Here is a 144,179-nt window from a genome sequence, read left to right as displayed (position 1 = left end):
TCCTAAAGATGCCACCAGAAAACTACTAGAGCTAATCAATGAATTTGGTAAAGTATCAGGATACAAAATTAATGTACAGAAATCTCTTGCATTCCTATACACTAATGATGAAAAATCTGAAGGAGAAATTAAGGAAACACTTCCACTTACCATTGCAACAAAAAGAATAAAATACCTAGGAATAAACCTACCTAGGGAGACAAAAGACCTGTATGCAGAAAACTATAAGACACTGATGAAAGAAATTAAAGATGATACCAACAGATGGAGAGATATACCATGTTCTTGGATTGGAAGAATCAATATTGTGAAAATGACTGTACTACCCAAAGCAATCTACAGATTCAATACAATCCCTATCAGATTACCAATGGCACATTTTACAGAACTAGAACAAAAATCTTTAATTTTGTGTGGAGACACAAAAGACCCCAAATAGCCAAAGCAGTCTTGAAGGAAAAAAATGGAGCTGAAGAGTCAGACTCCCTGACTTCAGACTATACTACAGAGCTACAGTAATCAAGACAGTATGGTAGTGGCACAAAAACAGAAATATAGATCAGTGGAATAGGATAGAAAGCCTAGAGATAAACCCATGCACCTGTGGTCAAGTAATCTATGATAAAGGAGGCAAGGATATGCAATGGTGAAAAGACAGTCTTTTCAATAAGTGGTGCTGGGAAAACAGGCCAGGTACATGTAAAAGAATGAAAGTAGAATACTCCCTAACACCATACACAACAATAAACTCAAAATGGATTAGAGACCTAAATTTAAGACCAGACACTATAAAACTCTTAGAGGAAAACATAGGAAGAACACTGTTTGACATAAATCACAGCAAGATCTTTTTTGACCCACCTCCTAGAGTAATGGGAATAAAAACAAAAATAAACAAATGGGACCTAATGAAACTTAAAAACTTTTGTACAGGAAAGGAAACCATAAACAAGATGAAAGACAACCCTCAGAATGGGAGAAAATATTTGCAAATGAGTCAATGGACAAAGGATTAATTTCCAAAATATATAAACAGCTCATGCAGCTCAATATTAAAAAAAACAAACAACTGAATCCCAAAATGGGCAGAAGACCTAAATAGACATTTCTCCAAAGAAGACATATGGATGGGCAAGAAGCACATGAAAAGCTGCTCAACATCACTAATTATTGGAGAAATGCAAATCAGAACTACAATGAGGTATCACCTCACACGAGTTAGAATGGGCTTCTTCAGAAAATCTACAAACAACAAATGCTGGAGAGGGTGTGGAGAAAAGGGAACCCTCTTGCACTGTTGGTGGGAATGTAAACTGATACAGCCACTATGGAGAACAGTATGGAGGTTCTTAAATAACTAAAAATAGAATTACCGTATGATCCAGCAATCCCACTACTGGGCATATACCCTGAGAAAAACGTAATTCAAAATGAGTCATATACCACAATGTTCATTGGAGCACATTTACAATTGCCAGGTCATGGAAGTAACCTAAATGCCCATCGACAGACGAATGGATAAAGAAGATGTGGTACATATATACGATGCAATATTACTCAGCCATAGAAAGGAATAAAATTGGGTTATTTGTAGAGACGTGGATGGATCTAGAGACTGTCATACAGAGTGAATTAAGTCAGAAAGAGAAAAACAAATATCGTATATTAATGCATATATGTGGAACCTAGAAAAATGCTACAGATGAACTGGTGTGCGGGGCAGAAATAGAGACACAGATGTAGAGGAAAAACGTATGGACACCAAGGGGGGAAAGTGGGGGTGGGTGGTGATGGTTGGATGAATTGGGAGATTGGGATTGACACACATACACTAATAAGTATAAAATAGATGACTAATAAGAACCTGCTGTATAAAAAAATAAAATCAAATTCTAAAAAACAAAGAAAGGAGCTGACCTCTGTTATGCAAATTATGAACTTGTTTCTATATTCTGAGAAAACAACAACAAAAAACCTAACAAGTCAGAATCACCTGCTGATGTCTCTCTGTGAGGCATTGCAACTATTTACAATCTTGTCTTCCATGTGTGTGCAGCCAGAGCATTTAGGACTCCTAAAAATACCACTTAGCAGAACTACTCAGCTTCAAGTACTGTGTAATTTGGGGCTTTTTCATTATATTTTCTTCTATTTTTGAAGAGCTATTTTAAGATAACAAGGTCCATTTCTTTCAATTTTGTTTGATTCAATGTAGTCAGTGTACCTGACTACTCCATGTCACACAGATGTGTGTGAAACTGTCCCTAACCTTATGATATAGGTTAATGGGGAATATGACTTCCCGAACAACCATAACATAAGGCAAATTTCCCATGACAGATAAAAGCCCTATATGTGTTTAAAAGAGGGAGAGTGTCTTACACACTTAAAAGCATCAGGGGAATAGTGAATCGAAGAGGAAACATTTGGGGTGAGTTTGAAATTTGGATAGGATTTTGTCAGCCTGGGAATGAAACATTAATAACATAAGGGACATATGGGACAAAAGTCTGGTTTTCCTGGAGTTAAGTGCAATAAAAGGGGAACCATGTGACAAACTTAAAATGTGTTTGAGGTCATAATGCGGAGGTCTTTGGAGGTTGGTATCTGGATAATGCTGGTCTCTGTTTCTTCTAATCTGGGATATTTGTGTATTATAAAGGAACTAAGCCACTGGTCTGCAAGAGACCCCCTTCACCCCTCAAGTTCTGGTCACCACATCCTTGTGCCTCTATTTTTCCTGTATCTGGAGATAATAATTTCTTTTAAATTATATTTTAGTATCCCCTTTAATTCCTTGATACATTTCCAATTAGATTGGCTTAAGAAAGCAAATGGTAGTTTGCACTCAAAAAGTAAGTAAATGATAAAACATTATACAACTATTGCTTTTAGAAAAGTATTCATTTCAGAATTTACTAGTGAATTATATAACGCATAGAGGTTATAAGGAGCATCTTTGCAAAGTTTGAACTAGGCTCGTGATATTCCTTCTAACTCTGTGTCCAGCTTTAGGTTTTGATACATATTTTATATATATATTAAAAATATATACATATAAATATATTTTTAAATACATATATTATATATGTATATATATTATACATATATAAAATAACTTTGAACCACTCCTGAAGCTTTCAGTGAGAAGTTGTTAAAAAGCTTAATTTTGGGCTTCCCTGGTGGCGCAGTGGTTGAGAGTCCGCCTGCCGATGCAGGGGACACGGGTTCGTGCCCCGGTCCGGGAGGATCCCACATGCCGCGGAGCGGCTGGGCCCGTGAGCCGTGATGGCTGCTGAGCCTGCGCGTCCGGAGCCTGTGCTCCACAACGGGAGAGGCCACAACAGTGAGAGGCCCGCGTACCGTAAAAAAAAAAAAAAAAAAAGCTTAATTTTAAGGACTGTGGAGAAAAGTAAGAGAGATGTATGGTTTTCAGTCTGGAGGAAATGTAGCTGGGTGTTCAGTATAGTATCTCATACCAAGACTGAACTGTTTCTGCAGCTTCTAGAGCAGAGATTCAGAATGGCATGGGATTTCTCTAATGTGGCTTTTCTTCACCTTCCTTGAGCAGCAGTTTTCGTGGTCTTTTCTCCAACAGAATGCTGTTATGCTTTATTTATTTTTAGTTTTCAGAACGTTTTTATTTGTTTTTAAATTTTTATTGGCATATAGTTGCTTTACAATGTTGTGTTGGTTTCTGCTGTACAGCAAAGTGAATCAGGTATATGTATCCATATATCCCCTCTTTTTTTGGATTTCCTTCCCATTTAGGTGAGCGTACCATGCTATTATGTTTAAAATGCATCAGAATGGAGCATTGCCGTCTATGCTTTACTAATACTGAAGGAGAAGGAGCATGTGAAAATTTCTTTCAAGTTGTGGAGACTCTTTTAAAGATCATTTAGTGCGGATTTCCATTGTAAAGAAAACGTAGCCAGCCAACATGACATACATACATGCACATGTGGGCATGTTTGTAAGCTTCTCCCCAACTTTGTAGTCCTTTGGGAAACTGCAGCTGGTGCAGAATATAGTGATGGTGGAGTCAGTACCTAGAGGGTGGTAAGAGCTCGCTGGTCGAAAGTGAAAGAAAATGCTCACTCTAGTGCAATGCCAGGAGGGCAATGTACGATACCACTGCTGTACAGGTGGCACCCAAGGAAACATACCAGTGTTCGGTCTCTCCAGGACAGACAGGGATTCAAGTCTCACACCGCTATCCATTTTCATTTGATATTTTTCTTGTTATTTCCTGCAGCTTTTTTATTTAGACACGTTGATGCTACGTGAAGCACAAAGTGATTTATGTCCGATTATTGCAGTGATCGTGCCCTCTCTATTTAATGTGCTTTAACTTTGATTCATCTTCTTTTGCATTATTTTTAATTCATGAGATATAAACATCCAGATCCATACTTCCTTTTTCTTTGCATTTTCTGACATGTCTTTGTATGGCTATAAGCTTGCTTTAGTTGCATTCTTACGTACAGCACGTACTTAATTTTGGTCCAAGATGGAAATTCTTTCCTTTTAGTATGTGAGTTTATCCCATTTCTATCTGTTGATGAACCGATTCACTTGATCCTCAATTCTGTCACTTTATGGTATATTATGATTGCTTTCTGTTATATGTTCTTTATGTTCCAAGTTTTGACACATGATCTGTTCGCTTTGTGTGTGCTCTTTATATAGAAATTTAAGGCTGTGTATTAGGTCTGATAACTGTCTTTATAGTTTAAGTAACATAATAAACCTCAGTATCATGGTTTATCAGCTTCAGACTTTAGACAATATCCATTCATTCTCAACTCTGGGATGACTTCCCGCCCTATTAAGGGGGAGTAGAGGTGGAAAGGTATTGTGGGGTTTTTTTGGGGTTTTTTTTTTACAGGGTAGTCGTTACTATTTATTTCCATTCCAGGTACACATTTTTACAAATTTAAGAAAATATTTTTAGTTTGTGTTAATGGTATATATTAAAGTACCAATTCAAGGGTGATGGTTGGGGAAGATAAAAGTGTGGGGCATGAGGATGAGGGGAAAAAGTGAGGAAAGAAAAGTTGTGAACCAATAGCATGTGATGTTTAATCATGCTAACTCCTGTTTCATGATAAGGCCCCCCAAAGCACAGCACGTCTCTCTCTGTATATGTGTTCATAAGGCATGCAGGATTTATCTGCTAGATCTGCGAGCAGGAACTCCAACTTGAAGGAGTCCATGGAGTGGACAAAGGAGGGGAAGTTTATCTTCCATTTCCCACTGGACTAGTTTCACTCCATGGGGGACATACTATCCTACACTTTTTGGAAGGTGGAGTTAAAAATGCAGTGTCTGCCTCTGGAAGTATAGATCAGTTATTAAGGTCCAGTATGAACTGCCCCCCACCTCCACCAACTTATCCCGTCCCTTTCCCCACCGTTTCCACATTCAGTCTCATCTTCACGGACGTCAGTGTTATTTTTGCAAAAGCTGAATTTATTCTTGAGTCATGGCTTTTGGCTGCCTTGTCTCACCTCCCTCAGGGACCCACTCCTTTCTTCAGTTAATTAAGCATTCAGTACCCTCTCTTTCCTCTGCAACCTTTGTACTCACAGTCATATGACATTGATCTCTTAATTGTGCTCTAATTATTTCATGTGTATGCATTTTATCTCCTGCGCTAGAGCATAAGTGCCCGAAGGTCAGGCACCATGTCTATACACGTAAAAGGGAGACAGGGGCAGCAGATGGGGACTGGGGTTAGTCGTGAGACAAATGCTGTGTGGGGGTCGATTTGTATGCCTTGAGAAAATGCTGCACGGTGTTAAGGGCTCCTGAATTAAGCACAGGCATTTTTTTCACACCTAGGGATCTGACAGTGTCTTTTTGAACTCCTTTAAGGCTTCTAAAGTGGGTAGGTTTTGCCTTTAAATACAGTGACCTCAGCAAGGGATCTTAAATAGTTTCTGGAGCAAGAGTGAATATACAATTTTTTAAGAACCTGCCACAGGTATTGGGCTTATTCAAACAAATCAAAGTGGTTTATCTTTATCATAATTTTTTAAGTGATCATAAAAATAATTTTGGTGACACTTTTTGGAATGAGTATTGCAATGAAAAATAATTTTTCTTTAGCAAAAGGTGAACAATTAGAAAATTATATGAAAAGTATTGTTAGGTTTTTATTGTGTGCCAGTTGATGTATTTGTATAATTTTATGAAATTATGTACCATTATATTCCCCAGAAAATTCTCCCTATGTGGTTCTGTTTTTAAGCTATAGTTATATAATAATGGTCCTAATGACTACTTTGCCTTCTTTCTGGAACTTCCAAGTTATTTTACAACTTCTTTTAGCTTTTACCAGTGTCAGGAGGATGGTGAAGGTCATTAAGCATTTGCAAATGAGAAGGTCCAGTGACACTGATACAGAGCTATAGAAATTGTACTTCTGTAAAGTTTCAAAGTATTTCAGGACAAGGTATTTAGGGCTAACCTAGCGTGACACCCTTGTTTTGCAGATAAGGAGTTGAGGGCTGGAGATCTTATGGAACTTGGCCAAAATAGTGAAGTTAGGGTGTGGCCAAATTGGAAATAAATTCAGTTGTACCAAGTACTAGTCAAGAAGTATTAAAAATTCGTGAAGTTTTTGTGCTCATATATTGCGTGATGACTAAGGTCAGATTTCTTTTTAAAACCAGGCTGGATATCTGCCTCACTTTATAGAACGAATATAAGGAAAAGACAGAAAACACTAGCTTCTGTCTCATTTTAGGTCCTACATGTGCATGCTTGGTTTATGATACGTCACTTCTGAGACGTGTGATTTTTACCTTTCTGCCTATTCCAGGTAGTGATATACAATTCTAGCTAAAATAGATAAGTTGATGGATAGATAGAAAAATAGATGAATATCACATGGCTCAGTGGAAAACAAATGAGGACCCGGAGTTTAGGAGGGGTCTGGGTTCCGTCTCCTCCCACTAGTCCCAGTTGATGGCTGTATGCCCTTGAGTAGATCTTTAATCTCGCTGCCTCTTGTTGTAGGGTTCACCGGAGATCAAGGCTTTGGAGGAATATGCCACCTATACTAAGCAAAGAGGAATCTGCTTATCTGGTTACTTCACAGCCATCTTCATTTATTACCATTCATTTTGCTTTCATTCCATTTATTGTCCAATGCTAGATAACATTTCCCATCACCGTCAGTGAAGTGCTTTTTCTCTGATCCACGCTCATTTTTGTTTTGACCTGGCAAAAGTCAAGCCACAGAAGTAGCGATTCAGGGGGACAAAAATGTAAGGAATGGGCACATTATTTCTCACTTGATGAGGGAGAGTGGTTGGGAGCGGGTGGGAGCGGGTGGATGAAAGAATGGGTTGTCCTGCTACCCCTGAGATGGCTTCGTACTTCCCGACCCGCCCAGCATCCCCCCTGAGAGTCTACACCGCTGAGCACACCAGTGGTTTGGGCTCTTCCGACGGTGCTTCTTTGAGTTGATTCCCACAGGTCTTGGGCCTGCCACGTTATCAGGAAGGATGCATCTGGGGTTAACAGAGCCAGGTTTGAAAAACATTCCTCTCCCAAGCCAGGGGCAAAGAGCCTTTGCCGGCGCCCTTAGAGGTTAGAAGCTAAAGTAACTATTCAGTACATAAAAACATTGGTTATTTTACCTTCCTTAAAGAAACCATGCACCATCACGTCTCTCGTTTAGGATGGACAGTGAAGAAATGGTAGATATTTCAATAATAAACTCACTGAATGAGGGATACCGAAAACATTAACTCTCTAAATCCAGTCTGGTGTCCCTGTGAACTTTTGTAACTGGGTTGACCAAGTGAAAGCAATGGCAGCCCATTCCAAACCTGTCTGCGGTACATTTTTAGCTCCACGCTCCATAGATATTAAGGCAACTGATCTTCATATTCTCTTTGTGAGGACGGACTAGAAGTGTGGAATATTCTGTAATACTCAGTAAAACTACCAGTTATGCCGTTGTCTCATAGGTAGATTTACTCCTTGACAATTGAAGGGAGTAGAAATAATAAATCCTGCACGTTTGGAGCTCAGATCGAGATCGGATGTTCTGCTGAGCTACCACAGACAAGCCTGGTCCAAGTGCTCCTTGCTCTAAGTTCGTCTGCCGTGGATATGCCCATCGTTCAGTCACTGGTTTAGAAGTCAGCATTGCACATAAAATGGACCTGTGCTGCCTGTAGAGAAATCATTGCCTCTGCGGCTTCCTCCAGGACACACCGTTGACTTCACAGCCCCCTGCTCCAAATGTGATAAGCACATGGGCCGATTCTGTTTACTTGGAGGTTGACAGATCATTTCTGTATAAATGCAGACTAATGTCAGTCTCTTCAGCATTGCGCTTCACAGATGCATAGACAACACCCGGTGCCCAGCTTTATGAACATGTGGATCAGCAAACCTCTAATCAAGTCACCCGTGCCTGAGGAGACGTCTTATGGAAGGGGCGAACCAACAACCATCACACTCTGGAACTGTCTCCACAGACAAACATGCTCCCTGTGCTACGTTCTTCACGCATCCTGCCCTCAACCTCAACTCCCCCCTCCCGCCCGCCCCCCTGGGATTTCCCTTTCACTGCACGTGATGTGCAACAAAAAACAATAGGAGAATCAGGAAGAAGCAATTCAGAGCCTGGAGTGCACCCTTAAAGGAGGCTGCTTGGGATGATGAGAAGCTTCTGTGGACAATGTGTCCTGACCTACGCGTCCCTTCAGTTGGTATTGGGTTAGTACAGACCCTTGCTCCTTCTTGAGTGCTCATTGCCTGGGCCTTTCGGGGTGGCCCAGGGGTCTGCCTGGTAGCAGGCTCTGCAGGTGACCCCGGTGTATGCACGGTTGAGAAGTGCTGCTCTGCTGGCTGCTCTGTGAGTCTGGAATGGACACACCCCGCTGGACCCGTGGCGTCTAAGGACTCAGCCCCTCTGTGGGGAGCAAATTCATTGCCTCGTTAAGGATTTCACTTTCATTTCTCTTTCGTCAGATGATGTCACGTGGACAGACATTCTCCTGAAATTGAAGAATGATACAAATAAACAAAAACCCTGCTTAGATATTTTACTGTGTAAATCTGATTTATCTCTCTAAAGAAAAAATAATAGCCAAACTGCATGGCTGGAGCTCTGCCTGACTAAGCTGTCCGTTATCCTACGGACAACAAACAGACTTTTCTCTCTTCCTAGCAACCTCTTGGAGGAAAAAAGGGAAGAAACGCTTAGAGAGGCTCTATAGCAACCTAATGGGGGAATCCCAGTTAGATTCAGCATAGAAACAAATTCATGAATGACCAAATAAATGAGGAATGAATAGGTGCTTGAAAAATCGATTGCTTTATGGGTTTCCCTTTGGGGGCCAGTGAGATACATGTTTCAATCATTGGACTGCTCCTCCAAGTTAAGGTTTCTCAACCTTGGAGGACGTGGCATTTGGGACCCATATTATTGGTGCTGGGGGCTGTCCTGGGCACGGTAGGATGTTTACCAGCATCCCTGGCCTCTCCCCACTGGATGCCAGTAGCAACGTCCATCCCCAGTCCTGAGAACCAAACACGTTTCCAGACATTGCCCAAGGTCCCCTGGGGGGTGCAGAATGACCCCAGGTTGAGAACCGCTACTGGATCCAGTAGCGGGAGGGATCTAGACCTCATGTTGATATTTCTTAAATGCTTCTTCAATTTAATAGGAATGTCGCTTGTTCTCAGTGAGCCTGGCAAATTGACAGTGACAGGGAAAGCCTTCAATAATCTAAATGTAATGGGAGCTGCATACAACAGCTGAGGGCTGACCTCTATGAGCCCATTAGAAAAGTTTTGCTTGCATTTTAAAGAGGAAGCAAAGGCAGGACTCTGCAATCTGGGAGGGCTTTTCCTGCTCACTGGCCCGCAAAGATTCTACATTTACAGACCTTCCTGGGAGACCTGGGAAGGCTGGCAAAGCAGCATTGAGGGTTGGGCGGTCTTAATGCATTGGTTTTGCCGGTTGGTTTAAAGGGATACACTAACTTTAACTGTAGCTAGACCTTTGTTAAGACCATAAACTCAGCCAAGTACGTCTGACATTTGTGGAAGATGACAAAGCCTGTGCTATCCATCATTCCACCTTTCTTTTTAGGGCCTTGTTTTGGCGTTCTTTGTAAGACAGGGATTGTGAAATCAATCCGGTGAGTTAAGTAGAGGCCGAGGGCTCACTGTCGGTTGCGTGGTCTGAAAATACGGCCAGGGTAGTATTCCTGCTACATGGGTGGCCCTTCAGTGAGACTCGGCTATCGCTGCTCTCCGTAAATGAAGGATGGTGTCTGACGTGTGAGTCCTGCACCTGGAAAAGGGCAACAAAAACTGCAGCAGGTGTTAGATACATTCTGCAGAATGTGAGCCTTTGTCTTGAGTCGCAGAAGGACTGGACACACTGCCGCGTAGCAGGGAGTCACCCAGGTCAGGACAGCCATCTGCTCACATTCATTAAAGAGCCTACTGTGTGCGAGGAGTGTTCATCTGTTTCTCCCTCTATGCTTCCGAACCATCCTGGAATGTAGCCCTCTCCACCTGGCAGAAAATGACACTCAAACACGGCTCGCCTGGCTGGTAGTGAGGAGAGTTAGGATTCAAACCCAATTTGCTTCTTGTTAAACTCTGAGATTTTCACAGCGCTCTGCTGCCAGAAATGGGAAGATAGTAGTCTGGTTGCCCGGCATCAAGAGTGTTGTTTTTCTAACTTGAGCTTTTTTTCTTTTTTAATGAGGTAGAATACACGTAAATTAAAAATTGACCGTCTAAATCATTACACAGTGAACAGCTCAGTGGCATCATGTACTAAATTCATGGGATTATGCAATCCTCACCTCTAATTCATGTACTAATTCATGGGATTACGCAATCCTCACCTCTACTTCCAGAGCCTTTTCATCACTTAAAAATGAAACCCTGTCCCCATTAGGCCTTCACTCCGCATCACCTCCCAGCCCAGCCCCTGGTAAGCACTGATCTACCTTCTACCTCAGTAGCTTTACCTGTTGTGGATATTTCGTATAAATGGACTCATACAGCATGTGCATTTTTTGTTACTGGCTTCTTTCACTCACCACAGTGCTTTCGAGGTTCAGTCATGTCATAGCGTATATCAGTGCTTCCTTCCTTCTTATGGCCAACTAATATTCTTTTGTGTGAATGGACCACATTTTGTTTACCTGTTCATCTCTTTGTAAGTCTTTTGGTTGTTTCCATCTATTGTGAATAGTTCTGCAGTGAATATTTGTGTACGAGTATCTGCTGGAGTCACTGTTTTTTAAAAAATTTTTATTGGGGTACAGTTGATTTACAATGTTGTGTTAGTTTCAGGTGTACAGCAAAGTGAATCAGTTATACATATACACAGATCCACTCTGTTTTAGATTCTTTTCCCATATAGGTCATTACACAGTATTAAGTAGAGTTCCCTGTGCTATACAGTAGGTCCTTATTAGTTATTCATTTTATATATAGTAGTGTGTGTATGTCAATCCCAATATCCCAATTTATCCCTCCCCCACTTTTCCCCCAGTAACCGTAAATTTGTTTTCTACATCTGTGAGTGTTTCTGTTTTGTAAATAAGTTCATTTGTACCATTTTTTTAGATTCCACATGTAAGTGATATCATATGATATTTGTCTTTCTCTGTCTGACATACTTCACTAAGTATAATTTTTAGGTCCATCCATGTTGCTGCAAATAGTATTATTTCATTCCTTTTTTTAATGGCTGAGTAATATTGGCATTGTATATATGTACCACATCTTCTTTATCCTTTCCTCTGTCGATGGGCATTTAGGTTGCTTCCATGACCTGGCTATTGTAAACAGTGTTGCAATGAACATTGTGGTGCATGTGTCCTTTCGGATTATGGTTTTCTCTGGATATATGCCCAGGAGTGGGATTGCTGGATCATTTGGTAGTTCTACTTTTAGTTTTTTAAGGAATCTCCATTATGTTCTCTATAGTGATTTTACCAATTTACGTTCCCACCAACGTAGGAGGACTCCCTTTTCTCCACATCCTCTCCAGCATTTATTGTTTGTAGACATTCTGATTATGGCCATTCTGACTGGTGTGAGGCGTTACCTCATAGTAGTTTTGATTTGCATTTCTCTGATAACTAGTGATGTTGAGCATCTTTTCAGGTGCTTTTTGGCCATCTGTATGTCTTCCTTGGAAAGATGTCTGTTTAGATCTTCTGCCCATTTTTTGATTGGGTTGTTTGTTTTTTTTTTTACATAGAGCTACATGAGCAGTTTGTATATTTTGGAGATTAATCCCTTGTCTTTCGCTTCATTTGCACATATTTTCTCCCATTCTGTAGGTTGTCTTTTCGATTTGTTTATAGTTTCCTTTGCTGTGCAGAAGCTTTTAAGTTTAATTAGGTTCCATTTGTTAATTTTTGTTTTTATTTTCATTAGTCTAGAGGGTGGATCAAAAAAGATATTGCTTCAATTAATGTAAAAGAGTGTTCTGCCTATGTTTTCCTCTAGGAGTTTTATATCATCCGGCCTTACATTTAGGTCTTTGATCCATTTCGAGTTTATTTTTGTGTATGGTGTTAGAGAGTGTTCTAATTTCATTCTTTTACATGTAGCTGTCCAGTTTTCCCAGCATCATTTATTGAAGAAACTGTCTTTTCTCCATTATATATTCTTGCCTTCTTTGTTATAGATTAGTTGACCATAGGTACATGAGTTCATTTCTGGGCTTTCCATCCTCTTCCATTTATCTATATTTCTGTTTTTGTGCCAGTGCCTTATTGTTTTGATTACTGTAGCCTTGTAATATAGTCTGAAGTCAGGGAGTCTGATTCTTCCAGCTCCGTTTTTCATTCTCAGGATTGCTTTTGCTATTTGGGGTCTTTTTTGTTTCCATATAAAATTTAGAATTCTTTTGTTCTAGTTCTGTGAAAAATGCTATTGGTAATTTGATAGGGATTGCACTGAATCTGTAGATGGCCTTGGGTAGTATAGTCATTTTGATAATATTGATTCTTCTAATCCAAGAACATGGTATATCCTTCCATCTGTTTCTGTCATCTCTGATTTCTTTCATTAGCATCTTATAGTTTTCAGAGTAGAGGTCTTTTGTCTCCTTAGGTAGGTTTATTCCTAGGTTTTGTTTTTTTTTTGCAGTACGCGGGCCTCTCACCGCTGTGGCCTCTCCCGCCGCGGAGCACAGGCTCTGGACGCGCAGGCCCAGCGGCCATGGCCCACGGGCCCAGCCGCTCCACGGCACGTGGGATCCTCCTGGACTGGGGCACGAACCCGTGTCCCCTGCATCGGCAGGCAGACTCGCAACCACTGTGCCACCAGGGAAGCCCGGTATTTTGTTCTTTTGATGTGGTGGTAAATGGGATTGTTTTCTTGATTTCTCCTTCTGATCTTTTGTTGTTAGTGTATAGAAATGCAAGAGATTTCTGTGTATTAATTTTGTATCCTGCAACTTTACCACATTCACTGAGGAGCTCGAGTAGTTTTCTGGTAGTATCTTTAGGATTTTCTGTATATAGCATCATGTCATCTGTAAACAGTGAGAGTTTTACTTCTTCTTTTCCAATTTGGATTCCTTTTATTTCTTTTTCTTCTCTGATTGCTGTGGCTAGGATTTCCTAAATTATGTTGAATATACGTGGTGACAGTGGACATCCGTGCCTTGTTCACGGAATCACTGTTTTCAGCATTTTTGGGTATACACCTAGGAGCAGAGTTGCTGGGTCACATGGTAACTCTTTGTGGCCCGTGCTTCACTCTTAAATGTCCTTTCTTCCTATTGCCAAGTGCTTTGGGTTTTCACGTACTATTCATGCAGCAGCCACTCAACAGACATTTATAAAGCTCCTACCATGTCCCACTGAGCATTTGTATAACGAATCAAGAAGTTCCACCTGCTGCCCTCCAGCTGCTTACAGTTGAATCAGGGCAACATGAAGCTACCACGTATTTACAGCACAGGTTGCTAAGCACCACAGTTGGGGTGCCTTGGGAACACAGAGAAAAGGGACCTAGCAGTTATGGTAACTAACCTTTATTAAACGCCTACTGTGAGCTAGGCTCTGAGTGAGGGAAAGATGGAACCATGGAATGAATCCTCCAACCACCACATGAAAGGCTGCAGCAGACACTCAGCCCCCTCCTGTATCCCTTCCACCTACTTGTCTAACAGCCAGCTGCCACCATCTGCATCTCCGCGCTCTTTTTCTCTCTCTCTCTCTCTCTCTCCTTTTTTTTTGAACCAGATAGACCGAAGGCCATTCTGGCCATCCTCTAGGTAGGAGGCAATGGGGAATTAACACCTAGAGGAACATCAACCAGTGATTTTCAGGGATTTGCGTTAAATACCTCAGTCTCTCACTCCTGGGGGCAGGTTGGGGGGTGGGGAAGAGGGTGGTACGCTGAGGGGGAAATTGGGGTAATTCTGAAGGAGCTGCTGCACCATTTACCAGAGCTTCCCTGAGGGATTAAGTGTCAGGAGCCCAGGTGGTAGGTGGCTTAATGATACAACTTGTGCTTGCTTTTCCCTTCCGTGTATCTCTTCCCCACCCCCATGGATATCCTCTGGACCTCCCAAGTAACTCTTGCATGTGAATCCTTGTTTTAGGGTCTGCTTCTGAGGAACTCCAAACTAGACAGGTCTATACCCATATTATCCTCTTTCAGGATAATAGTTTGGGAAACTTGCCTAAGGCCAAAAGCCAGTAAGTGGCAGAATGGGTCCACATCAAGGCAGCCTGCTTCCTGTCCGCAGCTCCTGACAGCCAGGCTGCCGTGATGCCGAGACATCGCTTTGATTGCTGCTGTAACAAACTACCACAAACTCAGTGGCTTAAAACCACAGAAACATCTTATCTTACAGTTCTGGGGTCACAAGTCCAGAGTTGGTCTCACTGGGTGTGAAGGTTTGTTTTCTGTGTCAACTTCACTGGCCATGGGGTGTCCGGATGTTACTTCTGGCTGTGCCTGGGAGGGTGTTTCCTAATGAGATTAGTATTTGAACCCGTGAACTCAAAGTCAAGCAGATGGCTTTCCCCAGGGTGGATGGATATCATAAATATGTTGAAGGCCTGAATGGAACAAAAAGTGTAGGAGGGAGGAGTTCATCCCTGTTTTTTCCTGCCTTACTGTGCGAGCTGGGACGTCTCAGCTCATCTTTGCCTCTGCCCTCAGACTGGGATTTACACCAACGGCTCTCCTGGTTCTCAGGCCTTTGGACTCAGACCAAGTTGTAGCACTGGCTCTCCTGGGTCTCCGGTTTGCAGGTTGCAGATCACGGCATTTCCCGGCCTCCAGAATCATGTCAGCCAGTCCCTCATTGTAAATCTCCCACCGGTCCTGTTTCTCTGAGCACCCTCACTGCTGCACTAAGCTAAAATCGAGGTGTCATTGGGGCTGTTTCTTCTGGATCATTCTCTAGTGGAGAATCTGTTTCCTTGCCTTTTCCAGCTTCGAGAGGCCACTTGTATTCCTTGGCTTGTGGCCCCTTCCTCCATCCTCAAAGCCAGCAGTGGCTGGCTGGATCTTTCTCATGCTATATCTCTCTGATACTCCTTTTCTGGAGTCAAATCTCCCTTCTGCCGCCCTCCTATCAGGACCCTTGTGGTGACGTTGGGCCCACCTAGGTGATCCCTGCTCCTCTCCCCATCTCTAGGTTCTCAACTCAGTCACATCTGCAGAGTTCCTTTTGCTGTGTCACATAACATAGCCACAGGATCTGGAGATCATGATATGCATATATTGGAGGTCCCTTATTCAGCCTACCACAGTAACCTCCTCTGAGCCCTGAACAGAATACAGATCCCTACCTTGGAGTAAAACACCCAACCAAACCTCCAGGTGCTTCTGTCTTGGCCAGCTGTAGCTCTGCATTCCACACGAGGTAGTGTTCTCTGAGAGCTTTCTTCATTTCCTCAACGAGCCACCGCTCTTGGCCATCACCTGCTGTAACCCCAGAAAGATGGTGTCTCTCACCCCGATTGTCACGAAGCTGCTCCTGGTCATTTGTATGCACGGAGTTTGGCGACACTGAATCACAGCCCGCTTCTCTTCAGGCAGAATGTACATCGAATGGTGTGCATATCATGTATGAATTGAAAAGAGCTCTTTTATGTTATACAGTCCAGGAAAATAGATTCTTTGTCTCGGAGCACGAAACAGTGGCTCTGGATTACAGGTATTGAGGTGCTTTGCTAAACACGGCATCTCATATTTTGTGGTACCAAATTTGATAAATGTATTTCCAGAGGGATTTCTTTATATGTTAATTCATCAAGGCATACAATGGAAAGGGAAAGCCTCCAGCGTATACCGAGGAATTCCAGATTTGCATTTACTTTGTAACAGCCCTCCTTGAAAGCGATTTAGAAAGTAAAATAGATTTTTTTTTTAAATGGTACTGCATCGCAAAGAAGATGAGATAAGAAATGGATGACAAGCAGTGGGGGAAAGGCACTTTTTGTGTCTGCGGTTAGTTGAAGTAAATGGAGTGTTCAAAATAAAAAGCAAAAACAGCAAGCAAGGCAGGTGTCAAATCTTTGCTTTGATTCTCTCAGGAAAACTTCAGACGGACGAAAATTCGACAGGGAATGTCTTTCACGTGTGTAAAATACAGGGAAGACAATCCTTGGAGAGAATTGAGTTACCAGACACCTGTGGAGAGCGGCAACCGGCGAGTTAACGAAGCAGTAAAAGGGGAAGCCAGACCTTGCACACGAAGAAGGAGGAAATGCGGATGAGGAAGAATGCCTGGTCAGTGTCAGACCGTGAAAAATTAATCACGATCACGAGGGTGTTTGCGTTGCCAGTCCTTCCCTTTTTTCTGCAATTCCTGGATAGCTCAGAGCACGCTGAATCGTGGGCTCGTCGACGGAGCTCTGTGTTCTGAGCACGGGGATTGCAGTCTGTTGGAGACTGTTGGGCTTGGCCACTACATCTTCTTAGCTGCTCTCTGGGGCCCCTGTGGAAGAAAGATAGCAAACTTGGTTGATGAGTAGCTGACGTTTGCATTGAAATGGGGAAAAACCCACCATGCCAGGCCCTGCTCTAGTTCTGCATTACTCAGGCATTCTCTGTCAATACCTGACTCTCTCGGAAGGATAATTAAAACCTCTTGTTCATCTCATGCCCACTGTGGCGTCGCCTCCTTTCAGACACGTCAGGCTCCTGTGTGGCTGTGCCTTCCATCCTGGGCCCGGGCTAGGCCTGTGAGGTGTTCTGTCTGCGCTTCCCACACCCGCCCACGCTGCGCTTTTCCTCACCCCTCGAAACCCCCCTGCTCCCGCCCACCTCACGTTTCCTTTTTGTGCTCACACAAGCGTGCAGTGTCTTTATTTCACTTTGCTATAGCCAGGTTCAGATCTACCCGCCAGCCCCAGCGCTCACTGGGAAAGTCTCAGTGAGTTCAGGAAAGTGCGGGTATCTAACCCCGTTGCCCAGACAGGCGCGGCAGTGTCACTCAGATGCGTCCCGTCCCGTGATTATCCGGTAGGTGCGGGTGCTAGTCGTAACAGAGACCACTCGGGGCGCCTCCTTCAGGCAGGCACAGAGCCCCGGTCCTCCTAGAAATTCCAGTCTTGTTGGTGGAGACGGGCAAACAACCCAACAGTTGAGTAACATACATAACTTAATGCTGGAAGGCAGCGAGGGCTAGGGGGAAAAGGAGCTCCGGGGAGCGCACATTTCATCCTGTGACAGGGAAGGCCTCGCTGACGAGCTGACTTGAGCAAAGACTTGAAAAATTGATTCCATGTGTGGCATCCTGGCATCACAGGACCACTTGAAAAAAAAAATCTTAGGGGTTCCCTGGTGGCGCAGTGGTCGAGAGTCCGCCTGCCGATGCAGGGAATGTGGGTTCGTGCCCTGGTCCGGGAAGATCCCACATGCCGCGGAGCGGATGGGCCCGTGAGCCATGGCCGCTGAGCCTGCGCGTCCGGAGCCTGTGCTCCGCAACGGGAGAGGCCACAGCAGTGAGAGGCCCGCGTACCGCAAAAACAAAAAACAAACAAACAAAAATCTTAGCATGGGTGTCACCAGACCACACAGGATGTCATGATTTGAATTCTCAGCCCGTAAAAGGAGAGACCTTCATTTATTAATCCTCGTGCCAACCCTTTTCCACACCAGAGCCCACAGTGGGTGCCAGAGGGTGCGTGTCTCTGAGTGTACCCACTGCCCCTCCCCACGGGCCCCAGCCCTCCACGGGGCCCTGCATTCTAACTGGATGCCAGCATCTCTCCTGGCTCTGGAGGTGCTCACAGACGCTTACTCAGGACTTTGTTTGCAATGTCCTTGTCATTTTTGAGTCCCTGGGGGATGTCCTGACTGTTTTTGTTTCCCGAAAACTAAACATTGAAAAGAATGTGGGTTATATTTTATGTGACAGTTTTACATGCTCTGTCGTGACAACATCTCAAGTTTAGTTTCCATATTGTCAGAGACAGAAGTTAAGACTTACCTGTGTTGTTGGAAAAAATCGTGGGCTGCACTGCGTAACCTTCGAGGCTGTCCTGACACAAAATTGTGAGCCAGGAGCCTAGACTGTCTCCCCAAGGAGATTCAGTCTCCTGAAAGTATGCCCCTGTACTAGGAGATGCTCTTAATAATTTCGTCTCGTGTGGCCGATTCTCCCTAAATGAATTGGTGAAATTATCTTGTGCTCAAAACTTGCCTTAGAAAATGTGTATTTTTGGATAGAGGCATTTTCATTGCATTTGCTTGCCTGGGTAAGCCAAGCTGTCTGCAAACAGCCGAGTCTAATGATCATATGGTCAAGGTTGTGGTCACACTAAGAAAAAGGAAAGCTTTTTCATTTCAGGCAAATATTTGTTGAAAAGTTATTCAATTTTTGCAGATCTCTGCTGAAGGAAAAGTACCACTTAAACCCTAAAACCCCAATCATCTAATCACAATATAAAGCTTTTAAAGAATGTTCTGCTCTTTGGAATAGACCACTGGGATTAAAATGACCTTAAGGCATAAACTCATTTTAGCAAGAGTGTGCCTTTTATCATTCCACTGAGATGTGGGTGGAGGTTACCGGCAGCTCAGCCAGACTCTCAAATTAACTTTACTTCTAAATTTCATGACAATAAGACAGAAGAAGGGGCCCTCTTTGCTTTTCTGAATGCTGTTTGAATTGAGGATTGTGGGCTCAATTCTGAGCACCAGACACTGTCTCTTTTGAGGAGTTTCTTTCTCCTGGAAGTGAGCCGCTTGCCGCCAAGAACTCCAGCACTCTTTTGGCTTCATGGGAGAAGGAATGCCATTTGCTGCAGAGTTTTTTTGTAACTGCAGGGAACTGAAGAATAAATGTGAGGGCCGAGAAGAGGGGGCCTAGTAAACCTTCGCTTCTGTGATTCATCTTCAATTTTAATTTAAACCAAAGCGGAGTTTCCATCACCGTGTATTTCTCAGTGTTTTGCAGAGAAACATTAAAACGTTAATGAGCACACACGAAGCACGTCCTGTTTTCAGAATAATTGAGGAATCGCGCTCCTCCATTCTTTCTTTGTTCTTATTTCACATGGAAAGGCACCGATCCTCAGAGCACCGCCTCTTGTCACCAGCGTGTCTGGGTTCAGAAGCAAGAATTGGACAGTTATATGAGTGTATAATGCACTGTCCCTCTCGGCCAAAGTTGAGTCTAAGGGCAGATGAATTTGAAGTTATAGTCCTGAACCCCAGCGCCCTCCAACTCTCCCCTCCCCCTCGGGCTTTCTGATACATGTTTTACAACAGAGCAATTGAACATCTAGAACAAAGCCTCAGAGTTTTTCTTTTTAATTAATTAATTTTATTTTTGGCTGCGTTGGGTCTTCGTTGCTGCACACGGGCTTTCTCTAGTTGCAACGAGCAGGGGCTACTCTTGGTTGAGGTGCGCGGGCTTCTCTTTGTTTCAGAGCACAGGCTCTAGACGTGCGGGCTTCAGTAGTTGTAGCGCATGGGCTCAGTAGCTGTGGCTCGCAGGCTCTGGAGTGCAGGCTCAGTAGTTGAGGCACATGGGCTTAGTTGCTCCGCGGCATGTAGGATCCTCCCGGACCAGGACTCAAACCCGTGTCCCCTGCCTTGGCAGGTGGATTCTTAATCACTGCACCACCAGGGAAGCCCCCTCACAGTTGTTTATAATTGTTTTTCATCCCTCAATTGCTAGTTTTTAGACCTGTGCCACACATAGCATTCTCCAGTACCTTAGTTCTCACGGAATTTTAATTCAACCGAGAACATACCTTGCTAGCTACATAGCCATGCAGAGCTTCGAATGAGGAGTTGGTCAGCCAGGATGTAGAGTGGGAATCCAGGCCAGAGAGTGGATGCTCATGGCAGAACCATCTGTGCTGCAGTCACAGCTCTTTCATTTACTGGCGTGGACCTTTCTGTGCCTTGATTTCTTTGTCTTTAAAGTGTAGATAATGAAAGGACCCACTTTATAAGTTTGTTCTGGGGAGCAAATGAATCAATGTCTATAAACTCCCTGGAACAGCCCCTGGCATAAGGCAAGCAATGTATATATTAAATTAAGTGACTCCAAAGGCAAGTTCCATCTCCTTCACTCCAGAGGTTTTGGTTGAGGCAGCTCAGATTGCCTGTGTGTGTGCGTGTGCGTGTGCGTGTGTGTGTGCGTGTGTGTGTGCGCGTGTGTGTGTGCGCGTGTGTGTGTGCGTATGCGTGTGCGTGTGTGTTATACGCTACGTACATCAACCTTTGTTATTATATCTTAGAGAAAAGCAAAAATGAATTGTTTTTCTGATTTCTGAGATTAAATACAAAATTTACTACTACTGAAAAGATAAACTCTTTTGGTGACGTTCGTAATAGTTATTATTACACTAAATGTTACAGAGTACTTATGTTCCAGACACTGTTCAGTGAAATTGGCACATCGTAACATATCTAATTATCAAGCAGATCCTGTGAGGTGGGTTATAGTGACTCTGTTTATTGATGGGGAGGCTGTAATGAGCCATTATGAACTCTTCTTGTAAGTATAGAAATATACAAACCAACTGTCTGTAGCTCGTCATTTATCAATTGGGAATTAGTGATATGAAGGGATTCATTGAAGATATCTCCTGCATTTATAAACAGTTGTCTTTTCGTTTTGTTTTGTTTTTTACCGGTAGATATCACGTGAGGAATCACCAAACTTCACAAATGATTTCTATAAATGCAAAGCTCTGTAGAATTATGTTGTCCGACTGTGGTTCCTACTCCAAATAAATACGCCTTTTAAACTTTCCCTTTGTTGCTTACAGTTGTGGTGTATCGTATTGCCTGCATTGTGTTTTCTTCTGCCGCTTCACTTGGAAGACTGTGCCATAGAAAATCCTGCTTTAGGGTGGTTGTATCGAAGTCCTGGAGGGTGACGGAGGCTCTTAGTTCATCATCATTTTTTTTTGTCCAGGCTTGGATGGGATTGGGCTGGGTGGAGGTGTGAGGGATTTTTAATGTTTTGAAACTGAATTGAAATGGCCTTGGACTCTTTGCAACCCCTTCATCAAGAGGTAGGGCCTCCTTTGCCACCCCTTCAAGTCAGGTAGTTTTCTTTTGACTAGCAGAATGAGACACTGTGAACCTGCCAGCCTAGACCTCCAGACATTCTTCAGCTTCCACTCTTATACTCTTAGAATCCTGAGACCACCCTTTCTGAGGAGGTAGGCATGAGAAACCACATGGAGAGGGAGGCCAGCCATCCCCACCATCCTGGCGTCTCCACAAAAGCTTCAGACGGTTGAGTAAGGCCCTCAGGACATTCAGCTCATAACTGCTGCTGCATGAATGAGCTTGGGCAAGACCAGCAGAAGTACCCAGTCACCCTGCACAGTCAAGTAATATATCATTGTTGCTTTAACACACTGAGATTGGGGACATTTGTTATGCAGCCACAGCTAACTGACCCAGTGGTCTTGGGATATACCCACTTCTGAGGCACAGCTCCTCTAATCTTCTCTGAAAAGGCTCTGCCCTGCCAGAGGTCAGCTCTGCTTGCGAGGTCCTAGCAGCCCTGACGTTCGTAAGAGATTTTAAGACATCGCTCAGAGCTCCAAGAGATTGAAAGGTCACTGCTTCTGAGTTATTTTTGGCCAGATGTATATGCTGAAAGGAATGGGATCTCGAAAAAATGAATCTCAGTAGAATTTCATTCTTTCCATTTAAAAGAAAGCCAAGAGTCATTAAAGAGCAAGTTCTGTATTTCTTTTCCTTTGTAAAAATCTTGTGATACCCTAAAATCACATTTTCAATGATCTTTTAGAATGACCAGTTATTAGATCTTTCCTGTTCTTGCCTTTGTAACTTTTCCACGAAAAAAGAAAAAAACAGGAAATTAGAGGGCTTTCTTCCTGGCTTATTATGTTGGGGGAATTTAGTAAAAAAAAATTATAAGTATATGAATATTACTGAACTTATGCATTAGAGCCAACCGATTACATTTAAGGGTATGAATGAAGGGAATACAAAGTAAATTCAACATGACCTGCCCACTCAAGATTACTGGTTGAGGACACTTCCCTTCACTTTTGAAGAAAATGCTGAAGGAGAAGAAGAGGATTTTTGAAAATTCAAATGCTTTAAACAACGGGAAATAGTTATTCTATGCAGGCTTTGCCTGGGGGGGGCGGTCATGAAAACCAGGCAGCTGTTTTAACTTAAGACTATTTCAATGATATTTGAAAGAAGGCAGGTAGAAACATTCAAACATACTCAAATTATCCAGTTCAGATATTTTTCAATCAACCAACCACCAAATAGAATTTCATTCACCTGTTAGTTGAACATTGATTAGTGGGCATATTTGGTTACCTGTGCTCTTCTGGAAGGATCTAGGGTGTTTAGCTATTTAAGGGTATTAGAAATACTCTCCTGGGTATTTGTGTGGTGTAAGACAGAATTGAATCTCTTAGAAGTGCACCGCCAATTGCATTTTAACGTATAACACAAATATTGCGGGTTCAGATATTGATGGTACTTTCCTTTCTCCCCTGTAACTATGCAATCCATATTTTGCAAACCAAAAGTTGACTTTTTGGAACGTAAAAATCAGGAGTTATTTATAAGATTTCCAGTGTTATAAAAATTAAAATGCATTTCGCTGTACATTTCATAAGCTGCTTTTATGGAAAGGAATAGAATTCTGTTTGTATACAATATATGCATTGAGAAAAGCTTGGCACAAGGCACGTAAAACTGTTACCAGGGAGTGTTATAAAATTAGGTGGGGAGAGAGGAGGATGTTGGCTGCTTCTTCTTCTTTTTTTTTTGGTATTATTATCTTTTTTTCCATGAGCGTACTTTTGCAGTTTGGGGAAAAAAATCTAATAACCATATTTTTAAAGTTATGTGAATCTGAGACCCAGAAAATAATAGTAAAAAGTAAGACGTAGACTTAGAGTCACTCTTCATGTTATGAAGAGAAGCTGGGGGCTCAGTTTTATGTTTTGTTATGATTATAATATTCACCAGGCAGTCTACCTTTCTGCTCGTTTCCTGCCCAGAAATAGACGGGGCTGTGCGGCTTCTCATCTCTGTGGCCCTCTCCTAACTTATCTTTCTTAAGCCCCATTACCGCATTGAATCCCTAGAGTTGTGAATTTTCAAAGTGGTAATTATACATATTTTCCAAAAGTAGGAATCAAAGCAAGACCTGCATTGTTTAAGAAAAATATATAAAGAATATTTACTTAAGTAGATCCCCTCTAGGTGAAGTTACAGTTTGACATCAGGTGAATTAACATTCACTAAATTACATAAATAAGGTTTAGTGTTTTAATCAAATAAAATGTTACCATAGTGCTAACTTGTCCTGTATTTAATATCACATGAACCAATATCGGGTGAAATATCATCAATAATAAATGGTGAAATCAGCTGTGATTTCATGGGTAAGAAGAGACGACCGTCCGACATTCAATGAACATTCCCTATATTACTGGTACTCGAGTACATGGTGAGAGGCACTAAGACCTTCCTCTTCTTTTATCAGAAGAGATCACTTGGAATCAAGAGTATTGTCAGAATTATATTCCTGGGACAAATATGCCTTCTTGGATAAGAGAACAAGCCACGCTTTGGATAGAAAATTAACAAATGGGGGAGGGACGTGAGCATGCTGTCAGTGTTAATCACGGAGGAACTGATCCAGGAGATTGTTGGAGGAGGCCCTGCGTTCTCCTCTGCCCACATTTGGCCACAGCAGAGCCTTGCACGGCCTGCAGAGACCTTGGAGGTACCAACTAAGGCCAAGTTTGAGACACAAAACTGACCCAAAGCTAGGAGTTCCTTTTCATGGAAGAGAGCTGGCAGTTCTCTAGGAGGGCTGAAGGCTTAATCATGCTCAAAAGAGAAAGACTGGGAGGATTGAGGTTATGGAAAGAAGGTGGGAGAGAGAGCGAGTCTCCAAACGGGTCACTCTCAAAATTCGGAAGCTTTGCTTTCCAACCTTGGGCAATGCATTGGGTTCTGCTTATGCAGGTAGAGTCCCAAGCCCCACTCATGTTGCTTGGTGATGCTTACCTAGTGCTTTAGTAAAGACTGCCTAAATCTCCATTGTAATGCAGCTTAGGATAACTGAGGCAGGTTCTAGAATAAAAATGTATTACATTGCTTGAAGAACCTTTTCTAAGTATATGCTACTGTGGGTTCCACTTACATAATACAGTGTTCACAGCATTATCTGGAGTTGTGGGATCTCAGTGGTCCTGTGTCTTCACCTCTTCCCTTCTTCCTGTGGAATACAAACTTCTTATGATGATGCTTCGAACAGTCTAATCTCACACCTCTGACTTCCTTCATACCAACAGCTCTTACTTCCTTTCTGATTCCCATTGCCGTGGCCGTACACTTTCTTCAGACATAAATTGGGATTGCTTAAGGCCGCAAGTAACAAGAAAAGGGCAACTAGCAATAGCTTAAACACAAAAAGTTTTCATTTCCTTCACAAAGCAATAAGTCTAGAAGTAGGATGTTTAAAGCTGAGGCAGTGGCTTAAAGATGCCATCAGGGACCCATGATCCTTTTATCCTTTTGCTGTGCCATTCTTTGCATGTTGATTTCAGTCTCATGGTCAGAACACGGACTCTGTTCCTACAATATCATGTTTACATTCAAGCAGAGGAGGAGGAAGCCAAGATTCTGTGAAGTTTCATCTTTTGATTCACACATGGATTCCCGACTCAGGGACTTGTCCCTGTATCTCATTATCCAGAACTGTGTTGCATCCCACCTTCTCCCGTACCTCCTTCGGCTACAAAGGAGGTTATGACAATGAGTACTGTTAGTTCGAAGTATTGCTGGTCTATGTAAATATGGGATTCTGTCAGTAAGAAAAAAAAAAGGCAAATAGATATTCGGAAAATAATAAGTAGTGCATGCCAGAGCTCCAGACAACGATAAAGAGATGGTTCCCCTTGCAAAAAGGAGTTGCAGAGGTGAACCCCAGTTCACCCCAAGCAGCCAACACCAATATCTTGGAAATGTTCTCTGGCCACAAATTCTTATCATCTCATCTGTCTCCGCAGAGCTTCTCTCACTGCCCCCTTCCCCAGCTTTTCTTCTCTTCGTTAAAATGTTGATGTTTCCCTGTGTTCCGCCTTGGGCCCTCTCCTCTTATTACTGTCGTATGTTCCTCTTGGAAGCTGCTGTACACATTGCACCCCATTAAATACAAAGTTGGGACCGGGGGATGCAGGTCAGAGCTAAGGAGGTCTGTGAGTGTCTCTCCGTGGGGAGAGGTTCAGTTCATGAGCTGAGAAGCAGCTTCGAATAAAATGACCAGTACTTCGCAGTGGAATTGCAAAGAAATGCCAAAATCCAGTCAGGGACATGCAAACATTTCTCCTGGAAGAGAGAGGTGGTAACTGGGATTTGGGGACCATAAGAAGGAGAGAAGGAGGAGGACACTTTCCAAACCAGGTTCACACCTTGCCTGGGGCTTCTTGCATTGCCCTTCTTCTAGGGGATGTGTTAAAACAACTGCTGGATCTTTAATCAAAGTCCGCGTGATGATAGTGTTCAAGTCTATTTTCCATCTCTGGTCCTCTTCTGAGTCCTTTCCCAATTGCCTCTGGTCATATATATCCACCTGGATGTCCCATGTCCTACTCAAGGTCAGTGTGCCCTGAAGATGACATGACCTGTCCCCACCAGGGTCCTCCCCACGTGCATCTCCTCCAGCATTCTGTAGCTCAGTGGGTAGTGACAGTCTCCAGTTGCCTAAATGAGGCGCTTCGGTCTTTGGGCTCCTGCTTCCTGCATTCACGCCTCCCTTTGGTCATCAGGCGCTCAGTTCAGTCTCTAAATCTCTCAGGTCTTCCTGCCTTGTACTCTGCACCGCTCTTGCCTAGACGTTCCTCATTGTTTCGTCCCCCGAGCGGTCTCCGTGCGGTCAGCATCTCCTCGTTCTCATCATCATCATCCGCACTGAGCTATGGGCCGTAAAACACAGATCCCGGTACAGCACTCCATGAGGATACACTCTGGGGGAGTCTTCACGTCCTTGTCCCGCCCTTGGCTTCCCAGCTCCTGCCCTGTATTCTCCTCCATGTGTTGTGTGCTCTACCTGCCTACCTGCGCTGGATTCATCGTGGTGCCCAGGGCACATCCTCAACTCCCATACCTTGTGCCTTAATTATTCTGCTCTTTCAGCCGGGAGTATCCATCCCCATTTTTTTTTTAAACCCAGCGGACTATATGCCCAACTCAAATGTCACTTTGGCTTTAACTTTCTGATATCTTCCTCAGCCTCTGGCGAGGCAAACAAAACTTGTTTTCTTATTCTTCTGTGAGTAGCGTTTATCATGTTTCATTTTAATTGGTTGCTTATGTATCTGTCTTTCCATTAGGCCGTGAGCACTCAGGCAGCAGGGATGCTACTTTATTCTTCTATCTGCAGCAGTTAGCACAGTGCCTTGTGATATTCAGTAATTGTGTTGAGTTGAATTATAGATAATCTTCTGGAGGTTAATGGAGAGCTAACTTGATAAAATGTCACTCATCTAAGGAGACTGCATGCCCTATATTTATACCATGCATTAAAATCTAATGTTTTCACTTAAAAAAATCTTGAACAAACCTTTAGATGAAAATAGTCTGATAGTGCTTTCTCTACAATAATACTTGTAACTCTCCCAACCTCTGTAAGTTTTGCCACAGTAAATATCACTAATATAAATAAATGTTAACTAGCTCTAGCTCCAGGGAATCCCGCTTGTAGACTTCAGCTGGGAGAATAATGTACGGAATTCTCAAGGAGCAGTCTTCAAGCCACCTCTCCCACCGTCTTCCTTGAATCTCTGCTGCAACTGGGTGTAAAACTGGCACAAATGGCATTTGACTTATTGGATATGACTTGTGAACACTTTTTATTTCGACTGCTTGTGAGCACCTGTTCACCATCTCTTTCTTGAGGAATCCTTATCATTTCTTTACTAAAAATGCTATTCACTGCAAGTAGATTCTGTGTGTTCTCTGAAACATTTATGTAGCTTATCTAATAGTGTTATAACTTAAGTGGGTCCAAATGAAGCTTAAGCACCTTTACTTACAGCATTCATTGAATTAGATTCTTGGACGCAGAGGCCCAGGCTCTAGAATCCAACTGGCCTTGATTAAGCAATGTTAATCCAAATCAGGATTGTCAGAAAGCCTTAGGACATGGCTTCTTTTGCTAGGTGGTTAGGGAGTCCACAGTCAGTAACCTCTGGTGTGGTTCGACGTCCTTTAGAAGTTGGATGCCAGGTTTCTCCTTGACTTCTCTCTTATTTAATAGGGTCATCTCTCAGGTGTATGAGAGCTTTTAATAACAAAGATAAGGGGGTTGTTTGATTTCTCTGTGACAGATTTAATGTGCAACTAAATAAAATTGTACATAATTCAAACAGGCAGCATAAGTAGCAAAGTTATATTGAAAATTACAATCCTACTTCCATATTTTGGTCGTGGGTGATTTTATTTCTACATTCTCAATGAGCAACGTAAACTCTAAATTGCACTATTTTCTACACACATGCCACTACTTTATTTACTTATTTGTTTATTTATTTGGTTGCACTGGGTCTTAGTTGCGGCAGGTGGGCTCCTTAGTTGTGGCTCGAGGTCTCCTTAGCTGTGGCATGTGAACTCTTAGATGCAGCATGTATGTGGGATCTAGTTCCCTGACCAGGGATTGAACCCAGGGCCCCTGCATTGGGAGCACGGAGTCTTATCCACTGTGCCACCAGGGAAGTCCCTGCCATTACTTTTTAATCGATATGAGGCATCCAAATTATTATTGTTACAGTGACTCACTAAAGTCCTAATAATTGTAATGTCAGTGTTATTTTTCTGTTTATGAAGTTTTCTTGCATTGAAAATATATGACTTGGGCTTCCCTGGTGGTGCAGTGGTTAAGAATCCACCTGCCAATGCAGGGGACACGGGTTTGAGCCCTGGTCTGGGAAGTTCCCACATGCTGCGGAGCAACTAAGCCCGTGCGCCACAACTACTGAGCCTGCGCTCTAGAGCCCGTGATCCACAACTGCTGAGCCTGTGCGCCTGGAGCCCATGCTCCGCAATGAGAGAAGCCAGTGCAATGAGAAGCCCGCGAGCAGCAACAAAGACCCAATGCAGACAAAAAAAAAAAAAAAGAAAAGAAAAGAAAATATATGTCTTGGTCCTTCTATAAAAGTAGGCTTTTTGTAAAATCAACCACTATAATGTGTAAAGAACACATTTAAAGAAAAACAGTACCCAGTATGGATCCCATTGAGATGGAAAACTGTATTAACACCCAGAGCACAGGTTCCGATGAAGCCAGCAGCCTGTGGAGTGGTGAAGGGCACAGCTCCCCAGGGAGATGGTGGAGGGAAGGCAGGTGAGCTTTGGAAAGGGGATGGTCCTTCACATAAGCCAAATCAAAATGAAAACCCCTCTGTCCACTTATCATTAAGGTGAACGAAATCAGAAGGGTGGACTTCTCCTTGGTTTCAGGGCCAGCGCCAGGGGGAATTTACAGAAGGGAAGCTTGTCTTGGCTGCCTCCCCATTCTCTCTACAGCTCCATGCCCGTCTGAATCCTGCTGATTTCTGATCAGCACCCACCTTGAGGTCCTTCCCACAAGCACTGACCTTTTAAAGGGGAACATTAAAAATTTTTTTTAAATGAAGAATAAAAGGAAATGACTCTACCATGGTGGAAAGACAAGGGGCGAATTCCACCTCTGTAGTCGTCTCCTCAGATCTGGTCTCCGGGATCATCGTGAAGCTTATGTGGCTCAAATATTTGATATTCCTCTAAATGGAGGGGGGAGCTTGACATTTTCACAGTCATCTAGACCGTTACTGAAATTTCCAGCCACATGATTTCTCATTCTCCTCACAGAAAAGCAGTTATTTGATTTCAAGGAATTACAGAATGGGTTTGTCTTATTTGTGTGTTTCTCCTGGGGAAGCAAGCTTTCCTGGGTGCTTAGATCCTCAGTGTGTCACATCGAAGGGCCCTGCCTTGTCCTTTGATTATATATTTTTGAATTTTCTTTCATTTGTACTGACAATATCATACTTTACTCAAGCCCTGAGCCTGAAAAATAGTGATGGTTAAGAAATATCTCGGGGCTTCCCTGGTGGCGCAGTGGTTGAGAGTCTGCCTGCCAATGCAGGGGACACGGGTTTGAGCCCTGGGCTGGGAGGATCCCACATGCCGCGGAGCAACTGGGCCCGTGAGCCACAACTACTGAGCCTGCATGTCTGGAGCCTGTGCTCCGCAACGGGAAAGGCCACAACAGTGAGAGGCCCGCGCACCACGATGAAGAGTGGCCCCCGCTTGCCGCAGCTAGAGAAAGCCCTCGCACAGAAACAAAGACCCAACACAGCCAAAATAAATAAATTAATTAATCAATTGTAAAAAAAATCCACTTAAAAAAAAGAAATATCTCCACTCTGTGTTCTGGAAAATCGCTGATGGTAAGGAAGCAATCCCTGTATTACTCACGTAGGATTCACAAGTGTCCCCCTTGTTCACCTAGGACTCATCGATGGCCCCCCACCCCTGCTTCCCCTGTTTACCTAGGACAAGGCCAGACACAGTCCTTCCAAATTCCCATTCTTTACCTCTCAAATGATTAGCCAAACTGCTTGTCCCCACTGATCAGTTGGGACAAAATGCACATTGGTATGGTCTGAATGTTGGTGTCCCCCTCCCCAAGTTCATGTATAGAAATCCTAACCCCTAAAGGGGTGACATTAGGAGGTGGGGGCCTTTGGGAAGTGATGAGGTCATGAAGGTAGAGCCTTCTTTTTTTTGTGTGTGTGTGTGTGTGTGTTACACGGGCCTCTCACTGCTGTGGCCTCTCCCGTTGTGGAGCACAGGCTCCGGACACCCGGGCTCAGCGGCCATGGCTCACGGGCCCAGCCGCTCCGCAGCACGTGGGATCTTCCCAGACCGGGGCACGAACCCACATCCCCTTCATCGGCAGGCAGACTCTCAACCACTACGCCACCAGGGAAGCCCTGAAGGTAGAGCCTTCTTGAATGGGATTAGTGCTCTTATAAAAGAGACCCCAGAGAGCTGCCTCACCCCTTCCACCCTGTGAGGTTGCCAGCTGTGAACCAGGAAGAGGGCTCCTACCTGACCATGCTGACACCTTGATCTCAGACTTCCCGCCTCCAGAGCTGTGAGAGCTAAATTTCCACTGTTTATGAGCTACCCAAGTCTCTGGTATCTTTTCCCCGCTTTACTGAGATGTAACTGGCATGTAACATTGTGTAAGTTTAAGGTGATGGTTTGATACAGGTATGTATTGTGAAATGATTAAGGTGCCATTTTGTTACAGCTGCCAAAACAGACTAAGACACTTGTGAACCAAACTTGGGTTCAGCTTCTCTCCTTCCTCCAAGTCCCACCCTCAGCCCGAGCCTGCAGGCAGCCCCTCCCGACGGCAGGCTGGCCTCCAGGTAAAACATTCTCTGATGTACTGTCCAGTCAGGCCACCCTTTCATCCACTTCACCACACCTGGTTCTTTCCAGCCCGGCTCCTTCCTTCTTGTAATAGAAACCCCCTTGCTCCCTAACCTTTAGGCGCTGCAGTCCTTAGGGTCAGAGTATTTTCCTTCTTGCAGGAGTCACTCTCCCCGATGGCAACAGTCCCCTTCCTCCCTCCCTTGCAATAATCCTTTCTAAGAAAGTCTCTCCTTCCTAAGTCCAGATTTGTTTATTTGGCAGTATCCTTTAAAAACGACAACACCTGAATCACTATTTGCGGCTTCTTGAATTCATGCCTCACTGTACAGAGGAAAATGGTACCCGACAGGAAGGAGAGATGATGGAAATCTTCATGGTGAAGATGTGATGTGCTCTCACCAGCAGAAAGTTTCCATTCAAATTAGTTCTGAAAGCTTAGGGAAATAGCTGAGAAGAACTGTATAAAAATAAACAGATGAAGCATAGAAAAGTATAAGTGGAATAAAGTACCCCTCTTGTTTCTGTATGATTTAAGAGTTTGAAAAAGACCCACTTAAAACAGTAACATGAATCATGTACCCTCAGATTTCATTGCAATCAAATCTCCCCGTAAGTGAATCTTATGGGGACTGTGGCTTGGGTCTCTCCAGCCTCCTAAACGATGATATAGAACTCTCTCTACGGGACTCGTGAATGCTGTGTTAGGCTTGAATGGAAAGGGGAAAAAGTTCTCATTGACCATACTAAATCCTGTGAACTTTGCCTTTGGGGGTAGGTTTGACTTATTGAGCTTATTCTTTTCTTAAGCCAAAAGAGTTTTCCTGAATATCCACCCCCTGTCATTACCCCTTGTCAGTGGTAGTTATGTCCAGATTAAGCCCTTTGGCATAGAAAATTTCCCCTTTGTTACCTGGGTTTTGCTATGCAGATGGGTTGTGAATGAATGGATGTGGGTGATAATGAAAAATCTCAGGAATCCCCAAGTATCTTGGAAAGGAACCTATTTTTTTTTAATTGAAGTACAGCTGATGTACAACATTATATAAGTTACAGGTGTACAGTAGAGTGATTCACAATTTTTAAAGGTTATACTCCATTTATAGTTATTATAAAATATTGGCTACATTCCCCATGCTGTATAATATATCGTTGTAGCTTATTTTATACGTAATAGTTTGTACCTCTGAATCCCCTACACCTGTATTGCCCCTTCCCCCTCCTGTCTCCCCACTGGTAACCACTAGGTTGTTCTCTGTATCTATGATTCTGCTTCTTTTTTGTTATATTCATTAGTTTGTTGTGATTTTTAGATTCCATATATGCGTCATATCATACAGTATTTGTCTTTTTTTTGTCTGACTTATTATTTCACTTGGCATAATACCCTCCAAGTCCATCCATGTTGCTGCAAATGGCATTATTTGGTTATTTTTTATGGCCAAGTAGTATTCCATTGTGTTTATATACCCCATCTTTTTTATCCGTTCCTCTGTTGATGGACACTTAGGGTGCTTCCGTATCTAGAAGCTATTGTAAATAATGCTGGTATGAACATTGGGGTGCATGTATCTTTTCGAATTAATGTTTTGGTTTTTTTTTTTTGATATATACCCAGGAGCGGAATTGCTGGGTCATAGGGTAGTTCTATTTTTAGTTTTTTGAGAAACCTTCATACTGTTTTCCACAGTGACTGCACCAATTTACATTCCCAGCAGCAGTGTACAAGGGTTCAAAAGGCACCTATTTTTAAGGAAAGACAGTGTGCAGAGCGAAATACGTACGTGTATGTGTGTGTTATACTGTGTATATACACACACATGCACACTTATACCATTCCATGACAAACTCCCACCCCAACTGCACTGGCTCTTCACCATCCTGGCTGCGAAGGCTCCATCAAAAATCCTTTCGGGGCTTCCCTGGTGGCGCAGCGGTTGGGAGTCCGCCTGCCGATGCAGGGGACATGGGTTCATGCCCCGGTCCAGGAAGATCCCATGTGCCGCGGAGCGGCTGGGCCCGTGAGCCATGGCCACTGAGCCTGCGCGTCCGGAGCCTGTGCTCCGCAACGGGAGAGGCCACAGCGGTGAGAGGCCCACGTACCGCAAAAAAAAAAAAAAAAAAAAAAAAAATCCTTTTGATTTGTGATAGCCCTTAGATAGGTTACAGGAGTTTTATCTGGTGATGGACCGGACTGCCTGCTGACCTCCCTCCCTGCCCTGTCCTCCCTCCCTGTCTCCCTCCCTCCCTCCCAGCCCTGTGCCCTGTCCTCCCTCCCCCCTCCCTCCCCCCTCCCTCCCCTGTGCCCCTGTCCTCCCTCCCTCCCTCCTTTCCTCTTTCCCTCCAGAACACCCAGTCATTCAGTCTGCATGGGCTTGTTGTCACTTTCATGGGGGTTATATACCTGTCGTTGGCGATGCCCCATTTGTACCTCAAACTCTGACCTCCTTGGAGCCCTAAACTAATTCATTCCAATATACTGACTTTGCCTCTCTGGTCAGGCTGTTAACAGGCACCTCAGACTTCAGACGGCCAAACGGCCAAAATGAACTCTTGGTTTCTCCTTGAGCCCTGCTCCACGCGCCGTCTGGCCCGTCTCACTCACTGGCGCCTGCGTGCTTCCTGTGGCTCAGGCCCCGGGCTTTGAATCAGCCTTGACTGCTCCTTCCCTCTCATTTCTGACCTCCCGCCCATCAACAAATTCCGTGGGCTCTTCCCTCAAAATGTGTCCCAAACCATCCCACTTGCCATCACCTCCACTTCTCCCAACCTCCTTTAGGTCACTGCTCACATCTAAGTAGTCCTCTTGCTGTCATACTTGGCTCTGTGAAATGGCCAGAGTATCTCTCTCTCTCTCTTTTTTTTTTTTTTTTAACAAAAACCCTTTTTATTTTAGAATAAAAAAGTTTAGAAAAATTGCAGATACCACAGAGAGTTCCCATATATCCTTTGCCCAACTTTCCCTAATGTTAACATCTTTCATGACAGTACATTTGGCAAAACTAAGAAATTCACATGGATACAATACCACGTTAGCAATTTTAGAGACTGTACTTGGACGTCCCAGGTTTTTCCACAAATGAACTTCCTCTGCCCCAGGATCCTATCCAGGATCCCGTATTGCATTTAGTCATCATGTCTCCTACTCTCCCCTGAGCTGTGAGCATTCTGTGTTCTTTCCTTGTCTTTCGTGACAGTTTCGAGGAGAGCTGGTCAGGTATTCTGTGGAAAGACCCTCCATCTGGATTTGTCTGCTGTTTTCTCACAATTAGGTTGGGTTTGGGGACTTGGGCCAGAACATCGAGAGGCGAAGGGCCCTCCACACCGTAACAAGGATACGTGGTGTTCACTCAGCATTCTGTGATGTCGACCTTGACCGGCTTGGCTAAGGGGCTGTCTGTGGATTCCTTCCCTGTCAAGTTCCCCTTTTTCTCTTTGTATATGGAGTGATTCTTTCAGAGCATAAGTTACTTCACGTCCACCCTTTCCTCAACATGTTCTAACAGCTTCCATGTCGTTCCTACGCTGACCTGCAAGGCTTTGCACGGCGGCCCCTGCTTCCACTCTGATTTCCCCTCCCATGATTCCCCCACCCTCCCGTCCCACCTCTCAGCTGCAGTGGCTTCTTGCTGGTCCTGCAGCAGGCTCTGTCTTGGAGCCTCTGTCTGGACACTCTTCCTACTACCCCTGTATCTCCAGGACCCACTGCCCTATTTCTCTTCAGTTCCCCGCACTGCGTCCTCCATCTGTATAAAACCTCTCACCCACTCGGTACTCTCTATCTCCCTTTCTCTGAGCCATTGTGTTTTCTCCACCAACATCCATGCTTTTTGATAGCAGCATATCAGATTCTGCTGCCTGTGCAGTTTACAGCCTTTACTGCTCGGCCGACCACAGAGGAGGCACTCAAACGTTTACAGTCAAATGAATGAATAAGTGATGGAAAGTGGATAGCTAGAAATCTCTGTATTTAGTTTTCCATGCTTGTTGGGAAAATGTGGAATTTTCTGCTCTGGTGGTGTTCAAAAGAGAAATGTTCCAGTTGCAAACTACGAAACCAAAAGGGAGCCCCCCCTTTTAACCAGACTTTCAAGTCTTCATGCCAAAGTTTAGAATTATAGTAAGCTGCATATGATACTTAACCTGGTTTTAAATATCATCATATTGAATCAGTTAGTTATAAAATTGAGAATTTCCCAAGGCACGAAATAAGGCAGTTCTTCAATCAGGTATTTCTGTGCACCAGCACCTCAGAGAATTAACCTTGTATGAGGTTAAGGAATCGGGGGCACATTTATAAGTGGCACTTGTAGTCTTCAAAGGGTTAACTTGTGTCACTCAGGTAAACCCTCAGTATCCCAAGGAGTAGTGTCCTTGTTCTGTGATTAAGCAATGATGAGTCTCTGTCAGTGTTCATTACCCGATAGAACAATGGGAATTCTCGCTGCGGAGCATCTATGTCGAAAGGAAAACTGGTAGGGGCACTTGTGCGCAATATATTTTCATATGCTTATCTCAACTCCTGGGTTTCCCCCAGTCCTGTGGAGCTCTGGCCAGCGAGGTTCACGGCCGCGTCTCCTCAGGATGAATTTGGGTGATCTGGAGGTACTTGCAGAACCAGTTTGTTTTTCTTCTTTCTTTTTATTTATGAACAAATATTTGGAGGAGGACGATGGGACACCAAGCAAACACTGTATCATACGGTGTTGATGGGCTGAAAGAATATTCTGAAGACAGGAAGCAAGAGAAAGGCGGAAGCTACATATGAAATGCTTTAGGACTTGCTTTCCCCATCATTTGTGTTGAGCTGGTTCATATAATGATTGCAGATCATCCCCCAAATGAGATCAGTCCAGGCACTCTGCAAAATCTCTGATAAAGAATTATAGAACTAGCAGTGAATATTTTAATTTATTATCCCAGCGGGGGTAAATAGAAACCTTGTTATTAGAAGTGTCACTCCTGCTAATGATATGTTTGGAAAACATAAATAATAACTATAGACGCTCCTCGTTTCCCCTTGTTACTGCACATTTCAGTTTTATTTTACCAATTTTGAAACTCAGTATTACCATATTTACAATTTCAGGGTCATTTGGGGAGACGGAAGAGAGAAATTTTCTTGCCATCTGTGGTAATAAGAGCTTGCTCAGGTTCAGCAAGGCCATTGCATAATATTCTTTAAACAACAGCGAGCAAACCCCTTACTAGCTAATCCAGGTCTGTTTTTGCTTGTTTTTTCCCTAGCGATTTTCTCTATTTCAGACACTGCAACCCACATTTCTGTTCAAGAGATTTCTATGTTTCTTCTTATGAATAATACAGAACCACTGTTGTTAATAAGACTTCAGATAAAACAGTAGGAAATGCATTCTCAGGTTACTAGACAATTCATTATTTTTTTTTTTTTTTTTTTTTTTTTTTTTGCGGTACGCGGGCCTCTCACTGCTGTGGCCTCTCCCGCCGCGGAGCACAGGCTCCGGACGCGCAGGCTCAGCGGCCATGGCTCACGGGCCCAGCCGCTCCGCGCCATGTGGGATCCCCCCGGACCGGGGCACGAACCCGCGTCCCCTGCATCAGCAGGCGGACTCTCAACCACTGCACCACCAGGGAAGCCCTTCATTATTTTTTAAAAAGACAAACATGAGATTACTTGGGTAGAGCTTGAGGTCACAATTCTTTAGGAAAAACAAGAAATTTTTAATAATATGTGAACACTGTTCATTATGAAGAGTTTGTATTGTCCCTTCGGCAATGCAGATGACGTCGCATTTACTTTTTAGCACCCAGAGTTCCTCCACTAATAAGCAGCAGTGACCGCTCCAGTTTCCCCCAAATCTTTCTGCTGCTGAGTTGAATTATGATTGCCGACAGGACCACAGTCCAGAATCTCATTTATGAAATGGTATCTGAAGGGTGCCCAGCAAAAAGATTTAATGCAATTTTTACATTTTGTCATTTTGCTTTAGAGCATTTTAAAGGAAACCCAGTGTTACAGATATGGTTCTGTAGCCATCATTCCTCCCTTCCCTCCCTCCCAGAGTCGGTCAGTGCCATTTAAACGATCTTTCTGAGATTTTCACAGCATGTGGATTGTTCTGAATTTCTAAAAATTCATACAAATGGTCTATTTTATCAAAGACTTTCCGACTTTTTTTTTTCATTCAACGTAGTGTTGCCAAGTTTACCCGTGTTTACACAAGTAGCTCTGGTTTCTTTGTTTTAATTGCCACGAGCCATTTCACTTTATGAAAGCATCGTAATGTGTCAGTTTCCCTATTGCTAGATCTTAGATTTTGTTGCTTGATTTGTTGTTTGCTGTAATAAGCAATGACAGTAAACATCTATGTCCCTCCCTCTTGGTGGGCGCCTGGGAGAACTGCTCTAGGGCATGTGACTAGAAGAAGAATTGCTGGGTTGTGGATTATACCCATCTTGAACTTTTATTAGATTTTGCAAAATTGCCTCTGAAAGGGTCGTACCAATTCTCCTTTCCACCCAGCAAGCGTTCAGGTTCCCATTTCCTCATATTCTTGCTTTTATCACACTTGTCATGTCTTTGCCAGTCTGATACGTGCGAAATCACACCTCGTTCATTTATTTAGTGACCTATTTAGTAAGCTTGCTTTTTTATCTTGGAAGTTCCAGATCTGGGCGGTTCCAGGCATCTTTCTATTCTGAGTTTCTGTTATAGCTTATGTAAGTGATTTGCTCAGATAGAGAAAATGAGGTGTGGTTGGGTATTTCTCTTCTTGGTATAATTGAATCTTCTCTTCTCGGATGGCACGTACAAGGCAGGATTCAGGGAGGCAGCACGTGCTGTAAATGATGATGACAAGCCTTCCCCAGCAGACTGATAACTCCACATGATAGAGACTTCCCCTTGCCTGGGACAGGGAAGCTGTCCTGGATGAATGGATATATGGTGGGCGTGAGGGTCCTGGATGAACACCATGGTATTGTTATTGGCAGTGACATCCAAAGGCCATTATATAATTCCCTTACTTTTGTCGGTAGCCTCAGAGAGTACACCCCAACTCCCTATTCCGGCTGCTGTTCGTGGAAGGGGTCCTCTCTTCTCCTGTTCAACACTGTCAGTTTACAAGGTTGCTGGCCCAGGGGCTCTGCTACGTCTTGGACTTCATTTCCTATCTCCTCTAAGCCCCAAATTGTACCCCAGCCATGCTGGTCTTCCTCCTACATCTTCATGGTGCCAGGCCATTATTACCACAGGGCCTTTGCACTTGCTACTCCTTCTACTGTCTCTGGAAGACACTGCTTCCTAGGTCTTAACATGACTGACTCTTTTTAAATCATTCAGTTCTCTCAGTTCAAGTGTCACCTCCTTGGAGAATCTGTCCATGACCCTTTGTCTATCTATTGATATCTGTCCCCTTCTTTATCACACTCCCTGGTTTTATTTTCTTCAGGGTACCTATCACTATATGAAATCACCCTTTTCACGTGTTTGTTGTTCGTTCGTTTTGTCTGTCTGCCCTATTAGAATTTAAATTCCAAGTGAGCAGTGCACTGTCTGCACGGCAAGGTCCGCATTGCCTGAACCATAGTTGGTTCTTATTCCGTAGTTATTACGGGAATGAATGCTGTCTATTTTAGTATATAAAATTAATAATATAAATATATTTAATAATTTATATTTATATATTAAATTTTATATATTTAATAAAAAATAATAATATAAATATAAAAAATAATAATATAAAATTATTCCCACTTTATCCAATACACATTTGAGAATCCACCCTGCACTAGGCTCTGAGCAAGGCTTGGAAGATATGAAGATACACAAGACACCTTTCGTGCCTTCAAGAAACTCACAGTCTGAAAATGTAGCATGCTTTGGAACATCAAATAAAACAACAGTCATTGTCTCAACTGTAGGGTAAACCTACTACAGGCTCAGTCCTCAGGGGGAGAAGAGTGATTTACCAAAAGATGATTCCTGCTATCTTGGTTTGCAACTTAGTTTGGACATCCAAAATTAGATAGAAAAAAAAAATGGAGGGAAAACAAACTCAAGTGGGAAATAAAAACCCTAGAGGATAAAATATAGTGAAATGGCTACTCAAAGAATGAGGTAGAAGAAATAACAAACATTGGCGAGGGTGTGGAAAAAGGGGAACCCTTGTGCACTGTTGGTGGGAATGTAAACGGGTGCAGCCACTACGGAAAATAGTATGGAGGTTCCTCAAAAAATGAAAAATAGAGCTACCATATGACCAGCAATCCCACTCCCAGGTATACATCCAAAGAAATTGAAATCAGTATCTTGAAGAATCTGTACCTGCATGTTCATTGCAGCATTATTCACAATAACTAAGCCATGGAAACAACCTAAGTGGCTGCCGTGGGTGAAACGATAAGGAAAGGGTGTGTGTGTGTGTGTGTGTGTGTGTGTGTGTGTGTGTGTGTGTGTGTAAATGTTCAGCCATTAGAAAGAAGGAGATCCTGCCATTTGCAACGGCTTGCGTTACGCTAAGTAAAATAAGCCAGAGAAAGACAAGCACTGTATGATCTCACTTATATGTGGAATCTACAAAGACAAACCCAGAAGAAACAGAGTAGAGTGGTGGCTGCCAGGGGCTGGGGGTGGGAGAAATGGGGAGATGTTGGTCAAAGGATACAAACTTGCAGTTAGAAGATTAACAAGTTTGGGGACCTAATTAATGTACAGCATGGTGATTGTAAGCTAATAATACTGTACCATATACGTGAATGTTGCTAAGAGAATAATAGATCCTGAGTGTTCTCAGAACAAAAAAGAAATGCTAACTATAGGAAGGGCTGGAGATGGTAGCTAATACTATGGCAGCAATCACTTTGCGATTTGTAAATGTATCAAATCAAGACATTGTACATTGTAAACTTACATGGTGTTGTGTGTCCATTATATCTCAGTAACAATAAATACATGCTGAGATTATAGCAAGGGGGTGACAGAGAGCAAAGCTCTGCTACTACCATTTATTTTCTTCATGTGTACATTTATTCACTCAACAAAGATTGAATGGCTGAGAGTGGTTTAAAAAATGAGGCGCAAGACTGGCTGTAATTAGGGGCTTCGAGGCAGGGTCGGGCAGGGTGAGAGGGGAGATCACAGCTGGAGTCTGCCCCTCTCCTCCCAGCACTGGAAGCCCCTCCCCACATGGTGACACATTCTGCCTTTAGTTTCCCCATAAGAATAGGAAAAGGCATCAGTGAGTGTCCAGTGAGATCAAGAACAAGAAGCAGCTTATAGACGACCACAGGATCATCAAGATGAGAACAGAAGGTCACAGCTGCTGAACAAGACCCCAGATTCAAAGCCAGGGAGAGCCCACATTCCTTCAAGTTAGAAATTTGTCCGACCGGATGCTGCAAAAATAGGAAGCGGTGCCTAGAAACACAGGCTGTGTTTTTGGACAAAACCTGGAAATTCCATCTCATTCTTAAAGCTTGTTTTTGTGCGGGAGACGGGTTGGCGGCGGAGCAGGCGTTTTATATGAGTGCCAAGTGAACCTGGGCGATGGGTCATTTACGGTCATTCGTAATCAAGCTTATAGGAAAATAACGAAATAAGATGCCATTTGGGACATTAATAATTACTACGTGTCATTAGCGGCACTGGCTGAACAAAGAAGACTCATGGTGCCTTCCGTGCGGATAGAGAAAGGTATTTACTTCCCTAAAACCAAGGGCCGCACTAACATTGCTGCCCTGTGGAGACGCAAGACGTAATCGCTGGGTTGAAAAGAAACCCTGCAGCTTGGCCACTGGTGGGAGTCTGCACTGCCTTGAGCGTCGTTCAGTAAATGCAAAACAGATTCAAGCCGCGGGGCTGCTGAAGGAGCTGCCTGGTCTCTCAATCACAGAGCCGGCTCTGCACCTTAAGACATCCTCTTCCCATCCTTCCAACCGACACCTGGCTGGAGGTGTGCCTCTGAGCCTCTCGCGGGCCCCAGAAAAACGCCTCATTGCGCAGGGACGTGACCCGAAAGGAGAGGAAGTTGGTGGAGCTGTTGAAGATAAGTACTCATCTAGAAAGCACAGAACCCAAGCGATTGACTTTTAAATAAGGCATGCGACCAATGAGCACTTGAGGTGAAAGCTTTGCATCCTTTGCTTGAGTTGTCACCATTCAGCAGCAACACAATCGCGTGCTGATCGGCCGGGTCCTCGGGTCCGGTTCTTATTACAAAGCGTCGTGTGCGGAAGCTCCTCAGCCCAGATTTGGGGAGGGCTGCTCCCTCCGCAATGCTCGGACAGCCCCTACTACACAGACTGATCCGGCCTGAGTGCCCACGGCGCCAAGGTTTCCAGCCTGCTCAGGCTGAGCAGGAAGATGCCGGCAACGCACTCTCCAACAGCCGGCCTACCACCGTGTGCCACCGTCAGCATGCGGGCAGCACCGAAGAGCGGTTAGCCGCCTGAACTGGTACGAAGTCAACATGGCCACAGTTTCACACGTCGACACTGCAATATAAACCTGACACTGCGTTGCGTGTTGCTGCGCAGAGAACTCACGTCAACATCACCTGCCGCCTGCTCTTTGGGAGTCGGCCGCCAGAGCGTGTTTACAGCTAGTGTGGATATAGGCAAGTTACAAGCGCACGGTCCCAGGGTCGGGAGATGCTTTATTTATCTTCACCGGCAAGGCCTAGGGTACCTGTCCTTCCGGCCAGATCATGTGCACATCTTATCAGGGTTATCAGGGTTCTCCTGTTGATTTTGTCCAGCGCATCTATTTCACCAGCATGGACATGTAACTTTCTGTGCTGATTTCCTCCCAGTAAATGTTGAATGAGGGTCAGGAACCGTGCAACAGATAGGGGATAAAAGAGGCTGTGAGATGGACGGAGCACCTCCCCTTCTGGGGAAAAGGTGATTCTCATTCAGGGTTGGGATGAGGGTCTGCAGACTTCAAGAGCTTTTTTCTGAAGGAGGCATAAAGAGATGGTATTTAGACAGAAACCAGGGTTCCATCTGAGTGATAACTGTGCCACAGGTACACGTAGCCCACAATAGAAAAGCTCTGTAGGAAAGATGACGCATGTGGCTGACTGGGTCTCCTGTCCCAGAATGTCTGGAGGCCCAGCGGTTAGGACGTAAGAAGGGGGCTGCCCACCCAGCAGGGAGCAGGGCGGTGGCACCCCACTTCTGGGCAGCTTCAGCCAAGGCAGCCCCGAGGGAGACTGGGTTCTCAGTGTCGGGTTCGTTAGCAACCTGGAGGTTCCTGAAGTAAAGAACCTGGCAAACCAGCAGTGCTTCATCACTGATGGATTTAATTTTTAAATTGAAGTATAGCTGATTTACAATGTTGTGTTAGCTTCTGGTGTACAGCAAAGTGATTCCGATATATATGTATATAGACACATGTGTCTATATATATATATTCTTTTTCAGATTCTTTTCCCATATAGGTTATTACAAAATATTGAATAGAGTTCCCTGTGCTGTACAGTAGGTCCTTGTTGTTTATGTCTTTTATATATAGTAGTGTGTATATGTTAGTCCCAAACTCCTAATTTATCCCTCCCCCACTCCCTTTCCCCTTTAGTAGGCACAAGTCTGTTTTCTGTGTCTGTGAGTCTGTTTCTGTTTCGTAGATAAGTTCATTTGTGTCATAGTTTAGATTCCACAAATAAGTGACATCATACGGTATTTGTCTTTCTCTTTCTGACTCACTTCACTCAGTATGATCATCTCGAGGTCCACCCATGTTGCCGCAAATGGCATTATTTATCATTGATGCATTTTAAATGTGTAAGAGACCTGACAGTGGGGAGCCCAACCATCTGCTTGGGCACATTTCCAGATTTGAAGCTTAGGGCTGTGCCGGTCTTTTTACCCCTCCAAAGACACTCTGCACTCTTCCCATCTCCTCTCCGCCCCAGGGGCTGACCGCCGTGGACCACTATCGACTGGAAGCATGCCCTTGGGCTTCTGGTTGGGTCCCACCTAAAGTGGCCCAGCAGTGAGCCCTGGCAGGAGACAGAGGGTGGCAGAGAGGAGAGGGAGGTCCGGGTACTTTTCCCCCAAACTCGTCCCCAGGAGATCACCTCCAGATGGCTGTGTTCCTCTACCTAGGGTGCAGCTCACTTGCTGACTGCATTTCTTCACAGAGTTCTTCACGGGTGGGGACTGTGCCCTGCGTCTGGGTTTGAGAACAAACCACTGTCTCTCCCTTGTGGAAGACGGAAGGTTGGAGGCCTGGTTAGAAGGCAGAGAGGTCAGTTTGAGGGGCACTGTGGCACAGAAGGAAGAGATGGGAAGGAACAGCAGGTATTTGTGATGTACTGCAGCAGGCAGACTCCTAAGGATGACCCACAGCCTCAGATAATGCCTTTCCCATTGAGTGGGAGGACATCTGTTATGCGATCACATATCACTTTCTTAATATGTTGCCTTCTTGGCAAAACAGAGATTACTGGGGCGGGGCAGGCTTAATCTAAGCACACAAGCCCTTTAAGAGCAGGGATGTCTTTCCAGCTGGTAGCAGAAGGGGTAGTCAGATTTGCAGCGTAACAGGGACTCAAGGCGCTGTTGGTAGTTTGAAGAATGGAGGGGCCGTGTGAGGGAGAGTATGGGGTGGGGTGGGGGCCTCTGGGAGCAGAGAGTGACCTCTGTTTGACAGCCAGCAAGGAAATGGGAACCTCAGTCCTACAACCAAAGCAACTGAATTGAGGCAGCAACCTGAATGCTCCTGGAAATGGATCCTTTCTGGACACTCCAGATAACATCCCGAACGTTATATAGTTTGTTGTGCGGCAGTAGCGAACAAATACAGACGTGAGGCTAATGGAATCCGGCACAGGGAGATGTGGTGGAACGGGGGAAGGGAAGAGAACTGGGTTTGTGTTCTCTCTCATCTGAGGTCTTCCACACCCGTTCTGCTGTGGTTGACTAGGCAGGCTGGCAAAGTCCCAGCCCCACTTCCCTTTCAGGGTGATCCATGCATTGTCACCACAGAGCTGAGGGTGGGCCCTTCCTAGATGGGTGTGACATGGCTCTCAGCTCGCTCCTGGCGTCACCGGGGCACACTTCATTCATTAAAGTCACTGGCTCCTGGAGAAGGAGGAGACTTGGTTGGGGGTGTATTGGAGTGGAGGTCTGGCTGCCTCCTGCAGTGTCGTCTTGGGCAGATTCATCACCGTGAGCCTCAGTGCACTCATTCATGAACTGGGGCTGCTGATGGGTATTGTTTGTGTTTGCTCAGAGAATATACCGAGTGATGAAGATAGAACCCGTCGTCCCGGGCCAGACGCATAGGAGGCCCTCAGTAAAGGGAGGTTCTGAAGCCCCCCCAAATCCAGTAGTTGACGGGTTAGCTTGCCATAGTAAAGCACCACAGACTGGGTAGTTTAAACAGAAATTTATTTCTCACAGTTCTGGAGGCTGGAAATCTGAGATCAACGTATTGGCACGGTTGGTTCCTCCCGAGGCCTCTCTCCTTGGCACGCAGACAGCCGTCTCCTCCCTGTGTCCTCACATGGTCGTCCATCGTGGCTGTGTCCTAATCTCTTCTTCTTAAAAGGACGCCAGTCTTATTTGATCACGGTCTGCTCTCCTGACCCCATTTTAACTTAATTACCTCTTTAAAGCCCTGTCTCCAAATACATTCTGAGGTCCTGGGGGTTAGGACTTCAGCCTATGAATTTGACAGGGACACAATTCAGCTCATAAAAGTACATGTAAATGTTTTCTTTATTAAAGAAAGGAATATGGAATGGTCAATAAGATAATGATGATAAAAGACCTGCAAAAAGTTTAAGGAACTAAATGAATATAGATGATGATATTTATATAGATCTAAACTGAACATTTTTTTCCCCCTTAATACTTTACTCTTCCCTTTGAAGCCTTGAAACACATTCACAGACCACAAGACACAAAAATCAATTTGCTAATTTTAAAGCCAGGCTAACAATTTCTACTCTTAATTTTTGGTATCTTTGCTATAAATGGATGCAGAGTGGCCCCATTTACCCATTTGTCAATCATAACAGAGTTAAAAACGTGGGACACATCACCTGGTATCTGAAAGCATGCGATAGAGATAGATTTGTAGTGATGTGGAAGAAGCAGTCTAGCGCTCCATTTTGCAATCCTTTCAGTCCTCGGCATGATTCTTACACAATGACCTAGCAGTTGGTCTGACATAAAAGCTACGCTGTGGGGCTTCCCTTGTGGCGCAGTGGATAAGAATCCGCCTGCCAATGCAGGGGACACGGGTTCGAGCCCTGGTCCGGGAAGATCCCACATGCTGCAGGACAAGTAAGCCCGTGAGCCACAAATACTGAGCCTGCACTCTAGAGCCCACGAGCCACAGCTCCTGAGCCTGCGTGCTGCAACTACTGAAGCCTGTGTGCCTAGAGCCTGTGCTCTGCAACATGAGAAACCACCGCAGTGAGAAGCCTGAGCACCTCAACGAAGAGTAGCCCCCACTCGCCACAACTAGAGAAAGCTTGCGCACAGCAACGAAGACCCAACGCAGGCAAAAATAAATTAATTAAAGGTAAAAAAATTTTTTTAAGTAAAAAGAAAAGCTGTATTATGGAAGGATGCCTTCTCACGTTGAAAACCTGATAGATATGTGGCCTTTACGTTCAACCATATTGTGTATTGTGGGGCTGTCGCAGATGGAAAAGGGTCCAATGTGGTTTTTGTTTGTTTTTAAAGCCTTTCCTCGGTGTTGGCAAGAAGGAGAGGAAAACCACACCCATGTCGTTTGTGGCTAGGAGAAGGCACAGTTCTCCCCTCTAACCTTGATAAACTGTTGGCAGTCAGTGCCTCGCTTGCTGGCAGTGGGAGCTGAAGTGTCTGCAATTATGCACTTCCATGGGGACCCTTCCCTTCACGGCTGCCGGTGTGTTCCTCACACCCACGCCCAGGATGAGGATGGTGCTGGTGTGCTCTGCTGTGCCCTGTGGTGCAGGCGTGAGCTGGGCAGCTGGCCCCCGCAGCAGGGTCTCCCAGAGCCCAGCTGGATTCCAGTTCGGGGTGCTCACCTTCTTGTGCTCCTTTCCACAGACAGGACCTCGCGGGATGCACACGGAGCCTCAGCCGGAATGGGTTTTGTTCCAGCAAAACTCAGTAGCGGGGGCTCGCGCCTGGGCCCCTTCTGCTCTGCAAGGCCATCCTTACCACGTCTGACCCCACCTGCAGTGCTCTGCCAGGTCTCCTCTCCATCTAGAAAGTGTGCAGAATCATTTCATTGTCTCTTATTTATTTTTCACAAGGGGATTCCTTTCTTTGGTTGGACATCTGCCATTCATGTTCGCCACGATAGTCAGATAGTCACTTCGTATGCAGTGGTTTGAGGATGGGGCGGGTAATATGCACATTTCTGTAGACTTCAGTAACTTTTCGTAATCCTTTCCGCAATCGTCGTTGAGGTCTCACATTTGAGCAACATTTGGGCGTATGTCCAGTGAAAGCTGCTTCTTCGCTCGTGTACCTTTTGATCTGACCAGTATTGGTTAGATGTAAGTGTCCAGACATACGTAGGTCTGGGCGGTTTCTAGGCAGAATTAAGTAATGCAAAGTCCCTGCCTTCTGGGAGAGGCCACCTGAACAAGCCTGAAACAATTAACAGTTGGGGAACGAGCCAGGTGAAGGGCGTGTTAGCCACATCACATCCCAGGGCCAAGCTCACCTCTCTGAAGAACGTGTGACTCTTCTCACTATACAGATGAGGAAACTGAGGTTCAGAGTTAATAAAGCGATCTCCCTATGACGCCCAGAGGAACAGCAGAGCAGGGACACAAACCCAGGTTCACCTGGCCCTGCACTGCACGTGCTTTCTATTAAAACTGCCCAGGGAGGAGAGAACTTGCAGAAAATAACACGCTTGCTCTCTAGTTATTTAGACCCCTGGGCCACCACCTTGCTTTTTACCCACAGGCTCTCTTTCTTTCCCATCACCACCCACATACTCATTCACCACTCCTTCCAGACATTGCCAGATGCTCCCAGGGCAGAAACACCAGCCCCTTCCCCACCTGAGGAGCACTGGCTTGCGACTGTCGTGGGTCACTAGAGAACTGGAGGAAACACCGCTCCTTGGGGTTTTTCTTCCAAGTGCGGTCTGCAGATCACTTGTGGTAGGCAGAATAATGCCCAGTCTCTCCGCACAAAAGATATCCACACCCTAATCCCGGGAGCCTGCGAATGTACTGCTTTACGGGGCACGAGGGACTTTGCAGATGCGATTAAGCTTAGGGAACTTGAGAGGAGGAGACAATCCTGGATTATCTAGGGTGGGTCCATGTCATCACAAGGATCCGTATAGGAGGAAGGAAGGCGGAAGAGAGATCTGACTACAGAAGAGGAGTGTAAGAGGGGTGCGGGGTGAGAGAGACAGACTTTCCTAGCTGAGGCAGGATATGTATATATCTCCTGTATCTATGGAAGCAAGGTCAGAGAGCCGCAGCGTTGCCTGCTTTGGAGACGGAGGGAGAGAACGATCAGCTAGGGCATACCAGAGCCTCTAAAGTCTAGTTGAAGAGGAACGAAACACATTCTCCCCTGGGGCCTCCAGAAGGGACACTGCCCTGCCCACGCCTGGAACACTGCCCTGCCCACACCTGGAACACTGCCCTGCCCACACCTGGAACACTGCCCTGCCCACACCTGGAATCTAGCCCCGTGAGGGTCTGGTCAGACTTCTGACCTCCAGAACTGTCAAAGGATGAATTCACGTTTTAAACCATCCCCTTTGTGGTAATTGGTGATAGTAAAGCAACACACCAGCTCCATCAGACTTACAAATGCAGATTCCTAGTGCGCAGAACCTTCCGGAGGTGGAGCTCGGGAATCTGCATTTTCAACCAGCACTTAGCAGGTGACTTTTGACATCTTAAAACCTCAGAGCCACTGAGTAAGTGTGTCTAAAAATCATCCTCCACTTCTTAAGGAGAAAAGATTTCTAAACAAAAGCTTTCTAAAAATGGTCAGCAAGTTTCCCCTAAAATTAAAAATTAAGCATAAAGTTTTCGTATGATGTTTGAACCAGAATTGGGTTTGGTGCAGTGGATTTGGCTGTGTTTCAAAAAGAGCTGCCGGAAGTCGTCTGATTACAGGCCGGGTCCAGGGCAGTGTGTCTGATGGGACTTCCAGATTGGATGGTCTTGGTGTTAGTTAAACCCTGCCTCTAAACACATGCAGACGAGTGCGTCGGTCTCCCCAGGGCCCCTGCCATCATGGAGATCTGGACACCAGAGTGGACATCGGAGTAGATGTTTGCGGGAGAAGCGCCGAGTCTCCTGGAAGTGATCTGTGGGTCTTGACGAAGGATCAGACAGGCTGTGCGCTCCCGGCGTCATCATCTCTTTTCAAGACGCATCTCCACACCGACGTGGTTACTAGACAGGGGTGTGCAGATGACATTTCGTTGTGACCCCCGCTTCGAGTAGGAATCGCCGCCTGGGAGATTCTGCACCCGTCTTGCCAGATGATAAATGACTTCCTTCTTATTTGTGAGGCAGAAGCACAGTTATCCCTGATATTCTGTTAGATTTAATGAGGGAGAAAAGCCTTGTAGAGAAGCTCCGGATTGGGGCAGGGCGGAGGTTATTTTAGTGCAGGTGTGGGCTACGAGATCGCAGGAATGGTGGGGTTTAGTCTCTCTCCCATCTTGTCTCTGTGTGTAGGTGTGGCACGGCTTTCATTTTCAAAATAAGGATTTTTTCCCCACACAATTATATCCCTAAAAATAGTAGTATAAAACTGACTCCTTCACCAGAAATAAAGTTTAGCAAGATGTTTCTGAAACTACTTTAGTTTCAAAAGAATGATGATGTATCTGTTGTCACATTACTGCATTGACAACAGTTATGTAATCAGCCAGGTGCCAGGAGTTGGATTATTACCCTCCCCAAGTGCTATGTATTTGTTTTTAAAGCTCTGTAAATGGTTTCACTGGAAGTTCTTGCAGGTTTGGGATCTATTTATTAAAATTACATAATAATGGATATGTTGGTCAAGGGTTTTAACCTTTTATTTTTTGTTGTTGAGTAAAAGAACAAAAGTCACATGGAGATCCTCAAAAACTCAATACAGGATTACCATATGGCCCAGCAATGCTAAGTTCTTATCCCACAGGGTTGAAAACTGGGACTCAGATATTGTATATTAATGATGTTCATGGCAGCATTATTCACAATAACCAAAACATGGATTTAACCCAAATGTCCATCAGTGGACGAATGGATAAGATGTGACACACACACATAATGGAGTGTAGACAGTCTCAGAAGTTCTGACACCTGCTGTAATGTGGGTGAACCTCGAGGACGTTACATTCAGTGAATAAGCCAGACACATGGGGACAACTACCGTGTGACTCCGCTTCTGCGAAGTACTTTGCGTTGTCAGCTTCACGGAGGCAGAAAGTAGAAGGGTGGTAACCAGGGGCTGGGGGAGGAGGGTTGCAGAGTTAGTGTTTAATGGGCACAGAGTTTCAGTTTGGAAAGATGAAAAAGTTCTAGGCGTGGATGGGGGGGATGGTTGAAAAATAGCGTGAATGAATATCGCCACTGAACTGTACGCTTAAGAATGGTTAACGTGGCGCATTTTACATGTATCTTACCACAGTAAACAACACCGGAACCCTGAAAGGGAAGGAGACCGTCCATGGCTTGTCATGAAAGGGCTGTACTTCATCATAGGAGCCTCATCTGTAAAATGGACATAGTTACACTGTCTCCGTGGAGACACGGCAGGTGTAACCCCAGTGTTGCCAGTCTTGGCGTGTGCTAATAAAGCTGCAAAGTCTTGCTGCTGCAGCACCAAAGCACGGAAGGCAGAAGCCTCAGGGGCCGACCGAGGGTGTGGACCAGGTCGTAGGCGCGCCCCCAGTCATTGTGGGGACTCTCCATTGTGCTGTAAATGCTCACCGGTCAGCCTCTGCGGTGCTCTCCCTCTTCCTGTCCCGGGGCTGCCCATTCCTGAACTAGAAACCGGAGGCGCGGGAACCCGCAGATGCAGCCCGGGGAGGTCAGACTCGCAGGGCATAGACAGGGCAGCAAAGAGTAGAAAGTGCAGCTGGGCGCAGACAAAACCCACACAGATAGGCACGTGAAGTGGGTCCAGCCCGTCCTCCTTTCCAGGTGAGCCGTGCGCGCATCCTGAGGCGGTCTGCCTCGGAGCTGGGAGGAGCCCCGCCCCCATGCTGCTCTCCGGCTGCGCTGACTGTACCCACTCACGTCCCCAGCGGCACAACCCCGAGCCCCAGCTCGCCGGCCGCCGTGGGCACCTCCCACTGATCGCGCCTTGGGCCGGAAGCCTTTCCTTTTCCTCTACGTTCCAATGCTCGCTCTTCATCATCTGACTCTAGCGTCTCATCGCCAGTGAGCGTGCGAGATCCCAGTTTCCCACCGCTCTTTTCTCTGCGGAAACCGCCTACGTGTGATAAAATAATCCTCACTGTTCCTCTGCCCTCTTGAGTGTCAAGACCCGAATGGGACGTTTCGTCTGTGTGTGTCCTTCAGAGCCCCTGTCGTTGGACTGAATTGACCTCACTGAACCTCTTTTTTAAAAACATGGCTGTGTTCAGGACATCTGTCTCCCCATCTTGGGCTCCTTAATCAAAAGTACGAGAATTTTTACAAAAGCACCCACTGTAGGGGGTTATGGTGGTGGTGGACTCATCACGTAAGGAGGGAGTTCGTTAGGCACCGAATGCACAGTCTGGTGTCTCTTTGAATTTTTCCATATCCTTTCACTAACGCAGGCAAACACCTTTCTGCTTTGCATCTTACCAAACCAATGGCTTCTTAGGGCCATTGATCATTGGCTCTTTTTCCTGAGTACCTCTGGGTTTTATTCCTGAAATTATTCCCTGCTGGGTTACACTTTATATAACTTCCAGAGCCCTATTAGATGTCTGCGTTTTATGTCCCTTCATATTTTTTACTAACTTAATAAATTAGCATCAGCAAGTTTCACTATCCCTCGACTTACCTTTTCCCTAAGGTCGATTTAGTGAATTCATTGTGCACCATGAGTTTCGGTGCCCCTGTAGGGCGTCGTTGCTGCAGAAACTCTGTGTGCTTCCTTGTCATTTCTAAAGTTGAGTTCTTCCAACTGTTTACCATGAAGGCCTCCATTCTTCCCAGGTGGGCGACCCAGTTTGTGAATCATCTAATTTCCTTCCTTCTATCAGCCTTTCAAAAATTGTTTTCGTGTTTACACTAGTCTATAGAGGAAAGGGCGAAATGAAGGGGAGAAAATGAAAACAGTATCTGGCTGGGACACGGGTGAGGAGAGCCAGGCACTTATCTAAAGCACAAAATTTACCCCCCCCCCCGCCCGCCCCCAAAAAACGCTTTATCATCAAGATATGTCACATTATAATGCGGTATTTTCAGACATCAAGTTGGTAAACTATGGCCCGTGGGCTCGCCACCTGCGTTTTTGTAAATAACATTTTATCACAGAAAGGATTAGGGGATTCTAGCTTACAATTCGAGAGCTTTTGTGTTCATTTAAATTTTTTAAATATTGCATTACAGTATCAATTTTCTTTTTTTTTTTTAATATTTATTTTGGGCTGTGTTGGGTCTTCGTTTCTGTGCGAGGGCTTTCTCTAGCTGCAGCGAGCGGGGGCCACTCTTCATCGTGGTGAGAGGACCTCTCACTGCTGTGGCCTCTCTTGTTGCGGAGCACAGGCTCCAGACGCACAGGCTCAGTTACTGTGGCTTACGGGCCTAGTTGCTCCGCAGCATGTGGGATCCTCCCGGACTGGGGCTGAAACCTGTGTCCCCTGCATCGGCAGGCAGATTCTCAACCGCTGCGCCACCAGGGAAGCCCCACAGTATCAATTTTCTTGATGGCTTTTGTACTAGAGGCCGGTTACTTTCCTCACCTATGGTCCTCACCTTGCAATAAATGTTGCCAGTCAGAAACCGGAAGAAAAAAAAGGTCAATGATGTTCAAAAGGAAAAATAAACAGAGAGCAGCTTTTGAAGGGTTTGTGAAATTTACTTTGACTGGTTATTCACGGAGCTAAACTTGGTGTGAGGGAGTATGGGCCAACTAGGGGGAGTACGGGGTTTATTGCTGGTGGTGAAGTGCTTTCCAGTTGATTGTGACAATGGCTGCACAACTCTGTGAATGTGCTAAAAACCACTGAATTGTACACTTTCAATGAGTGACATATATGGATATGCGAATTATATCTTAATAAAGCTGTCACAGACAGCAAAACAGGAAAAAGTAAAACAAATACATGCAGATAAAATCACGTTGACATTCTTGCAAAGGCTGCTCGATGCACTCTGAATAAATTCTCCATGTGTTTAAAACATTAAATAAACAAACTCAGCACTCTGCCTCCGCTCACCTGGTTTACCTGGTCGGCCCAGGTTGGCAGAACCCTGAGATGGTTTGCTGCTCTAGGCTGCTTTGGGACTTGCAGGAGAAGTGGAGGCGTGGCTGGAAGCCTCTCCCCAGCCCCTTCCCAAGGGCTGTCATACCAGTGACCGGCGATGGAACCTTCCCAAAGCACATTTGGCCTGGAAGGGGCCTTGATGGTGAATTGGGTCCGTTTGCAGACGATGAGACCACAGGTCTAGGAGGCCCAGAGTCACGCAGCCGAGTCAAACAACCTGCCGGTCAGGCTAAAATGGAGTTACATAGTGTTGCACTCCACTTGTTCACATCTACCAAGACAGTAAGGCTGGGGGAAAAGGATCTGAGGGGATCCAACACTTGTTGAGGTCGCGCTCAGTGACAGGACTATTTTAGTACTTTCCTTTTGTTATCCCAGCTTCGTCCTAGGTTAAATCTATAGTAATCCTCTCACACTCGTAAAGAAAGTTTGTCTGAACTGAACTGATTTCAGTAGATGATTAGCAACATTTACGGTGGATTTTAAGATTCCGAAAGATAATTTTTTTGTATGGTGAAAAATGTGGAAATATTTGCTTTTTTATTATTTTTAGCACGGATGATAATCATGCTAGTACTCTAGAAATAGCAGGGTTTCCAGGGGAGCTTCAGAAGATCTTTGGACATTAACATTTTCTTAAGAAATTTTAAGAAAAAAAAATCAGTGATTTATTTTGATTACATATTCACTTCCTTGATTTTAGGATAATACAGAAGTACTCTTTCTGAGGGGTTTACTTGCCTTGAATTTTTGAGTCACTTGAGTAATGTGCTGAGTTTGAATCAATATCCTTTTCTAAGGATGATGATGACGGTGATGATGATGATATAGGTGTTTGTTGAGTATTTTCTGTATGTGGACCAGGGTCTCTCAGCCTTGAAGTCACTTGGGCCTGGATAATTCTTTGTTGGAGGGGCCGTCCTGTGCATTGTAGGGTGTTTAGCAGCGTCCGTGGTCTCTACCCATCAGCTGCTGACAGGACCTCCCTCAGTTGTGACAACTGAAAATATCTCTAGGCGGTGCCAAGGTCCCTGAAGATGGGATTGCCCTGGTTGAGAGCCCCTAGTGTGGGCTCTGGCCTAAATGCCTTAGCACCAACATCTCATTAACTTACGTGAACCATGTGAAAAAAGAACCACGGTCGTCCCTATTTTTAAAAGTAGGTGACAGTGTTAGAGCCTGAAGGGTTTGCTCAAGAAGGTCGCTCAGCCAGTACGTATGCGAGCTTCCCTGGCTGGATGTTACTTCCCAATATGGAAAAATAGTAAGTGCAATGATTAGAAAACCCCTACAGTGGATAAAGGATTGGCAGTTTTGTATAAAGTAAAATGTACCCTTACTATACAACACAGCAGTACCACTCCTTGGTATCTACCCTAGAGAAGCGAAAACTTACATTTCCATAAAATTCTCTGGCCGAATGTTCACAGAAGCTGTATTTGTGTTAGTCAAAAGCTAGAGACAGCCCAAATATCCTTTCACAGGTAAATGGATTTTAAAAAAAAAGCTATTTGGATATGATTGTTTACTACTCAGCGATAAAATGAAACAAACTATTGATATGTGAAACGATTTGGATAAATTTTAAAGACATAATCCTGCATGAGGGAGAAAGCCAGTTTCAAAGAATTACATGCTGTATGATTCCACTCATTTGACATTCTCAAAAAGACAAGCTATAGTGATGGAGAACAGATCAGTGGTTGCCAGGGGTTAGGGAGTGGGGGTGACTGTGGAGGGACAGCAGGACGCAGTTGTCTGTCTTGGGTAGCTACTAAAAAATACAGCCAAACTTAACACTTTGAGTGACTTTTTCTTAGGCTGTGCACATGCATCTTAGTTTATTTTTTTTCACTTCTAGAGCTGCCTCTGTTTTGGATTTATGATGTCCTATTACAGGGGCAGCAAATAACCACAGATGGGCCACATTTGGCCCACCATCTGTTTTTTTGTTTTTGTTTTTGTAATACACTTATTTATTTATTTATGGCCGCATCGTGTCTTTGTCGCTGCATTCGAGCTTTCTTTTAGTTTCAGCGAGTGGGGGCCCTTTTCGTTGCGGTGCGCGGGCTTCTCATCGCGGTGGCCTCTCTTGTTGCGGAGCACGGGCTCTAGGCGCACGGGCTTCAGTAGTTGTGGCACGTGGACTTCAGTAGTTGTGGCTCGCGGGCTCTAGAGCGCAGGCTCAGTAGTTGTGGCGCAGGGGCTTCGTTGCTCCGCGGCATGTGGGATCTTCCCGGACCAGGGCTCGAACCCGTGTCCCCTGCACTGGCAGGCAGATTCTTAACCACGGCGCCACCAGGGAAGCCCCCATCTGTTCTTTTAACTAAAATCTTATTAGAATATGGCCTCACCCATTTACTGACATATCATCTATGGTTGCTTTTATGCTACGAATATTTACTATTAAGCCCTTAAGAGAAGAAGTTTGCCGACCCGCTGTCTATAGTATTACCTAAACTGAAAAATTGGCCTTTGTGTAGTTTCAATGCAATAAAAAATTATACACTTGAATTATCTAACTAAAGGGATACTTTAAAATAACAGTATGATTTTACACCAAGTTCCACACCTTGTACGCTCTGCCCCCGCAAATCATCCGAGGGTCCCCTCTTTCCTTTTCTTCAAGTATGTAATTTTCCTTCACGTGGGCTTTACCTTCTTGATACCACGCGTTTTATCTGCAACAACATAACTTGCAACTATCACTACAGAGAGGTGAGTGAGAGCATACCTCAGTGTAATCTAAATGTGATCTCAGACGTATTTCACCTCTCTTCTAGCTATCCACAAATTGGCAAGAGAATCTTGCGTGTGAAAAGGAACTGCTTTTATTTTATAATTCTCCTGTCCTCTGGTTCCTATTTGGGACAACTTTTCATTATTTGGTGACTGGATCAAAAGCTTGGTAGTAGGAGGAAGAAAAATAGAATATGCCAGTGACACGTGTGATTTATAAACCAGATCATCTCCCTTCAGTACACGCAACTAGAGGTTACTGGTATTTGAGACATCTTTGTTAATATTCTTCTGAAAGGCCAGTGAGAGCAGCGTTATTTACTTGCATTAAGTCTTGGTATCTTTTTTATTTGTCTTCATGGTTCCCAGAGTTATAATACTGTCAGTGTTTATGATGTATTAGTTTGCTTACAAATACCAATTCTTTCTCTATAACCTTTCTTCGTCAGTGTAGTTTAGAAAATTAACAGAGGTCAGCCCTGCCTTGTTTTGATTGACGGCCTTAATGTACTGATAAGAGTATGACCGTGCTGTCTCCCAGGGCCAATTATGAATCACTTTCAAGCCAACTCAAAGCATCTAAGTGGAAGCATTTTTCACTTCTGCTATTTCACATGGAATTGGAGCACTGTGTTTCCTGGGGTCCTTTCCCACGTCCTTTCGTTTCCTCTTTGTCTGAAAAAAAAAGGCAAAAAAAGATGTAAAGCACGTCTCATACATAAAGTGTAGACTTGAAGAATTAGGTACTCTGCCACTTTGTAACCACAGGCTTTAGCAACTAGGAAAGTATCATACATTGAACATCCACCTCCACCTCCGCTAGACTCGGCCACAAGTTCTTCATGTGGACTATCTCCGTCAATACAGCTCTGTAGGTTCAAGAGCTACACTTTAGAGAAGAGATGATGGGCTCAGAGGAGAGCAGTGACCTGTGCAGGGTTGACTGCCCTTTGCCTTTTCACTCTTCCCCCCTCCAGCTGGACCTTAGGGAGGCCAACTCCCGTGGTAGGAAACTTTCTGCTACGTGGCCCTTCGTTACGAAGCAGAAGGAACAAGTCTGAGGGGTGTGAGTTTTAGCACCTGTGGTCTTCTCCAGTGGCCTTTCTGATATAAGATGGTTTCCACCAAAAATACTTGAAGAATGGGCCTCCAGTGACCTTCTGAGTGAGGACCAAGATTGTTGTTATTATTCAACAAAGGTTTATTGACACATGTGAACCCTGTATTGTCTTTGGCACTGACAGGGGTTCAAAAAGGCATAGTCTCGTCGTATAGAAACTTTGTCTAATTTGGGAGGCAAAATTAATCCCTGTGGATCTGTTAAACGAGAGCGTCTCTCTCTAGTTTGCACACTTAAAACCTAGCATCTATTCCACTCCATGCCCTGTGTCTGGAGCTCGGAATACCATGGTGAGCTTGTCTCTATGGGGCTTATATTCTAGCAGAAGGGTAGTCAGTGAACAATCAGACATATAGACAAGAAATCTCAGACTGATAACTGTGTTGAAGGGAATAAACACTGTGACAGAATCGCTAGTGGGGACTGTGCAGTTTAGATGGGATGTCCCAGAAAGGAGGTCTTTCCGAATGTGTCCTTTAAGATGGAATCTTGAGGGAGCTTGTCTTCCACATGACCACCATCAATTTTGCTGTCCGTGTGTATGCATGGCCTCTCCCCGTTAAGAGAAGGTGTCTCGGGCTTCCCTGGTGGCACAGTGGTTGAGGGTCCGCCTGCTGATGCAGGGGACGCAGGTTCGTGCCCCGCTCCGAGAGGATCCCACATGCCGCGGAGCGGCTGGGCCCGTGAGCCATGGCCGCTGAGCCCTGTGCGTCCGGAGTCTGTGCTCCGCAAGGGGAGAGGCCACAACAGTGAGAGGCCCGCATACCACACACACAAAAACGAAACAAAACAAAACGAAAAAACGGTGTCTCTACCCCTGTCCCCTCGAATGTGGGCTGACCTGTGCCCCTTTGATCAGTAGAATACAGCAGAAGGGACATTCAAGGACTTCTGAGACTTGGTTGAAAGACTCTCTGCAGCTTCTACCTGGAGGTCTAGTTTTCCTTCCTCTGTAAGGCACTCGTGTAGGAAGTCTGACTGTTCTGAGGCTAACATGCTATGAAGAAGCCCCAGGTAGCCGCCAGGAGATATATGCATGCTGGTCAGCCCCAGGTATTTCAGTCGTCTCAGTCCAGACACCAGGCACGCAAGTAAAGGAGCCACTGCGGCCCTAACAGATACGACACGGAGAAGCACCGAGAGCCCGCGCCTCTGACCCCAGCGGAAGCCCCAGATACCGCAGAACAGAGACAGGACGTGTCCTCTGACCTCTGCTCGAATTCCCGACACAGAATCATGCATGAAATACAGTAGTTGCTGTTTCAAGCCACTAAGTTTTGGAAGGTTTCTTATACGGCAGTAGCAAACCGGAAGAAATCTGAATGTGAGACAGTGCCCGCCACTGAACGTGTAGTGACACCTTGTACTAGACTTTAGGTATAGACTATGCACGTGACTGTTGCCTCTGAAAAGCTCACGTCCTAATGGTGGAAATACATGGCACACACACAATTACAATAGGGAATAGAGAATAGTACATGGTATGATAGGTAGTTACCAAGGAGAGGCGCCTCATTGAGCTAAAAGAAAGGGGTGCCCTATCTGTGAGCAAAACCTGATACAGAAGAGAACCATGGTGACGACAGAGGGAACTGAAACATGTACAAATGCATGTCGTCAGTCCATGGTACAAATGGGAATTCGCAAGACAGAAATATAAGTATTTGTGATGTGTGTTAGTCCGAGTGTCCTGAGAAGTAGACCTCAAGGCAGCATTAAACCTCAAGGGTCTTATGAGGGAAAAGCCCTGTGTGAAGGGAAGTGAGAAGGGAGCTGGAGAAGGCTGGAAGAGGGCTCTGAGCACAGTAGAGTCTGACCTGAAATGAGGGTTGGCGAGAAGAATCCTGGACAGCCGCGAGCTCTCGGGAAGGTTCAGCTGAGCCAGGGGAGTCCTGCAGCCAACAAAGGAGTCTCATGTCTCCCGGAAACGGCTCTGGGTTAGCGTTTCCATCATGCTTAATCGTTGGCGGGGAGCAGCCCGTGGGACCTCGCGGCGAATGTGGTGGTAGATTCTAGAGCTGAAGCTCTCTGTCCGTCAGTTACACCAAGGCCGTGGGAGGTCCACGAGGGCACGGAGTACCGCTGGCTTCTCCAGGAGGCGGCTGGTGTGGGGAGGGGGCGGTGTGAAGTACTGCCGACAAGATTTCAGCTTTAGAAAGATCAGTTTGCAGCTGTGGGGAAGGTAGATTGGAAGGAGTGAAGTCTGGAGGTCATGGAAATCAACCGAGTGGTTATTTGCAGTCATTTGATGAAGGTGTGAAAAGAATCTTCTTTGTATGTGGCTGAAGTGAATGATTCCACAGACACGTCCAAGGCAAACTTAGGTGACTTGGAATCAGCTTATTGAGAGCAGGGGATGAAGAGAAAGGGTGAACACTGGCGGTTCTTTGTAGCTAATGACAAATAAGGGACTGTGGAGTCTAACAGGGACGCCTGTAGGGGCAGGGGCTGGAGACGTGATTGTTGGGTTTTACGGAGACGCTAAGGAAAGGGGCTTCAGGTGGAGACACCCAGAAGGCTGTTGACATATAGTTTGGGGTTCAGAGGTGATGGAGGTCAAGATCTGGAGGCAGGGACAAACGCAAGCAGAGGAGATGAGCCGGGGACAGCACTCCTGGGCGACAAGCCCCTGCGAGACGCTGCGTGCAGTTGTAACTTGGATTTGAATTGGAAGAAAGCAACAGTACAAGTTGAGCCAAGAGAGGTTTTTCAGACAAGGGCTACTAAAGTCCGTGAGAAAGCTGTAGAGGTGAGATGGATGAGGACTGTACAGAATCCCCTGCATGTAGCAACCAGGAGGTTAGGGGTCACCGACAGAAGCATCTGGTGTTACTCCAACAGCTATCATGTGCAAAAGCAAATTTTGGATAAACAGCAACTTGCCTTAAAATCAGGTGCTTTCAGGACATGGAGGCAGCCTAAGTGTCCATCGAGAGATGAACGGATGAAGAAGATGCGGCACATGTATACAATGGAATAGTACTCAGCCATAAGAAGAAACAAAACTGAGCTATTTGTAGTGAGGTGGATGGACCCAGAGTCTGTCATACAGAGTGAAGTAAGTCAGAAGGACAAAAACAAATATCGTGTGCTAACACATATATATGGAATCTAAAAAAAAAAAAAGGTTGTGAAGAACCTAGGGGCAGGGTGGGAATAAAGACTCAGACGTCATAGAGAATGGACTTGAGGACACGGGGAGGGGTAAGGGTAAGCTGAGACAAAGTGAGAGAGTGGCATGGACATATATACACTACCAAACGTAAAATAGATAGCTAGTGGGAAGCAGCCGCATAGCACAGGGAGACCAGCTCGGTGCTTTGTGACCCCCTAGAGGGGTGGGATAGGGAGGGTGGGAGGGAGGGAGACGCAAGAGGGAGGAGATGTGGGGATATATGTATATGTATAGCTGATTCACTTTGTTATAAAGCAGAAACTAACACACCATTGTAAAGCAATTATACTTCAATTAAGATGTTAAAAAAAAAAAGGTGCTTTATTTCTAGTGTTAGTTTTCCAAAGATGTTTTCATGTATTACGTCTTTAAATTTTTCTCTCTACAACATCCCTGTCACTGGTATTATTATTTCCATTTGATAAATGAGAAGAGGAAGATGCGAGTAGTTGCACGGTGGGCAGAGAGAGGTTTACTAGGGAACCAAGCTGCAAAGCCTCAGGCTCCGATTCCCTTGCTTTTCAAGGAGGGTCATTGCCAAACAGGTCTCGCCTTTCACGCACTGAGAGCCTGCCCTGCTCAGGATGCCTGTGCTCCTTCCCCAGCACCGGAGCTTGAAAAAGGTGTTCAATCTGCACTTAGGTTGTGTTTCTCTGTAACATTTAATGACTTCAAGGTGACTCTATCATGCACCTTGTGTAGATGGGCTCGCTTCTGCCATGCGTGCAGCTGAGATCATTTTGTAGAATTATTTCTTTTTGCCCAAATTGTCCAGAAGTGAAACGGGTCACTGAACTTTGAGAAGCTTCCATCTCTCATTACAGCTATTAAATCAAAGCCTCCCGTGAATGGAGAAGCACAGTGGAAAATTTAAAAATATGCTATTTGCATCTGCTCAGCAGGAAAAACCCACAGTAGCTTAGATCATCTGCTCCTTGTTTGTGCAGACACATTGGATAATTGTGCATTTCGCTGGCCATTTGCACATACTTTTACCCAGTTTGTGCCTGCTCCTGCCTTTTCTCTGGTGCATCAGCGTGTGTCTGTCTGTCTTTGATGCACCTGTATTATAAGCAAATCCACTGGGCTCTTTGAGAAATTTAGCCCAAGGTAGAGTTTCCCCCCCACCCCGCCATGCCTAAAACACGCAGTTATTTGACGTCCACATTATCTTCATGACCATATGGACAGTTAAGGTGGAGTGGATTCTCGGCCTAGTTACAGTGGGTCTGGAAATCCCATTTAGAAGGAAAGAAGAACAAATTTAGTAACTGAAATCAAATACACTCCTGGAGGTCTCCCATTGAAACAAAAGGCCGAAGAATACCCAAAGTTTGCAGAGGTGACCTACCCAGTACAGAGACCACAGCCTATCGACGGGCGGTATCACAGTCAGCGCCCGACGGTAGCTCACTCTCAGGAGGACACGTGTGCAGTGGCTGGTGAGAAGAGACATGGAACGACCTCAAGGCAGTAACCTTCTGAGAATGCTCCTGTCACCTGCAGAGCTGGGCCTGGGAAAAAGTGTGGCAGGAGTCACTTCTCTTTGTTTTGGACCCTTCCATCTGCATTTCTGACCTATTTCTTTGTGATCTCTCTTCCCTTGTAAGAGCCAGTCCTTGCTTGGTCTTCCCCATCTCTCTTTGTCCCAGGAAAACCATCTGATAAACAGCATGTGCAGATAACAGTACATTATCTTTCCCATGACAGTTGGCATCTGGAGACTCCGATGCTCAGTGAAAAATAACTGATTTCTCTCCGTGGAATTTCTGGTTTGCAGTGCTGAAGAATGACCTCAGATGCTGCCCTTGAAGGTAAATAGATCATACTCCCCAGAGGCACTCCTGCTTTGGCAGGGCGAGTCAGTAATCAGAATGCAACGCTCTGTGATTGAATGCCTATTTCAGCCAAGGCAGGAAATGAGTTCAGAATCACAAGGAAGTCTCATTCCCTGCTTTTAAGGAGAACTGGAGGAATAAGGTTTCAATACAGATAGATAAATGTCAAGGAGAAGGTGATAAGTGTCGTTGGGAGGACTTGTAAAGAATCCTGGGGTTGGCATATCAGAGAGGCCTACCTGGAGGAGGCGGCATTAGAGATGGGTGAGGGGGCGGGTAAACTCTTAACACGTAGAAATTGTGTCCTCCACACACAGGGAGCAGCACAGACCTCTGCACAAGGACCCAAAGTGCAAATTCTGGAGTAGAGACAGCAATAGACATCTAAGGGGAGATTAAGGGGGTGGGGGGAGAAGCAGGGCTAGGGAGACCACAACTTTACAGCATTCAGTGGAGAGGGGACATTCACACATCACTGGGTTTGCAAGGTAACAGCCTGTAACTACGGCCAGAAACTCAGCTGCAGATGGCTAAACCCTCAACCAAAGCTATAATATGTTTATGTTAAGGGATTTTAAAAGGTTAGTATTGTTAACGTGGGCACAGGGAATATAGCATGTTGACTACGAATTAAATAACGTTGGTAGTATTGGAAGAGAAAAACACTTAAAAACGTTCAATGCTTATTGCTGTAAAACCCACTCATTTGGAATTTTGAATGCCATCCCTGGCTGGTCTGGAATTTACCTTTCTCCTGCTGAGGAAGATGTGTGTAATGAGCGAATTAATGGTGTTAGCAGAGCTCAGCCTTCTCGAGCATCTTAAACCAGGGTGGGGTAGCTAATATTTGTGGACAAACATTAAGTAGGTGCTAAGGGATTTTTTCTATTCGTGAGCGGAGGTGCTGTTTGGCGGTGGGTATCTCATTGTTTTTGCTGTTATTTTAGTTGAGGGTGACTAGGTAGCCACAAAAGGAAGAGTAAATAGATGGAGATCTAAATTCCCTGACTCTGTGGTATTCAGATGAGCACAGAGAAGGCTGATTGCTTACCGTTCAGGCAAGAAAGTCACATGTTCCGCAGGCTTCAGGGAAACGCCGTACAAGTCAGGCGTGTTTCCAGATGCCTCACAGCAACTGGGCTGCTGCTGACACCCGTGCCCCTGCGTGCGTTTGTGCCCATGGTTCACTTTCTGTGATCAGGGAAGAGAGTCCAAACCAAGTCACAGCCTTTCACTTCATCCCCACTTGTCCTGTCACTGTCCCCAAAGCGAGGGGGCCTCCTATGTTTGGCCAGTGGCTTCGCCAGAGCCGGCTTTTCCCTGTCACCATTCAGGTCCTGTCATGAGCCTGGGGCACCAGCCCAGGTGCTCCCATGCTCAAAAGGTGCCCTCTTCCTGCCAACAGGACCCCCTCACTTTGGCTGGAGGCTCCAAAGAAAAGGACTTTTGGATGTTATCTCTATGATGTTGTGGACTCTTTGGTGTGTGTGCAAACCAGCCAACGGCTCTGATACCAGGGATCATTGGAAAGGTTGCCGTTTGTCAAGGCAGATGGGGGAAGAGAGAAGTTCTGTGTACCCTCCTCCCAGGGCCCGGGGTCCTGCTAGCCTTAGGTTTGCTTAATTAAGCTGTATTCGGTAAAACAAAGATCTGCAGTTCCCACTGAGAGGAAGCCAATGAGAATTGCACTGAGAAAACGCAAATCAGTGTTGCATGAAAGCTTTTACTGTTTTCTTATCTTATTCTCCAACCCCTGATCTCCCTTCCCTGCTGATACCGTCATTGTTTCAACTAGGCTTTGCCCCTTTAGATGGAAACCTCATAATAAAATATTTGAAAGCAACTTCCTTCTGTGGCTTAGATCTCAGAATGCTTGTAGGAACGTTAACACAAATCTGTACTCCTGTGGGTTATTTGATAAGTCACTGCAAATTTAGTACTGAAAAATATCTATTACAATTTATTTTGAGAATCTGTTGTTTTCCTTGAGATATTCGGATGTCTATGTGATGATGCCTTTATTTCCCTCTCACCCACCCTTTTGAAAAAGCAAAGAACCTCAACACACTTGAGTCTGAGGGAGAAAAGAAATTTTCGCCTGGAATTGAGTCTCCGTTTCTCCCTTTTTTATGCCACGCGTCTTTTCAGGTGCTGGTTATGTAAGGACTGTTCTGCATTACACCATCCTCCCTAATGCCTTTTTAAATGACAGTTGCGCTTTGAAGAGTTTTCCAAAGGTTAATTGGTGAAGACCTGAGGGCGTGGGGCAGCTTTCTCCTAGAACTCATTTCAGTTATTGTGTAATGGCCTGGCCTGATGTGTTTGAGGTTAGAGCGATGATCTTGCCTCCTTGAGGTTCCATTTCCTACAGAGGCTCTCTGGGCCCTTCCTGCCCATGAGGAGGCAGATGCTGTGATCAGTTCAAACCTTTCTGCAATCACATCAGACCCCTCCCTCCTGCTCTGAGCCCTGTGCTGCCTTCCTGAGTGGAGGATGTGTGAAGAAAGTCTTCACAGAGTGCTTATGTTTTAAATTCGCTTTTCTGTAATCATGTGTTCAGAGTTCCACTGAGATGAAATGGCCTTTTTCTTAAGTGCTGGTAAATTTCTAATTTGTTCCAGAGCCACGTAATATTCAAAAGGCTAAGACTTTTTTTTAAGCTGGAAGTCTTCTTGGATTTGCGTCACCCTCTGTAGGAAAGTATAGGGGAAAAATCATAAGCAGTCAACCCCGTAGGCTGGGGTAGAACAGCGTGGAAGGCTGAGGGGAGCTAATCCCACCTAGGAGAATGCCGAGGGGTGTGCAGAGAAAGACAACAGCGTCGCCGTGCGCCAAAAAATGACAGTGTCTCAGCGAATCAAATGCTTGTTGTAGAACACACAGTCTCATGGGAATAGCTTTGTGCTTAGACCGTAAATGCTCAGGAATAGCAGGGCTCTTCGGAATGAAGAGAAGCCAGTCGGCTCCAGGAAATACTAATCGGGGGCTAATTATGTGCAAATCTCGAGTCTAGGCACAGCCAACTCAGTTATTCCTAAGGCAGAAGAGGTTCCAGCCCTTAAAAGATTCACATGTTGTTATGAGTGACACGGATAATAAGCAAGCTGTAACAATACCCTCTGGAATGTGCCAGTGGGTGTCTTAGGATCAAGTGGAAGAGAAATTAAGCCAGTGATTGGTAGTTGTGATTGGGAGGAGGGGTTAGGTCTAAACAAGGCAAAAGCCAAGAAATGTGTAATCTGCGATCGGAAAGAGGGACAAGAGGCAGCCAGGTAGAGGGTGTTCTTTAAGAACACCGTCTCCCTGTAGCTTACCACATCATCTTTCTATTTATTTTTATTTTTTATTAAAAAATTTTTCTGGCTGCGTTGGGTCTTCGTTGCTGTGCGTGGGCTTTCTCTAGTTGGGGCGAGCGGGGGCTACTCTTTGTTGCGATGCGCGGGCTTCTCACTGCAGTGGCTTCTCTTGTTGCGGAGCACAGGCTCTAGGAGCTCGGGCTTCAGTAGTCGTGGCACGTGGGCTCAGTAGTTGTGGCTCACGGGCTCTAGAGCGCAGGCTCAGTAGTTGTGGCGCATGGACTTAGTTGCTCTGCGGCATGTGGGATCTTCCTGGACCAGGGCTCGAACCCGTGTCCCCTGCATTGGCAGGCGGATTCTTAACCACTGCGCCACCAGGGAAGCCCAATCGTTTTTACATGTAATTTATTTTTTCTCAATTAATTTTTTTTCCTTTTTAAGTGAAGTATGGTTGGTTTACAATGTTGTTTTAGTTTCAGATGTATAGCAAGATGACTCATTTTTTTAAAAAAATTTATTTTATTTATTTTTAATTTTTGGCTGCATTGGGTCTTTGTTGCTGAGCACAGGCTTTCTCTAGTTGTGGCGAGCGGGGGCTACTCTTTGTTGTGGTGCATGGGCTTCTCATTGCAGTGGCTGTTCTTGTTGTAGAGCACAGGCTCTAGGCGCGTGGGCTTCAGTAGTTGTGGCACACGGGCTCAGTAGTTGTGGCACACGGGCTCAGTAGTTGTGGCACGTGGACTTAGTTGCTCTGTGGCACGTGGGATCTTCCCAGACGAGGGCTCAAACCCGTGTCCCCTGCATTGGCAGGCGGACTCCCAACCACTGCACCACCAGGGAAGCCCAAGGTGACTCATTTATACATACATATATCTGTTCTTTTTCATATTCTTTTCCATTATGCATTATTACAAGATATTGAATATAGCTCCCTGTGCTATACAGTAGGTCCTTGTTGTTTATCTGTTTTGTATTTAGTAGTGTGTATCTGTTAATCCCAAACTCCTAATTTATCCCTCCCCGCTTCCCCTTCAGTAACCATAAGTTTGTTTTCTCTGTCTCTAAGTCTATTTCTATCACATTGTCTTTTAACCTCAACCTATGTGGCAAGTTGTTTTTGTAGAAACCATGACTTCATGATGCCCATTGATGCTGTCAGTCAATTACAAAACTTCTTTCATACCAAAAAAAAAAAAAAGATCCGAATGTTCTTCTTCTGGATCTTATAGATGAATTTCCTTTTCTCCAAAATATATTTTTCAAAATATATTTTCAGGGGCTTCCCTGGTGGTGCAGTGGTTGAGAGTCCGCCTGCCGATGCAGGGGACACGGATTCATGCCCCGGTCCGGGAAGATCCCACATGCCGCAGAGCGGCTGGGCCCGTGAGCCATGGCCACTGAGCCTGTGTGTCCGGAGCCTGTGTTCCGCAACGGGAGAGGCCACAGCAGTGAGAGGCCCGCGTACCACACACAGACACACACACACTATATATATATTTATATATATATTTTTTTATTTCATAGAAGTTATCACTCTTTTCCATTCTTGATTATCACAGAAAGAAAGCAGACATATTCATACTTGGTATTCATCAGCAGATGTGGCTTGTGAATTTCCTGTCACAGTATTCATGGACCCAGGTTCACTTTGACATGTTAGGAGCTTAGGTGAGATTCTCCTCCCAACTCCACTGAAGAGACTGACCACTGCCTGAGGCTATGACTTTTAGCCAACTGTGGGTTTAGAGGGGCTGAAGGACACAGATATAGCCTCAAGACCAATGATTGGACCAAGTCATCCAGTCATTCAGGGACAAGATCTGTTCTAGCTGAATTTCTCTTTCACAAAACAGAGACCCTGAAATGCCATCATTATATGTCATCTGGATAGGGTTTGGGGTGTGTATGTTAGTCATTACACTCCAGAGAAACTTAACCAACAGTTAAAGTTGTGTGTGTGTATATAGAGAGACAGAGAGACAGAGACAGAGATAGAGAGAAAGAGGGAGAGAGAGAGATTTATTATAAGGAGCTGGCTCCCATGATTATGCAGGCTGGCAAGTCCCAAATCCACAGGTAGTCCAGCAGGTGGAGATCCAGAGAAGAGCTGATGTTGGCTTTAAGTCTGAAGGTCGTCTGCTGGCAGAATTCCTCCTTGGTCAAGGGAGGCCAGTCCTTCTGTTCTGTGCAGGCCTTCAACTGATTGGATGAGGCCCACACACATTATGGAGGGCAGTCTGCTTTTTTCAAAGTCCACCAATGAAAACGTTAATCTCATCCTAAAACACCCTCACTAAAACATACAGAGAAGTGTTTGACTAAATGTCTGGGCACCATGCTCCATTCAAGTTGACACATAAAATTAACCATCATAGGGGGATTGAGAGTTCAACCAGCGATGAAATCATTACACACAAGGCATAAGCCTGGAGGGAAAGGGGAGAAAGGGAAACAGGGAAGGAGAAAGGAATAGAAAGGAGAAAATACAGAAATCAACACTGTAAGTGAGCCACAGTCCAAAATCCCAAAACCTGTGTAGAAACCCATTATAAGAATTGGGTACAATCAATAAAGTCAAGACTTAAAAAATTAATTACCTTGAAAAGAGTATTCTAGAACAGTCTGAGTTGAAAATTTATGTATTTAAGATGCTTAAGTGAGTACACAACATCCTTTCTAAAAGGACAGGAAAGTTATCAAGATAGGCAGAAATAAATATAAAAAGTTAGAAATCACAGAAAAATTGAGCAATTATCAGTATTAAAAAAAACCCCAAAATCCTGTGTTGGAGATAAACTCTTACTACACATACTCAAAGAGAAATTGGTAAGTAGATGTTGTTACAACGTTAGAACAAACAGGATAACAGGAAAAATATTTTTTAAAGAAATATAAAAATATAAAAGAGTAGCTGTGAGATTTTTTTTAGTCACCTTTAAAAAAATATATTTATTTATTTGGTTGCACCATGTCTTAATTGCGGCAGGCGGGCTCCTTAGTTGCAGCTCGCTGGCTTCTTAGTTGTAGTACGTGAACTCTTAGTTGCAGCATGCGTGTGGAATCTAGTTTCCTGACCAGGGATTGAACCCGGGCCCCCTGCACTGAGAGTGTGGAATCTTATCCACTGCACCACCAGGGAAGTCCTATAGCTGTGAGATTTGAGGACCAGATTAAGATGCTTTAATATTATTTTATTAGGAGTTTCTTAAGAGACAAATGGCTGGAGAATGGATAGAGTTAGATGAAGTAATATTCAAAATTATTCAGAATTAAAATCTTCACATGAAAAATGCGCTCTGTGAACTGAAAAGGTGAATAAATGTAAGTCTGTTCCATGGCACATAATAGTTAGTTGTAAACCATTGAGAATGAAGAGAAATTCTTAAGGTACCACGGTGAAACCTGCAAGGAAATGACAATTCGGCTAGCAGTGGACTTCTCTTGCACAGTGATCCAGGTTAGAAGGGAAGCACTTGCCGTCTTCACATTCAAAAGTAAGCATCCGGGGACCTCCCTGGTGGCACAGTGGTTAAGAATCCACCTGCCAATGCAGGGGACACGGGTTCAGGCCCTGGTCCGGGAAGATCCCACATGCCGCAGAGCGACTAAGCCCGTGCACCACGACTACTGAGCCTGTGCTCTAGAGCCCGTGAGTCACAACTCCTGAGCCCGCATGCCACAACTACTGAAGCCCGCGTGCCTAGAGCCTGTGCTCCGCAACAAGACAAGCCACCGCAACGAGAGGCCCACGCACCGCAGCGAAGAGTAGCCCCCTCTGGCCGCAACTAGAGAAAGCCCACACGCAGCAACAAAGACCTAATGCAGCCAAAAAAAAGAAAAAAAGAGTAAGCCTCAAAGACAGGCATTTTTTCACAGGCAAACTTTATATGCAAAGACTACAGAGCTACCATTTTAAGAACTATGCAAGGATGTTCTTCAATAAGAAGATAAGTGAGAAGGTAAGAGAGAAGAGTTGGGGTTCAAGAAACAGTGTGTACAGAAATGGATGGAATAATACCAACTAATTTAATTAAATGCTAAATGTAAAAATAGCATTGTGCATTGAAAATAAAAGCTCTGGCAACAGTAAGACGATAGTAATGAAGTGTTTTGATGAAGCATTCAATTACTGAGTAACTTCAGATTTTATTAGACAAATTAGTGTATCGTATATGTAATGAAAATAACCACTATAAATATAAAATGAGATAAATAACCAAAATTGAGAAGAAATAAAAGGAAATGAAGTTAAAATAAAAAAATAAGTAGAAGGAGAGAGAAAAGAAAAGAAAGGAAAAGGATGGCATTATAGAAAATACAATATAAAATGGTGGGAATATGTCTCAGTATATCAGTAATTATCATCAGTATAAATGGATTGACCTACTAAAAATCCAGCTATATAAAGATGACACAGGTAAACAAGATCAAGGAGAATACTAATAAAAAGAAAGTTTAGAAATACTAATATCCCACATTATAGAATTTAATGTAGAGATTGTTTTAGTAAAATTAGGTGGTATATAATAAACACAAAAGGGCAAATCTACCAAAAAGACATAACAATATGAAATTGTATGCACCTTGAGCTCCAGAAAGAAAAGTGACAGAATTACTAAGAGAAACGAACACATCCATCAGCAGTTTAAGATTCTAACATGCTTTTATCAGACACTGATAGATCAAGATAACAGAATATTAGAAAGTAGATAGAAGGTTTAAGTAATGACATTAAGAAGTCTGGTATAATATAAATACAAAAACTTGTACCCCAAATATAGAGAATGACCACAAAGCAATACATTGGAAATCAGTAATAAAAAAATAGTTAGTAAAACCCCATGCACTTGGGAATTTAAAAATGCAGTCCTGAATAACTCGTAGGTTGCAGGAGAAGTAACAATGGCAATTTAAAACATGCTTAGAACCGGGGCTTCCCTGGTGGCGCAGTGGTTGAGAGTCCGCCTGCCATTGCAGGGGACAGGGGTTCGTGCCCTAGTCCGCGAAGATCCCACATGCCGCGGAGCGGCTGGGCCCGTGAGTCATGGCCACTGAGCCTGCGCGTCCGGAGCCTGTGCTCCGCAACGGGAGCGGCCACAGCGGTGAGAGAAGACCGCGAACCGCAAAAAAAAAAAGAAAATGCTTAGAACCATAACAACACTAATGAATCGTAAATCAATCGTATGCTACCAGTATCTTGGAAAAAAAACAAAAAAATCAATCCCTTTCAGTATGCGTCCACCCCACTTCCCTAATAAATTAAGACCATATCCCTTTACAAAACTCTGCTCTAAAGCTTTGTTGGGAGCATTTTAAATTAATGACAGCTATTTGATATTATTGATTCTTTTTATGTACTTATTTATATTTATTTTGATATTATTGATTCTAATCACGGTTCTCATTTCTCCAGCAAATGTGTAAATCACTGCCTGTCCAAGCGTGACACACAGGGAATATTTTTGCACATAACTTTAGAATAAGTCAAGAGTGAAAGTGTAAGATCATTTGGAAGCTGTTGTAGGCAGCTCCAGTGTCGGGGAAGAGTGTTCATGCCAGCCCACAGCGAAAGAGAGTACTTGATAATAAGATGCATCATATCAGAGACGCAGGCAAGGCTCCAAGACAGCCTTACTGAGGTAGCGAGAACATTCCAACCACCACTGGAGGCGGAGCAGTGGAGAGCATGGCGGCCTCTTCCACATGCATTTGTATATTTGTTGCCTGTGACAGCGTTCAGCGAGCAAGCACTTTCTGTAAAGGGCCAGACAGTAAACGTTTTAGGGTTTGTGGGTCAGGTGACCCGAACCTGCCGCCCGCAGTGTGAACGCAGCCATAGACAGTTTACCAGCAAGTGGATGTACTTGTGTTCCAATGAAACTTTATTTACAGAAACAATGGCGGGCCAGATTTGGCTTGAGAGTAGTGGTTGGCTGGCCCCTGAAACAGAGGACCAGAATGGAAAACTTGAATTGGGAGACAGTTGTTTTATCTTGGTTAGTGTTTGTGTTCTCTGGAGAATGCACAAGTTTTGCATTCTTTCTTTACTTGTTTTTGTCCTAAAATATACTTTGTAGAACTACATTACATTTATTTGAATAAAATCTTAACAGCTCTCCGGGTTACTCTTGCATTTACTCTGAGATGATCTATGTGCCACTTTCATCAACTTTGGGTTTCTTTTCTCCTCAGCGGTGCTTATGATACAGTGGAAGTTGTGAAAGTATTTGTATCCGCAGTTATTATTTCTAGAGCTTGATAAATAATTGGCTATAGTTTACCAGTTGTTCTTAACAGGCAGTTTATGGAAAATTATTATATACCAAACCACCACAATAAATGATTGGTGGGTAGATGGATAGACAGATAAATAGATATTTAGGTGGAAAAAATATAAAGTTTTCCCTTAGCCATTTGAATATATACACACCTAATTTCAAGAAAGAGTATTTAAGCTTACTTTTAGTTTTTTTCTGAAATGCATATTTGCATTGTATGTTACCCATATATGTGAAAAACTGCTTCCTCATGAAAAAATGTTATTAATGTCTGAGTTTTAAGTTTGATTATAAGCCACGCAAGTAATTTCTAACAGTAAAATAGAGAGTAGGCCATGAAACCCATCGTTGAATTTCCATAAGCTGCTTCTTCCTTTACATTGCCATCACGCTACCTTGATATCCTAAGCAGTTTCCTTTCCCTGAATCAATGGCTAAATAATGGCAGTGTGGTAACAGGAATATATCACTGTGATAAATACCTAGTTTTTATAGATCATCTATATTGTCCTTGTGTGTGTAAAGGAAAATTCATTTATTTAAATGTCATGAAAGACTGCTTTGATTCATGTTACTAGTGGCTAGGAATGAGATTCTGTTCCCTGAGATAAAAGAAGGACGTGTGACGTTAAACAGTATTCAGTAGAAACTGAAAAGGGGGAAGAACATTTAGTTTTTCTTCTCATTTAGATATTTATGTGTATGGTACCTGTCAGAGTCAAGAGAAAAATAATTTTGCATCTGAAGCAGGGGAAGATAACAACTCATAAATATATCCCACATCATTAAAACATATTTATAAGAATCTGTTATATCATCTGTTAATGAAGAATGTAATTTATAGAAATATTTCAGTCTCATAGTTTTCGCAAGGCAGCTACAGTTAGTAATTTTTTAAGTAGCGAGTTTCTTATGAAACGTCAAGAACAGCCATAGACAACTACGGAAGCAGAAGGGAAGGCTGGAAGAGAGGGGATAATACCCCATAAAAAAACCCACAGAGCTACCTGGGGTGACTGAAGGATGTTGGAAGTGGAGTGACAGGTGGGAGGTTGCTTCATTAAGCTAGAACCAGGGTGCCCAAGGGGCAGTGAGAGAATTGGCAGAAAGAATTAATTTCTGCTCTTACCTCTCTCCCTGATATTGCTGTGTGTGTGTGTGTGTGTGTGTGTGTGTGTGTGTGTGTGTGTGTGGTCCTTGCCTGCCCCATTTGCTGCAAGGAAACTAGCCAGGCCACTGATATTCCTGGGGTGGGTGATCATACCAGGGCAGCACAGCATCCCCACTGTGGTGAAGAATTGATGAAAGGGGTCTCTTTGGGTCTGACCTACCCTGCTTGGGCATCTTCTCTTCAGCCCACACTCCTTCTAAACCCCCAGCAGTGGTGAACCCCTCAACCTCCAGAGACAAGATTTAGACAAGAGCCTTAGAGAGGACCCTGGGCAGAGGATTGTCTGATGCTGTTGAGGGAAAAGAAGTGGCCACAGTGCTTCTAAGCTGCAGGGGCTTTTCTGCCTCAGGACCCAGCCACTCGCCAGCACACGGAGCAGCTGGGATTCCTCGCTCAGAGTTTATCAGCCTCGGCAGTAGCGACATTTGGGGTCAGATTTTTGTTTGTTGTGAGGCTTGGGGGGGGGGGCATCCTGTGCGTTATTGAGCAGCATCCCTGGCCTCTACCCACTAGATGCCAGTAGCATCTCCTTTCACCCAGTTGTAACAACCGGAAGTAGCTGCAGACATTGCCACGTGTCTCCTGGGAGGCGACAGCGCCTCCAAGTGAGAGCCCTGACTTGGAATAGCACACGCTCCTAGACTGAAATGACTAGAGACTCAAAGAGTACAACCTGTAAAGAGAAAGCAAATGGAAAAGCATACCCACTGGAGCCGAATTACAGAGAGAGATGGCCCCAGAATGTAAACATAATAACTCTACTCAGTGACATAATGAAAGAGGGTAGCAATATAAAGCACATCATGAAAAGTCGCACAAATGAACCAAGTAGAAGTACGTAGTATGGAAAACACTATAGTTAAGAATACAGGCATTGGACTGAGTAGCAGGATGAATGCAGCTGCAGAGCACGTGGGTGAGCTGCAAGACACGTTTCAAGACTCTCCCATGAAACATTAGAGGAAATGGCTGGGAAGAGTTTATCTCCCCAAAGAATTGCAATTCCAGGGGAGCAGAAAAGATTGCCGATTTCATTACTTTTCACTATCTGTGCCCCTCCTCGGCAGAGAAAATGACTTGCACGGGTCTCCTTGGGCTGGTGAACTCATCCTGCATGTTGACCAAGAGCGTCGCCTACCTTTCTTTCCTGGAAAATGCATTTTCAGTTTGAACAGCTGGCTCAACCGTTCAAAGAAAGCACCTCCTGGCTTAGCTTAGACAGGGGGTGGCCGAAGCAGAGAACTCCAGGAAAAAGCGATTCTCTCCGCACTGTATGAACAAAAGCTGCAGAGATGAAGAAAGGCCAAGGTTTGGAGGAAGTCCAGGCTTTCTCTGGCTCCTCGAAACGCCTTCACAGTCCTAGGGGAAAACCGTGTATTAATAACACGAGAGCTTGCCAGTGTCCTAAGGTTAAACTCGTATTTTCAAGGGACATTAATTATAGGATCAAACACATGAGCATTCAACTTAGCCATGAAAATTACTTTTCCCTTCCCAGTTGCTTAGAAAGGTCGACTCTGGCCACAGAAATGAAAGGCAGTGAACTGGGAGCACATTTTATAAGGAAACTTCGGAGATGCCCTGAAGGGAGTACTCAGCTGAGAGAATAAAGACCAACTGTCTTTGGAAATAGAATTATCCCCCAACACAGGTCTGAAATGAGGCAAAATTATAAATAAAGCCAGCGCTGGGTATGCTGCCTGCTGTCCTCAGTCTCCCTTTTGTTGCCGTGTCCCTCGAGCCCCCCTTGGGCTTATTGACGGCCTGGATCCTGGTGTGTGGGCTCTCAGCACACCCTGGATGGTGTCTGAACACCCTGTTCCCCAGGACCAACCAAGACCCTCTTCTCAAGGCTTCGGTGGGATCCTCAGGGCCGCAAAACAGAAGGGGCTTTGGATTCATCTGAAAGGAACACTGGAGTTCTGAACATTATTTCCTGTAACGAAAATACCCTGCTGTTAAAACGTTAGCAATCATAGATTATCAGATTGCTTTTTCAGAATATGGAATATCTGGTGTGGTTAACAGAGGATGTTGGTTTAAAACGCTTGCCCTCCATCCAGTGTGAGCTCGTTAGCATCCTTGAAGAAGTCATCCACCGTTGTAAAGCAATTATACCCCAATAAAGATGTTAAAAAAAAAAAAAAAAAGAAGTCATTTAGCAGCTCTGAGGCGCAATGTCCTCATCTTAAAATACCAGCAGTGACACCCACCACTTCTCAAAGATGTAAGACCCTTGGAGGTGGTGTCTCAGGTGGTCAGCAATGGGAATGGTCCCTCCGGGGCGCAGGGCCAAAGCAATGTCTCTAGAAGGGAAGGTTAGGAAGCAGCCTGGAATGCCATGGGCAGGAGTTCCAGAGAGCTAAATGCAATGATGAAACAGACTAAACGTCTGCCTTCTGTCTGTTATCACCATGCACTAGCACTTCTGTACAAGATCAATGATAAACTATTCCACCTCTCAGTGTGGATACCACCCACTCCAAGCCCCCACCCTCACAGTCACTGCTGGAAAGTTGAACGCTCTCTACACACATAAGAGGATTCCTTGTTATTGGGTGCTCGTGGAGAAAGGGTTTAACCTAGTGGGGTGACGAATAAGTAGCTCTTGTAGGAGTTTTCTGATCACTCCACATTCTTGCTGCCCACTCGCATTTTATTTGAGGTCAGCTCACTTCAGTTCTCTGAGGTGATGACCACATAGCAAACTCAACAGTCATCCTTCAAGGCCACTCATTCTTTGCCTGCAAGAAATACTCCATCCTCAACAGTGCGATATAATGGCTTACATAACCATTAACATCAGTTAAAGCCGAATCGTTGCCTTGCAGCATGGATTTGCGTGTTGATTTTTCCGTATAGAAGCTTGCCATCGATCTTTATTTTAGCTCTTGGCTATTTTGTTTGTGTCCTTGGAGATGAAATGACATATTTCCAGTTGAGGGAGGGACCACAATACCCCTGAAGTTTATATGTAATTTGAAAAATAATTTTAATTAACATAGGGAAAAGTTAGCCAGTGAAAGAAAAATCTATAAATTCAAAGGTGTATTTATTTGTAGCAGGAGATACACTGCCGTCAATTTTTGTTTTGGATTTATTTAAGTGGTCTCTTTTGCTGAGAGGATTGGGAGTTTTGATTTATAAAGACCTTATATACAAGCCCTGATGTCCATAACCAAAGATCTTTTTACAGGTCAAATTTGCACATGAACATTCCCACCTATTGATATTCAACGTTTGAGTTTTCAGTAGACATGTTTTGTGTTAAACTTACATTAGGAACCTTCAAAATCATTTGAGTGTCTTGCTACACACATTCTACACTGGGTTTTCTCTACATGTGAGCAGAATAAAACACAGTGGAGAGATCCTAACAGACTCTCCTTTTGTTCCATTTCCAATGAGAACAATTATTCCATAGACTCACAGTTAGAACTGCTCTGACATTATCAGCTGCTCAGCTGGGAGGGCTCCCCCTGCAAGGGCAAGTTGCTTTGATAACAGGAAGAAGGCATCTTATAAGTTTAGAAAGAGAAACAGACACATGTGCCCCGTTACTTAATGGGGGATAATTTGGACGAGGACAACGCTGAGTGCTAAGTGCTGTGTGTGGTGGAGGGCACCTTGGAAGGAAGGATTAAGTAGTTATGTCTCATTAGCGTTAAGTAGTAGGGTAGAATTTTGGACTTGTAAATTATCATTGTAACTCGTGCTGAAGTCATTTAGATTCCTAGAGCAGCGGTTACCCATGGGAGCGGTCCCTCTGGGGCACAGGACCAAACTAATGTCTGTAGAAGGGAAGGAAGAGCAGTGGTGTGGATTTCTGTCCTGCGCTGCGCTGTTGTATGGGGCTTCCATTCTAGAGTTACCTCTGCGCCTAGGGATGTTTACACTGTTTGGGAGGGAGGGAGGGATTTAAAACACTGCCTTCAAGCAACCCGCGTGTGCATGGCCCTGTGTGGACAGACTGGCTGGAACGGCGATGAGAGCCATACGGGTGGGCTGCGAGCAGAGACCCTTCAACCGCGTCCATTTTCAAGGCTGTGGGACTCAAGAGTCTCTTTAGCAGTGAGCAGAGCAGGAAGACAGGCATTCTGGCAGAGTTCATGATTTACGTGAAGATTTGCCTGCGTCTTCTACTGAGGATTCGGACTGTTTTGACCAAGAGTATTTGTCACGTGGAGTTGAATCCAATTAGTTGTAAGCGGTGGGGGCTTTCCTCAGTGAGAGCAGGTCCTGAGGTCTGTGGGTGTCTCGTTTAACCTCATGGAGTGTTGATGGCTCCTTTACAGGGGCCGTCAGAAGGCAGAAGGCGGCCTTGTCGAGCAGGGTGTTTCCCTTGGGTGGGGGTGGGATGTGTGTGCCTGAGTTTGCCAACCTTGGCAATTTAAGGTGGTGTGAGTGGGGTCCACCAGCTGGCGGAAGGTGTTTCTCAGAGGTGGGCATTGTTCAGGAACCCTTCCGGTGGCACTAAACACTTCTGGGGAAAGGAAGGTTGCATGGACATAGAATTGAAGACTCTGATATCTTTAGAAGAGCTTGTTAATCTATTGAAAATCTGCCCAGACTAAGAGTTGGAGGACGGCATTGACGTGTTTTTATATCCACCTGTCTTTCCCCAGCAATGTCCTATAGCCACTTGTCATTCTGTTTCCAAGTAAATCTACTGCCCAGAGCATTTCTGTGACCGTGCTGCTCAGCACAGTTACTACCCAGCAGGTGGCTTTCCTAGAAAATGCCTCCTTGCTCAGCCTTGAGGAGAGGGCTGTGACATAAATAACCCTCTTGAGAGCTTTCATGCCTTCTGACTTGGATGAGTGACACTAAAGGGACCAGCAAAGCTGAGGGAATCAACACCAGAAACAAAACAAAATGATTCTAACGATATCTCCTAGCTCCCTTCATCCCTCTGATTTACACATTTTTATTTTCTGGTTTTCCAACTTCATTTTTATTAGTCATGTTTTATTGAACACACACACATGTACATACTTAAATAAATAAAATAAAATTCCAAAGTAATCTAGAACCACCATTCCCAGCAATTGCTAGCAGCCTTATGAGCGCTTTCTGAAATTATAAATGTGTGACCAGGCAGAAACGAATGTATCTGCATGCCGCTCATGCAAATGGGGCATGTTATACACACCCTGCTGTGAACAGCCTCCGTTTGTGAATGTTCTGGTTGTGTAATGAGGCAGGATGATGCGTGTCCTCTGAGTAATGACCTGAGAGGGAGGGCGATGAGGCTCACTCCCCTTTCCTCCCGTCCATCTCACAAAACTAGCCAACTGTGTCTTCAGCCATGCATATTAATATGTGCCAGTCTGGACTTGTGAAAATAAAGTTCTCTTTTTAAGGGACATTTCTTGAATCGGTATTAGACCATCATTTTATGATTATAAGTCATTGTTGTTTCCTTTACGTGATATGGCTGTTTGTATCCTTTGCTCGTTTCTTTTAATTGAGTTGTTGAGTTTTGAAAATTGATTTGAAATCTTTATATATTAAGGGAATTAGTCTCTTTTCTTTTGTGTGTATTACATATATTTCGTCTCTTTCCTCATTGAGCAGGATACTGACTTTGAGATACACACAGTCACTTTTGACATCTTAGAGGTGGGCACATGTATTTCTTCCTTAAAGAGAGTCTTCATGGTGAATGGATGTTGAATTTCCTCCAATGCCTTTTCAAATTCCTATAAAAAAATGGCCTTTTGTAAAAAATGGTTAATGATTGAGTAGCTCTCCTTAAGCGACTACTTTCTTGGGGATGATGCTTTAGTCAATGAAATTGCTTCTGATTTCTGCTAATATTTTGCTTGTGTTTTTTGCTTGCGTTAATAAGTATGATTGCTTTTTTCTTTATGTTACACATGTGCCAAATTGGTTAGAAGTTTGTATCAGTATTAATTCAGGGGACTTCCCTGGTGGTCCAGTGGTTAAGAATCCACCTTCCATTGCTGGGAACATGGCTTCGATCCCTGGTCAGGGAACTAAGATCCCACATGCCGTGGGGCAGCTAAGCCCGTATGCCGCAACTACTGAGCCTGTGCGCCACGACTAGAGAGGAGCCCTCGATCCACAACAAAGAGCCCGTGTGCCGCAACTAAGACCTGACACAGCCAAAAATAAAATAAATAAATAAATATTTTTTAAAAAAATATCAATTCAGATGTTACAAAGTTAAGAAAATTTTTATCTTGCATTACTGTGTCTCAATTTAATTAGTTTAATAGTCATATTTAAACAGTAGAGTTTCATAGAATAAACTCACAACTTACCTTTAAATGTATTCCTCAGTTTACTAGGTTTGTTCTTTCCCTTCCCCTGGATGAAATGTCTGGCAAGACCAAAAGCTTTTCTCTTTATTCTTGGGTAGTACTAGTAGCAGTACAGTATTTATATTAATTATTAGTGTATGGCTAATACCATTAGTAAAGCAATTATTAATTAGTAAGTTAATATATAGTTTTAAGTAATTAATTAAATAGTATTAATGTTAATATTAAAACTACTACTGTACTCAAATCCCCGTGTATTTCAATTTCAACAATCCTGGGGCTTCTTTATATTCTGTTCTCCTCTCCTCTGTTACACTGTTACAACCTTTCTACCCTGTATTTTTCCATTAATGTCAAGGGTTACATAATCATTCTGCCTTCCCACTACAGAAACAAGAAAACATCTTTGCTATTTTTAATTCTTCCCCTCACCACAAGTCACTTCATATGCTTCACCGTCATTATTTGGAATTTTATATTATGCCTCCTCTATTTTAAGAATACTTTAATAACATTTAGTATACTTCTCAATGGTATTATTATTAATCATTTAATTTTGATTGTAAATTTTCCCAGTTTAATTGTGCACTTCTGTTTCTTCTCCCTCTATTATCAGGTCCATATTCTTTGCATTACAGGTTTTTGCTTGATTTTCTTTTCTCTGGAGAAGACACTTGGTTGGATTGAGTCCTCGGATAATCATAGGATTTCTTTTTTCTTCTCTTTCATCCCCACCAAAAAAAGATAGATTACCCAAGTGGAGAAAGATTTCAGAGTTAGGATGAGACCTTAAAAATCAACCAAATACATAACTATGAAGACTGGCCCTCACAAATCAAATAAACTTCTCTGAGCAACAGAGAGATGCTCCCATCAGCCTGGCTTGAGGAGCACTTTAAAACAAAAACAATCCTTGCTGACAAGACCACGCATTTTCAGACAGTGAGAATTGTTTCAACTTTGTGATATGTTTTAGATGTCATTAAATCTTAAATTTTAGCAAATCATGATAGGGATGATGTAGCTAAACCTTAAACTGGTTCTTCACGCAAATGTAAGAATGTTGGGGCTTCCCTGGTGGCGCAGTGGTTGAGAGTCCGCCTGCCGATGCCGGGGACGCGGGTTCGTGCCCCGGTCCGGGAAGATCCCACATGCCGTGGAGCGGCTGGGCCCAGAGCCTGTGCTCCGCAACGGGAGAGGCCACAACAGTGAGAGGCCCGCATACTGCAAAAAAAATAAATAAATAAATAAAAGAGAAATATAAGAGTGTAACCTTATGACATAATCTTTTCTTTGGATTTCAGTATTTAAAAATTTTTGAGTGGCTTACCAACTTCAAAAAATGAGAATGTTTCACATTTTAAGAACTCCAGATTTTTCAGCTGTTCTTGAAGAACTGGAAAAGCCGGTAATACTGGTCTTGCATACGCACTGAGTATCACCTTGCTGGCGCTAAGTAAACACCCACTGCGATGATCTTTGGATTTCTGCCCAGGTGTTTCTTTTTGCACAGCCAGTAAGCATTGGAACCCATGATGCCTGATTTCTGCGTGGTAGAGGTGGATGCGCCTCATGCAGCTGAGAGGAGAAACGCAAAGTGGAGTGCAAACATCACTCCTTCGTGACTCCTGCTTTGAAAGGCCCTACTGCCTCCCCCACCCAGTTTTCCTCTTTCTTGTTTTCCTTTGTATTGTAAACACATAGCTATTTTAACACTTCTCCAGAGGCACGCTGATTTTTTTTTTATTACCAACACCGCAGTTAATGAACATTTCTTTCTCCCAGTTGTTCAGAGAAAAACCACGGAGTGAGTCAATCTTGACTGGCCTTGTTGACGTTTAAGCAGAGTCGAAGGAACCTGCTGAGGGTACCTGCAGGATGTCGGAAAGAGGGGATAGTTGGGCCGCGCCCTCGGGCAGGGCTTGTGTTGGAGAAATGACAAGGCCTCCAGCGTATGTAGCTGGTCTTGAGTGACGAATAACCTCAAAGCCAAGGAGGTTTGTTGACTGAGTCACACTGTAATGCCAATTTCCTCTAATCATATTTGTTGCATTTCTTTCCATTATTATTTATCTAATACCCCTTAGGGGCCACTTTTCATTGCATTCTAGGACTTCTCTCCAGTAAAAGTCTTCTTCTATGGTGGAAAAAAATAATGTCCTGTCCGGAAGGCATTCATCTCAACATGGTTTTTTTTGTTTTTGTTTTTATTTTCCCCAGTATGAAATTTTCGATGTTCAGTCAGGTCTGGGTGGTGCACAATGGTTGTTCATATTCAGGATACCTTCTTTATCTTTCCCAGTGTGGATTATTCGTATCTTAGATGCTGTGATTAACAAATGGAGCCTTTTCCACATACAGTATATTGACAAGACATTTTCCCCTTTATTTGGATCTGGAAAAAGCAGGAGCTCCTGTCCCTCAGAGGTGTGTGATCTGGGGGAAGAGTCCTAATTTTTCTATGCCTCAGTTTCCCTCATTTGCATTGCAGATAATAGTAGTTGCAACTCAGCGTTGTTTGGGGGATTACCTGAGCTCTAACATACATAAAAATGGTTAGAACAGTAGCTGGCACGTAACAAACTGTACATAAGTGTTTATTGTTGTAATAACAGTTTAATAATAATATTAAATAATATAGTTTAATAATAATAAAATAGCAAACTAAATAATAATAGTTTAATAATAATAAAATAGTAATTAAATATCAATAAAAATTACAACGCGCTCCAGCGGAAGCTACTTCCAGGTGTCGGGCTCCTGGGGTGCTTTCCCCGGGAAGGTGCATTTCTGAGTGTCATGCTGCTCGACTTTTCCCACTTTGTTTCAAAATTGCCCCTATGTTGACAACCTTCTCCGAAATGGAACTTCACAGTACCAAGGATTTGTGTCTTTTCTTTGTCATCCTCTGGAATGTGTCTTTTCATTTATCTTTTAATTAATTAATTAATTAATTAATTAATTTATGGCTGTGTTGGGTGTTTGTTGCTGCGCGCGGGCTTTCTCTAGTTGCGGCGAGCGGGGGCTACTCTTCGTTGCCGTGCGCGGGCTTCTCATTGCGGTGGCTTCTCTTGTTGCAGAGCATGGCCTCTAGGTGCGCGGGCTTCAGTAGTTGTGGTGTGCGAGCTTCACTCGTTTTGGCTCACAGGCTCTAGAGCGCAGGCTCAGTAGTTGTGGCGCAGGGGCTTAGTTGCTCCGCGGCATGTGGGATCTTCCCGGCCCAGGGCTCGAACCCGTGTCCCCTGCATTGGCAGGCGGATTCCTAACCACTGCACCACCAGGGAAACCCTGCAATGTGTCTTTAGGAATGTCTGCCCTGAAGACAATTCTTAGATCTTTGGCCTCATCTAAGTGTGCGCCAGGTCTGTCTTCACTGTTTAGAGCTTCTCCATTTGCCCAGCAAAGCTTGCATTCAGGTTGGAGTAATGAGTCTACATGAATCTCTCAGTCTCTTCGAGCAGGTTCAGCCACTGCACATTTCCTCGAAGAAGTCTGCCCTTGGGGCAAGGGTCTGAAGAACCTCACAGAGCTTTCTTTCTCTTCCTTTGTCTTGGGAGAGGGCTGGGTCCTGGCACCATAGAGGCCTTTGATAAAGCAATGACAATCTGTTCGACCACAGCAAATGCATGGCTCAGGTGCGCCTTGCCCCTGTGTCCCGTAACCAGAAGCAGAGCCCCGCTGTGGTGCTGGACCCCAGGCCAACCAGCTCACTTACTGATCACGCAGTTACAAAGGCAAAATGAAAAGAGCAGAGTCTATGATAAAAGAAGAGAAGATGGTAAACTTTCCCAATCTTTGCTGTCATCCCCTGACTGTGTTTCTACTGCAACCCATCTATAATCTCGTGTGTGATTTTTATTTCTGCAGCGATTTTGTGTTTCTCATTCCTTTCTTTCCAAGCCTCCGAGTGCCCATTCTTCATCTCCGTTTCTGTTCTGGCCTTTCTTATAGCCCTTGCTCCTCTCCCATGCTCCTTTCCTCAGAGAATCCAATTTAATTGCATTTAATTGACTCCATTCAGTTAATTCATTTTTTATTTTCTTGCCGTAGATTTGTGTGGGTTCCATGTGGATGACTGTCTTATTCAAAAAAGGAGGGAATTTCCTTATTTTATGCTGGTTCTCTGGGGAAATGTTACGAGAAAAGGGGAAGGGAGAGCCAGGGCAGGGCAGCTGGGCTTTCGAGTTGATTCCTCAGAGCATTCCTCTCCGACACTCGCCCTGAAGCCTGGCTTCTCGTTTGCAACCCCGAAGTCACAGGCAATGTACTGTCTGTTTGTCTTCAGCCCATCAGGGGCTGTCGAGCTGCTTGTCACTCGTTCTCCTCCACCCTGCCTCACAGCACCTGGCTTCCGACACATGCGGGATGCTTGCATATGTCCTCACTCATCTCTGTGTCCCTTGCGACTCTGTGGTGTACGGCATCTCTTTATAAACGATCTAAAAAGCGTATTCAAATTACTAAAAGGTGAAATAGAGAGGTCAAAACAGTGAGAGGTAAATACACCTTTGAAGCAGCCACCTGAATCGAGGTGTTTAAACAGTCTCATTCTCTTCCCTCAAGCTTTGCCACATGGTTTGATTCAGCTAACTGTTCCTTGGTACTCACACAAAAGGAAAAAAAAAGGACTCTTTCCTTGGTAGGGACACAACTCACCCTGGTAGGTATAGGGGACAACATAAAAAATCACTGCTTTCATTGACCTCTCACTTCAGGTCCCACGTTGACCTGGTTTCAAGGTTGGCTGTTCCTCCCTAGGGTAAGTGCGGCTGCCAGCATGTGACTGAAAATTCTAAAACCTCTCTGTAGCAGGGCCTTGGGTGGCAGACATATTGTTGAGGGTGAACATGGAGAAAAGAGGAGGAAATTGAGGACATATTTGCAGGTAGAAGCAGCAGAACCTTTAAGAAATGTGCCTTTCCTGTTACCAAACTCAGGTGCAGCTGCTCATTGCTCAAGAATCCAATACTGAGAGATGAGTGTTGGGCAAGAGGCAAGATAGCTTTATTGGGGAAGCCAGCAGTCCCGGGGAGAAGACGGACTCCTGTCCTAAAGAGCCAACTCCCCAGGTTTTGCTCGGAGATTTATAGGGAAAAGAGGAGGGCGCTTCGTGCTGGGGAGAGAGCAGTCATCTACTTTCAGAGACGATTGTGTTGGTCATGCAGTTCCAAGCAGCCATCAAGTCTTCCTTGCCGCCAGAACATCAAGTCATAAATCTCTCACAAGCAAGTCCTGAAAAGCAAGAAACAAGGAACAAAAGCAAAGAGCTGAGGGTCCCCAGCTACAGTCTCAGTGCCTCAGTTACAGTCCCTAGAACTGTACAGACTTTGGGAGTTAGAAGCACTCTTGATTGTGGGAAGTGCTTGTTTGGCATGACTCTGGTATAACAGGAAAGACATATTAGAAATGATTTCTCCCCTTATAGTTAAAGCGTAAGAGGGATGCATGAATGGGAAAAGTGGTCCCCAAACTCAGAGTCACCACTGAAGTCATTAGATAAGGCTTCCCCATGTGTCACAATGCTGGGGGTTACTGATACACAGTAAGCTTGACTTAACTGGCATCTCCTGTTTCCCCACAGTGCTAGAAAAAGCAGTGAGATGCAGTGAGACACAAGGTAGTCGCAGAGAGATGGGGAAATGTCAGTGGTCTGGAAAATCCACAAATTTGTAAATAGTCTGTGGATAATTGTGCATTGCCTTGATCTGTGATATGCTTTGGAAGCAATGAAGCAGTATGAAGATGCAGATTATTATTAGCGGCTGCATAGTTAATAACATTTTACTGTTGAAAGTAGGTGGTTCTGAAATGCATCCTTGCTTATGTAGAGAGCTGACCCGTGTCAAAATGACTTGCAGGAACGTGTAATTGTAGCTCTCAATCAATTACACTTATTCTGACAACCCAAGATATTTATAGCCAGCAGACAGCTGGTTGGAATGTTCTGGAGCCCCTCTACACAGGCTCTCTCTCCTTTTCCTGTCATCTGAACTCATAGCTCTGGCCCCACCTTTCACCTGGCTTGTTCCTAGGGTCTCTTAGTTTAAGCCTCACCTGTAAAAGTTACTCTTTTTCCAGGAATAGAGCAGGGAAGAAAAAGGAGAGGAGGGTGAAGCAATTTTGAGGCCAAGGTGAAATGACTTAACACAAAGCATTGCTTCTTTATCTCTCCAACAATGTGCTCAACAGCAAATGAAAGTAAATCTCCAGGGGCTTCCCTGGTGGCCCAGTGGTTAAGAATCTGACTGCCAGTGCAGGGGACATGGGTTCGAGCCCTGGTCCGGGATGATCCCACAAGCCATGGAGCAACTAAGCCCGTGCACCAGAGCTACTGAGCCTGCGCTCTAGAGCCCGCGAGCCACAACTACTGAGCCCATGTTCCACAACCGCTGAAGCCCAGGCGCCTAGAGCCTGTGCTCCGCAACAAGAGAAGCCACCGGCATGAGAAGCCTGCGCACCACAGCGAAGAGTAGCCTCTGATTGCCGCAACTAAGCCTATTACGGAATGAATGATTTTTAAGTAAACTCTTTATTGAATTAAAACACACAGACAAGTACACATGTGATTATACAGCTGACTGAAATTTTCCTGGAATTAACACCTGTCTGTAACCACTACTGATATAAAAAGTAGAAAATTATCGGCACTTGAGAAGCCCCCTGGGAACCTTTCCAATGACTAAACCCTTCTCCCCAAAGGTAACCACTCTGCTGGCTTCAAATGCTATCGTTTACCTTTTTTTTTTTTGCATTTTCTATAAATGGAATGATGTAATAGGAGCCTTTTGGTCTCTGACTTCTTTTGCTCACAGTTAGGTGTGTGGAATATGTGCTGTTCTGTGTAGGTGCACTTTATATATTTTCATTGCTTTATAGCATTACCTTGTGTGACTATAACCTAAGTAACTTCTTCTCCATTCTGCTGTCGACAGGCAGTAGTTGGGTTGACCGCGTATGGACGAGTTGTCTCCAGTTTGAGGCTGTCACAAGGATTGGTGCTGTGACCATTCTTGGATATGATGCCCCCTGGTGTTCAGAGTCACATCCTGTTGCATGCGATCCTAGGCGTGCAGTGGCCGGGTCGTGGGACATGTATGTAGCCAGCTATGACAGACGTTGTGAAATAGTTTTCCGAAGTCTTTGTGCTCTTTCTTCTCCTTCCAGCAGTGTAGGGAGGTTCTATAGGATCCATTTGAAATTGTGTCGGCCGGTGACGGTTTCGTGCAGCTGCTACTCAGGGTTTTCTTAGTGAAACAGTACCCTCATTTCCACCTCCCCAGCCAAACGCACATTTAACAGCATTTAAGTGCAGCCAAGCATCTGGGTTGACAGCTACTGCCTAGGACCCCCTGTGACCTACTTTTCTTTAAGACAGGAGACTTACTGCTGGGAACCCCACACATAAGTCCATGACTCTCAGAACCTCTCTATGTGACAGACTGTTATGAATTTCCCTTATTATCTTATGTTTTATTTCAATTTTGAGATCCAAGCTTTCTATTTTAGTCCTGGTAGAAAATAAAAACTTAACTTTGTATGCTTCCAAATAGTGTATGGACAAGGGCACTAATCATAAAACCCAGAGGTTTTGATCCTTGTTTCATATAGATTTCTCCATAAGGTTTTGTTCCTTTTTACTCAACTATTTTCATTATCACAGTTGTAGCCGGACTCTGAAATCATTTATGGCAACAAGTAATTCTTCATGCGTGGTGCACAGATGTGTACCACTCACATCTGCTAGTAGGCAGAATTCTAGGGCGGTCCCAAGATTTCTGCCCTTTGGTGTATGTACACACCTTGTACGTTCCACACCTTGACGGTGAGGAGAGCTCATGAATGTGATGGGAGACCCCGCCTGTGATTAGGTTACCGGTCGCTGACCTTGAGTCAGTCGAAGGGTGATTATACCCCATGGGCCTGACCTAATCAGGTGAGCCCTTAGAAGGAACTGAGCTTCTCCTGAAGGCAGAGGTATTGGGAGTGTGAAAAGGATCCTGGAGGGGCCTCCTAGCTAAGACCTGTGAGCAGCTTTGAGGAGCTGAGAGCGACTTCCAGCTGACAGCCAGGAAGAAAATCAGGACCTCGGTCCCACAGACACAAGGAAGTGGATTCTTCCAACAGCCAGTAAGCTTGAAAGAGGGGGCCCAGCTTCTGGATGAAGATACTGCTGCTGACACCTTAATTTCAGCCTGTGAAACCGAGTGCAGAGAAAATCACCACCCTTCCCCTTAACGCCTGATGGTGGTCTATGAACTAGTGAAAGGGAGTTGTTTTAAGTTGCTAAGACTATGGGAACTTGTAACACAGCAACAGAACACTAATAGGCCTCTCACAAAAATACTGAGTCGCGGGGTAAGAAACTGTTTTATGCAAAAATGAGGTAGGATTCTGTTGACACTTCCCCCAACATCACATGTTGCATCTAGAAAGTCACTGAAGTAATTTGATTCTGCTGTGGGGCTGCTCTTTGCTCTCAGGGATCTAAACTCAGAGCTCACTCCCCAGTGAGGGAAGCTACCGCGTTCTCTCACTCATGTGTCACAGACACTGCACTTGGTCTTGCTGAAGAGTCTTTCTGAGAACACAGATTCAGACTTCCCTTCCCACAACTTCGGGTGAGTGTGGTGCTTCAGGCAGACCCCTGCTTATCCCGTGGCTTCTCCCACCCTTTGGTGAAGTGCACTTCCCCGGGCGGCGCATCCCTGGACTTAAGTAGCTCGGCTGTGACGGAGGAATGCTGGCCTCGTGGTGCCACAGGTCAGCTGGGTCTGAAGCCACTTGTAAGAATGAGGATGACGGGCGCAAGTGGAGTGACAGTGGAGGCCCTCGAGGGAGCACGGCGACGGAAAACAGGCACCTGCTTGTGTAAACCCCGGTAGTCTGCTTAGAAATGCAGCTGGCGCTTTCTCTATCACAGCCCATGAACATGCTCATGCAAAAAAAAGGCAGAATTAGAGTTGTGGTTATGGTACACAGATACAAGGCAAAGCGCAAATAGATCCTCTGTTTTGCGGATTTGAGATCATGTACATTTTTGTTTAGTTACTGTTGAAACTTAGCTCTGGGACTTTTCGCCTCCGTAAAACGTGAATGTGGTAGGAGATCAAAGTAAAAACACAAGTGGAAATTAGGCCCATTTCTACCACTGGTGAGGAACTCTGAGCCCAAGGGGGCTGCATTTAAAAAAAAAAATGTCCAGCAGTAAATTTTTTTTATTGAATTAGTTGACTTTCTTTTTTTTCCAGCTAAAAGAGTAACATTTTAAGCGTGCTAGCCGCAGTTTGCTGCCGCTGAGTGTGTTTCAGGCCAGCCCGGCCACCTGAGTTCTCTGCCCTGCCTCTCGTCTCGGTGACACCACAGCTGAGCGTCAGGGACTTCTATCGGGGTTGACGCTGTTTCTTTCTCCCACACATGTGGCCGGGTCCCTTGACGTACAGGAGTGGGACGTGTGCTGTAGGCGTTCGGGCAGGGGCGGGGCAGGTAAGCCAGCCCTCATCTGCGGGCACAAGGGGCAAACTGAGGCCCGTCCTCCACCCCCTCCTCTCTGATACCGTTGCCTTTTCCTTCCTTGTATGTCCCCATTTGTCCTTAAGAATAGGTATCCGAGCACTTAAGACCTCCCGACGATGCCCGTTTTTCACGGATTCTGTATCTGTGAATTCGCCGACTTGCTAAACTGTGTTTTTAACCCGAAATCCACACTTGCAGCACTTTCCCTGCAGGTTGTTCAGTAATGTGGGCAGAGCGGAGGTCGGCTCGAGCTGCCTGATGTGCGTGTTCCCAGCCGAGGTGGAACAGGGCGACGCTCTGCCTTCTTGTTTCAGCTCTCACACTGGAAACTAGGGTCCTTTTTGTTGTCTCTTTAGTGCCACAGGTGTTTTGTTTTCTTTTGTTTTGGTTTTTGTTTTGGTAATGTTGCCGTTTCACGTGGCCCCCAAGCCCAGTGCTGAAGTGCTGTCTCATGTTCCCACGTAGGTGCAAGAATACCACCGTGTGCCTTAGGGAGAAAATACAAGTGTGAGACAAGCTTCCTTCAGGCGTGAGCTACAGTGCTGTTGACCCTGAGTTCAGGATCAATGGAGGTTTCCCCCTTAGGAGCACGGTTAGTATTTGCTAATTCAGCGTCTGCTGCAGCGTTACGAAGCACAGCTCTGGTGAGTTCAGGGGTGAGCTGCATCGTGGTGGTTGCCCAGCCTCTCCGTCAGTGGTAGGGTTGGTCCCCATCTGCTCAGACCAGGCGCTCTCGTGTCAGTCTTGACTCCTCTGTCTGTCTCTGTCACACTCCACATTGAGTTGTGATACAGTTCTGTAGGCTCTGCCATTAAAATATATGACGCCTGAATGTAAGTGCTTCTCACCATCTCTGCCGCACCCGCCTGTTCCCGCTGCCTGGATGCTTGCAGAAGCCTCACACCTGACCTGCTTGCTTCTGCCGCCCATCCACAGCTACCCGTATCCTGCTCCTAAAAGATCAAATGGCTCCTCTACTCAGCGTAAAAACAGAAATCCAGAAGAACGTGCCGTCTGACGTCATCCTTGAGTGCTACTTCCTGCTTCTCTCTGTCTATCTCTGTTTCTCTGTCTCTCTCTGCTCCAGCCTCTGGCCTCCTTGCTATTCCCCGAACACACCCCCCGTAAGATTGTGGCGAACAGTTGAACAAACACCATTATCCCCAGCTGGGCTCAGTGAAAGAGCTTAGGGAAGTGTGTGCCCCCCTTGAGGGGAGGGGGGTCTGTCTTCCCCACTCCTTCCTGCCCACCACCCATTCACATGCCTTCCACAGTGCGTGGTGAAGCAGAATGAATACTTGTTTCCACTTGCTGTTGAGTGGCATTTCCAGGAGGAAGACGTGGTTTGAAGGCAGAGAAATAATCAACTTCATTTCCGATGCCTGGGAGGGGCCTGCAGTGTTTTAGGTGAGGGATCTAAAGTTTCTCACTCACCTGCACTTCTCCACCTTTGTGGAGCCCTTATGACGGGATGGGCTCTAAGTGGGGGACATGGTGCAGGTTCCTTTATTTAATCCTAATCGCAGCCTTTTGGGAATGAACTGTACTATCCTCATTTCACATGATCAGATGAGACTTAGAGCCTGTCCACCTTCTGGGACCCAAGGGTATGCCTTCCATTCTTGGAGTTTGTAGCCATGCTGTGCTCTGGTGAAAGTGTTTTCTTATCCTGGGATTTATTTTGGTAGGAATAAAGGACAGATTATAAAATAGTAGGATAAAAACATTGTAGTACACATTATTATTTCTGATTGTTAATCCACATGTCATCTAGTTAATATATGTCCTAAGAAGCTTAATTCTTCTAAGTTACAGCACTTGGATTAATTCAATATGATCTTTGTTGTCATTTCTATAAACATTAAGCAACAGTTGCACGGTTGAGAAGAGAATGCCACATTATGCCTTTTTTCTTATGAGAAACTCACGTTTCACATACAGCACATGTTCTAGGAACATAAATGACATTTATTCCCTCTTTTGGACATTTATTTCAGAGGCAACTAGGAACTTTAAATTAATAAAAGAACATCATTGAAAGCCTGAGAAAACAATTATTTTCTTGGGTTCATTCATTAGCAGAATGGTAACACCTTCTCAAAAACATTCTTAAACTTTTTGTCTAATTACTTTGCCCACATTTTAGGTAGATATAGCCTGTTGCTCTGAAGAAAAGAGGCGCGTGCATAAAAAAGGAACGTCCTGAGCCTTCCTTTGCTTCCTTGTAGCTCTACGAATCCCGTTTACTTCTTTGCACCGTACCGTCAGGACTTGTTTTGGACAAGAACCTTGTCAACAGTGAATCTGCCCTTCTCGATAGTCAGCAAACCACATATTTTCCCGTGAAGGCTTATCTTCACATAGAGACCCTAATTTTCTTTTATTTGGCACCCCAAGTAAATGGGTATGAAGCTGTGCTGCCCTGTGCCCTCACACGGCTCCCATACATTTTCTTGTGGAATAAGCCATCCCCCAGACTTAGCGCCTCACACAACAACACTTTGTTGCTGTGCTCATGACCCTGCACACTGGCTGCTTTGGGAGAGCTGGTCCCACTGCACGTGATGCTGGCTGAGGCTGCACACCTCTCGCGACCTGACTGTGCTGCGCTGTCCACGGTGGCTCTCGCACGTGGCCTCCAGTTGCTGCTGTTGGCCGGGACCTCCGCTTGGGCGGCCGTCGGAGGGCCCCGGGTCTCCTCCACAAGGCCTTTGCGTGCGTCTTGGGCTTCTCGTAGCTTGGTGGCTGGAACGCAGGGAACAGGAAGAACTTAGGCCTGGGCTTGGAATTCCCAGAGCATCACTTGTTCATTATTATTAATTAATAAATGTAATGTTTAGAACAGTTTTAGGTTCGCAGCAAAATTGACTGGAAAGTACAGAGTACAAAGGACCCTGCGCCCTGTACACACACAGCCTCCTCCACCAGCTACGTGTCCCACCAAAGTGGTGCATATGTTACAATCCAGGAACCTACCTGGTCACGTCATTATTGCCCAAAGTCCATAGTTTCCATTAGGGTTCGCTCTTGGTGTGGTCATTCCGTGGATTCTGACGAAGAGCATCACGCGTTTTTTTTGCCAAAGCTATAGTTCAAAGACCAGCCCACAGTCAAGGCAAGGGAAGCAAGGTCCATCGGTGATGTACAGAGCAGATGTACATCCAGGAAGAGGAGATATTTGGGGGCTGTCTTTGGAGCCTCTTTCCCACAGCGACTGAAACAAACAGACCTTGTGCTTGAGCTTGCGTAGCTCAGGTCAGCATTGCTCACAGCTAAGTGTATGTATAGAACACCTGAGGACCTTCCTGAAGCCCAGATCCGTTTAGCGGGTCTGGGAGGGGCTGGGGAGCCTGCGTGTGTGCCGGGCTCCCAGGTGGTACCATGCTGTTAGCCAGTGGAGCGTGCGGCCACAGTGACTGACTCTGAAAGGTCTGCGGCCTTCCTGATTGCCGCGTGACGGGCCTCATTCTCTCCTGACTTACCAGCTTTGTTCTCCTGTTTTCTCAACCCTTTTTTTTTTTAATTTATTTTTTTTCTTTTATTTTTTTGGCTGCATCGGGTCTTAGCTGTGGCACGCGAGGTCTTCATTGAGGCGTGCGGGATCTTTCATTGTGGCGTGGGCTTCTCTCTAGTTGTGGCGTGCAGGTTTTTTCTCTCTCCAGTTGTGGCGCGTGGGCTCCAGGGCGCGTGGGCCATGTAGTTTGCGGCACGCGGGCTCTCTCGTTGAGGCGCGTGACCTCAGTGCTTATGGCGTGTGGGTTTAGTTGCCCCCAGCATGTGGGATCTTAGTTCCCCAACCAGGGAGCGAACCTGCATCCCCTGCATTGGAAGGCAGATTGTTTACCACTGGACCTTTACCACTGGGAAGTCCCTGTTTTCTTTTGACGCTGGTAGGCAAATTTCAGGGTCACCCTCCCGCACAACATTTTGCTGACCACCCAATTCTGTAGTCATTGTCGTATTTCATTTTAACCCACTTGGGGCTTGCAGTGCCCACTCGGCATATATTATAAGACCCTGACATTTTCATTTTATTTTTCCCATGTTTATGTCTCTGGCTAACTGATAAGTCTTCTGTTTGATAGAGATGGTGACACACTTACGTAGATTGTGGCTGGACAGGATTCAGCCCAGCAACCGCAATGATAATTATACCCACCAGACCAGGGATGCTGAGGATGTTCTAGACCTTGCTAAGTTGTTTTGTTTTATTTTTAGTTTTGCACAACGAGGCTTTGTGGTGTTGTGATGATGGAGCAACTTCCTGCAGTGATTATTGCAACCCTTGTGATTATTGTTTCCAAATCACAGAGGAGGAAGCTGAGAAGTTAGCCCTGGGTGGTAAGACCAGCTGGACGGGAAGCCAGGTGTGTCTGACTCATCGACCTGTGTCCTCAGCCACTGTGCTTTCAGGCTTCTGGACATTTCTGGAGCAGATTTGTTGAATCATCCATTGTCTTTTGATCCTTTTCAGGAGTGGTGTATTGGGTAAGTTTCAGGGATAGTTAGGTCCTTGTAAGGGGCACTTAGGTACTTACAGAGTAATATCCAGCCCCTAGTGATGGCTCATCCTTCCGTTGCCATCCCTTCAGCCAATGAGAGTGTTTTTACTTTAAAGGATCTCATACTTTTATGACCAAGTAATGAAAACTGAAGGGAAGCAGCGTGTCCTTCACTTCCCATATGTCAGAGTTTACATTATGGAAATAATATTAGCTAAGCTACAGTAGCAACACCATCAGAAGGAATCCACATCTATGTGTATCGCTTTTCAGATTCCCCACGACAGTTGTTTCCTGACAACACATATTTTATCTGCTACCTTCTTCACCAATTAGTGTCAGTTTCTCAGTGCAGATCTTCTCCAGTTAGCCTCTCGTAAAACCGAAGAAAACTGTTAACAAGACAAGCAAACTCTGCTGAAGATACGTTTCATATAAAATAAATACTGTTGCCTGTAAAAACACAATTTTAATGGGGCTCCTTCTTGGGAGGAAAGAGAGTTATTTTCTAAGTAAGGAAGAAAAATAGCTCCAGTTGTCAGCTCGTGGTCTGATGGATTATTGCGTCTCTTGTTACCTGTTTGGTCAGTATCTGCACACGCTCACGGTTATCCTTGCAGTGAAGAAAGCAAGAACCGCCACCATTATTAAAAGTGAAAATGGCAATCTAGTCCATTTAAATTTAGATGCCGTTTCAGATTATTTGCTGTGCATTCATTTTCACTCTTAGGACAAAAACTCTTATGTCCTGAAGAACAATTTCTGAAAGACTGCCACTTACACTTGGAGTCCTTGACTTTGATGTATTATAGAAGATTTTTATATACAAACACGACTAATGATATTTAAAGTCTGTTTATGGCTAGACTGCAGATCTTCCACTCAGTGGTGCTGCCTCTGGGGTCACTGAGCGTCCCATCCCCACCCGCGGCCGCGTTTTGGATTTCTACGCCATTGCTAACAGTCGTCCAAAATCGTACTTTATTTTAAAGACCGGCTTTATTAGGCTCAAGTGAACGTATGGCAGAATCAGTAGAACCCTAACCATCAGTAATGGGAGCGATTTCTCGCCTTAGAGAGTGAGGCACTGAAGCAGAAGTTGCTTTTAGGGGCTCTTTGCAATAAACGATGTTTAACCCTTTAAGCAAAAGCAGAGAAAGGAGGTGCAGCTTGTCGTGACAGCTGTGTTGACTTCTTCCATGGGGGGAGGGACTTGGGAGGCAGACACTTCCCCACGAGGACTGCAGGAAGTTGCTCTGGCTTCCAGGGGACCTCAGAGACCTCTAGACCTTTCCACTGACCTGCACAGGAAAGCTTCAGGGGCCAGAGCTTTCCTTACGTGAGGACAGAAGCTGTGGGGAGAGGAGCTGGCTGAACAAGTAATTCCTTGAAGAACGTTAGCTTTGATCTGTCAGAGCGATCTTTAGAAAACTTCCTTATTCTCTGCTGTTTTGTTTGGACCAAACCGTTACTGGATTATCTTTAGAAGTGCCCCATAATTCTGCATTTTCTGGCTCCCTAAAATGAGTGTGTGTCCTTTTCTTTTAAAATCTCAAGTCTTTACACACGCTGCTGTGTCATTTTCTTTCTTCTCTGTACTTCAGAGTAAGTCACAGTTATTTCACAAACAGATGAAAAAAAAATGTTCCCCAAACAGTATCATCTCTACCCACACACCTCTTGTCTGGGCTTGTGTTTCAGAAAGGAAATAGGATGGTACATCACTGTGATCAGGCATCCTAGAGAAGAAGACATCTGAACCTTTTTTCTGTTGTTACTCAGCATCTCCAGCATTTTATATCTCAGTGAGCCCGTCTTGCATTCTTACTAGTGTCAGATTGCGATGCTGCGTCCTTGCCCTCGTAACCTTCCCATCTGATGGTTTAGGAGAAGTGCAGCTTGCTTGTGACAGCGCCGTAACCATCAGTGAATATGCTTGGTCACCTCTGAGGGAGGCTGATGGTCTGGTGTAAACTTGCCCCTAATTATAAAAACACCGAGTCTGTGGGAGAGTGTTGCTACAGGCCGCTTAGGCATGTTGGAAAAAAACGTGTGTCATGTGGCGATAGACGGTTCATGCTCTCTGTCTGTGTAGTGGGAGTGTGGATGGGCTGGCATCTCCTTGCAGCAGGCAGAGAGAGCAGCGAATGGCAAACTGTTTCTCTCAAGGGCTACATACCGAATATCCTAGGCTTTGTGGGTTATCTGGTCTCTGTCACATCTGCTCAGTCCTGCCATTTCTATTAAGATAATAGTGACCTTATTTGCTCTAAAAAGATATATTTTTATTATGAAAATAATAAAGCAATGCAAAAAAGTATACATTAAAAAAATCACTCCAATGCCCACCGTCCAGAACTCATTGTGGTCAGCACTTGATCACTGTTAACAGGCATCTCTCTTAAGAAACATTCAGATTGAAAGAGCCATAAATTGTTCCTAAATGATAGATAACTAGGGGAAAAGTACATGAAAAATGGCGTCAAACTTATACATGTTATTTGTAGTAACAAATATTTTATTAAGTTTTACTTAAATTTAACCAAAAACAGTAAGTGGAAATAAAAGTGAAGGAATTGTTAAATGTTAGATGAATATTTCTTTTTCAAAAGGTACTTCATTTCCTAGAAGAGTTATACCCAACTCATAAACCATGATGAAGGAGCATAAAATGTAAAAAGCTGGTTTTGTAAAAAAGATGCTTTTTTAAAAAAAATTATTTTAAAAATTTAAAAATTTATTTTATTTTATTTTAGGCTGCGTTGGGTCTTTGTTGCGGTGCATGGGCTTCTCATTGAAGTGGCTTCTCTTTTTTTTTTTTGATTCCATATATATGTGTTAGCATACGGTATTTGTTTTTCTCTTTCTGACTTACGTCACTCTGTATGACAGTCTCTAACTCCATCTACCTCACTACAAATAACTCAATTTCGTTTCTTTTTATGGCTGAGTAATATTCCACTGTATATATGTGCCACATCTTCTTTTTTTTAAATTTAATTTATTTTTTATACAGCAGGTTCTTATTAGTCATCCACTTTATACACATCAGTTTATCCATGTCAATCCCAATTGCCCAATTCAGCACACTGCCATCCCCCCGCCCCCTGCTTTCTCCCCTTAGTGTCCATACGTTTGTGCTCTACATCTGTGTCTCAGTTTCTGCCCTGCAAACTGGTTTATCTCTACAATTTTCTAGGTTCCACATACATCTCTTAATATATGATACTTGTTTTTCTCTTTTGGACTTACTTGACTCTGTATGACACTCTCTAGTTGCATCCACGTCTCTACAAATGACCCAATTTCATTCCTTTTTATGGCTGAGTAATATTCCATTGTATATATGTACCACATCTTCTTTATCCATTCATCTGTTGATGGGCATTTAGGTTGCTTCCATGACCTGGCTATTGGAAATAGTGCTGCAGTGAACATTGGGGTGCATGTGTCTTTTTGAATTGTGGTTTTCTCTGGGTATATGCCCAGAAGTGGGATTGCTGGGTCGTATGGTAATTCTATTTTTAGTTGTTTAAGTACCTCCATACTGTTCTGCATAGTGGCTGTATCAATTTAGATTCCCACCAACAGTGCAAGAGGGTTCCCTTTTCTCCACACCCTCTCCAGCATTTGTTGGTTGTAGATTTTCTGATGATGCCCATTCTAACCGGTGTGAGGTGATACCTCACTGTAGTTTTGATTTGCATTTCTCTAATAATTAGTGATGTTGAGCAGCTTTTCATGTGCTTCTTGGCCATCTGTGTGTCTTCTTTGGAGAAATGTCTGTTTAGGTCTTCTGCCCATTTTTGGATTGGGTTGTTTGTTTTTTTAATATCGAGCTGCATGAGCTGTTTATATATTCTGGAGATTAATCTTTTGTCTGATGATTCACTTGCAAATATTTTCTCCCATTCTGCGGGTTGTCTTTTCATCTTGTTTATGGTTTCCTTTGCTGTGCAAAAGCTTTGAAGTTTCATTAGGTCCCATTTGTTTATTTTTGTTTTTATTTCCATTACTCTAGGAGGTGGATCAAACAAGATCTTGCTGTGATTTATGTCTAAGAGTATTCTTCCTATGTTTTCCTCTAAGAGTTTTATAGTGTCCGGTCTTACATTTAGGTCTCTAATCCATTTTGAGTTTATTTTTGTGTATGGTGTTAGGGAGTGTTCTAATTTCATTCTTTTACATGTAGCTGTCCAGTTTTCCCAGCACCACTTATTGAAGAGACTGTCTTTCCTCCATTGCATATGCTTGCCTCCTCTGTCATAGATTAGTTGACCATAGGTGTGTGGGTTTACCTCTGGGCTTTCTATCTTGTTCCATTGATCTGTGTTTCTGTTTTTGTGTCACTACCATACTGTCTTGATTACTGTAGCTTTGTAGTAAGTCTGAAGTCAGGGAGTCTGATTCCTCCAGCTCCGTTTTTTTCCCTCAAGACTGCTTTGGGTATTCGGGGTCTTTTGTGTCTCCATACAAATTTTAAGATTTTTTGTTCTAGTTCTGTAAAAAATGTCACTGGGAATTTGCTAGGGATTGCATTGAATCTGTAGATTGCTTTGGGTAGTATAGTCATTTTCACAATATTGATTCTTCCAATCCAAAAACATGGTATATCTCTCCATCTGTTGGTATCATCTTTAATTTCTTTCATCAGTGTCTTATACTTTTCTGCATACAGGTCTTTTGTCTACCTAGGTAGCTTTATTCCTAGGTATTTTATTCTCTTTGTTGCAGTGGTAAATGGGAGTGTTTCCTTAATTTCTCTTTCAGCTTCTTCATCATTAGTGTATAGGAATGCAAGAGATTTCTGTGCATTAACTTTGTATCCTGCAACTTTACCAGATTCATTGATTAGCTCTAGAGTTTTCTGCTGGCATCTTTAGGATTCTCTATGTATAGTATCATGTCATCTGCAAACAGTGACAGTTTTACTTCTTCTTTTCCAATTTGTATTCCTTTTATCTCTTTTTCTTCTCTGATTGCTGTGGCTAGGACTTCCAAAACTGTGCTGAATAATAGTGGTGAGAGTGGACATCCTTGTCTTGTTCCTGATCTTAGAGGAAATGCTTTCAGTTTTCCACCATTGAGAATGATGTTTGCTGTGGGTTTGTCATATATGGCCTTTATTATGTTGAGATAGGTTCCCTCTATGCCACTATCTGGAAAGTTTTTATCATAAATGGGTGTTGAATGGGTGTGAAAAGCTTTTTCTGCATCTATGGAGATAACCATATGGTTTTTATTCTTCAATTTGTTAATATGGTGTATCACATTGATTGATATGCATATACTGAAGAATCCTTGCATCTCTGGGGTAAATCCCTCTTGATCATGGTTTATGATCCTTTTAATGTGTTGTTGGATTCTGTTTGCTAGTAGTTTGTTGAGGATTTTTGCATCTATATTCATCAGTGATATTGGTCTGTAATTTTACTTTTTTGTAGTCTCTTTGTCTGGATTTGGTATCAGGGTGATGGTGGTCTCATAGAATGAGTTTGGGAGTCTTCCTTCCTCTGCAAATTTTTGGAAGAGTTTGAGAAGGATGGGTGTTAGCTCTCTTCTAAATATTTGATAGAATTCACCTGTGAAGCCATCTGGTCCTGGACTTTTGTTGGTTGGAAGATTTTAAATCACAGTTTCAATTTCATTACTTGTGATTGGTCTGTTCATATTTTCTACTTCTTCCGGGCTCAGTCTTGCAAGGTTATACCTTTCTAAGAATTTGTCCATTTCTTCCAGGTTGTCCATTTTATTGGCATAGAGTTGCTTGTAGTAGTCTCTTAGGATGCTTTGTATTTCTGCAGTGTCTGTTGTAACTTCTCCTTTTTCATTTCTAATTTTATTGATTTGAGTCTTCTCCCTCTTTTTCTTGATGAGTCTGGCTAATGGTTTATCAATTTTGTTTATCTTCTCAAAGAACCAGCTTTTAGTTTATTGATCTTTGCTATTGTTTTCTTTGTTTCTATTTCATTTATTTCTGCTCTGATCTTTATCATTTCTTTCCTTGTGCTAGCTTTGGGTTTTGTTTGTTCTTCTTTCTCTAGTTCCTTTAGGTGTAAGTTTAGATTGTTTATTTGAGATTTTTCTTATTTCTTGAGGTAGGCTTGTATAGCTATAAACTTCCCTCTTAGAACTGCTTTTGCTGCTTCCCATAGGTTTTGGATCGTCGTGTTTTCATTGTCATATTTGTCTAGGTATTTTTTGATTTCCTCTTTGATTTCTTCATTGATCTCTTGGTTATTTAGTAATGTATTGTTTAGCCTCCATTTGTTTGTGTTTTTTACGTTTTTTTTTCCCTGTAATTCATTTCTAATCTCATAACGTTGTGGTCAGAAAAGAAGCTTCATATGATTTCAGTTTTCTTAAATTTACTGAGGCCTGATTTTTGACCCAAGATGTGATCTATCCTATAGAATATTCCGTGCGCACTTGAGAAGAAAGTGTAATCTGCTGTTTTTGGATGGAATGTCCTATAAATATCAATAAAATCTATCTGGTCTGTTGTGTCATTTAAAGCTTGTGTTTCCTTATTAATTTTCTGTTTGGATGATCTGTCCATTGGTGTAAGTGAGGTGTTAAACTCCCCCACTATTATTGTGTTACTGTCCATTTCCTCTTTTATAGCTGTTAGCAGGTGTGTTACGTATTGAGGTGCTCCTATGTTGGGTGCATATCTATTTATAATTGTTACGTCTTCTTTTGGATTGATCCCTTGATCATTATGTGGTGTCCTTCCTTGTCTCTTGTAATATTCTTTATTTTAAAGTCTTTTTTATTTGATATGAGTATTGCTACTACAGTTTTCTTTTGATTTCCATTTGCATGGAATATCTTTTTCCATCCCCTCACTTTCAGTCTGTATGTGTCCCTAGGTCTGAAGTGGGTCTTCTGTAGACAGCATATAGATGGGTCTCGTTTGTGTATCCATTCATATGTATGTTCCTATGACCATTTTCTTAATTGTTTTGGGTTTGTTTTTGTAGGTCCTTTTCTTCTCTTGTGTTTCCCACTTAGAAAAGTTCCTTTAGCATGTGTTGTAGAGCTGGTTTGGTGGTGCTGAATTCTCTTAGCTTTTGCTTGTCTGTAAAGCTTTTGATTTCTCCATCGAATCTGAATGAGATCCTTGCCGGGTAGAGTAATCTTGGTCGTAGGTTCTTCCCTTTCATCCCTTTAAATATATCATGCCGCTACCTCTGGCTTGCAGAGTTTCTGCTGAGAAATCAGCTGTTCACCTTATGTGAGTTCCCTTGTGTGTTATTTGTCGTTTTTCCCTTGTTGCTTTCAATACTTTTTCTTTGTCTTTTGCCCATTTGATTACTATGTGTCTCGGCATGTTTCTCCTTGGGTTTATCCTATGTGGGACTGTCTGTGCTTCCTGGACTTGGGTGGCTGTTTCCTTTTCCACGTTAAGGAAGTTTTCGACTATAATCTCTTCAAGTATTTTCTTGGTTCCTTTCTCTCTCTCTTCTCCTTCTGGGACCCCTACAATGGGAATATTGTTGTGTTTAACGTTATCCCAGACCTCTCTTAGGCTGTCTGCATTTCTTTTCATTCTTTTTACTTTATTCTGTTCCATGGCAGTGAATTCCACCATTCTGTCTTCCAGGTCACTTATCCGTTCTTCTGCCTCAGTTATTCTGCTATTGATTCCTTCTAGTGTAGTTTTCATTTCAGTTAATGTATTGTTCATCTCTGTTTGTTTGTTCTTTAATTCTTCTAGGTCTTTGTGAAACATTTCTTGCATCTTCTCAATCTTTGCCTCCATTGTTTTTCCGAGGTCCTGGATCATCTTTACTATCATTATTCTGAATTCTTTTTCTGGAAGGTTTCCTATCCCCACTTCACTTAGTTGTTTTTCTAGGGTTTTAGCTTGTTCCTTCATCTGGTACATAGCCCTCTGCCTTTTCATCTTGTCTGTCTTTCTGTGAATGTGGTTTTTGTTCCACAGGCTGCAGGATTGTAGTTCTTCTTGCTTCTGCTGTCTGCCGTCTGATGGATAAGGCTATCTAGTGGCTTCTCTTGTTGCGGATCATGGGCTCTAGGCACGTGGGGTTCAGTAGTTGTGGCACGGGGGCTCAGTTGTTGTGGCTTGTGGGCTCTAGAATGTAGGCTCAGTAGCTCAGTAGTTGTGGTGCACGGGCTTAGTTGCTCCGCAGCATGTGGGATCTTCCTGGACCAGGGCTCGAACCCGTGTCCCCTGCATTGGCAGGTGGATTCTTAACCACTGTGCCACCAGGGAAGCCCAAAAGGATGCTGTTTTTTGTTTTTGTTTTTGTTTTTGCGGTACGCGGGCCTCTCACTGTTGTGGCGTCTCCCGTTGCAGAGCACAGGCTCCGGACGGGCAGGCTCAGCAGCCATGGCTCACAGGCCCAGCCACTCTGCGGCAAGTGGGATCTTCCCGGACCGGAGCACGAAGCCGTGTCCCCTGCACTGGCAGGTGGACTCTCAACCACTGCGCCACCAGGGAAGCCCCGATGCTGTTTTTTAACTACATGTTTCAACTTTAGCCATTATCTATTCTTGCCTTGTTATGAAAATGAGGCTTTTTTTAAAATACAATTTCCTCTTTGTATCTTTCCCAATGACCTTTGATTTTTTTTTGTATTATAATAATTATTTTCTTTGTATGTAACCATAATTTTATTCCTGAATCTAAAATTATTTGATTCTTCACCTCAGTCTGCTGATCACTGTTTCTCCATTCCTGAGTTATTCTAATTGGTCTTTTCTTGCCTGGAATTTGTCACCCAGGAATGTTTTGAAGACAAGTCTGTGTGTGCTGCACTCTTTCAGCATTTCCATGCTGCAGAATGTCCATCTGTGGCATTTATAATTGAAAGGCAGTGGGGCCAGGTGTGAACTTTGGGGAGGACACTTCCTTACCTTCAGCGTTCTGTAGTCATTGCCTGGTGATCTTCTGGCATCCAGTGTTGCAATTGGGAAATCTAAGATCAAATTGAGGCTTTCCCCTTTTACGTACCTCTACCTTTTCCCACCTGCATTCCCACATGATTCTTTGTTTTTGGAAGTGGTGAAATTCATGATGTCTTCCTGCTGATAATTGCTCAGCACATTCCTTGGGATATGGTGTCATCTTTATCAACGCGTTCAAGTGTTTATTGCAGAATGAAATGTCATTTATTATAACTCTGAATTGATTTGCGTGCATTTGCTGTCTCATCTTGTGCAGGAATGTCAGGTATGCTGCGCTGGACGCCTGTCGTGTGGTGCTCATCAAACCATCTTCTTACTTCTTTCATAGCACTGTTCCCTTCTGTTTGCTGTATTTCATGGACTCACCTCTAGAGCCTGTGCTTCTGAATTTGCTCTCTGTTACAGGCACTTGATCCAGTTGTTCTTTTCACTTATGTTGTGTTTTTTCTTCTTTCCCATTTTTTTCCTAGGCTCCATTGGCTAGGTTTCTTAAATTTTCCTTTTGTTGTGTTATAATTTGATAATAATCTCATATCTCTTCTGTATAATTTATTTGAGACTCTGGAGAAATATTGGTCTGATATCTGTGGTTTTCTCTTTTGGGGAGATAAGTTTGGTCATACATGTACTTGTGTTGTCTGTGATCTCTTCCTCACTCCCTTCCTCTGTGTGCAGAACAGACAGGGCCCTCCTTTCACACTGCTGTACCTTGTTGAACGGGACCTGCTAGTCGCTCCAGACACTGGGAGGAGGCTCCGAGGGTGAGGAGAAACGGAGGCTGTGCGCAGCCTCCGCTTGGAATCCGTGGTCCTGAACACGCTCTTGCCAAAGCGGTTACTTCTGTGCCCTGGGACTATGTCTCCCTTTTCAAAATTCAGGCGGTTTGGTGGTTCCCAGCAAAGCCCTCAGGAGCGTCGTTACTGGTACGGTCACCAGTTCCTCGTGGCCTCCTCTCCGTTTCCCCTGAGCGTCATCTCTGATGGGCTTCCTTGCTGGACAGCTGCATTGCAGACCGTACAAAGTGCCTGTCACGATGGAAGCTTCACTTCATCCTCATCTGGCTGCTAGGCTGGGTCTCCAGAACAGGGTTTTGCGACCTCGGCACTGTAGGTATTTGGGGCTGATCGTTCTCTGTTGTGGTGGGGAGGTGTCCTGGGCGCTGTAGGAGGTTTAGCAGCACCCCTGGCCTCACCCCGCTAACTAGGTGCCAGTAGCACGTCCCCAGCTGGGACAAGCCAAGAACATCTCCACTTACTGCCAGGAGTCCACTGGGTGGGGGATTGCCCCCATTTTCTTCTTGCCCCACCCCCTATCAAATTTGGGTCTCAGGTCTCTAATCAAAGACGTTTGGGGCAGACCTTTCAGGATACTGGCAATTAACGTGGGGAAACACGTATCCTCTTAGGAGTCCAGTGTCACACTCTCTGCCTCGGTCCAGACTTCACAATCCTTGTCAAGTTTGTTCTATTTGTGGTAGTTTCATTGATGAAATATTTCAATTTATTGATTGTTTATATTTTGTTGTTTTTGGTGGGATTCTGAGTCAGGGAAGAGATGGAAAATGGTCTCATTGGATCTCTGTAGCTAGAAGTCTCTTGCTTTTCTTTCAAAACACAACCCTGAACTGCTTCTATTAGTTTTTCTTGTTCGGAGGGACAGAATGAGACATTCAGTTCCAAATTATCATTTTTGCCCACTAGGCAGTTTTTCACACTGAATGAAGAGAGTAAATGGAAGTAAAATGCGTCTGATAAATTGTATTTTAAAACATTGATTATCTCAATAATGGAGTGATCCATTTTTGTTCTGGACAAGACAGGAATGTGGTGCTATAGAATTGAAACATAATTGGTCTATTATGATAGTGTAAAATGCATTTTTAAAAAAACTCATCAACCTCTTTACTCAACCCTAATAACCCTTATTACCGAAGGGTTATTACAGAAGTATGAGGCGTCATCATAGTATTAAATTGATGCTAGACCTGAATCTAAGTGATGGGGTATGATATTCTGCAGATGGAAAAGTTGTCCTTTAATTTGAGGTGTTTTTTCTCTCTCCACTGCAAGCAATAGTTACTAAGCATCTATATGGTTTTAGATTCTATAAGGAATAGTCTTTATTCACAGGGGGCTTAGCAGGGCTTCATCCTATAGATACATTGTAAAAAGATTACAGTTTTCAATTCCGTGGAGCTGAAGATCAACTTCAAATATGGAAAACATATACCTCTACTTTGCCTTCATCTCTGACTATATTTTGTAAAGCCCTTAATGTTAGAATCATGTTTACTGTTATTTTATGCTCTTAGAATAGAAAGTCTACATTGTGTACTCAGTGGGTCCCCGTGACGGGTTTTATGTGTTATTGCGTTGAGCATGCATACCTGCCTCTCAGTTTGTTCGGAAGTTGTGGGAAAATACAGTGGCTATCACCACTGCACTCCACTGGCTTGGAGAGCAGAAACTGCAGAAAAGTTTGATGTCAGCTTAAATACGTTTCTGTATTTGTGGACAGAGCTCTTTTAAAAAGGTTCAGGATGACCAGTTACATGGAGAAATGATTATTTTGCATTTTGGTAGATCTCGGATTTAGTGTTGGGCACTGAATAACCTTCCAAGGTAAATTCAGTCTGGTATTTTCACTTCTCTATGTTCACAGTTAAATCAGTACTTGTGTAGGGTTTATATCCATCCTGACACAGAAATATGATGAGAGGATAAGCACATGTGACTGGAATTTGTTGTGTCAGTAATGTTTCTTATAATAAAATTAAAATATTGGGAATTCCCTGGTGGTCCAGTTAGTTGGACTCTGTGCTTCCACTGCAGGGGGCCCAGGTTCGATCCCTGGTGAGGCAACTAAGATACCACAAGCTGTGCAGCTCGGCCAAAAAAAAAAATTAAGTAGGTCGCTTTTAAATAATTTCATAGTTCTTATTTTGTAGGTAACTAGAGTTAAGTTTGGGTATCAAATAATAATACAAATCCAAGTTAGTGGATTGTACCTAGAGACTTTTTATCATTTCTAATGTCCTCCTAATCACATACGAAAAGCCATTTAAAAAACACCTCAAATTCCATGTTGGCCTGAGTGCCTTCCTTGGTCAGTCTGTGTGAAGCACACTTTTGTCTATGATCTGAGTATACATTTTATATCTTTACCTGATAAACTCTTAGAGACACACACATACATAAGCATAAGTGTGTGAGTGTGTGTGTGTGCCTGTGAGCATACCTCACATATTTTAAATAGAGTCTGGTATGTAGTAGTTGAATAAATGTGAGATGCGTGAATAGAAGTATAAATAAAGAACCGTCAAGTGGCATTTTGTCAACCTCAAGCGTGCTTAGCTCCCAGTTTTCTTCCAGTCCCTTTCACAGGTACTGAATTTTAAAAGGGCTGAGTCTACCATTAGATGCATTATACAACATATCCCAGGGTTTAAAACAATTACATAGTTGCTGAATTCAAGCAGAATTGTTGAAGAGAGGTACAGATTGATTGACCTCAGTTAGGAAGAACTGCCTGAAATAGGTAAATCACATAGAAGTTGAGCTGTAACACAGCGGTCCCAAACCTTTCTGGCACCAAGGACTGATTTGGTGGAAGGCAATTTTTCCATGGACGGGCGGGGAGCGAGATAGTTTCAGGATGATTCAAGCGCATTAAAGTTATTGTGCCCTTTCTTTCATATTATTATTACATTGTAATATATAATGAAAAAATTATACAACTCACCGTAATGCTGACAGGATGCAGAGCTCAGGCGGTAATGCGAGCAATGGGGAGCGGCTGTAAATACGGATGAAGCTTCGCTCGCCCACCGCTCGCCTCCTGCTGCGCCGCCTGGTTCCTGACAGGCCTCTGACTGGTACCAGTCCGTGGCCCAGGGGCTGGGGATCCCTGCTGTAACAGGTAGTGAAGTTTGGGCATCCATTCGAGAAGATTTGAAATAAATATAAATGTTTTTAAAGCTCCCTCTATTTTAAGGCCAGTTACAACCTAACAATATATAGTTTCTAACCTGGGAAATAATCCTCAATCTTCTGATTCTTGTATGTCATAGACAAAATCACTTCAAGTGACTTGTATGCATGGCTCTGTCTTTGCATAAACCTATAAAAGACACCATTTTGAATGCACCAATAGGGCTTGAAGCCTGTAGCCCAGGACATGAATTCTGTGTGTGCTTTGGATACGTGCACACAAGAAGGTGCGTGAGTGGCTGTGTGCAGAGGAACCTAAGAGAACGTTGCAGTGCCTAGCGCCTTCAGTCACAGCTACCTGTGATCTGGTCAGTGGAGCCTCAGCTAAGGAAACTCCCTGTCTGGCGAGGGGGATTCACAGGAAGGGGGCTCTTAGAGTCAGTCCCCACAGAGACAGGTGGGGGGCACACATGCGTTTGCTGAGAAGCCTGGAGGCTCCCAGCACTTGTCAAAGAGAGGTCAGGAGACCAAGAGGTGGAGGAGAGAGAGGGATGGAGGACAGGCTACAGGGAGTGCAAGCAACGGGACGCTGCCCACTCCGGTCCAGTGCGCACTCGCTTGAGGGTTTGGTTCACTTAATGATGGGAGCAAAGGACTGTGGAACTTGGCAGTTGTTCCGTGGTTGAATGGGGATTCTGCAGGCAGTGTCACACTATTGGCCACATCTCAGCATTTAAGCCAGGTTCTGTCACTCACTGTTTTTGTTTGCTTGTTTATTTGTTTTTATTTGTTTTGTTTTAACTGCCTGAACTCCTACTTAGAAAATTTCCTCAGTTTTTTCTCTGTGTATCTACAGCACTTTTCCCCTAAATTAACCTGTGTATTGTAACCAACTCTTTATTGGCTCAGTTCTCCTGCTGGACTCTGAGCTTCTTGTGGGAGCTCTGGCTATATCTTACTCATTTGTGCCTTCCATAATGCCTGGCACACAGCAGACGTAAATCCTTTGACACATCTCTCTTTGAGAAGTGGGGTTTTTGTCTTCTTCCAGTGGTTCTGGGTAGATGTGTGACTGCTTTGACCAATAAAACATCACAGTGGCCCTGTTCCACTCTCCATGCCCAAGTCTTAAGAGACTGGCAGCTTATAGTGATACCTCCCGTCATCTGAAATACTTCCTTTTGGAACCCAGCTACCATGTTCTGAAGAAGCCCAAGAAGCCTCAGTGAAAGGCCCAGGTGGAGACGAATTGAGGCCCCAAGGCAACAGCCCCACCTAAAAAGTTCCCAGTAAATAGCCAACACCAGCTTGCCTGCCCAGGAGAGTGTCTTCCATCCCCTTGTTGAGCTGCCCCAGCTGGTGCTACTGGGAAGGGAGATGAGTCATTGCCACCTAATCCTGCCCAAATAAATGAGTGTTGCTGTTTTAAGCCACTTGATGTTTGGGGATGGTTGTTACGCAGCAATGAAATACTGGAACACTGCTCAATAGATATTTCCTGGGTGAGTGACGAGGGAAATTGACATTGTCAAAACTCTGGAATTAGGACAATAAGATGACTTCGAAGCATTTGAACAAACATTTGGAAAATGGAGAGACACTGGTAAAATGTTTTTTGAAGAAAGGAGAGGAAAAGACTGACAAGAAAAAGATGCACTGGTAACACAGTTAACAGGCCAACAGTTTTGTGAGAGCTGTATAAAGAGCTTTGACTAACTGTAATTTGATGTTTCTAATTTCATCATTAAGACTTTCCCTTTATCATGTTTACCCACATTAGAGAGACAGGCTCATTAGAATGCAAGTTCATCTTGGTTAGGGGTATTTTGCTTTGCTGTTGGCAGCTGTACTCTGAGAATTTGAACAGTGCTGGGCACGTAATAGATACACAATAAATATTTGTTGCATGAATGAACAAATTGCAATTGGCTGCGGTCCCACCTGAGAAAATGTGTGTATTCATCTAGGTTACTTGGGTTTGTTTGGTACATGTGTTTTGAAAAGTCCAGCTACTGAGAGTAGGCAAACTTACGAGTCCCAGGATATAATCCAAGATGTTACCCATTCACTTAAAATTCTTTTTAAACTTTCCATGAGGAATGTTCTACGCCCCAAATCCCACGTTTGTGAGCAAGTGGTTGGAAATTATATCTTGATTACTCAGAGACTTCAAGACATCTCCAGCAACACAATAGAGACGCTTTTGGTTGACTTCCTTCATTCTTTGTTTCCCTTTGTAGTCACGGTGCTAATAAACAACAAAAAGGTAAATAGGAGGAGTGGCAGGTGCATAATTCAGTAGGATAATCAGCTGGTGAATTGTCAAGAGCAGTAATATAAGTGCGAAAAGCAAGAAAGCATTTGTTTTGGTTATGCAATAGGCATCTTATTTTCATCCTCCAAAAGGCAGGAACAGCTGTTGGAGTTGGGATAGAGGAAGACTGAAACCATGGAAGGAAGGACCCATCTCTGTTTGTAATACTTCCCTTTGAAGGTTTGGAGTCAGTGCTGCCAGCATCCAGATTGTTCCTTTGCAAACAATAGCAATTTGGGGGTGTGACTTAGGAAACTGACACATGGTATACAACCAAATCAGTCACATACTAATTTTGAAAGTGAAATGTTAGTTCACATTTACTGAAACATATCTTTTCAACTTTAAGGCTTGGGAATAAGTCAATATTTTGCATGTCCTGAAACCAACAGGTCAGATTATGAGAACAGAAATGAACAAGACCCAAGATAGACATACAGAGACTTAGACGTACATGTAGACGTACAGTTATTTAAAGCACCCCATATACATATGTAGTTCCTGAAATGTGGTCTCTGATCTCATTTCACATTGCTTGTGTTGGACTCAAAGATAAAGTGGATTTGTGGTTTCTTTGATGTGAAACTTGTGGCTGTTGACATCCCACACAAGGACGCTATTTGCTCTCTTATGTCCTGAAAATTTTAAATATAATATAAATATTACGTGGGGATTATGTTGTTTGTTCTTGCTTTTATTGAGAGAGAAGCCTTAAAATAAGAGTTGGCAAATTTTTTCTGTAAAGGACCAGATAGTAAATATTTTCAGCCTTGTGGGTCACCCATACTGTGTTGTATACATATACTCTGCTCAGCATTGCTGAGGTAGATCAAAGCAGCCATGTGTAAATGTACTCTGGCTGTGTTATAATAAAACTTTATATATAAGAACAGGTGCAGGCTGGTCCTGAGTGACTTAACATATTGCCTTCAACTGATTCACACTGTGGTGTGAAGAATTACAGAGGCAATCCTGAGGGCAGGCTTTGACAAGGAAGGAAGGGAAAGTACAACTGAGAAAGAGTGTGAGGGGCTTCCTGAAGTTGCAAAATAAATGCAGGAAGCAGTAGTAAAAGTGTGGGCTCGCTAAGAGCGTGAGCCCAATGACTTGCAATTATTTATACCATCAGTGAAAATCTGAGTATATTATAGCTGTCTGGCCGATATTCCAGTAACATTGAAAGGATCCACTTGTTTGGTTTAGATTCTGTCTTAAATACTTGACCAATTAAATCTTTTTAAGAACCAGAAGAAATAGAAATAACTTGCAATACTGATTTTTTTTTTTTTTTTTTTTTGCTGTACGCAGGCCTCTCACTGTTGTGGCCTCTCCCGTTGCGGAGCACAGGCTCTGGACGCGCAGGCTCAGTGGCCATGGCTCACGGGCCCAGCCGCTCCATGGCATGCCCACATGCCGGTGTGGTCCTCCCGGACCGGGGCACGAACCCGCATCCCCTGCATTGGCAGGTGGACTCTCAACCACTGCGCCACCAGGGAAGCCCCTACAATACTGATAATTTTTATGTACTTTGATTCTTGAAATATTTGGAGCCTATTTCATATTCCATGAGGAATTTTAATTTAAAAAACAAGGAGACTGGGCTTCCCTGGTGGCGCAGTGGTCGAGAGTCCGCCTGCCGATGCAGGGGACATGGGTTCGTGCCCCGGTCCGGGAAGATCACACATGCTGCGGAGCGGCTAGGCCCGTGAGCCATGGCCGCTGAGCCTGCGCGTCCGGAGCCTGTGTTCCGCAACGGGAGAGGCCACAACAGTGAGAGGCCTGCGTACTGCAAAAAATAATAATAATAAAATAAAATATAAAGGCTCCTGTATTTATTAAAAAAAAAAAACAAAAAAAAAACAAGGAGACTGTTTTCTTCAGTAGGTTTGAATGGGTCAAGAACCTCAACCCGGGGCACAGGAAATGGGTATTTGTTCAGTAGCACACATGTGTGGAAGAATAGGGTCATGAATATTTTTGTGCGTAATTCTTGGAACCATTTTCATCTGAATATTGTAATTGAAAGCTGCTAATCTGTAATGTGTCAAAGGAACCAAGGCAAATTTAATATGTGTATTCTCCTAAGACTGTAACAATATATCACAAGCTGTGGGGCTAAAACAGCGGAAGTTTGTTGTCTCATGGTTTTGGGGGCCGGAAGTTCAAGATCGAGGCGTCAGCAGTGTTGGTTTCTTCTGAGAGCTGTTGGGGACAGTCTGTTTCGTGCCTCACTCCTAGTCTCTGGTAGCCTCAGCTATACCTTGGCTCGTTGGTGGCATTCCCCCTATGTCTTTACTTCGTCTGTCTTCTCTGCCTGTCTGTCTGTGTGTTCGAATTTCCCCTTTTGTAAAGATACCAGTCACGTTGGATTAAGGCTCACCCTAAGGACTTCATCTTAACTCAGTCAGGTGAGAGCCCCTGTTTCCAGATGAGGCACATTCACATGAGGGTTACGACTTCAGCATCTTTTAGGGAGATATAATTCAACCCATAACAAACTCATATGGGGAGACTTCACTTCAGCTTTGAAACTGTATTCATTATTGCAGAAACGGTGGTAAAAACAAGAGAAAATTTATGGTCAATTATGATTCTGGTGCTAAATCAGCTTCAGCATTCATCTTAGCAATTAAAATTGCAGTTCTGAAAAAGCTGAGATCTTTATGTTGAATACTTTCCATTTACGTTTTAAGTGTCCTTTTGCAAGTAAAAATCATATCCGACTTTCAGAGGAATGTGCGTATTTTAGAGTTAGCCCCTTTCTTCACTTAATTGTCTCTGCATGGAAAACACATTAAATATTTTATAGAGATTTTTAAAAATCAGCTCATTTTTTTGCTTCTTGGGATGGAGAATAAATGGTTAAAAATCTGTAGAAAGCCATCAAAGCACCATGCTCTTATACCCAAATCAGGTCACACTGGCTGTCCAATGACCTGAAATGCTGACCAGGATATTTGAAACTGGGGTTGTCCCTGAATGTGAAGAATGAGTGACATTCCGATCTCAAGTCTCCAACTTCTGTCTTTCAAGCCCAGGATCTGTGCAGCAGGGAAGTACACTCACCAACGATGGGAGACACTACAAAGTCACACGACAAAGGATGGGGCTGCTGCGAGCGATGAAAAGTCAGGAGCAGAAGCTAACCAACGCAATGGTCATTGAATTGTATTCCTTGGTTAGCACATCATGGAACGATAGGGAGGAGGGACAGAGCTTTAGAAGAAGCATAAGAAGCTGGCTGTCTTGCTCTTTGGGGAAAGGCGGTCACGTAGAAAGGCATTCCAACACGATGTCACGCCGTGGACCGCTCTATAGGTCTAGAAATGCGGCCAAACCTAGAGACTTAGCTGTACCGCAGACATCTCCACTGGCTTCTTGAGTGTTCCTCCTAGTGAACTTTCAGTGACATGATGATATCCCAGAATATGGCCAACCAACTGGCATTGCAAATAAACTCATCAACACGAACCCCACAACTTTCTGATTTGGGCAGTCTCTGAAGATAAAATAACAACCGGGGTTGTCGGGGAGCGGGTGTGTGGAAGAAACGTGGAGGACTGAAAGAAAAATGTAAGGATTCACGGCCAGCATAAGTCCTTAGGAAAGCTGACCTAAGTAAGCTCACTACATGGAATTGCAGTTTACTTTAGAAAAGGTTTGTGGATCACCAGGAACCTATCCATATGTGCTTAGTGGGTGGTCGTTAAGCTGCTTAATCAGGAAAGAGACACGTTTCATGGTGAAGAACCTACTTTCCCCTTCGGACCGTAAGCTCCTCGGAGGACAACGTGACTCAGCTGTACGTACCTCCAGTAGGAGACAGGATTTCTGAAATACGAGGTTGATCGGTACAAGGAGATGTGAATTAGAGTCCCTGAGAACTGGACCCACACGTTTATGTTCACAAGCCCCACCATATTAGTCTCCTGTTGCTCCTGTGACAGTCTAATAGAAACTGTGTGACTTCAAATGACCGAAATATATTATCGTTGTAGAGCTCAGAGTCCAGAATAGGTCACCCTGGGTTAAAATCCAGTTTCTGAGAGGCGTTATTCCTTCTGGAGGTTCTAGGGGAGAATCTGTTTTCTTGCCTTTTCCAGGTGTTAGAGGCCACACACATTCCGTGGTCTGTGGTCCATTCCTCCATCTGCAAAGCCAGTAGTATAACGTCGTCAAATTTCTCTCTCTCTTTCTCCAACCTCTGCTTCCATCTTCACACCTCCTTCTCCCACTCTTATAAGGGTCCCCTCTTATAAGGACCCTTGTGATTATATAGGGCGCACTTGGATAATCCAGGATCATCTCCCAATTGCAGATCCTTAACTAAGTCACATCGTCAGTGTCCATTTTGCCATGTAAGGTAATGTATTCACAGATTCCGGGGATTAGGAAGCAGACCTGTTTGGGGGGGCCATTCTGCTTATCACACCCCCAAAGTGCTTCTCATGGTTTGGTCTCACTACCCTCTTGTGTCCCTTGCAAGCACTACGATTCTAGCATCATTAAACTGACAAGGCAAACCAGAGATAGGTGTACGTCTTGGGGGTTTAGGGGAGTGCCACAGACATTTTTTGAGGACGTTAAATTAATAACGAGGAAAATCTGAGAAACTTTCTGGATAGTCTTTGCTGGAGCAGCACGAACTTCGTAATATTGGAAAAATCTTTGTCTCTTCTTCGGCGTGTTTCACTTGCTGTAGCTTCTCTGACATCCGGAGACTAAAGACTTGGATTCAGATCTGCCCAACATCATAAACAAAGCTGTGACTGCCCCAGAACCCCTCCAAGGCCGAGAAGAAACAGAGTGACTGACGACTTCTAATTTGTTGTTCAACTTTCATCACATTCCTTAGTCTTTCTGGGCCTTAACTGCCTTACATGTCAGAATATGATGCTCTGATAAATGACTTGAAGTTTTCTTACAGCGGCAAGATTTTTGTATTGATCAGGGTGCTCCAAGAGACAGAATCAATAGGATATGTATACTTTCAGAAGGAGATCAGTTATAAGGAGTTGGCTCGTGTGATTGTGGAAGCTCGCCGGTCCCGGGATTTGCAGGGTGTGTCAGCATGCTGGAGGCTCAGGAAGGCGGAGACTTTAGTTCTAGTGTGTGTCCCAAAGCCTGAGACCCAGGAAGAGCCAGTGTTTCCGTTCAAGTCCAAAGGCGGGAGAAAAGCTGATATCCCAGTTTGAAGGCTGTCAGGCTCCCAGCATTCTTACCTGTGGGTAGTCAGCCTTTTTGTCCCAGTCAGGTCTTCAGCTGACTGGACGAGGCCCATACACATGATGGAGGACAGTCTGCTTTCCTCAGTCTACCAGTATGTTAACCTCATCCAAAACCAGCCTCACAGACCCACCCAGAATAACGTTGGACCAGATATCTGGGCCCTCGATGGCTCAGTCAAGTTGACATAAAATTAACTATCAGCGTTTTAAACTGAGGTTTTTGAACTCAGTCCAGTTCAGCCTTCCAGCTGTGACGCATGCATAAATGTACATGCCTGGCCTCTCTAGGCATGGAGGTGTACAAGAATTTACTTGGAAAATACTGACATCACGTTCAGCACTGACCAGTGACGGTAGGAAAATTCACACCGTGGAAGGAAAATTCTTAGGGCTTAAAATTAGAGGCTCCAGTTCAATTTGACTGTCTTACAATTTATTGCTTGAATGCTGAATACATACAATTAGAACGTTGCAGGCATTGGCAGGGTGATACTTTTTCTATTTATTTCATTTCCAGCCAGTGCCCAGTTTGCCCTGTCTCTCTTTTCATGCAGCTGCTCGATCTCTCTTCATAAAAATAAGCAGAGCCGGGCTTCCCTGGTGGCACAGTGGCTGGGAGTCCGCCTGCCGATGCAGGGGACGCGGGTTCGTGCCCCGGTCTGGGAGGATCCCACATGCCGTGGAGCGGCTGGGCCCGTGAGCCATGGCCGCTGAGCCTGTGCGTCCGGAGCCTGTGCTCCGCAGCGGGAGAGGCCGCAGCAGTGAGAGGCCCGCGTATCACACACACACACAAAAAAGCAGAGCCTTTCTTTGCGTTTGTCACAGCAGGGTGTTACTCATGATTTAGGCCTCTGCTCATGGAATCCCAGTTCCACAGCTGGCTGCTTCTGCGTGCTCTGTGGACGTCACACAAGTATGTAAATAACTGATAAGTTCAAGTCAGCACCTCAGATACAGAAAAGAAAAGAGGGCTGGAAAGAATGAAGCAGGAGGAGGGAGGACTGTGCAGAGAAGGATAAAAGCACCAGACAAAGCAGCCACCAAACTGAAGAAGCCTGGGAAAGAGAAAACATCCAACATCTCAGTAGAAGGGAGAAACCAAACGTAGGCAGGCAGATAAAAGTGGAAAAGTGCCAAAGAAAAATTAAAAAAAAAAAGGAAGAGAAAGACAAGCTAAAATGAAATGAGTAAAAATAGAATGGTAATTTCTTTTCACAAGACAGTCCAGAGAGTCTGGAAAAGCAGCCCTCCTTTTCTCTCTCTCTAACCTGATAATCCCCTATATAATATTTCTGCTCCCCTGACTCTCCTGCCTATATTTCAACATGATAAGGAGGCCTTCAGGGCAACAAAAGACTGAAACAAAGGATGCGATCCCATAGTAGCCCCAAAGTTAATCCTTTTACAGTTATTTCAAAATAAGGAGCGAAATAGCAGCAGGGGAAAAATACTGATGGGGGATTCCAGCGTTATCACCTGCGTGAATGTGTATTTGGTAGAAGTGATGAGCTCACTGAGTCAAAACCATTTTTATTTGAGATCTCTACTTCAGTGATACATTTTGTGTGTGTTAAGCATCTGTTGAGTGCCCGGGTGTGTAATGTGTGTGGGGTTGTGAAATGAAACCTCAGTTTCTGCCCTCAGGTAACATACAGCTTAGAGGAGAAAGCTTAGAGGTTTGGCAGGTGGTACTTTTTGATGAAAGGAGTGGGAGAGAAATTTGGCAATGACGGTGGTTTGTGTTACTTGTATTAATGCTGGAATTAGGGCGGTATTGCCCAGAGGTCCCTGGCCAGTCCAATATAGGACAGCTTTATCACTGACCCTTGAATGTGGATTCATTTCCTGCCAAGTTTTTTGGACAGGGTTGCTTACTTTGCTGCCAAAAGAAAGGACAGAGGCTTTTTAGGGACAACGCATTCATTCCTCATCCCGTTTCCCCAAGAGTAACAAGAGACGCACTTGAAGTGATCTGGTGCCTTTAAGCCACTGTCTTCTGATTGATATCGCACACCAGGGGGAACACCTAATTGGAATTCAGAGGATATCTAAGGACTCATTAGAAAGATCTTCGCATGTTCCTGCTTTACTCCGTAGGGACTGTGTTTTTCAGTCTTGTGTTTTTATACTGCTCATCATGCCCTGAAGTAAGAACATTCTCCAGACCGTCAGAAAAAACCCTCTAGTTTACTGAAAAAGCCATTTTTAAAAGTACTGTCCTCTGCAAACCACATCGAATGTTGTGGCTTTTTGAACTATATGTTGGTCTGTTCTCTGACAGCTCTCATCACAGCTGGGTCTCCTTTGATTACTTTAATTACTCAGTGAGTAAGTAAAGGTCATTGCATTTCAATCACATTTATTAATCACCCACATATTCTCTTCATTAACATTTTTTCTATTTCCATGAAGCTGGGCTCCTAAGTGATTCTGTCACAGCTATTAAGATGTTCATGTCAAGTCTGGGTGCAATAAAGTGAGCTCTCAATGAACGCAGTGGAGGTTTATTTATTTCCCCTAAACTGTGTTTGTTTTCATTTTGTAAGTATTAATGATGGGACCCAGGAACAATCCTAGGTCTAATGGAGCCCAAATTACTGGCTACCAGTGGGAAATTAATCTCTTTCCCCTTTGGAAGGGGTCTTGCGGAGATGTGCTTCCTGGTTTCACCCAACGGGGTTTTTCTTGATGATTCTGTAGGTTGTCAGTACCGGGGTCATCTAAATAGCCTTGATCCTGTAAAGGGTATGAGGACTGTGTTTGTATCCATGAGGATCGGCCACCCCAACTTCACCACACTAAACGCGTTTCTTTAATATGTAGATATACCCAAAATGTATCAGTTAAAAGGAGTTGAAACAACATTTTGGGTCATCTTCTTGCAGGCTAGTAACTATGCAGTTACTAGACACACACAGACACACACAAACATGCAATGGTAGACACACACACATGCAGTGGTAGGCACGCACGCACACACACACACACACACACACACACACGCACGCAGTGGTAGGCAGCTTCTAAAATGGCCTCTAGGATCCCCGTCTCTTGCTATTGTAAAAAAAAAATTCCACTGGACTTTTTTTTAAAGTGGCAAGAAAGATTTTCTTCAAGACTATTGCAATAGGGGAGAGAAATTGAACTCAACTCTTCTGACACAAAAATTGAGAGAGATTTTAAGTCCTGGGGAAAACCAGTTAAAAAGCATTGGAAGATGTTGGGAGAGGTTGGTCAACGTGGTGAGGCCATCTGTGTTTGCTGATTGGTAGGAGTGGAGTTAGGCTCCTGCCCTCCTACAGAGACTGGGAGATAAGGGCCCTATCTTCCTTGATGATTACATTTCAAAAGGAGGGCTCCCAGGTGCTTGAGAAAGACTTTCCTGGGTGGTAAAACTGGCAAGAGGCTGGAAGAAGTTGCACACCTCAAAGGGCCAGAGAATGAGTTTCCAATTCCAGTTTTCTTAAGTGAGTTCTCTGAGAAAAGGGAGGTCAGGGGCATTGAGTCAGGAAGCAATCTCTCTGAAGTTTCGACAAGCTGAAGGGAACGTTTTGGTCTTTTGGATCAGTGTTTGTATCCTTGTGTAATCCCTTCCTCTTGAGTGTTGTCCAGATCTAGTAACTTGCTGCTAACAAGTAGAATAGACCCAGAGTGATGAATGTCACCTCAAGATTAGGATGTAAAGGACTGTGACTCCCGTCTTGCGTGCACGGTCTTTCTCTCGATCGTGGCTCTTCTTGCTGGCTTGCGCTGAGGAACCTCACGGCCACATTGTGAGCTGCCCTGTGGAGAAGCCCGTGTATTAAGGAAATAAGGGCATCCTTGGGTCCACAGCCAGTGAGGAGCTAAACACTGCAGACAACCGGCTGAGTGAGGTTGGGAGCATGTCTACCCGCAGTTGAGCCTTCAGGTGGCCACACCCCTTGCAAACACTGTGGTTAGCGCCTCACATAGAATCTGTGAGATCATACGTGTTTGTCACCTTCAACCCTAAGTTTTGTGGTATTTGTTATGTAGCAGTAGATGATTAACACACACAGAACACGCACACATGCACAATATCTACCTGTCAAATCATAAATACTACATACATGAAATACTGTGCGTTTATGTGTGTATGTTTATGTGTAAGAAAGACACCTGGGGCCAACATTCTCTAGCGGAAGGTGTAAACTCATTCATGAGAGGTGGAGCACCTAGGACTCCCAGACGGATTGAATGTGAAGAAAACGGCTAAATTGAGGAAGGCTCGTGAGCTGCTTGAGCAATGGGGAGAATGGATAATAGTGATTTTATAGAGATAGGGAAAAAGTAGAGTAAGTATGTATTTTTGGACTTTTAAGTGAATATGTTAAATAGGGAGTTGAATAATCAATGTAGACATCAGGACAGCATTCCAGCTTTGGATGCAGAAGTTTGAGTATCATTTTACAGGTGATATTTAAGCCATCTGAGGTAAACTCGTAGCAAGGGAATTTAGAAAGAGAAAACAAGAGGCTTGATAATTGAATTCTGGATTAGCTAACACTTAAAAGGTTGATATACAAAGAGAACAGTAAAAAATAAAACGGAAGAAATTGCAAAGAGTTGGTTATCACGAGCCTGTTAATTTAGGGGGAAAGTGCTGTAGGTACACAAGGAGAAAATTGAGGAACATTCTCTAATGTTAAAACAAAAATAAAAACAACAAAAAACCCACAGTGGGTGCAGAACCCGGCTTAAATGCTGGGATGTGGCCAATAGTGTGAACACTGCCTGCAGAATCCCCATTCAACCACGGAACAACCGCCAAGTTCCACAGTCCTTTGCTCCCGTCATTAAATGAACCAAACCCTCAAGCGAGTGCGCACTGGACCGGAGTGGGCAGCATCCCCTTGCTTGCACTCCCTGTAGCCTGTCCTCCATCCCTCTCTCTCCTCCACCTCTTGGTCTCCTGACCTCTCTTTGACAAGTGCTGGGGGCCTCCAGGCTTCTCAGCAAACGCATGTGTGCCCCCCACCTGTCTCTGTGGGGACTGACTCTAGGAGCCCCCTTCCTATGAATCCCCCTTAGCTGAGGCTCCACTGACCAGATCACAGGTAGGTGCGACTGAAGGCACTAGGCACTGCAACGTTCTCTTAGGTTCCTCTGCACACAGCCACTCACGCACCTTCTTGTGTGCACGTATCCAAAGCACACACAGAATTCATGTCCTGGGCTACAGGCTTCAAGCCCTATTGGTGCATTCAAAATGGTGTCTTTTATAGGTTTATGCAAAGACAGAGCCACGCATACAAGTCACTTGAAGTGAGTTTGACTATGATATGTAAGAATCAGAAGACTGAGGATCATTTTCTAGGTCTAGAAAGTATATATTGTTAGGTCGTAACTGGCGTTAAAATGGGGGGAACTTTAAAAACATTTGTATTTATTTCAGACCTTCTCGAATGGATGCCCAAACTTCACTACCTGTTTCAGTTCAACTTCTATGTGATTTACCTGTTTCGGGTGATTTTTCCTAACGAGGTCAGTTTATTCCTCTTCTCAGCTCTGCTTGAATTCAACACCTATGTAATTGTTGTAAACCCTGGGATATATCATGCAATGTGTCATTTTACCTGTCTGTGGGTTGACTCAGCCCTTTTAAAATTCAGTGCCTTTAAGAAGCATCTTGACTAAAACCCACAGCTAAACATGCTTGTGGCTGATAAAATGTCAAACGGCAGTTCTTATTTATGCACTTTTATTCACTTGCTTAAATAGACAGAAAGCAATAGTGTTCTGCTACACCAGAACTAACCAAATTAGTAAACATAAAAGGAAAATGATCTCATTCATTGTAGCAACAAACTCTATAAATTGCCTAGGAACGAACATACCAAACAAAAGAGGTATGAACTCTGCATAGAGAAGAATTATGAAATAATGCTAAACAATATAGATAGACCCAATAAGTGAATAACAGAAGTTGTTTGATGGATAGACTTTATAATAATGATATCGACTCTCCAGAAAGAGGTGAATCAGTACAAAGAGCATTTAATAAAAATCCTAATGAGTTTGTTTTGTTGGGTTGGCATTCGGCAAACATGGTTACGTTTATGAATAATAGCAATCTTCCCAGAATAATACTGAAAATTCTGAAAAATAAGAGCATAATGAGGGGTTCTTTCATAATTTGAAATCAAGATGTTTGCAAAGTGCTGTAATCAAATCATGGATGTTTGGGTCCAGAAACTGACCCATAAATATATGCCCTTCCATAGATCTGAATTCAATGAACAGTGCGGAGACAATCGGCCTTCTATCTAGGAAAAATGTTAAAAATTCCATCTCCATCTCTTAGCATAGATGGAGACAGATTAAAACCTAAAGATGAAAAACAGAGTTTTGAAACTCTTTGAATGAAAATGGTTAATATCCTTATAATTTTAGGGTAAGAAGCAACATTTTAAAGCCATATTCAAAAACCAAAACTCATAAACAAAAGATTGCTAAATATGTTTTTATCAAAATCTAAAATGTTTTCATGACATATCACCATAAATTTGGAACTTAAAGGCACACAGGAGAACAGATGATGGTATCTGCTATCTACATAGCTATTCATCTATCTATCCATCCATCCATCCATCCATCCATCCATCTATCCATCTATCTATCTGTCTCTACCGTGTATCTGTATCAGACCAAGGGATTATTGTTTAGGATATAGAAATCCAACAATTAAATTGGAAAAAAGATCAGAGGAAAAATAAAGACCTTGCAGGGAAAATCCGCCAAAGTATGTAAATCAGCAATAACAACAATCAAGTGGAATAGCGATAACAACTTGAAAAGATGCTCAAGATCAGTACAGTAGTATTGGGGAAAGTGTAAATTGAAATAAAAATAAGAGACATTTTCAAATCCATCAGAGTGGCAGAATCTCTGAATCTGACAACACTGTATTAGCAAGGCCGGTACGTGTGAGCAGTTTGCAAATATCTAGGGAAGTGACGCCAGTGCCTGCTCCGCGTCCCAGCAATTCCACTCCCAGGACGCACCCTAGAGAAGTTGACACGTCCCAGCAATTCCACTCCTAGGACGCACTCTAGAGAAGCTGACGGGTGCGGAAAGACACAGCCGATGGAGGGGGTATCTGAGAAGGTGATGGCATTTCAAAGCAGACAAGAGCCATCATCTTTGCCCTCGTGGTATCTGGCTTATGCAACTGCTACAGGAGTTACCATCTTCTGCAGTTATTTGCTGAAACGTGTAACAAGGGGGTCGGCTTGGAGGTTGGGTCAAGGCTCACAGAGGACAGATGTCAGACACAAAAGTGAGGTGAGAAATCAAACAGCACAAGAGATGCATTCAAAGATTTTGACCACCTTCTTCAACATCAAGGATATGTAGAAAAGGGTTAGGAGTTAGACATTTTTAAAAAGCTCAAAGTCTTTGTCTTATAGTATTTAAAAGGGAACCTGTGAGGTAACAGGGCCTCGTGACTCGCAGCGTGATTTTTTCCATGCTCTGAGGCTTTCTCTACTGCACTCCAGCCTTTCACTTTCCACCCCTAGGCTGCTGTACAAACTCATGCCATAAAAACATGTTGCAGTGGTCGGCGGTTGGCCAAATAATAACCTTCCAGTACTTGTCTACACGGAGAGAAGGCATTTATGCAGAAAGGACGTGTAAAAGTTAATTGCACAGCGGTCTGTTTTGCTCAACCACTGAATCTTCAGTAAGGTACCAGCTACTGGCCTGGAGGTTTAGGGTACTTATGGAATGATGTTCTCAATTGTCCCCTCTCCAAAGTTGTTTTCTAGCTACGACCACACCCATACATGTCATTGATACAAGTGTGTAAATCAAAAGTCAGCCTTCTGATGATGAAGCACAGCTGATGTCGGCTGACAGGATGGTGTGAACTCCTTACACCTGCATCATGGTGATTGTGCATGTGGACACGCACATCCCGCCTTTCCTGGCACGGTGCAGGTTTATGCCTGCAGTCCTGGCATAATTAATAGTAACTTTCGCTTTTACTAGTAAAAGGCGCCAGGTCTGGATGATAAAATTATACAGTCATCTTTTAGAAATTAACAGTGGCAACACTAGCTAACATTCATTGGCTACTTTCTCTTTGCCAAGTCCATTGCTGAGCAGTTAACTCATTTATCTTTTCTAGTCCTATTAAATGGAACTCTACAGAAGGAGAAAATGAGACTTAAGCATGTAAAGTAACTCGTTGAAAGCCACAGATCCAATGTACATATGCATAAGGAAAACAAATTTGTGACATAGGTCCGAGAATCAGTGCTTCACACATTTTCCAAGTAACTGTCGTCTCTGTTTTGATAGTAATCTTTAGAAAAGTTGGTATTGTTTTAGGATTCCTTTTACTATTCTCATAAATGCAGTTTTGGAGGGTCTGAATGAGAAAAATTTTAAATACGCTTGAAATCCACCACAGTCTTGGATTCCTGAGGAGACAGAATAGAGCCCACAGCTGGAGCCAAGATCTTTGGTCTTGAATGACAGACATCTTGGAAGCCTCTGTCTGACGTGGTTCCACAGCACTGGGTTCAGGGATGTGTGTGGACCAAGGTGTGCTTGCCCGGGGAATCTGAGGGTAGTAAATGAGGGCCCTGTGCAAGCCAGAGGGGTGTGCTCTCCCATACTGTGCCCTGCGGTCACGTCGTGTGCTATCCAACCCCGTGATTAATGAAGTATTGTTAGCTGGGGCAGGATGCTATGTCATACATATCCAGACGGGCCAGTATACGGGACTCCTTCAGTCTCGTGTATATGAAGGGAGCCCAGAGGTCCTTCTTCACTCAGTACCATCATCCACAGCTGTGCGCTGGCCAGACCCCCCACCCCCACCCCCGCCCCGTCCTCACTCCCCATGTGGATTTGGAGGTCCTGAAGCTGGCCAGACCCACCCCCGCCCCGTCCTCACTCCCCATGTGGATTTGGAGGTCCTGAAGCTGGCCACCCCCACCCCCGCCCCGTCCTCACTCCCCATGTGGATTTGGAGGTCCTGAAGCTGGCCACCCCCACCCCCGCCCCGTCCTCACTCCCCATGTGGATTTGGAGGTCCTGAAGCTGGCCAGACCCACCCCCGCCCCGTCCTCACTCCCCATGTGGATTTGGAGGTCCTGAAGCTGGCCAGACCCTCCTCGCTCCTGGGGTGAGATAATTCCAGAACGGGCATTTTGCCCCATTCTCCACGGTTTGCTGATGGGAGTAAGCTCCAGTTGCCACCCATGATAGCTTGCTTGTCAGCGCCCCTTTCACGGGCTGCCTGCCCTTCCCTAGCTCACCTCTCCTCTTCCCAGCCGGAGCACCAGTCCCTCCAAACAGACCACTTGCGCTGGAGCCTTTGCCTCAGGCCCTGTTTCTGTGAGAACCCTGCTTAAACAGGTCCGGCTCTGAATTCCTCTCCAAGCGCTCTGTTTCTTCATTAGCCCTCATCTCAATTGTGACTGTGTGGTTATTCGTGTATTGCACACCTGTCTCCCTGACTACGTGACAGGTGTGCGTGTGTGTGTCTGGTCCACGTGATGCTTGGCAGATGTAAATGCACAATAGGTACTTACTTGAGAAACGAATGAATGAATTTAGTGAAATCTGTATCTGTGGCTTAAACACCAAACAGGTCCTGAGAAATCTAGTCAGAAACAGAAGACGGTAAACCAAGGTAGATTGCATTCTTGGCAGGGGGCGGGGACAGGACAAAATAAGGTCTTTAGAATGGAGGCTTGAGGATGAAAGAGCACATAAAAACCACTTCCAGACCCCTGCTTCTGAGTACCATTATTCCATCCTTTTTTGCCTATGTTTTAAAAAATATTTATTTATTTGGCTGTGCCGGGTCTTAGTTGTGGCACACGGGATCTTTTAGTTGTGGCATGTGGGCTGTTAGGTGTGGCACGCAGGATCTAGTTCCCTGACCAGGGATTGAACCTGGGCCCCCTGCGTTGGGAGTGCAGAGTTGGAAGTCCCCTTTTTTGCCTGTTTTCATCTGAAGATTTTCCATTGAATCTAAGGGTAGTGCACTGACTCAAAGTAAGTCCATAGTTAGAAATAGTACTGCAAGGGCTCACTCAGGTGGCCAGGTTAAAAATCCTGCTGTCATTGATTTTAAGAGCCTTAGAAACCTTCCATAAAGTTTTAGGAAAAGTCCAGACTGGTATGCTGGTACCCTGTCTTATTAAATATACTTGGACTCTGCAAACAAAAGGATGGACCTAGTTCTGAAAAATTACTTTAATAGACATTTAATCTTTGAGATATTTTAGCTAGCTTCCCTGAACCATGGCTGTTTTCTTAGCTTTTATTATTGCTGCTATCATTGTTATTATTACTAAAAGTCCAATTTATCTTCTGTACACTTTCCTGTCAAATGGAGGGACCATAATTTCCTTAGCAATACCTTTATTTTCTATGTTTACACTGTTTCTAATTTTCTGCTATTATAAATAATATTCTGAGAAGAATCTCTGTGTACAAGATTTTTCTATATTTTTGGCTTATCTCCTTAAATAAAAATCCTCAAAAAGATTTGCTCCCTCTTAGTACTTCTTTAATTCCAGTTCTGCTCTTCCAAAGCCATGATCTTCTAGAGGAGTCCCATGACGCTTGGATAACACTTACGTATTTCTTCACCAAACAAGTGTCTGTTCCGTTGACGCTTGGATAATACTTACATATTTCTTCACCAAACAAGTGTCTGTTCCGTTTGTCCTGCTTTGTCAGCTGATCAAGCCCTTGGTCGTCTTCACCTGGAATTTATCCACAGTTCCAAATCCATGCCCTCGTTCCATTTTGCCTTTGATAAATCGACCCAGATTCCAGCTCTTGTCTGCCTTTTGCACTGACTGCACCTCATGTACAGGGTTTTACATGGAACCTCCAGCCTCACCTGCTCTGGCTTTCTGCTTCACTGCTGCTCTTTCATCTGCACAATTGACAGCTCTCAGCTCTACACCTTGACCCCAGGCTCAGATCCAGCACTACTATCACTTCCTTCCCTGGAGGACCCAGATCTGTGGTCATACACGTGTCCTCAAACGAAGGAAGGCTTATTTGCAGACCATTCAAGACAATGGTGTGTGAATTTCAATTTTTTTTAATAGAATACCTAGCTTTTAAAATACAAATTGTGTCCCATTTAATTTTGTTGGAATTAATTGGGGAAACATAGGACAATAAAGTAGGATATATGATATTTAAGGGTCCACACTGAATTTTATGTTGTATACTAGAAATTTGAATTATCTGTATTTTCTAGAATTTAAAATTGATGCCAGTTTTAATATTTTTATAACTCTGTTTACTCTGACAATAGAAGGTGTAAAATAAACACGTGGCCGTGGATTACCTTTTATAAAGAAATGTTAGTCTCAATTGTTTAAAATATATATACTCAGGAAATTAGTAATTTGCTCTTGAAGTGAGCGCAGAGTGAGTGTGACAGATCATTATGAAGTCATTTAATAAGCCAAGATAATTATACATCTCTTTTCCCAGGTACTGTGTAAACAAAGGTATTGAATTATGATAGCTGGTTGTCATGGCTACCGGATTTTTGATATGCTCTTAAATAACTTAGTTTAAGTATTTTGGGCAAGTTTATACAAGAGGCACTTTTCACACCTAGTCAACATCGTGACTAATTAGAGCTGGTACAACTAAGGCCACAAACTCATCTGAAGCACAGGCTGTGCTTTAAAGTAAATATTTCGTAGCTATGAGGACAAGACTGTGTTGCTGATGAAGCCCGTAGGTGCCGGGTAGACCGCGGAGCTCATCTTGTCCGTCCTCACTGCTTACTTTATGTGGGTCAGAGGAAGAGCACGACAGCGCCTAAAACGTCCCCGGAGGTGCGTCTGTTCAGTGACAGCATTGAACTCATGAAAACATCTGGATGTTCAACTTCAATATGTTTGTCACTGTAAGTTGAAAGAACCCAGGAGTATCAGCCCAGATATTCTGTATCTTTACTTACGTCTCCACCTATGACTATGTGTATCTACACATATAATGACTTCTATATCCACATCTATTTCTAAAACTATCTTTTCCTTTATCTGTGTCTATGGCTGTGATGATAACTTTTCACCTGTATCTAATCTACATCTGTTCCTATGCCTAAATCTAAAGTTACATCTACACCTGTAACTACGTCTGTATGTACGTCTACGTACCTCTCTCTGTATGTATACTCTCAGCCACCCCTACACTGTGTACATCCACATACGTGTGTACAGCTCCATCTCCATGTACGTCTGCATCTATACCTACACCAGTACCCACATCTAAGTTTACATCTTCACATCCTCATCCGTGTCCTGGATGAACTTGCCCTGCAGCTGTGAGGCTGGTCTCTGGGAATCATAATGCCATAAACCAGTGCATTTGTCATGTTTCATGCATCCAGGCTCCCCAAATCCATCTACCTCGCCTTTCTCCCTCCCCACTTCCTGGCCTGCTGCCAATTCCAGGGCCTTGTTTTCTGCCACCACCGGGAATTCAGGATCCCTTTCCATTCTTCCGCAGAGAGGGCAGGAAATCCTTCCTTCCCCAGTCAATATCACAGTATGGATGGTCCCAGCTTATGGTGATGTGAAAGCAATACACATTCAGTAGAATTCGTACTTTTTTGAATTTTGAAGCTTTCCTGGGCTAGCGATACGGGGTATGTTACTCTCTCAAGATGCTGGCAGTGGTAGTGAGCTGCAGCTCTCCGTCAGCCGTGCGATCACAAGGGTAAACTACCTGTACGCTTACTACCATTCTGTACCCAGACAGCCATTCTGTTTCTCACCTTCAGTACAGTTGTCAGTAAATTGTGTGAGGTATTCAACCCTTTATTATAACGCAGACTCTGTGTTAGACGATTTTGCCCCACTATAGGCTGATGTAAGTATTCTGAGCACGTGTAAGGTGGGCTGGGCTAAGCTGTGGAGGGACATACCCCATTGTAAGTTGAGGAAGATGTGTTACCTCTCTGGGAGCACATCTCTGCTCACAGGGGCGGAAGTTGCCTCTGTTAACATGCAGAATTGCGTAACTCCTTGCTACTCTGAACTTTGCTTTTTGATAACAGGATGAAGCTTTCTCTTTACATATCAAGACGACCCAATGAGATATTGATATTCCCAAATGAAAGCTCGATCTTCCTCCCGTAATGAGATCTGCCTCTGCTGCTAGAATACAGGAAGACTCCTAAGAGCTATATATCCATTTCCACTTCTCAAGCGTACAGGAATATTGGGGTCTGCCTGCAGAAATAAATGTACCATATTTTTTCATTGCCCCCAGGAAAACTTATAATCACAGTGCTATTTAATTTCAGTGCACTGTCAGGATGCATCCTGGGTGTGGCCAGGCAGGCCTTTCAGAAAGGAACTCTGGAGCCAGGGTCAGTTGGAAAAGGTAAGGTGCCAACTGCAGCCCAGCTTCCTCCGGCTGCATCCGTCCAGTTGCTGAGCTGACTGACCGGCCCTGGCCTGGACCCGCTGCCCGTCCTCCATTCTGGCCCTTTTAGCTCCTCTACCCACTCTGAACCCTCTCTTTCCGACCTCCACTGAACCATCTGACACAAATCTTTTGTTTTCTTTCTTGCCTCTGCTTTATGCTGGTCTCTCATCCCCGTGCGTGTGACCCCAGCTTGGGCTCTGATCCCACTTCTAACTGCTGCTCGAAACATCTTCATCCTCTTTTTTTCCCTGCATGAAATCCTCCAAAGAATCCTCTTTTCTGCAAGTAGGCTCAGACTCCCAGCAGGACCAGTTCTTCTTCACTGTCCTCTTCCCACCTGGCGCATCATCTGTTATAAGGAATCGGTGCACTAAATTGCAGAGAACTCACCGGCGCGCAAGTCAGCTCGCCTAGACCCATCTAACTTCCCGGGCTCACTCAACTCCTTTACGCAGCTGACAACCTGCTGATGGGGTCTGCTGGCCATTTCCTGGCCGGACGTTGTCCCTGGCCTTTGTCTGCTTCCATATGTGTCCGTCCTTGGAGCTGGAATTGTGTCTTTCCTTGGCATCTGCCAAGGTCCAGCTGCAGTGCCCAGATGCCGTGATGCTGTGTCTCCCTCCCCCATACTCGGTGCTCTTCACTCTTCTCCCTGGCTCGTTGTACTTCTTACACAGCGCTTCCTCTCACTCTGCCTTGTGCTTTTCGGCGTTCGGCTTGCATCTTGTCTCTCCCAGTAGGCAAGCAGCACTAACTGCTCTTGAGAGCTACTTGGAAAAGCAAATTCTCAGTCCCACCCCAACCCTGCTGAGTCCAAAACGCTGAGGGTGGGGCCTGGTAACCTGCATTTTAACACACCTGCCCATGATTCTGATGCACGACTCTCGTTTTGAAAGCGCTGACTGGACTAGATAAAGGCTTTATTTTTCTCCTGACAGGCAGTAATGCACTGCAGGTGATAGTTCTATACCAGGAGCAATATTAGTAAGTGACTCCTTTTTTCCTTTTCGTTCTGTTTCTGATTTTGGAGCACAGCCTTTCCCGTGGCTCTCTGACGTCCTCCTTCTTCCTGGCAGTGATGACAGTGTGGGGGAAGGTTCATTCTCTTATATAAGAAATGAAAGGAGAGAGGCAAGATTTGTGAGCCAGACGATAGTGCCAAGTAAGAACTACTAAATTCCTTATTTATACCTTAGTATTTCCAAAGCTGTGCTGGATGGGCCCTGACCATTGAGTTTTATGCAAGGGAGACAGATCCAGGAATGAGAAAAAAAGGAGGAGGGTCATGGGTCTTATAGAAAGGAGCAAAACGAGTGAGACTGAGAAAACAAGTTGTATTAGTTTCCTGTCACTGCTATAACAAATCACCACACTTGGTGGCTTGAAATGACACAGATTTATTACCTACAATCCTGGAGATCAGAAATGGGTCTTACGGGGCTAAAATCAATGCTGTGTCCCTTCGGGAGGGTCTAGGGGAGGATCCATTTCCTTGCCTATTCTGACTAACACAGCTGCCCACATTCCTTGGCCCTAGGCTCTATTCTTCTGTCTTTAAAGTCAACAGGGTGGCATCTTCAAATGTTTCTTTCTTCTTCTGATCTCTGCTTTCATCCTCACTTCTCCCTCTCTCACCCTGTCAGTCCTTGCTCCCTCTCGACACGATCCTTGTGGTTACATTGGGCCCAGCAGACAATCCAGGATCATCTTCGTGTCTCAAGATCCTTAACTCTATCACATCTGCAAAGCTCCTTTTGCCACGTGCACTAACGCTGTCACGGGGTTCAGGGATTAGGATGCAGACACCTTTGGGAGGAGGCATTGTGCAGTAGTATCCCCGCTGTACTCCGCTATGAGAGGTGTGGTGGAGATGTGGCCAGAGAGCACGCACAGTCGCGCAGTGGCGGTGGCACCCCTGGTCACGTGCACTCCCTGAGTTAGAGGTACGAGTGGTGTGTCCTTGGATACGATGCTGACTTTACACATGGAGGACAATACCTATACTGTGGGCTTTCCACTCCCTCACGCATGGCACAGGGGAGAACCGACTGTGGCACAATGCCGTCTGCATGTTGTTAATGCACTCCACTCATTAGCTTTTCAGTTTTTCTAATTGGGAAGCCAGAAAGCACACACAGAGCTTAGTGTCATTCAAAACTGTGATGAGATAGAGAATCCCGAAGATGCTACCAGAAAACTGCTAGAGCTAATCAATGAATTTGGTAAAGTAGCAGGATATAAAATTAATGCACAGAAATCTCTTGCATTCTTATTCTTACTAATCATGTAAAATCTGAAGGAGAAATTAAGGAAACACTCCCACTTACCATTGCAACAAAAAGAGTAAAATACCTAGGAATAAACCTATCTAAGGAGACAAAAGACCTGTATGCAGAAAACTACAAGACACTGATGGAAGAAATTAGAGATGATATAGACAAATGGAGAGATATACCATGTTCTTGGATTGGAAGAATCAACATTGTGAAAATGACTATACTACCCAAAGCAATCTACAGATTCAATGCAATCCCTAGCAAACTACCAATGGCATTTTTCACAGACTAGAACAAAAAATTTCACAATTTGTATGGAAATACAAAAGACCCCGAATAGCCAAAGCAATCTTGAGAAAGAAAAACGGAGCTGGAGGAATCAGGCTCCCTGACTTCAGACTATACTACAAAGCTACAGTAATCAAGACAGTATGGTACTGGCCCAAAAACAGAAATATAGATCAATGGAACAGGATAGAAAACCCAGGGATAAACCCACACACATATGGTCAACTAATCTGTGACAAAGGAGGCAAGAATATACATTGGAAAAAAGACAGCCTCTTCAATAAGTGGTGTTGGGAAAACTGGTGCTACGTGTAAAAGAATGAAATTAAAACACTCCCTAGCACCATAAACAAAAATAAACTCAAAATGGATTAAAGACCTAAATGAAAGGCCAGACACTATAAAACTCTTAGAGGAAATCATAGGCAGAACACTCTCTGATATAAATCACAGCAAGGTCCTTTTTGACCCACCTCCTAGAGAAATGGAAATAAAAACAAGAATAAACAAATGGGGCCTAATGAAACTTAAAAACTTTTGCACAGCAAAGGAAACCATAAATGAGACGAAAAGACAACCCTCAGAATGGGAGAAAATATTTGCAAACGAAGCAACTGACAAAGGATTAATCTCCAAAACATACAAGCAGCTCATGCAGCTCAATATCAAAAAAACAAACAACCCAATCCAAAAATGGGCAGAAGACCTAAATAGACATTTCTCCAAAGCAGATATACACACTGCCAACAAACACATGAAAAGATGCTCAACATCATTAATCATTAGAGAAATGCAAATCAAAACTACAATGAGGTATCACCTCACACCAGTCAGAATGGCCATCATCAAAAAATCTACAAACAAGAAATGCTGGAGAGGGTGTGGAGAAAAGGGAACCCTCTTGCACTCTTGGTGGGAATGTAAATTGATACAGTCACTATGGAGAACAGTATGGAGGTTCCTTAAAAAACTAAAAATAGAATTATCATATGACCCAGCAATCCCACTAGTGGGCATATAGCCCGAGAAAACCAGAATTCAAAAAGAGTCATGTACCACAATGTTCATTGCAGCTCTATTTACAATAGCCAGGACATAGAAGCAACCTAACTGTCCATTGACAGATGAATGGATAAAGAAGATGTGGCACATATATACCATGGGACATTACTCAGCCATAAAAAGAAATGAAATTGAGTTATTCGTAGTGAGGTGGATGGACCTAGAGGCTGTCATACAGAGTGAAGTAAGTCAGAAAGAGAAAAACAAATACCATATGCTAACACGTATATATGGAATCTAAAAAAAAAAAAAAGGTTCTGAAGAACCTAGGGGCAGGACAGGAATAAAGACGCAGACATAGAGAATGGACTTGAGGACACGGGGAGGGGGGAAGGGGAAGCTGGGACGAAGTGAGAGAGTGGCATGGACATATATACACTACCAAATGTCAAATAGATAGCTAGTGGGAAGCAGCTGCATAGCACAGGGAGATCAGCTTAGTGCTTTGCGTCCACCTAGAGGGGTGGGAAAGGGAGGGTAGAAGGGAGACGCAAGAGGGAGGAGATATGGGGATATATGTATACGTATAGCTGATTCAGTTTGTTACAGCAGAAACTAACAGACCACTGTAAAGCAGTTATACTCCAATAAAGATGTTAAAAAAAACAAAAACAAAAACTGTGATGAGAGGGGCTTCCCTGGTGGCGCAGTGGTTAAGAATCCACCTGCCAAAGCAGGGGACACTGGTTCGAGCCCTGGTCCAGGTAGATCACGCATGCCGTGGAGCAACAAAGCCCGTGCACCACAACTACTGAGCCTGCGCTCTAGAGCATGCGAGCCACAACTCCTGAGCCCATGAGCCAAAACTACTGAAGCCTGCAATCCTAGAGCCCGTGGTCTGCCAACAAGAGAAGCTACCGCAATGAGAAGCCCACGCACCACATTGAAGAGTAGTCCCCGCTCACCACAGCTAGAGAAAGCCTGCACGCAGCAACGAAGACCCAATGCAGCCAAAAATAAAAAATTAAAAATAAAAAATAATAATAAAATAAATGTATTTTTTAAAAAAACTGTGGTGCACATCCAAAGTCAGATTTGTATTTGCCGATCTCTCTCAGTTGAAGCACCATCAGTCTCCGTCGAAGCATTTCTTTCTAAGTGACAGGAGAGATCAGGTTTATGAAGTAACGGATGTGTTGTTGTCGTCGTTATGGAGGTGTGACTCCTGGTGAGGGATCTGCTTATCCCGCACATACCTGCCTGGTGTTGTGCGATATCTCAGCCGACTCTGCAGCTCTGGAGGAACCCAGCAGTGGGTGGGAGTAGAAGAGTTCATCTCTGTTGCTTGTCATACCGGTGGGCAGTTGACTTTTAACTCATCTGCTGTAAGAATGTGAAAATTGTAAAGTGGGAGCCTGGAAATAACTCTGGAGGAAATTGCTACTGAGAACCTTGGGAACATCTTTCAGAAAACACTAACCTCAAAGTTGTCTTTTCCAGACTAGAGTCACTGGATTATATAAGCTCCTGTACACCACGGTGCCAACAGAGTGCTTTCAGAAGAGATTATGTAACTGGGTTCGCAAGGCAAAGTAGAATCTTTGAAAATGTATTATTCAGAAGTCTAAGACTTTCTTAAATTCCTCAATCTGCTTGAATTAGCATGGCGGTGTTTGGGGGAGACACCAAATGCTGGTTGATACTGCATGAAATTTGTGTATTTGGTGTAGAACTAGGAGCATTTGTAGGAAGAATGAGCAAATAGGTCTCTCAAGGGATATTGCAGTGACAGAAGTCATTTAGAGCAGCTTGGAGTGGCTAGCAAGAGCTTATGGTGGCTACACTTTGTCCGCCCGTCACATACAGCTTCATCCTTCTCCATTCTGTCTGTAATCTAAGAGGAAGACCCAATGGACTATAGCTATGGGCATCTGCCAGCTGGCCTCTGCTGCTTCTGGGAGGAGGTTGATGGGAAGCAGGAGGCCAGCCTGGGGACGCAGCTACCACGGGGTTCTGGTAACCGTGTCTATCCATTGTCACTGAAAGTCTGGAAGTAGCAGCTGCTCGTCAGTGGTCCTACCCCCTGTGCTTTAACATTCCTCTCCAACATCTTTGAAAATAATCCGTTTGTTAAACTCTCCTCAGTTTCATTTCTTTCTGCTGACATTTGTATACATTATTATTATATCCTTAGGTTATATGCTGTAAAAAATTTGTAGGAAGCACTGTGTACTCTATTCATTTCAACTAATTTTTTTAAACAAACTCCTCAGATGAAAGAGCTTTCAGATGAGAAATGAAAGCAGTGTTAACCTAAACTGGTGAGTTTAGGTAAAGAGTTTAGGTTAAAGGTTAGGAACTAAAGAGTTCCTCCAGACCCTTACAATCAATGCTCAGCTAAGTGGCTCCCACGGATAAGGGTCCGTGAGCAGGACCCAGCTCCTGATGGAGAAAGCCCTGGCAGGTACGCGAGACACGGTGAAGAAAGGTGGTGAAATGCCCTGTTCCCTGCGTCAGAGAGGGTTAGTTTCAAAGCGGGCCTCCCTCACCTTGCGTGTGCAGAGTTGAGCAGGCTTGCACCCAGAATTCCTTGTCTATAAAGTGGAGATAAGGATACATCCCTCGCAGGTATTTGGGAGGAGGAAGGAGTGAGATTAGAGGTACGTGTCATCATCATCACCATCATCTCCTAACACAATGTTAGAACAATTTGACCTGCACCTCCCTGCAGAAAGATGATCTAATCTTATTTTAGATCTGCATCAAAACCATCGCTTTGTGTCAGTGTCGCTGATACAGACTGCATTGCACACTGTAGAATTGTCACCTTAGATCCATGCATCTCATTAGTTCTTTACATTTTTTTTTAAAGAAAAAGTTAACCCTCGTATCTAGAACATCCTTTCTGCCAGGATGGCATCATATTTACCTTAGCCTGGAAACTTCTTACACTGCACTCTTTAGAGATTGTTCAAATCATTCCATTTCTGGAGTCACTCTTGTTAAAATTTTGGGCATGGCCAAATAGTTCTGCTTCTGGAAAGCGTCCTGGAAATTTTTTTTTTTTCCTTCTGAGTGCCAGCTAGCAACTCAAACCTGTCATTCTGGTGGAATTTAAAAAACCTTGTAGGCTGAGTAACATTGCTTGTCTTGTGCTTGGTTCCTAAGTATAAGAACTCAGGGTTCTGTGTGTGTGTGCAGAGGAATTCTCATATGGGGCAGTGGGTTTGTAATGACGTGAAAAAACAAATCTTCACGGGTCCATCATTAGTAGATCGGCCAACTCGTCTTGGTTTTTAAAACCCCCTCGGTCCCGGGCAAACCAGGACAGTTGGTCACCCTACCTATTGAAAACATTCAACACATTTTCAACTTTAGGTCTATGACACCACAGAAACAGGAAGCCATAAAAGCAAAGGATGTAGAGTTGGGTCCTTCCTCTTTTCCAGCTCCACTGTCTTCAGGGGGAACAGTTTTCTAAGCATCAAGGGAATGGTGTATTTTGCAATGTTATAAAATAGAGCATATGTGCAATCATTAAATTTCATGAGTAGGCTATTTGCATTCCCCAAATTCTCACTTTGTATCAGGTTGACAAGTATGCAAATGGGGAAAAGACAGGAAGAAATGTAAGTTGTTGATAAGTCTTCTTAACATTTCCCTAATGGTGAGTCACGCACAGCCTGCGTGCTGTCTCCTTGCCGAATGTCATCCGGTTGAGGAGAATGCTGCCCTGGTAGGCATCCTTCAGCATCCTTTATAGTTTCCATTTCTCTTTTAATTTATTTATTTTTATTTTTGGCCGTGTTGGGTCTTCGTTTCTGTGCAAGGGCTTTCCCTAGTTGTGGCGAGCGGGGGCCACTCTTCATGGCGTTGCGTGGGCCTCTCACTGTTGTGGCCTCTCCCGTTGAGGAGCACAGGCTCCAGACGCACAGGCTCAGTAGTTGTGGCTCACGGGCACAGTTGCTCCGTGGCATGTGGGATCTTCCCAGACCAGGGCTCGAACCCTTGTCCCCTACATTAGCAGGCAGACTCTCAACCACTGCGCCACCAGGGAAGCCCTATAGTTTCCATTTCTGTATGTAGTTTCCTTAGGCTATTTAATAATGAGCTGCACAGTGACATCTAGTGTAGGAAGGAGAGAGAAATTACAGAGAACACGCAGAAGCTGCTCACCATGTAATGCAAAGTCCAAAAGAATATGACGAATGCCACTGAGAACAGGGCTCCCTTTCCTGAACTACAATTCTCTGCCTTTTCTAAACTAACACCAGTGAACAACCTCATGGATATATGCTCACCTAGGATGTCTGAGTCATAGCAAGGGAAAAAATTAACCTGGCTCTTTGGGTGCTGTCAAAACTAAACCTGTTACAGTGGTCCCACAGTATTCCAGGGGCAGGATTGGTTCCAAGACCCCTGGTGAAACCAAAATCCCAGGGTGCAAGTCCATAATATAAAATGGCTTAGTATTTGCATACAACCTGCACAGTCTTCTCATATACTTTAAATCATCTCTAGATTACTTCTAATACCCAATACAATGTAAATACTTGTAAATGCAATGTAAATACCATGTAAATAGTTACCAGCATGTGGCAAACTCAAGTTTTGATTTTTGGAAATTTCTGGAATTTTTTAAAAAATAGTTTTGATCTGTAGCTGGTTGAATCCAAGGATGCAGAATCTGTGGATACAGAGAGCTGAGTGTACATAGCTCAGATATTTTCTATCGTGTGGTTGTGTTTTAAAGAACAACTACCTAGGGAGGTTGTCATATTAACCCACACATACGGTGTATCTCTGATCCCCACACAAAGCAGTGATTCACCACTGAGATTTGTTTGGAGAGCAGCAGCTTCGTCTTCAGATGGTGCTGTTTGGTGGGGTTGACCCAAGTGAGGAGCAAAGCATGAAAAGAATGGAGTGTTTGTGCCCTGTGATGCAGGGGGGAGCAGGGAGCAGAACGTGGAAGAGAGTCGTCATCGTGACAAACGGCCAACCTCATCACTGCGATCTAGGGCAAGCAGAGCCCAGGATCATCTAGTACCAGTCAGCAGAAAGGGTGTTTTGATCAGCACAACAAAGAGAAACCATTTAATAAGTACCTACTTGCATGCAGCATTGCAAATGCAACATCGTTTTCCAGAGTTTTTATGAGTTAATGGGCAACAATTTATTTTTACAGCTCTCCTGCCTGACCTCTGTACTCAGCCCACTAGCCTCTCTGCCACAGCTCAGTCACACCAGGTGTGTTCCCACCTCAGGGCCTTTGCACTTGCTGTTCCCTTGGAGATTTGGAGCTGATCTGGAGCTCTGGTCCCTCTGATTTCACATGCCTGGAATCAGGTCAGTATTCTGGCCTCAGCTCAGATTATCCTCCAGAAGAGCCTCTGTAACAGCCCGTTGTCATTTCCATCCCACATGATACTAGCAGTCCTGCTGAGCACAAAATAAAAGGAAAACACATAAAACCTAAAATTTGGAAAGAAAGAAGAGCTGCCAGTATTTGCAGATGGTATGGTGAACCACACAGAGAACACTGAAGAATCTAAGAAAGTATCAGGATGAGTAAGACACTTAGCAGGCTGCCAAAAATAAGCTCGAGATACAGAAATCCCATTTCTCTGCATCAGCAGCAAAGGTTGTCGTTTAGCACACAGACACACGACACAAGAATCATCAGAGAACGGTAGGCAAGGATTTCATGTACTTCAGTAATGCAGGTAGAGAGAAACACAGGGTATTTTTATTACAATTTTGGCTTCGGGTCTTTTAGGCATCACTTGTACTGTGCCTTCAAATCTGGAAGCATGTAAGCGAGGACTTAGGGTCTGAGAATTTGGGGAAACTATTTTCTGCTTTTCTGCCGTCCGTCTGGAGCCAGGTCAGACAAACGTAGTTCTCAGCCTCCTCAGAGCATTTTTCCTCGTCCTTTTCTCCCCGAGGTTCCTGCCCGTCGGGGCTCAGGGTTATGCAGGAGTCTCAGGATCGGTTTCCGCGCCACCTTGGCCTCATCTCCTGGGTGCTGAGGACATGGGCGCCAGGCCAGCAGGAAGCTGCAGTGCCCCACAGTGCTGTATGGGCACCATAAGGGCCTCCAGGGCCCCTGCAGCACCCAGGTCACGCACTCCTGTCGTGTCTGGCCTCACTTTAGTGTTAGTGCGTCAGTTATTCCAAAGATATTGTAAACATGCTTATCCAGAAAGTACAGTTGTTCTACGCCAAAAATGCTTTCTGGAAGGGAAAGTCCCTTTTTTATTGTAAGTTGTACAGATTCACTTTATTTCACTAATATATGCTTAATGAATATTTGATGAACGAACACACGGAGAGAGCATAACTTCAATCTGAGTTAAGCTAGTCATTGATCAATGATGACGTGTAGATGCTTACACGACATTCGCCGTGTTATCCTTGTAACACTGTATCCTTAAAAACCTGTGCCACTCACGTTTTCATGAGAAATCTCGCCTTGGTTGGCCAGTGTAGTGAACAGATGCTTAAGACAGCACTGCTGATCCCTGCTCCTGGTGTTCACATTCGTGTGGAATTCCCTCCCCGTGAGTGTGGGTGGGACCTGTAACTTGCGTCTAACCAATAGAAGATGGCAAGGTTGACGGGAAGTTAGTTTCATGATTGCATTACATGACACTGGGACCTCTCTCTCAGAACCGAATTCTGCCCGTGACAGCTTAGAAGCAGATCCCTCCCCACGCCAGCCTTAGTGGAGTCCCCAGCCCGAGTTTCCTCCCTGCTTGCAGACTCAGGAGAAAACAGTGAGGTAATAACTTCTGTTGTAAGCTGCCAGCTACGTGGCCCTCTTGTTATGCAGCAGTAGGAAACTAATACAGTGAGTGGATTGGTTATAGAGGCTGTTCAAACACAACCCCTTTTCTGTAGGCGAGGACATTCTTCCAATAAGATACTTGGGTAATTGACATTAAACTACAATATTTTGGGGGTGACGCCTAATGCTGTTCTAAATGAAGTAGAATTCCTGACCATGGAAACAGCCTGGAAAACTCCCACCACAGCCATCTTTATTAGCCATCCACAGAATCACAGGTCCTGAAGGGCTCCCCAGAGTTCAACTGTCTGATCTTAGATTAATACCTAAACCATTCTTCTTTGTCACTCCCTTCATGGCTTATCAGTACTGTCTGATGATGAGTTTCAGTCCTTGCAAGGCTGGAGAGGAATTAATGGAGGCTGTTAGGAAAGGTTAAGGGGAAAGGCAGGTTAATCTGGTTAAAACTGAAGCTAAACATGAAACAGAAAATCACTCCATCTCTCTTTCCTTCTCTCCTCCCCTCCCCTCCCCCTCCTTTCCCCCCTCCCCTCCCCCTCCTCTCCTCTCTTCTCTCCTCTCCCTCTCCCTCATGATCTCCCCTCTCTCTCCCTCTCCCTTTCCCCTCCCCTCCCCTCCCCTCCCCTCCTCTCCCCTCCCCTCCCCTCCCCTCCTCTCCCCTCCCCTCCCCTCCTCTCCTCTCCCCTCCCCTCCCCTCCCCTCCCCTCCTCTCCCCTCCCCTCCCCTCCCCTCCCCTCTCCTCCCCCTCCTCTCCTCTCCTCTCTTCTCCTCTTCTCTCCCTCTCCCTCACGATCTCCCCACCCCTCCCCTCCTCTCCCCCTCCTCTCCCCTCCCCTCCCCACCCCTCCCCTCCCCTCCCCCTCCTCTCCCCCCCCCTCCCCTCCCCTCCCCTCCCCTCCCCTCCCCTCCCCTCCCCTCCCCTCCTCTCCCCTCCCCTCCCCTCTCCCCTCCTCTCCCCTCCCCTCCCCTCCCCTCCCCTCCCCTCTCCCCTCCCCTCCCCTCCCCTCTCCCCTCCCCTCCCCTCCCCTCCTCTCCCCTCCCCTCCCCTCCTCTCCCCTCCCCTCCCCTCTCCCCTCCTCTCCCCTCCCCTCCCCTCCCCTCTCCCCTCCTCTCCCCTCCCCTCCCCTCCCCTCCCCTCCTCTCCCCTCCCCTCCTCTCCTCTCCCCTCTCCCCTCCCCTCCCCTCCCCTCCCCTCTCCCCTCCCCTCCCCTCCCCTCCCCTCTCCCCTCCCCTCCCCTCCCCTCTCCCCTCCTCTCCCCTCCCCTCCCCTCCCCTCTCCCCTCCTCTCCCCTCCCCTCCTCTCCTCTCCCCTCTCCCCTCCCCTCCCCTCCCCTCCCCTCCTCTCCCCTCCCCTCCTCTCCCCTCTCCCCTCCCCTCCCCTCCCCTCCCCTCCCCTCCCCTCCTCTCCTCTCTCTCTTACTTAAACATTTATTGAGGTCCCTTTTTGTGACAGGTATTAAGCACTAAGTTAGAGTATGACCTATGTCTAATATGTCTTATTTAATGAAAGACACAGAGGTCTTAATTATTAACATATGTCTTCAAAGACTCACTTCCAAATCAGGGGTGGGAACAGATACATAGTGAAATAGTGGTTACAGTCAGATGCCAGTAAGCTCATGTGCGAATGCTAGAGAGCCGGGATTTGGCTGAATGTGCCTGGGTGGTTTTCTTCCTTTCATACCAGGACTTACAGGAGAAGAGAGTAGAAAAGAAAGAGTCACACGTACTTCAGTTAGGAGGATGCAGTGTATGGTGTCCTGGGTTGAATGGTGTCTCCCCAGAAGATTTGCTGGAGTCCTAATCCTCCGGATCTATGCATGTGACCTCATTTAGAAACACACTCTTTGCAGATAATGCCGTGTTAGGATGAGGTCGTTAGGGTGGACCCTAATGCAATGACTAGTATTAACTGAAGAGGGAAACCTCGACAAGGAGACACACAGGGAGGATCCATGTAACAACGAGGCAGAGGTTGGAGTGATGCAGCTGCAAGTCAGGGAAGGCCAAGGACGGCTAGCTACCTCCAGAAACCAGGGAGAGGCAAGGGGCGATTCCTCCTTAGAAACTTCACATGGACAAGGCCCTGCTGACAGGTACATTTTCCACTTCTAGCCACCAGCAGTGTCCTGCAGTCGGTTTCTCTTGTTCAAGCTGCCCAGTTTGTGGTGTTTTGTTATGGCAACCCTAGGAAACCAATACACATTGTGAAAGCACATGGATCTGGCCCAGGAAGAGGGAGTGATTGGAAATATGCTGTATGAACCAGCAAGAACTCGCAGCCCGTGGAGTGCAGGTGTCTGCCCCTTTTTAATCCACGGCAATAGCGATTCTAAAGCCCGCGGGTGCATTGCTGGTATTCAGCTGGTAGTATTTGGTAGGCACAGTTGGAAGCAAGTATTCACGCAGCCCTTATCTTGAACTTGGTAATTGTTGTAAGCCAGAGACAGTGTAGCTTCTTGGAGAGAGGCACGGGCAAAGATATATGCAGTCAGCAAATGGAACAGACTCCCAAAGGGTCCATATGAATTATTGGGATTCATCGTGCATCCTAATGTGTGTTTGAAACACACACACACACACACACACTAAAGCAAAAAGAAGCTCTTGTTTTATCATTGTTCTGGAAAGATTGCTTTACTCCAGAAGTACACTCAGCGCCCCCCGCGGTGGGCGCTGGTTGACCCTGCGCCGGCCAGCTCACCGTGTTCTCTGCAGCCCTCATACTGCTCCCGTCGGGAGCCCCGCGGCTTTTCTCCCAGCCAGTGGAGGCTCCGTTGCGCACCACAGGGCATCCCTGCCGTGCCCCCGCTCCCTCGTTACCTGCTCGCCTCCCTTCCCCAAGCCCTCTCCATTTCACCCTGTGAATGTTGTCAGGTCCACTCACTTCTTTCCTTCTCGGCTCTGATCACTCCCCTGGAAGGCTGGCAGAAGCATCAAAGCTGGATGCGCCATTTGCACGGGGCCCGCCAGCCTGTGTCGCCATAGCAGCCAGAGAGTTCATTTCAAACGGCGGGGTGAGTTCTGCCACACCTCCAGTTCCCCACTGTATCCTCAACACTCTTATCTTTGAGTGCCCCCCCTTGCCCCGCACTTGTCTGGGGATGGGGTCCAGAACCCCTGCCCCAGCTCTCAGGCCCAGTCCTGCGCACTCCGCCTGCCTCCGCGTCCCTCCGTCTCCTCCGCACTTGTCACCTGGGTGCCCCCTCGCACTGATAGGCAGCTGCTGCTACTCTGCTCTCATTCTTGAGACATCACCCAAATATCACCCCTTCTTGGGCAATGCCACGCCCCTTGGTCATATGCCCTCAGCGTGCCGGCACGTTTGCATAACTTGTAAATGTTTCTTTGTTTCTGAGGTTCCTTGATGATAATGTCTGTCATCTGCGTGTGATGCCAGCTCCTTGATGCAGTATCTACGTTTGTTTCAGTTCATTCTTGAGTCTGCAACATTAAGGGTAGTGTTTTCTTGCATAAATAAGTGAAAGAATGCAATAAAGACAATGTATTTTTAAAAGATATTTATTTATTTATTACTTATTTGTTTTGGCTGTGCCAGTTCTTAGTTGCGGCATGCAGACTCTTAGTTGCGGCATGCATGCGAGATCTAGTTCCCCGACCAGGGATCCAACCCGAGCCTCCTGCGTTGGGAGCACAGAGCCTTACCCACTGGACCACCAGGGAAGTCCCAAGGCAGTGTATTTTGAATAATAATTGAGTTCTCAATACATGAACTTGTTTACTTTATAGCAGGATGGGGTTCTTCATTTTTTGTTGTTTAGTGTTCTGGTTCATTTCTTTCTCGCGGTGAACATTTGGATGAAATGATCTTTTCCCCTTTCTCTGAAATTAACCAATAAACAGTGCGTGCTCAAATCTGAATCATCTGGGTACAAGAGGAAAAAAAAGACACTTGGAAATTCACTTTACAGTAAAACCCATATATGTTCACGGCAGGGGCATGTCAAATAGAAAAAGCTTGAATTACCTTCAGATAAATATCTAAAGTGTAAAATCCATTAAAATAATCTACCACTATGTGATCATGGCTCCCCATTGCATGGAAAATTTTTGTCAATAAAAGCAAAACTGGGGCTTCCATGGTGGCACAGTGGTTGAGAGTCCGCCTGCCGAGGCAGGGGACGCGGGTTCGCGCCCCGGCCCTGGAAGATCCCACATGCCGCGGAGCGGCTGGGCCCGTGAGCCATGGCCGCTGAGCCTGCGCGTCTGGAGCCTGTGCTCCGCAGCGGGAGAGGCCACAACGGTGAGAGGCCCGCGTACAGCAAATAAATAAATAAATAAAATTTTAAAAAAATAAAGAAAAATAAAAGCAAAACTGATTGCAATTATGTCTTACACTTCGTCATGCTGTTTCATTATCTGTAGTGATTCCGTTTACTGATCATCGTTAATATTTATTGAACTTCTGTGACGCTTCAAGCTGTATATTTGCTTAGATGATAATGAGCTACTTTGTGTGCAAATTTAATAGCCCATCACGTACAGTGCATTCATGAGTAGAGTGGTGTGGAAGAGCCGTCCACACAGGAGACAGTGTCTGCGGCTGTTCTGTCCAATGTGCTAGCCACTCAAGAGCTCTTTAAATTTAAATATAAGTTAATTAGAATTAAATTAAAAATTCGGTCGTTAATATGCATTAGGCATATTTCAAGTGCTCAGTAACCACAAGTGGTTAGTGGCTACCATACTGGACAGCACAGACAGTTTTCCATGATCACAGAAAGTTCTGCTAGACAGTGCTAGTCTAGGGAGCTTTGTTAACTGTACCCTCGATACACATGGGCAGTATGCTTTGGGTTTTGTTTGTTTGTTTGCTTTAAGTTAAACTAGATTAGCAAAAGTGTAGCATGCAGAGAAGAGCATTCATAGCTTCCCAGGGATCTTTTCTGTTTCAGACTCATCTAGATGAGTGATCAGCAGACCATGCACATCAAATCTAGCCTGATTGCTGTTTTTGAAAATAGGGTTTTATTAGAACACAGCCACCCTCATTCATTTATGTATTATGTACATCTGCTTTTGCAGAGAGTGGCAGAGTTGAGTGGTTGTGATAGAGACCATATGGCTTGCAAAGCCAAAAATACTTACTGTCTGTCCCTTTTCAGAAAATGTTTGCCAACCCCTGGTCTAAGTACTCGTGTCCCACTCTAAACAGAATCTTGTTGGATTGGTGACCCACTAGAGAATAAGCCGCAGTGAGGCATCATTAATAGAGACACTTATTCTCCATTCGCGATAGAGACACTTATTCTCCATTCGCGATAGAGACACTTATTCTCCATTCGCGATAGAGACACTTATTCTCCATTCGCGATAGAGACGCTTATTCTCCATTCGCGATAGAGACACTTATGCTAGAGGAGAAGTGCTTTGAGATGCTCGTTGTCTTCAAATACTTTAGAGGCATCTTTCATCTAGAAGAGAGAAGAAGACCACAGGGTAGAATTTATGATGAGGAAGAGTTACAGTCAACATGTTGGGGTAAGTTTCTAACACGTGCACTCTTTGATGGGTAATGGGACAGTCTCCTTCACAGATTAGTTAGAGCCTCCTTACTACAAACGGTGAAGCCAAGTGGAGTGAACATCTGATGGGCATTTGTAGAGCAGATTCCAGCCCAAGTGAAGCTGGATGATGTAATCTCCCAGGTGCACCTTTGTGCTTCACAAATCCACTGAAGACCCTTTTGAAAACCCCTTTCAAGAAAAATACCCTCCGCTGATAGCCACAGCACCTTTCATGAAATGAGTCCATGAACCCTCTAACTATGCATCTCTTAACTCTCAAAGAATTCTTCCATTCTCAAATTCTATGGAATAAAAATATTTTCACTTGTTCAAAATCTACATCTGAAAAGAATTCAAGACAACTCATAATTATCAATCCACTGTTACGTGGTACAAAACTTGGACACACACATAAGCATGTGCAAGTGCCTTAAACACATTATCTTCTAGGAATGTTAAACCAAAGACTGACAACATATGTCAAAAACCATAATGCTGACAACATTATCTTCTCATTTTCATGGGTCTTTTAGCATTATATTTGAGGTAAAAAATTAAATTTCTGAAAAATGGAATATATGTGAAATAACCACATTCGTACAGACATTATCTTGCATTGTAGCCATTAATTTCTGTTTAGGGTCATTCTAATGACTGACTTTACACTCAACTTCAAATCCTTTATCTCTTCCTATCCACCTTCTCAGCAAGAGTATTATGTTGGATAATATTCAGTTTTCCTTTCATTGAAAAAATACTTTGGTTTCCTGTGTGACTGAGATTTAAACCCAGAAATTTTAAGAAAGCCAGATCAAATACTGAGAAAATTCACAAATGAAGAATATCGTAATATTGCTATGAGTATTTATTATATATCCAGATCATGTTATATTATCAGAACTCATAAGAACACCATTATGCTCTGCAATTACATGCTTCAGTGGCAACTTACCATGTGTTTGCTGTAATTACACCATTTGACTAATTACAGCAATTATGCCACTTAGTGGCTGAATTCTTAGCTCTGAATTCCATTGATTGGGTGGACTTTCTCCATCATTCTATGAGGTTTTGTGCCTTAAATTTGGTGAACGTAGACTTGAATTTTGTGGTGTTAGATTTCCCTCAACTTCCAGTGATGATTTTAAGGTTTGGGGATGAATCCGTTGTTTACATTTTTTATTACCGTATCAAAATGTCTAAAGGAGAACAGATTGTTCCTTTCTGGCCCCAGGCACTAAAGCTGTGCTGAGCTGTTGGATGAAATCCTCATGTTCAGAGCAGGAGCTCACGTCTGTGTCATTCCTGGGAGCCAAATGGTTGGGTTGGACAGACAGGCTGCTTAACTGAAATGAGGAGTCAGTTTGGTAAGTTGGTAAAAATAGTCAGTCAGTCAGTTTGATTCTTTTTCATTCCACTGATCACTTGTTAAGCTAAACGGATTAAATAGATTTTTGTTTTCTCTTGAGCCTTGTATAGCCAGGGTCTAAAGGAGGGCAGTCAATCATTAACACATGCTGCACATAGAGGTTCAACTACAAATTCCACCCACAGGTATTATCTAATGTCTGTTTCACACAGGCACTTTACCAGCTTCTGAGGAAGGAACAAAAGCATTTAAGACAGACTTCCCATATTCAAAGACTGCCTGTCTATCACATACTCTGCTCATGACCGCCAGGATAATTTAGACTTCCAATGAAAGTCGCATTAAAGATGTTTTACATTCCATGGTCAAGTTCAGTGTTACGTCCCTGTTCACCTTTGGGAAGAAGGGAAGTCATCATTGGTGTTGAGTCCGATCGTCAGTCCCTTTCTTCAGTCACAGCGGTGGCAGGGCAGGTCGAGTAGACCTGGCCAGTATTTCGAACACCTGGCTTTGCAATTTCAAAGCTCTTAGACTTTGGAAAATTCACTAAATGTCCAAACCTCAATTTTCTGAGATCTGATAAGGAAATTGAAAGGAGCTACTGCATAGGACTTCTGTGAGGTTTAAGTGAGAATATGAAAGCTCTTTGTCAACGATGCGGTATGTGAATATATGGAACCTTTGCCTCACATGTTTCAAGGGGAAAATTCACTTTATGAAGGAGCTCACACTTCTCTGCCTGAGCCAGAGTTCTTGGAGATGATGCCATTGGTTGCAGTGGTTTCTCATCAGGTGC

The sequence above is a fragment of the Leucopleurus acutus genome (assembly GCF_964270905.1).
Source record: "Leucopleurus acutus genome assembly, chromosome: X".
Lineage (NCBI taxonomy): Eukaryota > Metazoa > Chordata > Mammalia > Artiodactyla > Delphinidae > Leucopleurus > Leucopleurus acutus.
This window is presented reverse-complemented; position numbering follows the sequence as displayed.